The sequence below is a fragment of the Glycine soja genome, chromosome 3 (assembly GCF_004193775.1).
Source record: "Glycine soja cultivar W05 chromosome 3, ASM419377v2, whole genome shotgun sequence".
Classification (NCBI taxonomy): domain Eukaryota; kingdom Viridiplantae; phylum Streptophyta; class Magnoliopsida; order Fabales; family Fabaceae; genus Glycine; species Glycine soja.
The window spans coordinates 35937967-36081854 of NC_041004.1; the positions used below are offsets into that span (position 1 = coordinate 35937967).

The window sequence follows — 143888 nt, forward strand, 5'->3', positions numbered from 1 at the left end:
GCTTAGCTTAGCTCATGCTTAGCGCGAAGAAGGCCATAGGCGCGCTTAGCGCAAAAGTCCATGCTAAGCATGAGGTCGCATGGAAATTAAGCTACCTTAGGTAGGCCTATAAAAATAGTAGGAAAAGGAGAAAGACACACCTACACATCGAGAGACCGAGACTCAGAGCTCTCTAATGAATGCATCCTAAGACTAAGTATTTTTAATAGGGGAAACCCTTTCTCTATGTCCATTATCCTCTTCTCTTTCTTTATCCATCCTTTCCCTTCTTCTATTCACATCATCCCCTAAAGTGTAAAGCCTCTCAATGAGAGACTAAATCCCATTGTTGGGAGCTTGATAGACCAACTCTTGTAATGTAACTCTTTCTTATTATCTATCTAATGCAATTTTGTTTCTATTTCTCTTTTCTGTGCTTAATTGTTTATTATGGTCTGATTATCCATATAGTGTTTAGGGGATAATGCATTGAAAAATGATTATTTTCTAAAGAACTGAGAAAGGGTATCTTAATAAAATCATTATTAGAAATAGATTGATATTCGTTTAGTCTATTTCATGCATCTTTAATCTTAATGCGATTTATTATTTTTACCTTTGTAAAAAAATTTGGTATATTTGCCAATGAGTTAACAGAGAGTGTCTAGACTCAAATAATCAACATTGTTTTTTGAAATTTTGAAATTTGAAGTAACATGTATGAGAACAAGTTTTGTTTTTTTGTTTTTCTTTCTTTCCCTGTTTTTTGTTTTTGAATTTGTTACATTTTTTTTTGTTCCTCCTAAAATTCTACTCATATTTTGTATCTGGTTCTCCAATAACACGAGTTCTAAAGGTAGATATTTTCATTACTGTACATTGTTAGGATTTTAAATATTTGAAAGATTTTAACATTGTGAAAGAAGCTGGTGGAGTTGGTAAGGAAATCACTAAGGACTTTAATGTTAATGTTATGGACAACACCTTGGAAATCCACTTATCCTGAGCAGGGGAAGGAACTAATGTCATTCCTATAAGAGGTGTATGTAGACATTTCACATCTATTATCACTGTGACCTCAAGTAAGTAGTTTTCATAATATTGGTGTCATCTCTTTCAAATACCTTGTCCTTTAATGTTTTGTAAGCATTTTCACTTTGTTGTAGACTTTAAAGTTTATGCACATGGGTTCTTTACTGGAACAATTGTTGGAACAAAGTTCAGATTGGTTTGCAGTCAAGCACGATGCATATACATCTATTAGAATCTTGTAATATACTAATAGACATGACTTTTTTATATAAATATTAATATTAGATTATATAACAACATGAAATTTATTGAAAAGATCTAAATTGTGGTAATTTTAAGGTAACAGAAAATGCACACTTAGTTTCTCAAAAACAATTCTCTAATTTCTCTCTTTCTGTAACTTTTTCTTTTCAATTATAAATTTTATTTCTGAGTAGCTACATTTGCCTTGTTGCAGAACTTCTAGGTCTGAAAACATATTATTTTAGTTTAAGACAAATTAAAGTTGCTACTGATAACTTTGACCCAACAAATAAGATAGGTGAAAGAGGCTTTGGACCAATATACAAGGTAAATTTGATAGATTATAATCATCTTAAGTAGTATGAAGTTTTGAAATATTGGGGTTAAGTCTTTTTATCTCCAATATTTTTAAAAATGAAGTATACAAGGTAAATTTGATAGATTATAATCATAAGTTCATTAGAGTTAAAAAGTATGAACTTGAAAGAATAGAAAGTTTGCTTATATTACTATTATGCCAAGAATTATTTCATCTATGTAATTTTGTTTATTTTTGCCTTTTGCCCTTTTTGTCTACATAAAAAAATTGTGGTGTGTCTTGATGTAGGCAAAGTATTTTGTTTTACAACAATGGAAAAGTATATTTAGAAGTAATAGTAAAGGAATCTAAATCAAAGTATTATATCCAAGAGTTTGGATTAATTGATCATTATCCTAGCACCTTCAAAACCCTTGTTTAATCTTAAATACTAGTACTCCTTTTGATGTAGTTTTTTTTATGCATAGGTGTAACTTGCTTTCAATATCCCTTACTACTTTAACGGCCATGTTTATATGGATAATGTTTCATAGACATTTATTGTGATATGAGACATGAATGATAGAAAAAATAGAGCAAAATATAGGTATGATAAGATTTTTTATGTATTTTATTCTTTGTTTTGGATTTATAAATTTGAGTATTTCGTTAATTATATATATGTGTTAATTCAAATTTTGACGCTAAAAAATATAAATACAAAAAATAATTGTTAAATTATTGATGATAAATGATAAAAATGAAGAACAAATGAAATAAACAATTTTTTATAAAATAGTATTTCCGATGGATGCATCCGTTAGAAATTTTCGATGGAACATTTCCGACGGATATTTCCATTGGAAATTTTTAACAAACACCAAAAATCCATTGGTTAAAATTTCTTATGATCATTTTTCCGACGAATTTTTGTCTTTCGGAAATTCGTCAAAATTTTTGAATTACCGATGAATTTTTGAGGTTTCTGGCGAATTTCTGTCATCGGGAATACGCTTTTTTTTAGTGTCAGTATGAATTAGATCTCTATTATGTGTTGTCCAAATGCACTAGGCCATGCAATGCCAAAAAGCATACCATAGTTTCCGCTTCTTCTTGCCCCTCAACATACCCAATGCTCCTCAAAATGCTTTAATATATTTGTCTGCATCACAATTGACAGTCCTAATCATTTATAGACTTTGCACCAAAGTTGATATGAGACATTGCATGTGACAAATAGATGATTCACGTCCTCGATATAGCAATCACAAAAATGTGCATTCTAAGACGGTTTATTACTAAAAATCATCTTAGAAAGCAACATACGAAGATGGTTGGAAAACTATCATGAAAAGTAAACATTTTTCACGACAACGACTTAAAAAATGATTTGAAAATTGTTATGAAATGTGTTCAGAAACTAACACCAAAAACTTTTTTTATAATAGTGAAAGACTAAAACCTTTGTTGGTGCTTGATATTTCCATAAACATGACGATCCTATATGGATTGTTCTACTACTATTAAAATGAACAAATCCAAATCCAACTCCAGGACCATATATGTTAGGTAGGATGGAAAATCATTTGCAAACCAAGAGAAATTATTAGGTAGTTTGATATCATTGTATTTCTATTTAACACATAGCTAATAGTTATTGATTTATTTTCATAAATTGAAAAAAAAAATTAAATGTGTCACTTAGAGATTGGTTAAAATTATGAACATGTGATAGTCTTGTATTACTTAATGATTTCTTTGAGCTAAAAGGAACTTTTGACGCCTAATAGCTAATCAAGTAGCTATAATTGGATAAATCTGCTTGCGATTCATGTTTGTGTAATGATTCTTAAGGTTGTCTGTTATCCGTTCTAGTATTTCAGTGATGTCTTGCTTAGTAGTATTGAATATTGATAATGACTCCTCATTCTACCATTTTAGGTAAAAATAAGTAGTGTCTAACTTTCACAATCCAATGCATAGTTTTCTTTTGTGCTTTATCTTATTCATTCTTTTGTGCCTCCTCATTCGTTCTAGTTTTTCATCTTTTAAGATTCATTTTAATTCTTTCTTTAAATTTGAGTCAATGAAAGTGTTTTTTCTTTTTGGTGAAGGGTCAATGTTAGTGTTTACATTATGAATCACACTTTGCGGTGATTATGAATCGCCAATAAGTTAATTTATTTAAAATAATTAATTTTTACTTTAATAACGATATTTAATTATCACTATTCATAAATCCTCCCTATTTAATTATTAATCACACTTTGCAGTGATCATGAATTTATGAATCATTGCTTTCAAGTTATTATTAGTACAGAGCGGAGATAACAGGCCCACACACCAAGGTACACAGAAGATTGCGCTATTACCAATCCTCCCTTCCCCACTATATGAGATTTTTCAATACGACTAGATATTTATGGATGAGTATAATTTTCAAACACAATAAATTGAAGGATAAAACTAAGGTGTAATATTTTAACTAGTTTTGATGTTATTTTTGAATTGAAATAAAAAATTATTCTGATAATAAGACTAAATTTGTATTTCCATTATCCATATTAGGAGAATCCGTGTCTAAAAAAAATAGAAGTTAAATACAACTAATAAAATATAAAAACTAATAATATAAAAATAACGGAAGTTAATGTAAGTTTGAAGAAAAATTTAAAATTTAAGAAGTGGTTTAAAAGTAAAATTATTTAATAAAATATGTACATCAAAAGAAATATTTTTTTTATTAATAGTTATAAATAATTTATAATATTTTTTAACAAACAAAAATTAATAGGATTCAACACAGGTACAAGAAGTACATGAGAGAAACCAAAGTGCAGAATGACCAAATTACAATAAGCACAAAATCCTACCACAGACTTCCCTTCACATTACATCTTAAGGTATGCTTAATAATACTAATACATAAATTAGTTGATTTAATTGAAAATATTTAATAAGATTAATTTATAAATTGACTAATAAATGTTAAATGATATAAAAATATATATTTAATATTTTAATATTTAAATTTTATTTAATAACATATTATCTTAAAAAATAAGATATAATTTTGTTTTTATGAATTGAATTAATAAAATAAAAATTATGTAAGGAATTAAATTAGATAATATAATTAAAAAATTATAAAAATAATTTAGGCAAAAATTTATAAAGTTGATATGATTGAAATTTTTTCTAACCTTAAGGAAATGAAAATTGACTAATTAATTATGATGTGTGTGGTGCAAAAATTAGATATAAGAGTTTTTTTCCATAAAAAAAAGAGAATTTTTAAATTAAATAAAAGGTTAAAATAAAATAGAAACAAAATTAAGAAGAAAACTAGTAGTTTATAATTTAAGCTATTTTTCATAAGTTATTTCAATTAACTTATTTTCATAACCTATTTCAAATAATTTATTAAAAATAATTTCATGTACCAAATTTTTTTAATAAATAAAGCTTAAATATAGTCTACTTGAAAATATCTTATGAAAAATAAATTCCTATACCTCTAGTCAAAGAAACTTATAAATTCCTAAAAAAATAATTATTTCAATTAATCTTTTTAAAAAATAACTTTAGCTACTCACATTAAATTTTTTAATAATTTATATTATTTTTTCATAATAACTTAAATATAATTGATTTTAATTAATTTTTCTCATAAAATTGATTACTTTATCACGCGAAAATTGACAAAAAATTATGGATACGGCTACGCAGTAATTGACTAAAATAACCCGTAAATTAATAGGGACACGCACGCGGGTCCCGACACGCCGTCACTATTTATATAGTGAAACCTTTCTCGTCTTTCTTCGGTTCCCTAATTTCTGACTTCTCTTTCGTTTCTCATCAGAGACTTACACAGTCCAATTTCCAAACCGAATCGAGTTTAAATTTGAATTTCATTTTCAACTTCCCTGTGATGCCTTACACGGTCCGAGAGAACCTCTCGATCGGGAACATCGGCGACGCGGCGGAGATTCTCGAAAACGGCGCCGCTCAGAGCGTGACGCACATCCTCTCCGTCCTCAGCTCCGCCTCCATCTCCTTCTTCTCCGAATGGAAAACCACTCTCTCCATCCCCGCCATGGAGATCACCAAAGTCCACGTGGCGGACGCCGCCGCCAAATCGGCTCTCCCGCCGGAGAAGCTCCTCTACTCGCTCGAGTACGCCGGCCGCGACCTCAAGCTCGTGCGCATGGCCGTGCCTCTCAGAGACACCGAGAAAGATGACTTGCTCGATTACTTGGAAGTCTGCATCGATTTCATTGATCGCGGTCGGAAGGAAGGTTCCGTTCTCGTTCACTGTTTCGCCGGAGTTTCCAGAAGGTTCTATTTGAAATTGCGTTTGATATTTTAATATTTTGTTGCTATTGTTGTTTTTTTCTTCCGAGTGTTGAGGGTTTTGCGTGTGTTTGTTGCAGCGCGGCGATTATTACGGCGTATTTGATGAGAACCGAACGTCTATCTGTAGAAGGTGTGAATACTGAAAATGAAACCGTTACTGTTTTTAGAGTGTTCTGAGACTGCATTTGGATAAACACTTGTTCCATAAAAAAACTTGTTTATAAGCTTTACCTTGAACCTGAGTTAAATAAACTTGAAAAAAGGCTTATTGTGATAAGCTTCGAGCTAGGGTTGTGCAAAAATTGATTTTCTTAAAAATCCAAACAGATCCATTTTCAATCCACTCTATAAAAGCGGGTCGGTTAACCGAACGGCTTTTGTAAAGTGGATTTGTTCTTTCTTCTTCTTTTTTTTTTTTAAACAGTTTGATTTTTTTGCACATTTCTTATTTATTTTGTGTACCTTCTGACATATTTTTGAAAAATAAGTTTTTTAAAAATATTTCCATTTTTATAGATGAGGTGATATTTGATTTCGAAATCCAATTATTATATTCCTAACCCGGAGTACTCCTTGGTGTAATCATAAAAAGTAATAATTTTTTCTTGGAATCTTCGCAATTGATATCTTTTCCGAACAATTTTTTTTTGGAGCATGTTTAGTAAGGCAATGTTGGAGCTTATAAGTTTCTTTGACTAGCCTATAAGCTAGTTTGACCATATCAGCAAGCGTATAAGTTTTTAGTTTTTCAGTTAACTTATCAACTTCAGCAAGCATATGTCATTTCATCCCTATACTTGTGTAGTTAATTAAAAGTCATTTGAACCCTTTAGGTGCACAATGTTTATTTTTAGTTCTTATGTCTAGAAACAACTTCTTTTAGCCCTTACACATATACTTTTGAACTCGATTTAGGCCCTACACATGCCCTTTTTAATCGTTTTTAGTACCTACAATTTTGGACGGGACTAAAATGGATTAAAAAGTGTATATTTGTAGGGACTAATACGAGTATAAGTGTAGGTTAAAACTTTAAAATTGTATAGATATAAGAACCAAATGAGTAATTAAACCTTATTAGAATAAGTTGAAAAAATTTCTTGAAAAATTTCTGTATAAGCTATTTTAAGTACTACTACGGTGGTTTTACTTCAGCAAACTGAGATTGTACTACCAGATTGTCTCAATAGTGCTTAGCGTATTTACATCATCATCATCATTAGTTCAGTGCCGTTGCTAAATGTTGATATGTGTATATTTTTTCAAAATGGACTGAGTAGCTTTTGTTTTACTTTTAGAAGTGAAGTAAATTGAATTATCTGCGTGTGGAACTTATATGTTTCCGTTTTTTGTATGTATTTTCCTGTACTGCAGATGCCCTTGAATCGTTGAGGCAGAGCTGTGAATTTGTTTGTCCCAATGATGGTTTTCTTGAGCAGGTGTGTTGTGAAAGGTCTCTTTGTATAGTGGTGCAGATATCTTTTTTAATTACCAATCAGAATTATGACTCTTTTTTTTCTCTCCAATCCTAGTTGAAAATGTTTGAGGGGATGGGTTTCAAGGTTGATCACTCCAGCCCTATATACAAGCGCTTTCGTCTAAAAATACTATGTATGGCTTCATCCCACTGGCTTATATATCGTAGAGGACTTGTGGTACATCTTATCATTCTTCTTAGTTTAATGGTGCTATGGCACATAATAGAGAGATAGTAATGTTTTGTTATAACACTACCAATGTGAAAACAAAAAAAAGGTGGGTCTAAGCTACACCCTCTATTATTTTGGGGTGTATGATACCCCTCTTACTTCTTTGTCGCATGTCATCACTGCCACTGGAATGATACAAGTACAACTCACATTGTTATCTTTATTTTGCTACGTTAACTTTATGTCTCTTTTTGGAGCTTATGTGGAATATTGAAGACAAGGTCAAATATCTTGTTTATTTACATGGCATACTTGTGTTGTGAGTGATTGCTACCAGAGGCAATATTTAACCAATCATTTCGTTTTCTCGGGCCACGGGTGGCTTAGTGGCTTTATGTTATTTTTCCAACTTAGACTTTTGTCTGTAAAGCAATTTCCATTCTTTTTTCTTTTTGATCGGCAAATGCTATTTTGTTAGTTTTGTTAGCCAATATCAGTTGGTTACTATTTGGCAGTATTAAATTATTAATCACTTTGAAGAGGTGAAAAGTTTTGGTTATCATTTCTCACCACCATATGTAATTAATTTAGTACCCATCGATCACTTTACCATGTTCTCTCTTTTTATAAATAAATCAAGAGGCACCATGCATTCTGCGGACCATGCCCATTATAAATTTTTTGAAAATAGGAATCATGGGTTAGATGTTAAGAGTTGCTTCCCCTCTCCCAAATTCTATACAGAAACAACTTTGACCAAGAAAATTAAGTGCTTATTCTCATTCTTTCTTTATCTCTTTGTATTTTTTTTACCTAGGTAGTTGTATCCCATTTTCAACTTAACTTTTTCCTGCTAGCTGCTGTTCTGGTATTATGCTTATTTTGTGCTTGTGTCAATCTTTTTGTTTATTATGAGCATTGAAAATGAGATAATTTATGGCATCTGAGGAAACACGTGTCTCTTTTTTCAGATGAAAATCATTTCTCAGGGTTGAGGATAGACAGTTCCAAACTTGGTGCAGATCCTGGCATGCCTGTTGAAATTTCTTCAGAGGCAGAAGAAACTACTAAAGTTGGAAATAATCATAGTCCTGCATATCGCTGTAAGAAGTGCCGACGACTTGTTGCATTGCAAGAACATGTCATAGACCATGTTCCTGGTGAGGGTGAGAGAGCCTTTGAGTTCCACAAACGGAGAGGTGGCAACCCTTTCAACAAATCTGATGAATTTGAGTGTTCATCTGTATTTATTGAGCCTCTACGGTGGATGAAAGCTGGTAAGAAACATTCAACTACAATGTCTCTAATTTTCCAACGAGCTGTGAATTCATGCTGCACTTTTTGTGCAGAATGTTCCCATAATTTTGTACAAGAGATCAAGAATGGTCTTCTATGATATTTTGAAATGTGTTACCACTTTTTTCTTGCCTCTTTTGGAACATTTACTGAATTGTTTTTTCTTGACTGCTCCCTACATTTCAGATTGTCTGTTGTTTAAAGTAATGCACACATTTTATATACAAAAAATCAATTGCATCAATTATTATGACAAAATGATCCTCTTCGACTAAAATACTTCTATTAAACGAGCTAGAATGTAGGGAGTACATTTGAGTAGAATGGTTACACACACACACATGCATGTAAGGTTGTTTGGTGATATACTGTGGTATACAGTTACTATACAAATAAATATGCATAGAAGTGACAGTTTTTAACTGATATCTCTTGTAACTCAGTTGAGGAAGGTGCAATGGAGGGAAAGCTGTCCTGTGCTCATTGTGATGCCCGTTTGGGATACTTCAATTGGTCAGGCATACAATGCAGCTGCGGAAGCTGGATAACTCCAGCTTTTCAACTCCACAAAAGCTGGATAGATGTGAGTCCGATGTAATCATTGTTGCGCCATTTTATGCCTAAGGGATGCCACTGCCAAATTCTTTGTCATTGTTCTTGGACTTATATTCTGCTCAAATTCTCCAAGCTGGTCCACTGCCAACAATGAAGTTGTGGAAGGAAGGAATGGAGTCTTGCTCTTTTGACATGCTCAAGTTTTCCAGGCTGAACTAATGCAGTTATATGGAAGGGAGGATTATTATAGTTTTACACTTTTTGTGCTTCTTCCAGAATGACTTTTTGGAGCTGTGATTGTAGATTATTACTGCTTTCTAGTAAATGGTGAAGCATGAGTTAGGATTCCAATATTAGGGCTTGTTCCCTCGATGATTCTACCGTAAGCAACCATAATATTTGTTTCGTCAAAAGAAAATGAGTGTTCTCCATTGTACCTTCTTCTATTATTCTCAATATACAAATTTTTTTCTTAGATGTGAAGAAATTGGCTACTAGTTGAAACAGACACAAGAATATAAATCTAATGGATGAATACATCCACATGACCTGAATGCAGATATATTTCTTGCCTCTCATTCCTATGTTCCTTCCCTTTTTTCTTTTTTTGGTCATTTCCCACTAGGCAATTGGATCAGAATTTGATAACTACTCTAAGTGAGGTCACGGTTATCAGACATTATCAGGTCTCTTGCAAAATGTGCTAGCGTGGTCCCACAGAATTTCTTTTATTGCACCAATCTACTAAAAGCTGGAACAATTTTTGTAGTTAATATTAGGAGTTAATTCTAGATTCAATATTGGTTAAGTTGAAACAATTTTTTTCCATAAAAAAATTGAAACAATTTCAGGTAGTTTGTGTTAAATTAAAAACATCAAAACATAAATTACTTCACTTTAAAACTAAATATTAGTCCAGTTTCATTCAAAATCAATTTTATAAAATTCATCCAAACAATAAGTGTGTTGCTTTTAAAAAATGCATTGCTAGAATAAATTATACCGATTATAGTAGTTTTTGCACCTAAGGACACGCAAATTACAATAAATGATTTTTATTACAATATGTTTGATAACATGTTTGTTACCCCTAGATGTGGATCCAGCAGATGCTACAAAAAGCAGTGCCCTTGACATGAAAAAGAGGTTAAAAGAGAGAAATACACGCGTTAATGTGAAAATGCAATCATGATCTATGCTAATGTGAAAAATCACATCACTAACGTGTGATTAAACAATGCTAATATTGTGAGTTTATACTTAACATAAGGGAATTTTAAATTTGTGAATCATGTGATCGTGGCACAATTTATAAGATTATATCGAAAACATATAAAAAAATCTAATATAAAACTATGACAATATAATTAACTAATTCACGTAAGGATACCACTAAAATTCAAGTAAGAAGTTTGATATTTATTTTTGTAGTTATTCTATTATTAATATTTTAATTTGACAGTAATTATATATAATAAAAAAAAGCAGAGAAGCCATTAAAAAGAAGAGATGTATTTCAAATAAGGTTAGATTACTTTCTGCCTATAGTTTCAATTTCAAATAAATGAGATCAAATGATTAATTTAAGAAACACTAATCCAATTCATAATGATGTGCCGGAAAATATAATATTTTTGTTATTCCACCAACCTTCAGGAGAAGCAAATACAACAGGTACACTAATCAATAAAATAAATAAAATAACAATTAATGCAAAAACAGCTAATTGGAAATCTTTTTATTTACTTTTTTAATTTTTAAGAAAAAAGAAAGTTATAATTATTAATAAATTATCTATATATATAGATATTCTATATCTTTTATCTTAATTAATATTTGACCCTACTAGGTGCACCCAGTAATTATTGGGAAAAGTCCTTTAAGCCCTTGAGTATTTTTTTTTAAAAAAAACAACTCTCTTGCCTCTCTCTCTCCCGTGCCACGATTCAGCTTCTTCTTCCGCGGAGTCTGCTGCTTCTTCATTTGTTTGCTTCTTCAGTCTTCTTCTTCTGTGCCGCGATTCCATCTTCTTCATTGTTCTTCGCGTTTCTACTTCTTCATTGTTCTTCGCGTTTCTTCTTCGCATTGTTGTCGTGATTAGGACTATGGGTCTGCTTCTTCTTCGCGTTTTTGCTTCTTCTTCGAGGTACGTTTCTTCTTCGCGTTTTGCTTTTTCCACCATTGTTGCCGACGATGGCGAAAACCGCTATCGGGAAGTTGTTGGGCTGTTTACGGATCACTTGATCCGTAAAAGTCACAGTTTCATTTTAATTGAAAAAATGCCAAATATTTGATACATTGTGAGCTTTTTTTGAAATTAGGGTATTTTAATTTAGACAGTACAATCATTGCCTACAAATCAATGCTCCCCCTTTAATTAGGTTTGCTTGCCTTATTTTGTTTTTGGTTGTTTCAATATTGTTGAACTTGAACATTGTAATTACTGACAATGCTCCCCCTTTAATTAGCTTTTTTTGGTTGTTTCTTGGACACATTAGAAAAAATCTTGTCCCGGTTAGCACCTAATATCCCTTTTTCGTATACATACATATTAGTTAGGCTTGTTATATAAAGTATATGATGAATAGAATAAAACACACATCAGTGGTTACATTTATGGGTCTATTTAGATAAACTTTTCTATATATATAGATATATCCTCTTTTAGGGAATTATCCAAATAGTATATATTGATTAGCATTTTTTTATCAGCAAAATAGGATATATATTAATAAAAGAGTACCAGAGGTACTATAATTACAAGGTGTTATAAAAATCCTAGTGGATCCACATGTGATGCTACTTTCGGACTGATGTGATCCACCCTACAAAAAAGAATACATCAACAATACCCTTTGGCTTGTGAGCCCTCCTAAATTAATGCCCCACAGCTAATGCAAAAACAGTGCATCATCCATCAGCTTATTAGCATTGAATGATTAGCATGAATTACTTCATTTAAAAAATTCCAAGAGATACCTAGTGCTTGTATGAAATTATCCAAATATTCCAAACCAAATATTGCTAGTAAAACTAGTCTCATTATTACAAAGATAAAAATCACAACTAGAGTAAGCACGGGCACAAAGATGCCACCCCCACCAACACCTTCCACAGTCCTAAATGCTGATTCCTAGGAATCCAATCATATATTTTTGGTAAGTGTTAGACTCTTAGGTAGCATTTGGTAAACATATTAGAACAAAAGTTACAAAATGGAACATAACCAATGGGTTCTATTCTAGCTTTGGTGAATTATAAAAATAGAACAAAACACAATATTGTGTTGAGAAATGGTATATTTTGATTCTATTTCGTTTATCCACACACATCAAACACTATCTTAGCATTAAGTATTCGAGATGTTGTTGACCACTAAGCATTTGAGATGTTGTTGACCATTGTTTATGCTTAGTTTGTTTATCCACACACATTTAAGATGTTGTTGACCACAAAACAACACCTTCCTGAATCAAGGTCAATACCACTAAGCATTTGAGATGCTGTTGACCATTGTTTATGCTTAGTTTGTTTATCCACACACATTTGAGATGTTGTTGACCACAAAACAACACCTTCCTGAATCAAGGTCAATACCACTAAGCATTTGAGATGCTGTTGACCATTGTTTCTCAGATTCATAAAGCTCAGCAAATTTCTCTCTAATAAGTAAAACATATGATAAAACAACAAGTGGCCATTAGAGTAATTGAATTGAGTCAACCAAATGCTTGAACAAGCATTGGGTGATGGTGCTTTGCTGTCCCAAATCAGTGTCACTTATAAGCAATGCATATATCTTAATTTCAAAGTTCGAATATCCTTTTTCTACCAAGTAGTGCCTGAAAAAACATAATGTCTATATGCGTTAGACGCATGAAATTTGAGAAAATGAAATGAGTGATGGATTTTGTGGTACTCATTTGCAGATCATGGTAAGGACCAGAGGATTAGGTCGTGCCTTAGGTCAGGTCACTGGCAGAGGTGTGGGCAGAGGAGATCATGATGATTCCGATGATGTTCCACAGCGTCAACAGCCTACTGCATCCGCACGGAGGCAGCGAGTCGCTGTGACTGCGGCGCACGATGAAACAAATGTTCAGGATGACCCGATGGAGGCACCAGCTGTTGTAGAGGACATTGTGGCAGACATTCCTGCGGACACAGGTGCAGAGGCTGCTGAGGATGAGGATGAGGGATTTCCGGGTGGTCCGAGCGACCCATCCGTGTTGATCCAGTATGCGGATCACGTTGCTTACAGCATATGGACGGGAGAGGTATTTATACTATTTATTTTTAGTTACTTGTAAATTATACTTTATGATTGAAATTAATTTTCCTTTAAATGATGATTTTAACGAATTTTGCGTTCCTTTATACTTCAATTCATGAGCGTCCTGAATTGAAGCTATCATCTCATGGGAGGAAGGTCCACAGTTTAGGCAGGCCTGTCCCTGCCATTAAGGGACTTGTTGCTGGTACAGGACTAAGTCCTCTGATCGCGTGTTCGGTAGACACCGGCGATCGGGGACTTTTGTCCGCGTTTGTCGAGCGGTGGCACCAGGAGACGTCTAGTTTCCATCTCCCGGTGGGAGAGCTCACCATCACGCTGAACGACGTTTCCTCGCTTCTTCATCTTCCCGTGATTGGCGACTTACACGCTTTTGAGCCCTTGCACGTGGACGATGCGGTTCAAATGCTGGTGGACTTATTGATGGTCTCTGCAGAGTCTGCTAGGGCTGAGACAGCCCAATGTCGTGGACCGTACGTACGCCTGCAATGGGTACGTGATATATATGAGCGCCGATGCCAGGAAGGTCATTGGACAGCTGCAGCTCGCACATATCTTCTTCATCTTCTGGGTTGCACTTTGTTTGCTAACAAGAGTGCAACCAATGTCCATGTTGTCTACTTGGAGGCCCTTCGTGACCTCAGTATGACGGAGAGGTACGCCTGGGGAGTGGCTGCTTTGGTGCATATGTACGACCAGCTGAACGATGCATCTATGAGCCACAGCTGACAGCTTGGCGGTTACATCACATTGCTGCAGGTAACAAATATGTTTTTCATTCGTTCAGCCTCAACAATATTCAACTTTAAATTTTGTTACACTTTCATTATTAATGTTTATAATTTTGATGCTACATCTGTAGTGCTGGATTTATGAGCACTTTCCGTCAGTCGCGGACTCCACTGCTGATCAAGAGTACGACGAGGATTCTCCGCGTGCGTGTAGGTGGATTGCGACCAAGAAGACCGTGAAGAGCATTCGTATGCCGGCGTACAGGGAGCGCCTGGACTGACTCCGAATTTCGGATGTCTGTTGGATCCCTTATGGGGAGCACCGGGAGGTCCGGGACTTCCATGTCAGATCATGCTATTCCGGTCTCTTGCGCTGGGGGCCTGTTGCTGTTTATTACCGATCGGAGAGGGTCGTGCGGCAGTTTGGCTACATGCAGACCATTCTTGCTCCTCCTGTCGATTCATGGGTCTCGTATGATGATATACACGATAGGTGGATGCACTACGAGGATCATATCGTTCCAGCAGGTGAGGTGTGCGTTGTGCCAGGCCAGTGTTCCAGTGACTACATGGACTGGTTCTTCCGCATCTCCCATCCTTTCATGACACCAGGCCATGCATTAGATCCTCTGCCTCATGGTCATGCCCCGTAGCCCCAAGTCGTCCCTCAGGCCCCGCAGACGGATATCCCTCACGTGTCGGAGCCAGGAGCATCGTCGACATCTGCGGAGGAGCCTAGACATGCAGTGGTATGTAATACTAATAATTTACGTCATTTACCTCAATATTTGCATAATAATTTGTGTAATCAGTTTGTTTTGTATGTAACAGGTTGGAGCGTCATCTGAGTCTAGGGGTGGTCACGCCTGGCTCATTGACACATGAGGTGATCGAAGAATGCCTCAGGTTGGCCAGGAGTGTGACACAGGACCATCTAGTATATGTTAGGTCTAGATGCAGGCGACGCACGGATCAGGCGTAGTTTATGTATATATTTTATATTGATATTCCATGTATATACAGATATTGTACATGAACTCATTTCATGAGTATTGTTGGTTTTATTTATTTTCATTAGTAATGTTAGTTTTATTTATTTCCATTGATTGTGTATTTCATTTGTGTCTATATACACGCGTGTTATTAAAATGGTCTAGTTAACTTAGTTATAGTATATGTAAATTATTATAAATGGTCTAGTTAACTTAGTTTACCAATTAATAAAAAATAATTTGAAATATAACTTTAAATATAATTGAAATAAAGAAGTTGAAAAGGGTGTAAAAACAAAATTAAACAAAAAATGAACATCATTCATTATCTAAGATCCTTATTTTATATAACGTACTAATATTTTTAAATTCTCTTATAATTACTATTTTCTCACTTATACTAATAATCATGTAAAAAAATGTATTATAAAGTAGTTAGTATTTTAATTTTTAATATAATACTAATTATTTTTTTTATATTCTTTATAATATTAATGATATGATTAATTATAAAAATAAAAAATAAATTAATGATGATAATATTAATTTTATAAAATTATTATTATTTTTTATGTATTTATTGATTCTTATTAATATGTATAAAATAACCTTAAACAATATCTTTAAATATGTTGTATATTTAATAAATTAGCAATACTCTTAATTTAACCTTCAAATAAAAAATTCAAACAAAAACAAAGCCCAAACCTTGGGCAAGCAAGTTCTGAAAGGATTAGCAGTTCAGAAGTCAGAAGTTGGGTTTTTTCTTCCGCTTCTCCATATATGACACAATTTGAATGCATTGCTTCTCATATGATTGTGTTTATTTGAGGTAAGCTTGCACTCTGCTGATTCATTAATTTTCTTTCAGTGTTTGTAATGTTGTAGGTACTGGACTTCAATAATATCACCTTCATTTCTAGATCATACAATATGCTTGCAATTTCTTTTCAATTTAGTTTTTTTTTATTCAATTCGTCTTTGAAACAGAAACATGGAGTTGCATGTGTTGGTCTTATTCGGATTCTAACCTATTGTTAATTAATATTCCGACATGACGAAATTATGTGTGGTTAATCACACGAAATTCGCTTGAGATCTTTACTTCACCCTACACTATGCATGGAATTTGGAATTGCTATGTGTGTTTGATCATCACTGTTACTGCTGGAGGTTTTGTGTTTCAATAAAAGCTCGTGTTTGTTGTGTGAACAAAGGGGGAATTAGGTTGTTTTTCTGTTTAGTGGTTGTGATTTGGACAATTGGACATAATGATTAAGTCTCCGTTTTTTTGACTAATTTCCCTTTTGTTGGGTTATTCTTAGATAAGGAACCAGAGTTTGTTTCTTTACTTAGGGGCTGAGTAAACTGTGATGATGCATGTAGTATGTCTTTCTTATCATGGTGTAGACTTTTCAATTTTATTGGTGTACTTGATCTTGTGCAGTCATTTTTGTTTGGCTGTTTTAAGAGTTAATTTGCGACTTGATTAACCTTCCTTGAGAGAAAAATGCATCATCCTATAATTTTAAATTTTAATACATTTTCTATTTCAATTTTCATGTTGGGTTTCACAGTTGAGGTGCCTTTGTCTCTGTTTGTAGAAGATGGGTGTTTTCTGGATGCTGGCTGTTATGAAGGTGCTATTTTGATCGAATCTGAATTATAAATTCATCACCAATGGGTTACAGATGCATTCAGTGTTGGTGTCCTGTCAAAACACTTTACGTGCAGTATTCTCCTGGCAACATTCGCTTGATGAAATGTGTAGGTATTCTTTTTTACATAAAAAAAATGAAATCCATGATCGTTCATTCTATTTTGTTTTGAATTTCCCAGTTAATGAACTGATTTTGAGACCTCTTTGTGTTATAGGAGAATTGCAAGGCTGTTGCAGACGAATACATAGAATGTGAAATCATGGTGCCTAGTACTCCCTTATGCCACTGGTTTATAAGTTGAAACCTCTTAGTTTTGTTTTGAGATTACCCTGTTTCCCCTTCCCTGTTGCAGATACTTGTAATAGATTTGATACTTCACAAGCCCAAGGCCTATAGACATCTCCTCCACAATGTCATCAATCAAGAAACAATGAAGTTTCATGTATGGTTGAGCTCCTCCATTATTCCTCCTGCACTACCATCCTGTATAATTATATCATTGTGAATGTTGTTTTTATGTATCATTAATGAACACTAAATTGTTTTACAATTCTGAGTATTGCAATTATGACTTTCAGTTAGCATTATCGCTGACATTAGTGTTTTATTTGATGATAATGAGCAGTTGTATTTTTATTGTCTGATAATAACAAACATGAAGCATTATCAGTTTTGAACTGGATAATTAGAATCTCCAACTGGATTTACATTGTTACTTTTGGGGATTCTTAAACTTTATATGAAAAATATCTCTTCAATAGATTTTGGATATTTAATAAACAAATTATATACTAAAGTTGCTACTTGCATTTTGGCCCTATCAATGCACGTGAGGTATTTGTTTTGGTTTTATAATCAGGTTAGAATTTACTTGAATAATATGCATGAATCTATGTGAGAGTGCCTTTTCTAACAGAATAATGATTTTAATAACAGATGCTGATAAAATTTGTTTTAACATATGGCATGTGTAATACTCAGAATAATGAGAATGAGATTCAATTTATCTTCAATTTTTTACCTGTACTCTATACTCATTCATTTTTACCTTTTCCAGCACTAACAAGGAGATACTTTTTCATAACTTTGCAGGGACTACTCTGGAAATTGGCTGTCATTTTTCTTCTTTTTGAATCTTGTATGCATTCTTTTGTAGATGTTATCCTTTTTTAATGCTTTAGGTGCATAAAGTCTAAAATTCCAGCTTTTGGTTTACTTTTACTAAACTATATATTGCATATGAGGACTTTATCATTTGTTGAAGACAGATGTTTGATCTTGGAAAGCAGCAAGGGAAAATTGGGTTCCTCTAATAGCGTCTCTTCATTAGTATCAATATGCTGGAAGGTTCAGATATCTATATTAAAATCACCCTTTTTCTCAAAATAATTAGTCTGGATTTTTGCCAATTATGATGAATGTTTTATGGTTTTCATTGGCAGGTGCTGATGGATGTTATAATTGGGAATTTGATGTTTCTTTTAACTTTCTTCTTTATGGTTAAGATGTTTTTCCATGTATCGATCACCATCTCCAGGTATAAATTTTTTATTTAGTTGTCATGCTTATAATGAAGAAAGGACGATTAGTTAACACACTTCCCATTTAACTAACCCGAAAAAAGTAACAATCTGTTTGTTATTTTAGCAATTGGAAGAAAGCTTTAGTACCAAAATGGGCCATTAGGAATTTCATGAATCTATCACAATTTTGAATTAAAGATTCTTTTTTGGGTTTGTGTGTTTCTATACATGGGTTCTGAGAGAGATTTAGAAGTAACTGCAAGTGTAGCTTATATAGCCACTGCAAGTGGCTTCAACTGAACTAACTGCCTAGCTCAGGACTGCTGTAAAACTGACTTGTAACGACTAGCACAGCCACACAGGTTGATAGGCCTAATGATATGCTATAATGTTCTGTCTTTTAAGCTTTGTAATTAATGGGATGAGAAAAGATGATGCGTGATAGAGTATGGGACGATTTTTTCTCATTTTAATTTTATGGAAGCATTTTTTAGGTTTATATATATATATATATATATATATCAGTTTGGTGTTTCTGGACCATCATGATCACTTAAGCTTAAATTATTCATCTATGCAGGTGCATTGACCTTTTGCTTACACTCATGATTTCAAGTTACTTCAAGATTTTTCTTATTGCCATGATGGTAATATTTGCAATGAAGAAATCTAAGTTGGTTCTTTTAGTTTTATTGTTGATGACTTCCCGTGCCTGTCTAATGTCTATGATGTTAAATGCAATACATATCTTTAACTTTAAAGTATGTGTCCTTACTTAGGTCTGGGACTTTCCATCTTCTGTGATCTTCATCATTGAATTATTTTGTTTATCATCTAATGCTGCGGCATTGAAAGGTTAGTAATCATGTTGCCAAATCCTTGGAGAAATATTTTATTATACTCATTTAAATTGTGCAAGCATTGGACAACTGTTTGATTCCTCATCATGATTTGGCGTTAGCAGTTATTGGATTCATAGAAAATTCAGCAACATCTATGGTATCCTTGATCCTTCAATTTTGTATATTCCATCTCAAACTTTTAATAAGCCATTTTTCTGCTTAGGTTCTTTCACACATATGGTAGTGAGTGTATTTATGTCTTAGTTTGAATAGCCAGTGGTAGTAAACTAGTAATGAAATTAATGTGTCTCGTACAAGAATTAAGTCGGTGAATGGAATAACGATAAAATGGAAGTATTATTTGAGTGTTTCACTGATCATGGGTTTTGTTTATATCATTTAGAATGCAAATCCAACTATTATTCAGTCAATTTGCATGTGGTTGTATTAATGTAGTTGTGTGTCCACATGATCAAAACTGCATTTGCTTAGCTGCATGTGTGATCATTTTGGAAAATTGGCTCTAGGGTTGCTGCTTGTATTTTAAATACAGCATGATTGATCATATAATGCTTCTTGCTGAGCACTGATGAACATTTTTTTTGTCAAATAGTGATGACTGAGTCAACTATGCGTCGATGTGTTTGGACCTGCTTCAGTGCATATGCTATAAAATTTATTGTCACTCGAATACTGGAGCTCATATTGTTGGGGCAATTAATGCAAGGCTGGAGTCAAATGCCATTCACATTCTCTAAAGCCACCATGATTTAGTTTAGCATTCTCATGCTAATGTATTAGAATTTAGAAGCAGAATTTCGTGGCAAGTGTTTCTGAACTGTATATATGCTCATTGACATTTTTTAAATTTCTTTAATTTAATTTGATGCTTGAACTCTTCTAGCGTGCTCGTGGAACCTGCTGCGATGCTGCTTAATTCATTTCTTGACACCTTTTTTGCCATTATGTACCCATCGGAAAACATTTAGAAGTATCTGATAAACAAGTTGTTCCTATTAACTTGCAGCATTTTTTCGAATATTATTTGCAATAACTATTTGAGCGTATAGTGAGATTAGTGAGATTTCGAAATTTAACTCATGTAAACTTTTCAATATAAAAAAAATAATAAAAAATTTCATATACTATTTTATTTAATATTACATGATTTATTTTAATGAAGTATCTCCTTCAATGTTATGTTATTCATCTCAATTATTGTTATCACAATTATCATAATTTGTTTTAAAGATATTTATATCAAATAAGTTTTCCAAAATTAAATTTACATTAAATAAGTCTTGTTTTGATGTGAATGTTTCTCTTCGTGTAATATAAATGAGGATTACTTTTTTGTCTATTACTATTTTAAGAATTGTTTTTCCTTAAAAAAACTATTTTGATCTGGCAAATCTTTGAATATAATAACGATTAATTGTAATTTTTTTCATTGTCTTTTCCAGGAAATAAAACTAACCCAATTTTAGTCCCTTCTTAGTTTTGATTGAACCAACCTCTCCTAGCTTTACACAAGAAAAAAAAAGATTAAATTTATTTTTGGTCCTTTAAATTTGGAGATATATTTTTTTTAGTCTCTCAAATTCACAATATTTTCTTAGCCTCTCCCAACTGATTTTTGGCAGATTTGATGCACAATTTATAGTAATTTTTTAATATAAAAGGAACTAAAAAAAGTATTTCACAAATTTTAAAGATTAAAGAATACATATTTTAATTTGAGGGACTAAACATATTTAAGAAAAATAAAATACATATTTGTTTTGGTTCCCGAGATTGTACGTGTCACTTCAAAACATTTTTTTTTAAATTATCACTTTAATCTTAAAATATATATAAAAAAGCATTCATTTAAATATTTATTTGATTTTCCAATATCATTTTGAAAAAAAAATGAAAAAAACTAAATGGCATTACATAAAGCTAAGAATTAAAGTGAAAATTATATAGTTAATAACTAAAATGATCAAACACTTGTAATTTTAAGGATTAAAAGGAAGGTTTATTAAGACTAGTAATTTTAGTAAACTGCAAATAAAGCATCCAAATTTTCCAAGTATAATTGGACTGAGATATCACTTTTTCCTAACTTAAAGAACATTATTTTAATTATATCAGCAAATTATGGATGTAAGAATTAGAGATAGAGCAAAGAGAAGAAGTCCTCTGGTAGCACCAAGGATCAAATGGTGGCACTTGAAGGGTGAGAAACAAGGAATCTTCCAACAAAAGATATGGGAGGGTTGGTGTGGACAATCACAAGGAAGTGCAAATGATATGTGGAACAAGATGTCCCAAGAGATTATTAAAGTGGCTAAAGAGACGTTGGGTGAATCTAGAGGTTTTGGACCTAAGGGTAAAGAATCGTGGTGGTGGAATGAAAATGTTCAGAGCAAAGTTAGAGTAAAAAAGGAGTGTTTCAAGGAATGGTCTAGGTGTAGAAATTCTGAAACTTGGGATAAGTATAAGATAGCTAGAAATGAAACCAAAAAGACGGTGAGTGAGGCAAGAGCCCAAGCTTTTGACGGACTATACCAAGCTCTAGGAACCAGGGACGGAGAAAGATCTATATATAGGCTTGCTAAGGGTAGAGAAAGGAAGACTAGAGATTTGGATCAAGTAAAGTGTGTTAAGGATGAAGAAGGCAAAGTCTTAGTGCATGAAAAAGATATCAAGGAAAGGTGGAAGGCGTATTTCCACAACTTATTTAATGATGGATATGGATATGACTCTAGCAGTCTAGACACAAGAGAAGAGGACCAGAACTATAAGTACTATCGTCGGATTCAGAAACAGGAAGTAAAGGAAGCGTTGAAAAGAATGAGTAATGGTAAGGCGGTGGGGCCAGACAACATACCTATTGAAGTGTGGAAAACTCTTGGAGATAGAGGTCTTGAGTGGCTCACCGAACTCTTTAACGAAATTATGAGGTCAAAACGCATGCCGGAGGAATGGAGGAGAAGCACGTTAGTGCCAATCTATAAGAACAAGGGGGATATACAAAATTGTGCAAATTATAGGGGAATCAAGCTCATGAGTCATACCATGAAATTATGGGAAAGAGTGATCGAACGGAGATTAAGAAAGGAGACTCAAGTTACTGAGAATCAATTTGGTTTCATGCCGGGAAGGTCGACCATGGAAGCGATTTATTTATTACGGCGGGTGATGGAGCAATATCGCATGGCCCAACAAGACTTGCACTTGATTTTTATTGACTTGGAGAAAGCGTATGATAGAGTGCCTAGAGAGATTTTGTGGAAAGCTCTAGAGAAGAAAGGGGTTAGGGTTGCTATATTCGAGCTATCCAAGATATGTATGATAGGGTATCGACTAGTGTTAGGACACAGGGTGGAGAGTCAGACGATTTTCCCATCACAATTGGTTTACATCAAGGGTCAACCCTTAGCCCCTACCTTTTTACCTTAATTCTGGATGTCCTCACGGAACAAATCCAAGAGATAGCGCCGAGATGCATGCTTTTTGCAGATGACATAGTCCTCCTTGGAGAGTCGAGGGAGGAGTTGAATGAGAGGTTGGAAACTTGGAGACGAGCTCTAGAAACACATGGTTTTCGCCTAAGCAGAAGCAAATCGGAGTATATGGAATGTAAGTTCAACAAAAGAAGGAGAGTTTCTAACTCAGAGGTGAAAATAGGAGACCATATTATCCCTCAAGTCACACGGTTTAAATATCTTGGGTCTGTAATACAGGATGATGGGGAAATTGAAAGGGATGTGAATCATCGCATTCAAGCAGGATGGATGAAATGGAGAAAAGCATCGGGGGTGTTATGTGATGCAAAGGTACCGATCAAGCTAAAGGGAAAGTTTTATCGGACTGCGGTAAGACCGGCGATTTTGTACGGAACAGAATGTTGGGCGGTCAAGAGCCAACATGAGAATAAAGTCGGTGTAGCGGAGATGAGGATGTTGCGGTGGATGTGTGGTAAGACTCGACAGGATAAAATTAGAAACGAAGCTATTAGAGAGAGGGTTGGAGTAGCGCCTATTGTAGAGAAGATGGTGGAAAATAGACTTAGGTGGTTTGGGCATGTAGAGAGAAGATCGGTAGACTCTGTAGTGAGGAGAGTAGACCAGATGGAGAGAAGACAAACAATTCGAGGCAGAAGAAGACCCAAAAAGACTATAAGAGAGGTTATAAAAAAGGATCTCGAAATTAATGGTTTGGATAGAAGTATGGTACTTGATAGAACATTATGGCGGAAGTTGATCCATGTAGCCGACCCCACCTAGTGGGATAAGGCGTTGTTGTTGTTGTTGTATATCAGCAAATTACACTCTTTTTTAACTTTTTTCAAATTCCACATAATATTATTCATTTTTCTATTTCTACACTAATTTTTTTATGTTTAAAAACATTACACTAACATCTCATATGTTATACCAATGCCCCTTAATGTCTGAAAACATTACATTGACACTCATATATTACACTATCTTTTCCTACAAGAAAGGTTACTTTAATAGTTAAAAAGATGTTTGTATAATTCACAAAACGTATTGATGTAATTTACCGCACGACAATCACAACAGAGCACATTTTGGGCATTAAATGTTTGCGGTCAATCTCATCTCAGTGTGAAACAGTGAATTACATTTCCAATTCGACATCGGCTTATAAACTCCTAGTTGTTACCAGAAGGATTACATATAATACTTCAAATAATTTTTCACCCAATTTTCTGGGACACAAAATTAACCTCAACAATTTGCAATATGATTTTTAATTTAGTTTGTGGGTGGCACAGAAGAACCTGCAACTACAAATATCTGATTCACACTTCATAAAAATGTGCATAATTTTCCATATGTTGCAAGTATTTTGTACAGGATCCTAACTCATTTGTCTATCAATGCCAGTACTCAAGATATTTTATCTAAAGATTCAAGTTAAGGTGGGAAAAATGATCCTCAGAAAGCAGGAGTCCTTGAGGATGATACTATATAGGAATGCCTGAAGTTCACAAACATCCTCACATCATGATTAGTGAATTTCTAATCCTTCATTGATTAGGATTCCATCTATCAATTCAGAACAATCCGGCTCTCATTTATGCGCTACATTTATGGAATTAGTGCGACTGTGCCTCCAGTAGGATGTTGGTGGCCACATTGACATCATTTCTGGCCTGCACTAGGGCTTGTCTGGCAGAATTCCTGTCAAAGCCCATAGAGACAAGGGTAGTGATCGAGTCCTCCGTTGGCTCTACTGCAGCTTGCATTGGAGCAGGGTAGTTTCTCTGAAGTCAACAGATTGTATTAATTGTCAGAAGGTACAGAATCCTCTACATATTGCTTCAAGGAATGTTGACATATTGAATGTAATAAATCACTACATTAAATTGCATGACAAACTTTTCAGCTAAATCTTTAAAACCAACTTGCTTTGATTCAATTATATTTTCAACAGTGGCAAATGATTTGACAGGAGCTGCAAGCTAATGTGCATATTTTATTTTATTTTTATTGCTACACAAGCTAATATGCATATGAATATTAATGTTTGTGTTTAAAAGGGAATTGGCTTCATTTGTGAGATTAATACATACACACCCAGCTTCAAATATTGCGGCTGCATAGAAAGCTGATAGGGTCATCAAAATCATAAATGCATAGCTGCCTAAGATATGCAAATCAAACCATAAAAGAATTACAAGCACAAAGTAAAACTTGCCTCCATTTGGTGAGTTGGATAGGAAGGTAAATTCCTGACAACATTCCTTGCTGATGATGGTGCACGTGGACTCCCCATAGATGGCAACGAAATTCTTGAAAATAATGATGAGATCATCTCTGGGAACTGCAGTGTAGGATCACATAAGCAAAACAAATAACTTCCCAGTAATCACTTGAGGTATAACAATATAATGCATAGTGTTTGAAATTAATACATTCAAATTACGGGAAAATGAGAAAAAGTGGGAAAAAGTGGAAAAACTAGATAGTCTAAACATTAAAAATAGTTTTTCATGGAAGTTACACTAAATAATATTAGATGAATGATAGCAATATAATGGACTGTAACAAGATAAATATGGATATATATCATATAGCAGACTTGCATGTAGAGAGTAGAGACTAGATAGATATCTATATACCTAAACAATGGCACTGAATGCAGGAAGCACATTGTGGAGTCATATTGATAATTAGACAAAATCTAAATTTTTTATCACCATCAACCTCAAACAAGAACAAGATCACCAGCTAGCATTTTGGTTTCCAGATAAAAGGGCAGGCAGCATCTAATCTCTAAGTCCTATACAATGCCCAACCCATGGAATGCATTGCAAAAATGAAAAGTTCCGCTGTTCTATCCTTAAAACTGTCCCATGGTTCTTAATAAAGACAGTAAACTAATGCCACTCATAAGGAACTTAATCTCTGTTTGGACATACGTGCGCGCGCGTGTATATAGAAGGTGCTTAATTTAAGCACAAATTGTATTTATAATATCAACATTGTATGCCAAATTTTAGAAACATAAACAGCCACTAGTATATTATGTATGAATCAAGGTAATTGAATCAGGATACAAATCATGTATTGGAAAGCTTCCGAATCAAATCGCATATCGTGATTCGTAAGATTCATGATCAATAATATTTATATATATATTATTAACATAACTCAAGGGCCAAGACTATCTGTTGGGCTTTTTAGTTTATAATTGCCAGCCCAATTAACTATTTAGATTTAACAGAGAAGGACTGCAGCAGGAGTTTTAAAAACTCACGTGACCACAACTTAACTATCCTGGCATCTACAAGCCATGTAAATTTTGAAGGCAACCAGCAAGGCCAATACCCAATACCCACACCTGACACGGTTTTCTTTCCCTCCCTTTCTTCCTGAATGCTGAACCCTAAACACCGCCTTCTTCTGCAACACGTCAAAGTTTTTTGTAGCTGTGCTGTGCCTGATCGACGATGCAACACTCATGATGTGACACAAACCCATGGCGTATAAGGTGCGGCTGCAATTACCATTATAGCGGACTCTGCAACGCGACCTAACTTGTTCCAGAATCATGCAATTCAAACAGAAGTCATAATTCTCATGCAATTCACACAATTCAGGTAATGGTTCAGCTACAAGAACGATATGCAGTCCGATTCGCATTGCTGGTCCTCCGAATCACATCAAATCACAGGTATTGTATCGTGATTCGAGAAATACTTACTGCCATGGTATGAATATATAGATATAGCTCCATATAGAAGGCCACTTAAATCAATCTAATTCATTATAAGAAATTGATACGTTGGTCAGGGCATTAGACTCACCACATTTTTTTAATTTAAATTTGTGGGATTAAAAAGTTGGTAAAAACTTTTTCTTAAAAATTATAATGTTTGTTAATTGTAAGACACATCAAATATCAATGGATGAATGGAATACAAAGCAATCTTCAATTAATATGAAGATGTGGGAGAGAACCTTCCAATCCAACGGTATAACTATTGAAAGACTCATCTGATAAAATGTTATTATAAGATTGATTTTGGTTAACAATATCAATTAAACCTGACACAATATATTTATATACATATTTTCCTTAAGAGAAAGCTTGCATCCACAATAAAAGCTAAACATATTACTGGCCACCTGCACTGATACATAATTGCTAAAATCTAAAATTAAAAAAAAAAACTCAAATTTAAGACTTAAATTTACCTTTGCTTTGCGAATGTAAAAGACATTCAAACGGTACAAGGAACCAGCAAGGATGCCACACATCCCCGGTAAGATAGACCTTTTCCATGATGACAAAAGAAGCTACAATAATTTAAATTAGTTTTCAGACACTGAATGATTCTAGAAATGCGTAAATGATATAAGCACCCATAATTCAGTTCAACAATACCTGAAGACCAGCTAGATATATGAATGACTTGTCTGAGAAGAGGAAGCTAAACACACGAAACCGTGTTGAAACTGGAATGTCAAAGAAAAAGGGTACAAATGAAGCAAATATAAGGCCATATGGTCCAGGAGTGACTAGGTTTGCTGTAGGATCTGCAAATAGTGGACATAAATCTATCAAATTCTAAAATAATATGTACATTTCATTTGCCACTATAAAAAAAGAAGGCAGGACATTCAATATCATTCAGCATTCCTACAAGTAAGAGTGTAAATGAGAAAAATTATTTGAGTTATTCAAGCTTAACTTGTTGAATACTCAATCAAACTTGTTTATTTACAAAACTAACAAGTTCAAGCTTGACTATAGACTAAATTATATAAATAAGTCAAGCTCAAACTTTATAAGTTTGCCACTAAAAGCCCATGAATAGATTGTGAGTTTATGTGTTTGCATAATGATCCTGGTCTTTTATATAAGAAACAAGTACTTAATTCATCAAGATCAATAGAAGTAGTTAAATTAGTAAATTTAATTAATAATGTCATAAATTTAATATTTATTCCAGAAATACCCATAGAATTAAATGGTTTAAATGATGGTTACATTTAATGACACTTCTCATAATTCAAGGGATAATTTCTTCAACCAATGAGTATGAATTATATTATTAATAGCTCAATGAATACATCCACTTTTGTGGAAAATGAACGGATGTCTCATTAATAGACATCACAATAAATTAATGGTATAAAAGAAAAATAGCAATTGATGCGTTTGAAAGTGGCTTACATTTCTTATAATTAGGACCAAAAAATGCTCTCATTTGTTTCTTATTTAAAGGACTATAGGTAGTATTAATTTTAGATGAGAAAAACAATGTACTTAGTAAATTGTAATTTTATCTAAAACAATATCATTTCCTAACCTCCATGTTTAAAGATTCTTTAACTCTTCATTTAAATTTTTATTTCATATTCTAGCATGAAATGTCTATTAAATACTAAATTAATAAACTTAGAAAATACTTTAAATTTGATAGAGTGAAAAATGATAATTACGTTATAAATGAGTTAAAAAAAGTCGAGCTCAAGCTTCACATTAATAACACCCAAGCTTTATATTTGACTCCTTTAAATAAAAGAGTCAATCTTAAGCATCTATTGTTTTGAAGCCAAGTTTGGGCTTCATGTGCTCAGATTGGCTTGACTCATTTGCACCGTTACTTAAAAGTATGCTGTTGCCATAAGGCAAATCATCTACAATAAACAAGTAATATGTTTTCCTAGTTTTCAAACTTCTTGACGGAAGATATCATAATCATGGGTTGGGTGTTGATTTCAATACAAAGCCAGTTCACAGTATGAAGATTGAAAGTAGAGTCTGAGGAGTCAAGATTTTATGCTTGGACGGTTGAGGTAACCCTATAGAAGTAACCTTTCAAGCCTTCCAAAGGATGACTTTTCAAATAAAGATAATTTGGTATTTACAGGATTGTCAATTGTCATGATACTTCTGATATTAGAGCCAACCAGTTCCTATGATAAATAACAATGTGGTATGTTAGTTAGGAACATGCCTTAGAATTGTTTCATTTCTAAAACACTCCATCATGTGAACACCCTTTGGGCTTGAAGAGTGTATAAAGCATCAATCAACTGCACAATGAGCTGGGCATCAATTCCAAAAAGAATTGAAGCAAGAAAAAAAAAATCCAGATTGTTGATCAAACGGGCTGCTTTCCCATGTTTAACTGATTGGTGATGTGTTGCATGTTTCTCACTACTGGTTTTTTAGTCTTTTTTCCTACTATTCTTGGTTTAGTTCTCAAGGATTTTTTATCCTCTTGCTTTTCTGCCTCTCTTTTCTATCTTCATAATAAAATTCTCTTTTATTAAAAAATAAGGTTTGAAAATGCCTTCTAACATCCTTTACCGCCACAGAATTTTAACAGGCTTAAAGACTCAGTGAAAATTACACGTGAATTATGCTTAGTCTTTAATTTGACATTGATGATGAAATGATATTGGTTACAGGAAATTAGGACTCAAATTACATACTCTTTTTGGAAAAACACAACCCATCTTTTGAAAGAGTATGGATAAGCCAGTTTGCCTCATTTAGCAAATGAAAAGGTGATAAACAATTCAAAGAGTATCTACTTGGACACAATAGTGAAATCTCTTGAGTCATTAGAGAAATAAAATAATTCAATTCATTTCTATGGTTCGAGAGAATGTCAAAGAGTATCTACTCAGACACTGCAGTGGAAGTAGTATCAAATGAAAAGTGCCTTTATTATGGACGCTTTATTCTGTCTCCACTTATGATAAGCAAAGCCAACTTGTTGAGTTCTAGCAATTGTTTGGCTCATAGAAACCACTAGTCACTAGCTTACCCTTGTCTTCCCAGAAACAAACAATTCATTAAGGAAGAGCCATAATCACTAGCTTCACGACACCAATACACATTAGATGCTTTCAATTCCCACTCAAAGTAGTATACACAAATGAATAACTCATGTGATGCTGTTAAAATCAGATGCTAAAAAACTGATCTGCCTTGTGTTCCAGGAATAAGCAGCCATACTCTCAGAGCAATCTCATATAACTACCCTTTTTCAGTAAAATGCTACTTACCTTATTTTTCCTGATGAGAAGTTAAAGGAAAACAAAATCATAACTTCATGAACATAAACACAAGTACCCCATTACAAAAGCACCAACTGACACTCCTCAAAATTTTGTAATTAAAATCAAACTTTAGCTTTTACAGAGAGTTTTGACATTCTGTCAGAACATCTCGTCATCTGAACTGGCATAAAGTCATAAACCATCTTTTTAGCCAGAATTAGATTTAATGGAATGACTAGAGATTAGAGAAACTACCCTCCTAATGTAACTCATTCTTGTATTGATGTAAATGAATTCATGTCATTGGACTAGTTAAGATATAGGACCATTCACAAACAAAATTAAAAAACATGAACTTACAGAACTAAAGCATAGTTAACATGTTTAAGATATTGTTTACAGAAAGAAAAACAGTAGTGTCAACAGTAAACTCCAAACCTATTAACTCATTAAAACGGAAAATGTTAACAAGTTGATGGTAGGCATTTTGAAGTAAAATAGTAACATGATTAAGGCACAGTTTTGGTAGTCAAATAATTTACCGAATTAATACCAAAATAATTTCATATATTAGTATTAGATTCAAGGAATAACTAATCGAACAAATCCGATAGCATAATGCCAAATGTCCTGAAATTCATTCACCTAATGATACAAGCTATTGACACAAAACAACAATCCTTGATCCTTTAAATCAAAAGAAATTGAATTGTTTTGAATATTATAATAACTTGAAGAATTAAATTTTTAAACAAAACTTCAAATGCAAAACTCTAACTTCTTTATGGTCAAACTCAAAAGAAATCACTTTATGTACTCCAAAATGTGCACTGTCAAGCCGTTTTCTTGGCATTGCCTAAATAGCACTGAGACATTTTGTTATTGGTACTGAGAAAGGAAGGCACCAAAGAGGTTCATACTAAGAAAGCACAAAGTTATATTGGCAATAAAATCTCATATGAAGGGAGGTGCCTCATAAACTGTGAACCATATATCCTGCTATACGTGTTCCTCACTAAATCGGTATTAGAAAAAGGTCACCAAATGCCATAAAAAGGGTCAAAACATGAGACAAAAAACAGTCAAGGAAAATTCACCACATGAACGGGCATGACATGCACAACCAAAAAATTAAGCAAAATGTATTGAAAGAAAAAACATATATGGAGATTAATTAAAGTTAAAAGATTAAAAGAAAGGCATATGAAGACCAATATTGAGAATAATACCTTTTAAAAGTGCTACAGCAAGGACCTCAAGCAGTAGTGAAGTTAATATGGAGAACACGATAAAGACCTGCATAAAGGGCACACACAGATATTTGAAACCGCATACAAGGTACAGAAAAGCATCCTTCCCCCTCTACTGTGTGCACGTGCATTCGTAAGGTATGGAGAACCAATGATGGAGGTAGATATGGTATTTCAAAAATGAACATAATGCATCAAGGCACATGATGATGGATAGGTGGTTATTTTGAACAGGGGAAAATGTTGCAAATCAATCTAACTAATCATATACCTTATTTTTTTTATTAGCCAGAACTTGGTTCCAAAAATATATCTAAAGATGGCACATAAACTCCTGAATATAAACTTACAAAATACAAATTACTTACTGAGTATTTATTGGAACCTATCTGTCGCTCAAAGACCCTGAAGTAATATAGAAGATACAGTCCAAACATCAACTCTGGTGTTGACGAGAAGGAAAATATGGACATGATCAACTTCCAAAGGCGAATCTTTCCAAAAATATCCTGCCACAGAGAAAATAATGGGTTAGAGTGTTAGACTACATAGCTAATGCACAATAAGTTCACGTCTGCACCATAAATAACACAGTTCCAGTGTTTCTAGTGTTTAAATACTCTAGAAAGGCATATAATGAACAAGTAATATTCACTCCAGATTTGTTCATTAATGGCATTATCCTTAACTACAATTCCAAGAGAAATAAGGAAATGAATCTGAAGCTCAATTTTAAAACAATGTAGATTTTACCACATGGATCACTCCTAAGTCCTAAATACCCTTATCATAACAAATTTGACATATCATGCCAGGCAATTTTAAATAAATCCAAATCATTACCTAAAAAAAGGGATTCAAACTAATTTAGGATCAAAATCAAAATCTCCAAAACAAATGACCAACCCAATTCACTCCTTAAGTCCTAAACGCACATGAAAACCCAGTTACACATTCTTAAAACAAACACAATGTGCCTAATCACCATTTCTTACATAAAAATAAAAAAGAACGAAAAATTAAAAAGAAAAGGAAAAAGGGGCGGCACCTGATACGACAACCCCAGAGTGCCGAAACGGCCTTGGATCCCAAAGAAGATTGTGAAAAGCGCCGAAGCGATGATGAAGGCCCTTGTGACGGGAGCATTTGCTGCGAACAAAGACACACATAACGAAGCATTGGAACATCATAAATTGGAATCAAAAAGGAGAAAACTTAGACACGAAAAAGACAAACGGGTGTGAAAAATGAACACCCCAGATGATTATTTGGCTCGGGAAAAAGAATTAACGCACTGAAACCAGATGGACCACCGTTCATCTTCGCAGTGAAGCAGAAAGCAACGAACTTTTCTTCAGAGTTTTTGCTGGGTTTTTTTTTTTTTTTTTTTTGCCTTCTCGTGGCTGTTTGCTTCTTGTTTGAGTTTTCCCACAGTTTGGTATATATTCAATCAAATTAATTTAATCATTTAATTAATTAAATTTGAATAATAATTAATGGAAAAGAAAATAAAAGTGAATGAATGACTTCTTTGGAATCTTCTCTTCTGTCTAATAGCCTCTCTGGTAGGCGGCTTACTTTTTTTTTAAGTGGTATCAATTATCAAGTAAACACAACTCATTTTATATTTTGAAATTTGTAAATCTTTAAAATGAATTTTTATTTATTTTTTAAATATCTATTCTTATAATCCTAGTTAAATTAACAACCCATTGACACAAATGGTAATAATTTATCTTTCTTTATCATGTAATTTCGGAGTCAAATTTTATCTTTGTGATAGAATAAATCATATTAAAAAAAATATTTAATATCATAATAAACAAAAAAAGATAATCCTATTAAATTAAAGTTATATAAGAGATAATATTATTGAAGGTAATATCAGTCTATGCCAGTGAAAAATCAAATTGAATTTTGTTACTTTCTAAAAGATTATTGTTACTTTTGTTAAATCTAAAGCTGTTGATATTTTTTAACAGGTTTTAATAAAGATAAAGTATAATTAGTAATTTAGCTTAGTCATTATACAGGACAAAAGCTTATTTTAAATTTTTATATAATTAAAATTTACAATAAATAAATATCTTTAAATATATAAATTGTATTTTAAGTTTATAATAAATAATTTAAATTATTCTATAAGATTGTTTTAACTACTAATAATATTTAAAGTATTTAAACTTAATTTAAAAATAAGGATACAAGAAAATAATGAATAAAAATAATACATATATAGTATTATTTTATAATATATAAAAATAATAATTAATGTTAAAAGTAAATTATGTAAATGATCACTTTTGTTTGTTCGTGTAAATTAATGACAATTTAGTTCGGAAAAGAATGAACATTCTCATTTAGTTATCAAATGCGTAAAAAGTATGGTAATTACATTTTTGTGATTAAATTTTGTTGCATCATTTTTTTTATTAAATTATAATATTTAAAGACTAATTTGATATTAAGTTGTAAATTTTTTACGATAATTTTGACATTAAATTATAAAGTTCAAGGGACTAATTTTACATTAAGTTACTGGGTAATATTTTGGCATAGTGATGATAAATCTTTTTGGGGAACTACTTGCTGCTATAAATGTTGGGTAAAATGATTTTACAAACTTGTAGGAACAATCAGTTTCATTTTTCTAAAATTTCTAACCTAGGAGGCTATAAAGATGTATAATAGTTCATGGGTTTGCCTAGAGCTTCTTGGTGATCTGCTCAGGCAAAAGGTTGATAAGAGATTGAAATTGAATTGGACTTAAGATTGGTCTTAAGATCTGCCGAAGCAATTGGATTGGATCATTATGGTTTAGTAAATAGCTGAAGGCCAAGCAATGGATAATTGAATATGTGGCAGTTCACAAGGTTGCCATATACTTTGTTACCATGTCTGCAACTATCTAGTGCTTAGTGAAAATTAATATGCTTTTAATTTAAGTGTATATATGCATCATAGCTTAGACCACTTGCAAGGGTTCCTGTGTTTTTCTTAGCCAGACCACTGGGTGTTGGGAAAAGATCATTGGCATTTTCTATTGCTGTTGTTTTGGGCAGAAAACTCAATATCTCTTAGTGAGAAAAACATCTTCTAAAGTACTGAGTTTGTCTTTGTTTTCTTTTGACTTGCCATGACAATGAACTATTGATTGTAGAGATTGTCATTTTGATGATGATTGTGCGTGCCTCTGGACTGTGGTGTGAAGTATGTGGCATTGATATGTCTATATGTGAGTTGGAAGCATGTTATGTGTTGTGTTGCTTGATTGATGATTTCTTGAAATGGATTGTGAACCATGGTTGAACCTTGATGTTGGGATACAAGTGCATTGTGGCCTCATGAGCTGATGTTAACTATGGCCTCAGGTAGTTGATATATTTTAACCAATGTTAAATATCAGTTATTGTTGTGTGATAATGTTATAACAATCAGTCTTTATCCACGAGGGAGTGCAAATGCGTCATTTCTATGCTAATGACATCCAAGTTATGTATCAGAATTGAAAGATAGATGAAAAACAGTTTTATGATTCATTCATCAAAGTATTACAAAGTTGATTTATTTATACAAAGACAGAAAATAACTAACTTGAGTAACCAACTAACTTACTCAAATAACTTCTAGTAACTAACTAATTGGCATAACCAACTAACTACTAAAATAACTTCTAGTAACCAACTAAGTGTCATAACCAACTAACTACAACTGCTTAATCGTGATACCCCCTCAAGTTGGTGAATATATGTTAATCATTCCCAACTTGGCAATGAATTTACCAAAAACCGGGCTTGGAAGTGCGTTTGTAAAAACATATGCAACTTGGTGTTAGCTCTTGACATGGACAAGCTTGAATACTTGGGACTGAACATATTCTCGGATGAAATGATGATCAATGTCAATGTGCTTGGATCGTTCATGATGAGCAGGGTTTGAAGCAAGACTTATAGCAGATTTATTATCACAAAATAGCATCACAGAGGGCACATGAACTTCAAAGTAAAAAAGTAACTTGCTTAACCAAACAATTTCAATAGTAACAGAAGACAAGGCACGATATTCAGCTTCAGTGGATGATTTTGAAACAATGGGTTGTTTCTTATAATGCCAAGAAAGAATGTTGTTTCCTAGAAAGACACAAAAGCCAGAAGTGGATCTTCTGGTATCAACATAGTTGGCCCAATCAGCATCAGCAAAGGTAGTGAGGTTGAGGGAGTTCTGAGCAGGGAAAAACAAACCTTGTCCAGGAGCAGATTTGATATACTGCAGAAGATGATGAACAACATGTAGATGAGGAACTCTAGGGGCTTTCATATACTGACTTAAGCGATTCACAACAAAGGTGATATCAGGTCGTGAGACGGTCAAATAAAGTAATCTACCAATTAATCTTTTGTACATTGATGGATCAGGGAGTAAGTCTCCATCATGAAGATTGAGTTTCAGATTGGGATCCATTGATATATTGGAAGGTTTATAGGCCAAGAAACCTGTATCTTCCAAAAGAGATAGAGCATACTTCCGTTGGGATAGTGAGATACCTCTGCTGGATTTGGTTATTTCTAAGCCAAAAAAATATTTCAAAGGGCCAAGGATCTTCAATTGAAACAAAGACTGTAATTTGGTATGAACAGCTTGTACAGAGGCAAGATTGGGTCCTGACAGGATGATGTCATCTACATATACTAGTAAAATGACTAAGGAATTTCCTGAGCCAATAGTGAAAAGGGAGTAATCATGTTTGGATTGATGGAATCCATGACTAAGAAGAGTAGTGGAGAACTTACAGCACCATTGTCTAGAGGCTTGTTTTAGGCCATTTAATGATTTGTTCAATTTGCATACCAATGAAGGATTGGTTGACTTGTATCCCTTGGGAAGTTCCATATAAACTTCTTCAAACAAATCTCCATTCAAAAAGGCATTGTTAACATCCAATTGGAGGAGGCACCAGTTTCTAGCAACAGGAACACAAAGCAGAACTCTAACAGTGGTAAGTTTGGCTACTGGAGAGAATGTATCAAAGAAATCAATCCCAACTTGTTGAGTATAACCTTTGGCAACCAATCGAGCTTTGCATCTATCTACAGAGCCATCCATTTTTTATTTAACTTTATACACTCATCGACATCCTATACAGTGCTTATCAGGTGGTAATGGAGCAAGTGTCCAAGTGGAATTTGCTTCAAGAGCTTGGATTTCCTCATGCATTGCTCGATGCCATTCAGGATAAGGAACAACTTGATGATAGAACTGAGGTTCATAGACAGATGAGATGTGATTAATGAAAGCTTTGTAAGGGGGGCTAAGAGGCAACAGAGAACAATGTGCTGGATGGGATATGCAGCCTGAGATTGTGATATTACATAATCAAACAAGTATAAGGGATGCTTAGAGTGACGTGTACTCCTTCTTAAGGTGATAGAGGGCAAAGTGTGAGGATGATCTGAGGCAGGGATTGAGGGTGAATCAATTGGGTCATGGTTAAAGCTATTAGGTGGCCGTGGTGATTGGCTACGAGTCTGGTCAGGGTTAGGTAAGATATTAGTGATGGAAATGGGGATAACCAAATCAAGTAAAGGATCAGGAATGACTTGAGGCTGTGAAATGGTTTGAAAAGGAAAAATGGATTCATGAAAGACAACATCTCTGGAGACCAAAAAATTTCTTAGTGTTTAGGCTATACAATTTGTATCCTTTATAACCTTGGGGATAACCAACAAAAATTGTAGGCACTGCTCGAGGAGAAAACTTGTTCCTCAAATGCTAAACAGCCAAAACTTCTTAAGGCATGATAGTCAGGTTCCTTTTTTAATAGAATATTTTAGGGTGAGCAATGTTGTAGTAATGGTGAAGGGGTTTTGTTGATGAGAAAAGCTGCAGTGGTAGCACAATCACCCTAGAATGAGATAGGAACTTTAGACTGAAAAAACAAAGCTCTAACTACATTGAGCAAATGTTGATGCTTCCTTTTCACTACTAAATTCTGTTATGGCCTTTCAACACAGGAAAATTGATGAAGAGTGCCCATGGAAGCCAAAAACTAAGTGAGGGCAAGTTCCTTATCATTATCATACCTGAGGCATTTGATAGATACACCAAACTGAGTCTGAACCATGGTGAAAAAATGTTGCGCATAGATTAAAGCTTCAGATTTGTGCTTAAGCAGAAATAGCCAAGTGAATCTTAAGCAGTCATCAACCAATGTAAGGAAAAATCTCCTTCCCTCATAGGTAGGGTGAGCATAGGGACCCCATATATCACAGTGAATTAAGTCAAATGGTAATTCAGATAAATGGTTAGAGTTAGGAAAAGATAATCTTCTAAATTTAGCTAGAGGACAAATAGAACAATTAGAAGAAGAGAAATTGGGAGAAAGGTGCAAACCAATTTTATTATTCAAATGTTTGAAAACTTTGTCTGAGATATGACCAAATCTAGAATGCCAAATATGAGCATTTTTACAAGGAATGAAATTTGTATGTGAATTGATAACAGAAAAAGTAAATTTTCAATCAAGAGTGCCCTTGAGATCTAAGACATAAAGGCCTTAGATGAGATCCCCTTTACCAATCCTCTTGCAAGCTTGCTTCTCCTGAATATTAAATTCATTTTGAGAAAAAGAAATGGACAAATTAGGATTAGTTAGAAGAACACTAACTGAAATTAAATTGAATTAGAATTTAGGAATGTAAGCAACATTATGCAAGATTAAGGTATTGGTTAAGCAAACCGAACCAATGGCAAGGATAGGTATAACATCATTGTTAGACAGAGTGATAGTTTTATCATAAACAAGTTAGTAAGATCGAAAATGATGAAAGGAACAAGAAATATGAATGTTGGCACTAGAATCTAAAAGCCAACAATCATGAAGAAAATTAGAAGTGGATGTAGAAAGGATCATACCACTGGCAGAAGAAACACCTTGAGGGATGACAACTGTGACACCCTCTACCCCTCACATATATACTAACAAAGGAATAAAAATTCAAATATTAATGAAAAGTATTTTTTTAAAACATTTTTAAATACAAGCCTTTTAAAGGGATAAAAGGCTCACATTCACTTTCTTCTACATCATATTCAAACTTGTCCAAATAAATAATAAAGTCATCTCGGTTCAAACAAGGTCGTCTAAGACTTCATACAATTAATATAAAACCCTATACCCCAATACCACATCCTATCAGAGCATTGCGTCTCGACATCCTTCAGCACAAGGTTCCTTAAAGCAATTCACCTACTCATCTGCTCCCCTGAACACAAAGTTCAAGATCATCACAGGATCCAAACACAAACAACTCACGGGGAGTGAGTTATCACATTCCTAACTAATAGAGAAGCAAGACAACTAGATATACATATCATATAAACCAAATAAAACTTACTTACACGTAACTCACGTAATTCCGTCACTTTGTCATTCAAAGTTCACTTTTCATCCATCAATCACACTTTTCAATCATCAATCACATTACACAAGAATCACACGCTCTGATCAAGACATAATAACACATCAATTTCATAATAAACAATTAGCAAGCGCATGAGACAGTTATGCTAAGACTCAAGCTTATATGCAATGTGGTACCATGTTAGTGAAAAACCACCCTGGGGCGCTTAGGAGTACATAACAAGACACCACACAATGGATTTGTCGGGTTACTCTCACTAAGTAAGATCATAGAAAGACCAGTCAGGGTCACGATGTTTTGTGAGAATGCTCCAACCATATAGGATCAGCATAGGCTTAAAGGAGCACTCAAACCCGGTGACCCCCAAGACCTAGACTCCGAAGAGTCTGTCAAGGCCTCTCCCTCCTGATGGTGGTGTTTTAATTTAAAATTTATAAATATATATTAATAATATTAATTCTATTTTATAAAATAAAATATTTATTTTAGATTTTGTTAAGATTTTGTTTTAATGAGTCAACTAGTTTGTTATGTTTGTTTTGACAATTGTAGGTTAGTTTCCAACGGTCACATTTCTAACGGTCATATTTTGTTTGTTGCACAAGGTGGTTTGTACCTATATATATATATATATATATATATATATATATATATATATATATATATATATATATATATATATCTTTCCTCCTTTCTAAAAGATGACAGAGCAACGTCTGGTTTCTTTCTCCCAAAAAAAAATTGTCTCATCCTTTTTCTATAAAAAACTTATTTTTGTGAGAGCATGAACATTGATGTTCAGAAGGTTCGAGGATCTTTTCCCTACACACGATCAGAACCAACGGGTTGTCGTATCTTGGGAGAGGAGCGCAATCAAATTTTCCTACCAGTGCAGTGGGGCGTTTTCTCTTTAAGGATAGTGTTTACGCGCTTCAACCCAGGCTATATCTTTCTTCCCCTAATTTATTTTTTCCTTGTGCTTAGTGTATGTTATAATGCATTATTCATGTGCTGTCAATTAAATTTATTTTGCTACTGTTATTTTGTTATTTAATTCAAGACTGTGCATCTTCTTCGTATTTATTTCTTTCATTTTTATTTTATTTTCTAACAATTCAGGTCCAACCCCTAACATCATTTTAGCACACAGACACTGCTTGTGAATTATACAATACCCACGACCTAACACTCATGTTTTAAACACGTACAACATATTGCACTACAATTTAACACTGGTTCCTAAATAGAAAATCTACACTTTCTTTTTAACACTGGCTCTTAAATAGGAAACATACACTTTCTCTTTAACACTACGCATTTACACTTTTCTCAAGATAACACTGGTCGAGTTATTGTACAATTCACAGCTTACAACACAAATAATGTCACATCAAGAGTTAATCACACACTTATTCACAACCAAAACTCATTCACAATTTCACATCTCATAATATCACAATCCACCATCACATGTTTTCACGTATCTCACAATTCAACACCTATTCTACTTTACACTTTTACTCAATCTCAATATCAATATTGTGATCTCAAAACAACACGTCATTCCACAATTCATCACATATTTCATTCATAGATATTGCTAATGAATTATACAATACCCACGATCTCACACTCGTGTTTTAAACCATACAACATATTGTGCTATAATTTAACACTGATTCCTAACTAGGAACCTACATTTTCTCTTTAACACTGCGCATAAACATTGATCGGGTTATTGTATAATTCACAACTCACAATACCATTATTGTAACATCAAGTGTTAAACACATCCACTCATTCACAACCAAATATCATACCTACAATTTAACATCTCATAACATTTCTAATGATATTTATAAGGTACAACATACACATGTTTATCAAATCTAACCATAATATTCTCAAACTCCAACACTTAATAATTTTTGGAATCATACTATAACAACTCTACAATATTATTTACATAAAATATTAATATAAATAAATATATAACTAATTATATATATATATATAAACTAGCATACATCATATTGGATCACGAATTTCAAAGTAAGCTTTCAATGCACAAATTCTAAATAATTATATGAACACTTTGGTCAATTTCAATTATTGTATTAATTTTAAACTATAAAAAAAACCTAAAAAGCATGAAAAAGAGAAAATACAAAATCAATATCTCACTCTAAATTTCTCCTTACTTTATTTCATCAATTCATGCTAATTAGAAAAATGCTTGAATTATAGGGTTCACACTCGACACAATAGCATATCAATTTTACAACAATTGGTTTGTCAAACATATATAATTTATAATTATAATTATAAGGATAGAATAAAAAATGACGGAAACACCTCAAAACTCATTCTAATTGATACTCTAAGGATCCTTACACATGTTCTCACTAATCCCCAATAATGAATAACTCATACCTTACCTCTAAGCGGGCTCATGTGTCTTCAGACATCGGTAGCAGTGGTTCCATGAGATTCCTCCAGTTTTTTCCTGCTCTGATAGAGTTCCCAAACATCAGAGAGACTGAGAAGGGATTGAAGCCTCCACTTAAACTGTCTTTGTGCGATTCCTTTTTCTCTCTCTGTGAATATTATCTAGCAAATCCCAACGGTGAAGGTGTGTGGAACTAAATCGTGAACTACATATTAAAATTTCATAAAAATCCAACGGTTAACGAAACTGGGATCGTAGTTTTACTGAGACCGTTTTGGGTTTCTGCGGGAAAGGAAAAGGCTACAATGCGAAAGGTATTTCTCTCAGCTCATACATGATACCAAAATTCCCAACGGTGAGAATTTTTGGAATTGGGTTTCGAACCTGGTGCTTAAACTTCACAACAATCCAACGGTGAATGAGTCCGAGATCATTGTTTTTCTGAGACAGATTTAGTGGTCTGCGGGAAAAAGAGAGAGTTTTGAGAGGAGAAAAGAAAACAATGAAAAGGAGGCGAAGAGGAGGCACCTGACTTAACATAGCTATTTATATCTAGGGTATTCAGTCTATCATTTGCTCTATATTTATTTATTTATTTATTTTTATTAAACATCTTTTTAAATTTATTTACGAAAAAATGGGATGTTACAACAGCATTGGTAGCATGACTTTCTAAAAGATTTGTCAATTGGCTATATTGCTTGGCAGTAAGCTGAAACTGGAACCCGAGTCACCAGAGGAAGGTTATGAGTGAGACATATCAACAGATACTTGTTGAGCAACTTTGTGTGGTGGTTCAGAAGAAGAAGAATGTTTCTTTGCTTCTGAGGAAAAACCAGTCCTCTTATAATTTGGAGGATAACCATGCAACTTGAAGCAACGATCCTGAGTATGACCCAACATACCACAATGAGCACACAATAGGCGATTCTTGGAAGATCCTTTGAAGCAATTGTCAGGATGATTGTGTGCAGCAAAAGAAGTCTTCAAAGCAAAAACATGTGAAACTTCACTAGCAGAGGTGGAAGCACCAACTTCCTTTTGCTTTTCTTCTTGAACAACTAAGGCAAAAACCTTAGTTACTGAGGGAAAGGGATCCATGGATAAAATTTGACCTCTGATAGTAGAGAAGGATTCGTTCAGCCTCATCAAGAACTGCATAGCATAGTCCATTTGTTCAAAATCGCACCAAGGTTTAATTCCTCCACAGGTACAGCTATGTGAGGGCTTCAGTTCTGATAATGACTCCCACAGAGAATGAAACTTGGAGTAGAAAGAGGAAACAAACATGGAACCTTGTTGTAAAGTGATCAAGTCATGCTAAGTTAAAAAATTAAAGGACCATTTCGTTGCTCGAAACGTTCTTGAAGATCATCCCATATTGCTTTGACAAAAGAACAATGTAAGATATTTACTTGCATTTCTTTGGATAAAGAATTAAGGAGCCAGGAAGAAACGATACTATCGTTGTGATGCCACAAAGCATGAGTTGAGTGACCCAAAGCAGGTTCAGGAATTGAACCATCGACAAACCCATATTTATTCTTCCCATGAAGAGTCATGCGCATTGCTTTCTTCCAAGAATTGTAGTTTTCACCGGTAAGAGGATGAGAAATTAAGGCAATGCCAAGATTGTTGAAAGAATGTAGAATGAAAGGATTAGAATCATCAATGGCAGCCATGGCCATGAGAGAAAAAAAAAAGAAATAGCATCAATAGGAAGCAAGAGGCACAAAAGCAAAAACTTCTAATACCATATCAGAAATGAAAGATAGATGAAAAACAGTTTTATGATTCATTCATCAAAGTATTACAAAGTTGGTTTATTTATACAAAGACAAAAAATAACTAACTTGAATAATCAACTAACTTACTCAAATAACTTCTAGTAACTAACTAACTGTCATAACTAACTAACTACTCAAATAACTTCTAGTAACCAACTAACTATCATAATCAACTAACTACTCAAATAACTTCTTATAACTAACTGCAACTGTAATCATGATATTATTTGTAAGTTTTTGGAAAAGGATTGGATGATTCTATTGTTGCATACTCTTAAGAGAATGTAACTTTTATTATGATGTTTTAGAAAAAATGGGGCTAGATCAGAATGCTTAGTCATGTTGCAACAAGCACTGATGACTTTGCATATGGTCCATGTTTTTTATTTTCTTCTTTTCCCCTTGTTACAAAAGAATATCTATATTAATAAAAGAGCATTTAAGCAAATTAGACACAAAAAATCATGATTATCCACAAATATGGATATTTTTGCCATCTCTAATTATCTCGCTTAATTAATTTTGTTCTCCGAGTAAGAGCCAAACCGCTACACAATTTTGCCAACTTGAAAACTAATCACAATCAAGGAGCTAATGAACCTTCTCTCTGCTTCAGCTAAACAGGAGTATGCACTATGCACCAATGTTCTTCTATAAAATTATATATAGACACGTATAAGAAAGCTGCAACATATCCACTATTTGTTATGTCGTGCTACAGATGTTACAGCCTCTGAAAATTCTTCCATAAACTCTTTCCAAGTTTATACCTATTGTTAGGAATGACATCGTTCTGTGACAAAAGTAATCCTTCACATTTTAGGAAGGGTGACTGCTTAATTTACAAAAATTCTAATCAAGTCAATCATGTATCACAATTTTAGTTGGCCAGAGGTTCTTCCACCTTGCAATTTCTTCCTTGCTATGCAGCTTCCTGATTCCTCCATAAAAACCATCTATTTCATTGCCTTTTTCTATATGATGCTTTCTGTTTATCACGGTTTGTCTCCATCTGGACCCAGCAGTGTACTGTGTGAACTCCAAAATCACTATATCTGTTGTCAGCAACACTTTCCTTTTGTCAGTTATACAGCTAAAACTTCGTTTTGCAAGTAGCACAACCAGATGGGGTAACACATTCTTTATGAGTTTATAAGACCAAAAGTTCTTAACATAAGGCTATAATAGCTTATAATTTTGCCTTATTTGCAACTTTGTTCTTGTTTTCCATATGATGAAAGCCCAAATTCTATTATACCCTTGATTTGAACTTCAGAAAAATATAAGAAAAGCTGTTTAATTCTGTTTACTACAAGTTACAATTCAATGTAAAAGTGAATTCTCTTACCATTATAGTGACAATGGCAATGGTTCCCATGTCCTTGACATTGTTCCAAATGACCAATGACACCATACCACCAACCTACAATAAAACACCTCAAAAATTATTCAATCAAAATAATCCAATGCATATATATCATGACCAAATTTAATATTAATATTAGTTCTTGACAAAAGTATGATTGAACCATTTAGTGGAGATAATTAATAAATTAGTCCAACAAGTGAACAAGGCTGAGACATACCATAAGGAAATTCTTTGTTTCTTCTCCACTGAATCTCAATGTGATCTCCAGGTCTCAAGTCATCCAAACAGTCAGAGATGTGAAGAGCATGTGGAGAAGTAGCAATTGGTGGCACTCTTAGCCGGTCCCATTGTATGTTTTCCTCAGTTGTCCATCTCCCATGAGGCGAGTACCTGCCACAAAAGCATGGACTTATTAACCTTTAAAAATTTAGGAAAAGAAGCCATCCAATAAAAGGTTAAGCTGTTAAGATTTTGGTATGTCATCAAATTCTAACCACAGGAATAGTAGGGCATGTACACATAGACAAGTAGTTTGGTATCTAATCTCAACTTTGAAGGAGTCAACTTTTCCACATACCTTGCCAGAAAAGTGTCGGATCGAGAATCATAGCATAGTTGGGCATCATAACATGAGAGCATGAACCCAGCATGACCATTCTGAAAAGGGAAAGTGTGAAACAATTACACAAAATTCCCAAAAAGGAAGACAAATGTTAGCTTGTTAGTGTTAGTTTTTGTTAAGAGTGAATTGAACTCGCGACCTTTTCTCTCTTACCTTCTCCCTTAACCATCAAACTCACCTTATATCTCCACATAATATTGGTATTTAGTCATTGAGATTAAGAGAAGCATAAAAGTCATGAATCAGATTATGTGGCTCCAATTACCTCACGGTTATAGACTTGAGCAGGGAACCAAAATTTGCCACTTTCAAGAGAAAGATATAAAGCTGCTATTGAATCTTCTGGTAATGAGCTACTTGACTCTGTGCCCTTTTCTGATTTTGCTTTGATCCATATGAAGGGGAGAAAACCACCACGAAGGAAAGCAAATATTCCTTTCTGATTGTGCGGGTTGGAGGAGATTTTTTCTCTGTTCTTGGAAGCTACATGCCATTTCCATTGCCTATAAGCAGCATCACCAAACACCTTACCCCATTTCCTCTCCATGTGTTTCTTCCATAAATGATCACTCCTACATCTATCCCTCAGAGATGTGCACACTGTTGCCACCCTGCATAATTCAGCTGGTGAAAGGTGCTCAAGGATGCATTCCAATGGCAAATCAGGCAAATCCAAGAGAGAAACATTCCCCTCCTCCTCCTCACTCTCCACCTTAGACACTAAACTATTCTTTTTCAATGACATGCCAAGAGAAAACTGAAAAAAACTAAAAGGGGTGGTGCCTGTTGTGCTTCCTTTCTTGAGCCTAGAAACTAACCAACTTGAAAGACTCCCCCAAAACCCAATTGACCCTGGTTTGATCCCTCTCTCCCCTGATGAGAAAGGCCTGCTGGTGAAAGACTTGGAAAGGATGAGAAAGGAGACGAAAGATATGAGGAAGTAAAGCATTGTAATTGAAGGCTTCGTATATCAAAAGGGTCTAAATACTAACAGAGATTGGCAGAAACAACAGAAGGATCAGCAAAGCTGAAACACACACCAATGGTTTCCCTATTAAAAGAGAGAAAAAAAAAGATCCACCAATGGAAGAGGAGAGTGGTGACTTGGCCTTAATGCAGTGCTTTCTTTCAGTGAAGGACTTATCACTTATGTATGTAAAGTTGTAAACTACTACTACACAACCGACAAACCTTCACAGCTGGTTAGTTAAAGCACTTATCCACATTGAACACAAAAACAATGATGAATGATGCTCCTTAAAAATGTGTTAGTAGCATCTAGACACAGTGAATTCCCACAAAGGAGAGAAACAAGATGTACGGGCAGTGGGAGGCAGCTGTTAAGTGATTGATCATTTGATGGAGAGAGGCTATGAGAGGAGGAGGAGGAGGAGGAGGGGTAGCAAAACAAAGCAAAGCATTATTATAGTATTGGTTAGATTACAATGATGATGATGGCACCAAAAAGAGGCATGGTGGATCCAAATATAAAAACCAATAGAGGCCTGTTTAATCACATGATGCTGGGAATAGAAAGCTGAAAATCTAGGAAATGTATGAGCCACGTGGGATGTGTTAGGCTGTTGCACAATTGTATAAATTAAATGCACCCACCGATCAAATTCAAGATGAAAAAAGAAAAAAGAAAAACGACAAAACAAAACAAATAGCTTAATTAGCACAATTATTTAGATGAGAATGTAATACTAGCAACCAGCGCGTGAATTAACTGAGGTAAGTTATTTTAACTAAAATAAAAATCTTAGATTTAACCTATGGACAAAAAAAAATACTAGCAAGTGGGGTCCTCTTAAATTCACCCATAGTTTAATCACACAAAGTCCCCCATTATGGGGTGGTTAAGTTAAAGAAGGAGAAGGAAAGGGACATTTATCTGAACATTGAATGAATGATGGGTTCTGAGGGGTTTAATGAATTAGTACAACAACACAGCTGGGGTGGTGCCATAAAAGTCTCTACCTGTTCCTTAGCCTAACTCCCACCAAACTCTAGTACTCACTGTCCACCCAAAAAGACTCAGACAAGGGATTTTGTGGGATTTCTCAAGAACCAAAATTGTGTCCTTGGGTTGATTAAGACCTCATAAAAATCGATCATATTTATTGCTGTGCTCGCGGAAAGGACACGGGGCCTTGTTCTATGTGATATTTCCTATGTCCTTCAACTTTGTTTCTCACTGCATTAATATTCAATCATCCCTGCCTGCCTAAAATGAAAATGCTCTGATAAGTAACCTTCTTGACACTAGTCTTGTATGCAAGTGAAAATACTTCTTCCCTATTCGAATATAAGAAGAAGAAAAAACTTTTGTCGTAGATAAATCTATTGATATACCAAAAGTTGTTAGTATAAATGCTTCCATACTTGGAATTCTTTAATTAAGATAATTTTTTATGGCAAAAGAAACAAAAGCACAAATATTATTATCTATGATACTCTCAAACGCTAAATATCAATAAAAAAATATATTTAAAAAAGAGTTTATGAGAGTATCATAAATATAACCAAATATTATATGATGTTAACTAATTTAAATAATTTTTTCTTATATTCATAATTCATAACAGATCATAAATATTTATTTTTATATCATAAATTAAAATACATAATTTAGAGAATGAGTTCTTACTCTTTTACTTAAATATTTTCAATATTCTCTCTTTTGGATGTACATTTCAAAATTACTCTCACGACTAGTAAAATATATTATCTCTTGCACATCTCAAACTGCTTTTCTTTCCTTTTGTATACTTGATCTTCTTAACACATTTCTCTTTCAATAAAATTATATCTTTATTTTTAAATTAAATTTTAATATATATTTTAAAAAATTATCAATAGTTAAAAGTAACATTATATTATAATTTAATTTTTTTCATTATATATCCAATATATAATTTATATAACGAAAGATAATTATTATAAATTTTAATTATATATTCAAAATATTTATTTATTAGAAATATTAGTTATATAAAAATAAACATTTACCTAGTGTAATGTATAAGATAAAATGCTAGTGTTGAGTAAATTGAGAAAATTTAAATACAAAATTTTAAATATTTTTAGGAAAGTATAAATTAACTCTTTTTATATTTTTATATAATGAATAATTTTTTATAATAAATTCATTGTATTTTTTTCTTTATTAGTATGCTGGTGCATTGGTTATAAAAATAATAATTGATACACTTTTAAAATATTTTTATAATTCTTTTTTTATCAAACGAAACTCATGTGACTCAGATGAAATTTTCGTAATAATTCATACATACATTTTACTTATAAGTATTTTGTGAAAGAGTATTATTAATACTTGCTAAATGATCTTATCATAAATATTTTTAAAATATTTAACTTAATTTGTTTATAGGAAACTTATGTATTTTTTAGGAAAGAAACTATCACTGCAACAATGACAACCATTTAAATTACCTCCTCAAAATCGCTTTCCTTGTTAATTAAGTATACAACGACGTTACTTAATTAGACGTCTGGTTTATACATATTCTTTTATCACTTAAGATGTAGAAATGACATAATTTTTTTGTGTGCGTTTACAATTTTTGAGAAATATTAGTGACTGCAAATTACTTTATATCAATATCATCAGTATTAAAAAAAAATTAAAAAAAAAATCATCTCGCAGTAAGCAGTTAATTCTGAGTGTACCATTTTAGACATATGCAAATGGTTGAATTAGAACGTGGATAGGCAAGACAAAGTCGATAAAAATATGGTATGAGAAATTGTATTCGTATAATTAATTTGTATACTTTTATAAAATAAAGAAGAAGATGAGAGAACAAGGAAAAATGATATAGGACTATAAGTACAAGTATTCTACGAGAACATGTTCTCAATATTAAAAAGATCTTTTTTTTACTCAAATATTAAAAAGATTTTTTCACGTGAAACTCATTAAACATAAAAACATGGGAGACTTATTTTAAGCTTTTGAAAACTTGTACTATTAGAGTGAAAATTAAAATTGCTAAAATTCTTAAAATTGATTTGAAATAAGCACAATAAAATCTATCAAGAAGGAGTTAAACAACTCTAATGGTATGTATAATTGGAGATACTCAAAATAAGCGAGTCACTTCAGTTTTTTTTTTAAAAAAAGATCGTAAGTATATTTTATAGAGATAATTTTGCTTGTTATAAAAAAATTACTATAGATGATAAAAAAAATTCTTCAATTTTTTTTATTTCCTCCAAATATTTAACTTAACTATATATTTTGCATGATTCATGTTTTAGATTATTATTAGTTAAATCAAAACAACCCTACATCCATACTCATTACTAGTTACTTAAGACTTCTACCAATTTTCTATATTATAAATAAATTTGATTTATCATTCATTTATATTGTTAGTTTCTAAAATTTATTGTAATGGTTTTATTAATTTTTTTAATCTTTTCTGACACTTTAAAATAAAATTATGGTCATAATAATAAGTAATAATTTTGTCTTTTGTATTTTTTTAAAAATTTTGTATCTAAGTTATTCTCGTATTTATTTTAATGATTATATCCTTTAAAATTATATTGATTTCTTTTTCAACTATTTTTTAAAGCCATATCTACACATTACTTGGGCCACGCTTGATTCAATTTTTTATTTGAAAATTACTTTAAAGTTCTAAAGACCTCTAAAAATGAAAGTAGAAGCTATTTTGCCATTTTTATTTCTTGTACCTTAAAAGAAAGCATGAGAGAGAGAGAGATAATTGAAAATAGAAAAAGAGAGAGTGTGGTTTAGGAAGAGAAAGAATTACTAGAGAAGCTATTTTTCTTTTCTTTTTAAGTCTCTTCACCTGGTTATTATTTTTTAGACAGTTCTCTCTCTCTCTCTCTCTTGTTTTATAAAAATTAAGCTAATTACTATTTTTAAACCTTTTCTATTAAAAACATGTATTCGGCTCTATTTTCTCCTTTTAAGGAGAAGGTAAAAAAAAAATTCTAAAGTAAACATTTCCTTGTTTTAAACAAACGTTATAGTCGTACCATAAGTGAAGATAGATTAGACTTAAACTTGATGTTAGTTAAAAATATATTATCTATGTTTTGACGTGTTTATTTGTTATAGGTCCTTTTTAAAGACATGACTTAACGTACAAGCTTATTTAAGATTATATTTTGTGATAATTTAACATCAATTGAAATAAAAGTAGGTGTACTAGAGGTTACCTAATCGAGTTTAACTTAATTGTTTGTATATGATATAAACAATTTTGAAAGTCTAATATGACATTTAATTTTGATAACTTATTTAAAACATATTTATGAATAAATTTATAAACTTACTCTTTGTGTAAGTTAATATGCAAATTAATATGCTTAACATTTAAAAAGATAAATAAATATATGATTTTAATATGTTATAACAAATTTAATATGTGATACATAACAAAAATTTAATATAACAATAATACTAAAAATAAATATTTATTAAAATAAGTTGGCTTTTTAAGCCTAATTATTTTTTTAATAGTCTAAAGTTTGACATTTTGAAATAAATAAACTATATAAATCCTTAGTCTAGTTTCTAAGAAAAGCGTTAATCTTGCAGTAAAAAAAAAAAACAACTTAAGTCTATTACTAGACCTAGAACCTTATCAAGTGACTCACCCTTAGTATAAAAAAAAAAAAAAAAACACATAGGAGAACTAGTAAATTAAAAATAATATAAATACAAACCAATAAATATTGACAAAACGTCAATATTGACATTGTAAGTGGTCCTCTTAGAACTATTTTGATATATCGTGTCGTAGTCTCGTTGATAGCCTTAAATATATCATATCATCTAGTAATTTAATAATTTATATAAAGATAAGATATAAAATAAAAATTATAAAGATATCTACATTTGAATTAATCTTGTTTGAAAAGAATTTCACTAAGAAAAGCCAATTGTATTAAATTATAAATATTTCCCACTCCATCATTGCCATAAAAGATGCCCACGAATATAAAAAGAGAGAGAGAGAGACAAAACTTGGTTTACATATTTATTCCACCGGTTCAATGAGAACTATTGCTGCATAAAGTTTCAATTTTTTTTTTTTGTAAACAAGTAAAATTGATGATATAATAATATTAAATATTTTATTTTTAAATGAATCTATTTTCATAATACTTGTTAAATCATCTTAATATTATTGCGTTTCTTAAAAATAAATATTGAATAATTATTTATATTTTAATATGATAAATACTTTTTAAATATTTAACTTTTATTTTCTCAATCTCTGCAATAAGGACAACCATTAAAATCCCCCCTCGAAATCACTTAAACGTCTAATTTGTATTTGTATATATATTTTTTATCACTTAAGATGTACGTAGAAATGACATGACCTCGCAGTTAGTAGGTGATAATGCTATATCATAAAACATATTAATTCTGAGCATACTATCTTGAACATTCAAACGTTGAATTAATTAGAACAATTGGATAGGCATAACAATGTCGATAAAAATATGGTATAAGAATTTGTATTTGTATAATTAATTTATGAATTTTCTTATAAAATAAAGAAGGAGATAATAAAACAAGAAAAAAATGGATATATAAGGTACTATGTTCAAACAAAAAAATAATAATTTAATTAAAACTAATATTAAACCTGAATTAATGCACATGATGATCAAGACTTATTTTTATGTAATTATAATTATATTTATAATAAAGAAATATTTTTTAATTATATAAATTATATTTAGATTTATAATAAAAATTTCCTTGTATTTTGATATGTGCAATGTACAAGTCAGATGTTTATTTTATACAATTAAAACTTATAATAAATAATATTTTAAATTTATAAATTATATTATAATTTAAATTCAAAATAAATAAATATTTTAAAATATAAATTATATTTTAGATTTATGATAATCAATTTATTTTGTGATACAAAGCTATTTTAATTTTAACTATTGATATTGTAAAAAAAGATAATTTAGAAGAATTCCTAAAAATGCTCTGATTGAATAATGACTCATAAAAATGCCCTCATTCAATATAGCTATTTTAATACATTCAAAGAGAGTATTATGATATGAGCTGCTGGTAATTTAAAAAGGATATACGGTTAAGAAATTCAAACAAGCAGACAAAAAATAAAAATGAAATAGTTTGAGATGATTGACAAAGATGTATTTTGGCTAATTGCAGATAAAATGTGTAAAATGTATCTCTTAAGATTATAATGGTTCAGCCATTTAAGTCATTAATAAACTGTAGTTGATGGCAACGTACGTATTAAAATAGACAAGAGAGACATGCATTAATTTGATGCGAGAAAAGTAGGTTTAAGAAGAGACCCAACGAATGTTCATTTTATCCGTTCCTTCAATTTAATAATTTATTTTTCTTGGTTAGTCTGGGTGACCAACTTTCTACTTAAAAGATAACCTCCTCACTTCTCTGATCATCTATTAGGCCAACTACCTTTGTGTAATCAACTAATCATATTGTTACATCTAAAATTCTATGGCCAAAATTATATTGGAACTTTCAAGGCAATGATACAAAGAAAAATAATTATAATTTGGAATTAAATATTTTTTATCCTTATAATATAAAATTGTTTTGCTATAGTTCTATTATTATTTAATTTTAGTCTATTTCGTTTCTCATTAAATTTGTTTTTCTTCCTTTTAATCCTTAATGTTACCACTGTTTTAGTCTCTATAAAATTGTAAAGAAAATTTATACTAGTTGCTTTAATATTTGAAGATTTTAATTTTAATTTATGTTATTTAAGAAACATCAAACTTGTTTAATTTTTCATTATCTATCAGGTATATATGTCATCACTTAGCAAGGATAAAGACTAGAAAAAAATTAAATGGACCAAAATTGACAAAAAATAAAATATATGAAAAACAAAACAAAAATTATATAAGTAATAAAAAATGAATAAGCCTTATAGTAATATGATAATGAGAATTCTACCAATTATATTCTTTAAGGCATCTTTCCACATAAGGTTGTTAACAACTTCTAATATTATGCCGTACCTACTTTGTTCAATAAAATAGAATTGTTACATGAATCGCATATAGGGATTTTGTAAATAATATAGGGCTTGGTGGGGGACCCAAGAGTTTGGGGATCCTGGTCTAGCAAGAAAACCATGTTAAAGAATTGAAGAAACCGAAATTTGATTTTGATGCCCCATATCTTTGAGTTATTCATATTATATATGAAGAGTAAAAGACAAGTAGGCCACCATACACACTAGCAAGTAACCCACCAAAACCTTTCAGAATTTCTATGATGTCATCTATTGAGTTTCGAGATGGAATCCACATGAAACATAATATTGAAAAGAAAACACCCAAGTGGAACTTTTCTTTCTTCTAATCAAAATCCCAAAGTTTGATGTCATGAATCAATTTAGAGATATCACTGTAACACATTCTTTTAAAAGCATTTTCTGATCTTAAACATAATTTTTTTATTGATTAAAATTTATTAAAAATAATAAAATTTTATATATCTCACATTATATTTAATATTATTTTTCCCTCTTAATTTTATAAATTTTAATCAATCAAAATATATGTTAAGAAAGTATGCTAAAAAAATATGCTCCTAATACTCCTCTATCAGGGTTTGCTTTAACAGGTTATTCAATGAAGCCATGAGACATTGGCATAGGGATATAATTTGTCAATATTTTTTCTTCTTCCTTAATGAATAATTTAATTTTAATATATGGTTAGTGTTTATGTTATTAACTAATAAAATCATATCTCAAGTTTTTATTATTTAAGTCAATTATAAAACTAATCTTTAGTCTAAGACCTAGTAATCTTTGATAATGCTTGTATACACATGACATTATTACCAAAACTAATTAAATTGAGAATCAACACAGAAAAAAGTGGCATAGATAACATTAAATAAAAAAAAGGTGAACATGAAAGTGGTATAGATAACATAATTAAGAACATTATTTAAAAACAAAAAATAATTATCAAAACGGAGGAGGGATCAAAATGAATAAATTCTTTGTTTGAGCCTATCTGATTCCACATATCCTGAAGGGTTGATTGATAGGGAACCAAAAGAAAGAACAAAATATACTGCTAACATACAATGTATGAGTATCGATCAGTTTGTGGTGCTGGAAATTTGTAAAGAATAAGAACAAACCAAAAAAAATAAAATTACAATAAAGGGCTGCTACATATTAGGTTAAATATATAATGTTGCATACGCATGCTTCAAAATGTTTTTCAGGTAATCAGCCGAAAGGAAAAAAAATTGAGTGCGATATCTCATCTAGCCCAGAAAAGAAAAACATATCATGTTGGTCCTACTAACATGCATATTCTATATATCAAATTCTGTATATCCAGTTCTTTGTTTTTTTATATTCAAAGTCAGGCAAACAAAAACAACTTCTAGCTAGGTAAGAGAATTTAATTGCCAAGGTAAGCAAAATGGGTCGTCACACTTCATTCACAGAATTAAAGTATCCACTACTACTTTATTATAAGTATTTTGATGACAACAATTAGTATAAAGTAATTAAGGAAACCGTTATAAGTATCGGACAACGCACGTAACTAACCGTAATAAGTATATATTTTAATTTTGATGATTAAAGCTTCCACTGATATTGGGCATATATGTATGCTCATAACGACAAATGAGCATGCATGAGTAATGGATTCATAGTGTTTCATAGAAAATAAATATTTCAATTTTTTTTGTAAATTCTCCATGCTTTTGGATCGAGCACTAGCTTGCTTAGGTAACCAAGCACTTCCAATATATTCCCAAAATTTAAGGCAAACTTCTACTTTACTAAAAAGAGACCCAAGTAGCATTGTTGGATTTGGGACGCATTAATGTTATATATTGAGGTGTCAACGTACGCATAAAGGGATACAAAAAGCAATTGTAAAAGGAAACCAACATAAATAACTACTGGTCCAGAATCCAATTTTGGTATAGGAGTGTCTCGTGGACAAATTGCAACTTGCAAGGTATTTCTTTTCTCTTCTTTAATTTGAGATGGGAAAAAAAGATGCAGAAGAGTGGTGTTGTGGGGGAAGAGGCCTAGGGACTACTTTGTAATCAACACTAAATTAAATTATCACAAACAAAGATTTATTTTTTCTTTAATAAAATTATGAGGTTACAATAAATAAGATCTAACATAATTCGTAGATGAAAGAATTTTTTAAGCATGTCAACGTAAGTTTGTTTATCTCATAGTGTATATAAAAAAATACTTGATTTAAAAAGACAAAATCTACTTTAAATGTGAGTTATATAATTGTCATTATTAGAATTAGGAATCTCAAATCAATCTAACTCAATCGGTCTTTATTTTTTCTTCTTTTGTAGATTTATATGTATGTTTGATTTTCTTAATCATTAATTTCTTTTAATATATTTTTATTTGTATTTCTAAATTAAATTTCAATGTTTTTAATTTTTTTATCAAATAGTTAAAAATAATCTTATAGCACAGTATAATTATTTATTATAAATCTAAAACAATACATATATGTTCAAACTTATTTATTTATTATAAATTTTAAGTATAACATAATTTATATATTAAAATATCTATTGGTTATAAAATTTTTATTATATAATAAGTATTTATTTTGTGTACTATTACACATGCTAAAATACTAGTTTGATAGGAGTAATAAAAATGATTATAATTTTCTTATAAAAAATGATTTGTTATATTAATAATTAACTGAGATTAGTTTGGTCGGGAAAAAAGAGATCAGACCAATTAAATTAAATAGGCTCCAATCAGGTTATTTTTTGAAAAAAAAATAGTTTTATTCAAACAAAACCAGTCTTACAAAACTCAAGTTGTTTGATTTGAGTTGGATTATCACATCACATAAAAAATAACTTTGTAAACATTGACCTCTTAGTGATAAAACAGTGATTTAAAATTAACATCGAAAAAATCTGAGTGAATTTAAAATTTAATGATTCAATTATTGACTTGATCGAACTAGTAATTACTATCTTTTATTACTTTTACTCGACACAAGCCAATTTTTAATTCTGGGTTGGGTTAGAATGTGAGTTTACTTGAATTAGTGCCTTAATCTTTAACTTTTAGATGTAGAATTGATCATTTGTTTTAAAATATTGATTAAGATTCAAAAAACTCAAATTAATTATTTATAAAGCTCTAAAATTATCAAAAAAAATTGTAATTATAATTTTTTAAAAAAATGCAAAAACTTTAGAATTTAAAATTAATAAGATAAATTCGAATTTAAAGTTTCAATTTGGGACGTTCCAATGCGATCCATTCATATTGTCACCTGCATTCTGCTACCCTTTGTCAATCTTTTATGGCTATGGAATAAATGCCATCAACACAAGAAAAGAAGACTAATAAATGGCCGTCAAATAATAATTAGGGAGTGAGGAACACGAGATTAAGACACCTATGTTGTTACGTGGACTTTTTCTTCAACAGAAGAGAGGGACAAAACAAACAAGAGATTAGGACCCTTCTTTGCGTTTGAGTTCGAAATGGATGCCCATTAGCACAAGGAAACAAGGCTATAGGATACCCAATTGCTTTGTGACTGGTGAGGAACACCAGACCAAGATTTGAAGGTTGCGTGGACATTTTCAACCACACAAGATATGGCACAAGGGAAACCCCTAATGGTGTTTGTTTCCAACTCCAACTATTTCAAACCAGTTGCTTGGATTGACTCAACGCTTTTATATCTGAAAGCTTGAACAAGTATGGCAAAAGAACTTGCATTGGGCCATTGTTCCTTATTAGGAGTATTTTTCTTAGTGAGCCTAAGAAATATCTATTATTTATTTTTTTACTTTGAGGTTCAAATTATTGAACGTTAAGGTTTTGACACAACTATTAAAAAATATAATTAAGAAAAAAAATGTTATGTATTAATAGTGTAAATTTTTTTTATATAATTGTTTAATTACAACTCATTATGTATGATAAATTTATTGACTTTTAAAATAATTACCTTAAAATAATTTAAACTGTGATTTATGATTGAATGATAGTATAAAACTACTACATAAACATTAAATTCTATAATTAATTTATCGAATTTTAAAGAAAACATTAGACAACTTTCTGATATACCCTTTATTTATCTAGTTAATGATTTATTTAGTCTTCCTATACATTATTCTTACTAAATATTGATTAAGGACAGTCTTAAAAATAATATTAATGTGTGTTGATTTTGAAAAATGACATATTTTAAAATAATCTTTTTCTTCTCAAATGTCATATAATCTAGAATGGAGGCTGTATTTGTTTTTATAAATATTATAAATATTTCATTTTATTTGTTTCATTTTGTAATGATTTGACAAAAATTATAAAATATTATTTCCATTGTAAATTTGTATATAAATTATGAATGAAACGAAAATATTAGTATTATATAAAGGAAGAATTTACATTTTATAGCATTTCATGATTTCTTCAATAGTTATGAATGAAGAAAATAGAGGATATAACGAGTAGTTTTTGAAAGAAAAAAAGTCATTTGGTGGGAAGAAAGGAAATAAAGAGTAAGAAAACAATAAAGAAGGAGGTTGAAAAAAAATAATTTTCTATTTTGCCATACTACATGAAGAACATTCATACTAAATTTTTGGTTGGTTAACACCGAGCATTAAATGTAAGGCATGTGGTGAAGGTTTGCAAAAATAAAGTGAACCAACATGGACCGTAAGTCTAAGTTGTTGAGTATAAAGAATAAAATAAGAAACATTTATTTGCCGCTACTTGTTATTCTAGAAGCAATAATAAAGAGGTTATAGTTTATAAACAATGAGTGCACAAATCATGACTCAAAATAGTTTTTTCAAGGAATTGAGTAAGTCTTATTTACCCCCAAAGTCACCACTAGGAACGAAGAAAGTGTACGATGTAAAAAAATAAATAAGTTGTTGGTATTGAAACTTCCTAAAGTACTACATATATTTCAGATGTTTTATTTGTGCATGAGATAAATCATTTTTTTAGTGTGAGACAAATGTTAGAAATGAAATACTCCTCGTGTTTTAAATATATGAGCTGCCCCATATTTAATCCTTCTGGATATGAGCTAATGTCCGTTAAATGAGACATAAATATTTTCCCTTAGAATGGAAGAAAAAAAATCACGTATGTTTTTTTAATGTTGTTTAAAAGAAAGTTGCATTGTGAATTTTAAAAATGTGTCACTTGTGGGGGGTATGATCAGAATCAGAGGTGAGATTCAAATGGATCCACAACAAAAGTTTCTAAGGAAAGGTTGGCCATCTTTTGGCGACAACAAACTCGAGGAGAAGAAGGAGAGCAAGGTTTTGAAGTTTTATGTGGAATTTGTTTTCATGGGTCATGGAAGTTGCAACAATCATGTTAATTGCTTTGAGAAATACAGAAGGTAAATCTCTTAATTGACAAGACATGGTTGGGATTAACATTCTCCATCTTATCAAGTCAACAATAAATTTCGTTAGAGGAGAACAATGTTGGTAATGATATAGTAGTTGTCATGGCTCATCTAGCGTCTAAAGCTAAAGTCCTTCGAGATAAAAATAAAAAATAAAAATTGGATTAAGACAATTGTAATCATTCTTGTTCCGGGTGATGTAATTTCTATTAAGCTAGGGGATCTTATCACCACAGATGCTCTCATCTACTAGAAGGTGATCCACCAAATATGTGAGAGTAATAATAGTTCAAATCAAAGCTTGGGGTATTAAAGAAAAATCTCAAGGAGTGTGGGAAATTGAGATTTTTGCAACTGTCAAATTAAAATATTAAAGTTTTTGCATTTTTTTCCTTTTCCTTGTAAGTTTGATTAAAGGTTGCTTTTGTTCAGAAAAAAAGCTAGATATAATTAAGGGTGTATATATAAATTTATTGTTTTAAAACTTTGATATTTTTAATTTTTGACACTTTTTTTTTTACTTCCATGTATTTTTTTTTACACTCTCTTTTCCTATCATATCACTTATTACATTGACTATTTTTCTCCCTCTCCTAACCATGTCTTACTCAATAAGGTGTATACACATTAAATTGGTGTCAATTTTTACTTTCCTTTTCAAAGCAATAAGACCAATTACCACATACAAGCTACTATTGTCAACTACGTAATGTATCATGTCTTGTGCAAATTCCCTTCAAATTCATCTTACATGGCTTCTTTCCCCCTCCTCCTTTCAAATTAATAAGGAATAGAAGATCAACCAGAGTGTAAGATGTGAGAAACACAAATTCCATCTTAAAGTAAATAGCATATTCTAATTCTCTGCATTACACATACAGGACAAAGGTGCTATGCAAATGTATTAATTGGTCCATGCATATGAATGGTGCACAAAATCTAGTTATCTAGAGGCTAAGAGGTTGTTCCACTTTTCAATCTCCTCTTCCTTATATAGTTTTCTGATTCCACCGAACCAGCGAAGCCGAAATGTAGAACCCTGTTCCACATTTACGTTTCTATTCAACATTGCTCTTCTCATTCTATTCTCGGGCTGATATTGTTTGAACTCCACTACCAACGAATCTTCAACAATGCAGCAATAAAATTTCATATTAGACCCGTCTAAAGCAATAAAATAAACTTGTCAAGTATATAAGCAAGATATCTATCCTTGAATTAAAATGAAATCTCATTTGTACACATAAAGGGACTGGATTCGATACCCTTAAGTAAGGTCTCGAATTTAAGTTTCGTGGATGAAAAAAACATAATCAGAAAGATAGAATTTCATTAAAAATTATCAGTCAGATTTTTCGATAGGAATTAGTCACAACAAAATCGATGAATATTCATACCAATAACATGATAAAAAAAAAAGTAAAATCTTACCACTATATTGGCAATGGCAATGATTTACATTCTGGTTGCATGTTTCCAAATGACCAATTACAGCATACCACCAATCTATAGCTCATTCAAAAGAGAAGTAAATAAATTAATTACACAAATGATTAAGTACTATTTGATTATTTGCTAATCAATGTCAAATTCTAGATATAATGTTATAATAAATAAGAAATGATGTAAAATGGAACATATTCTCTTACTATAAGGGGATTCTTTGCGTCTTCTAATCTGAATCTCAATATGATCTCCTGGTTTCAAATCATTCATAGAGTTAGACATATAAAAAGTCATTGGAGATGTTTCAGCTGGTGCTAATCTCAACCTATCCCGCTGAATATTTCCCTCAATCATTCGCCATCCACCAGTTGGAGACCTGTAAAATATAAAGCATATATGATATGATATATGCCATAATCAGAACAACATATTAAGCTATCATTGTATTGCGTTTAGACTTTTCTTTACGAGGAGTGCTAGGAACACACTCAGAAAAGAAAACGTGAGTCAGAAAGTGTGTTCTTAGCATTTCTCTTCTTTTATATATGTCCAATTAAGTTGTGTGTTGAAGAACAACATAATTATTGACTTGTGCTCCAAATTAAACCAACATCAGACAAAACTTGGAATAATGGGGGATCATTAATTATTGTTCTCAAGGAGTGAAACTATACCTTGACTTGAAGGTGTCCGTTCTAGAGTCATAGCTGACAATAGCATCATAACAGAATAGATTTGTAATCTACAACCAAATTAAGTTATACATGATTTAACTATAGGTTAAAGCAAGGGATAAAATTATAAAAATTAGAATAGTAGCAATTAATCATTAACTAGTGTTACCTTGAACACTTGAACAGGAAACCAAAAAAGGCCACTCTCAAGAGAGATATACAAAGCCATTTTTGAACAATTTTTAAACAAACTAATCAAGTCAATGAAATTTTCCAAATAAGAATGAAAGATAAGGAAAGGCCAAACACCACTGAAAGATCCATAGGATCCACTCTGATTCTGCTTTAACAACAAGAAGCTTTGTGTGTTTATCTTTGTTGTGTGCAACTGCCACTCTTGGTGAGCAACATCACCAAGTAGCCTACCCCATTTGTGCTTGATTTTTTTCTCCCACAAAGCATCACTTCTGATTCTATCCCTCAAACTGGTACACACTTGTGCCACTCTGCACAAATCCTGTGGTGGAAGGCACTCAAGAATGCAATCCAAGGTCCACTCAGGCAAATCTAAGAGAGAAGATACTTTGCAATCTTTTTGCTTATCCAGTTTTGATGTATAATTCTTCTCAGATGACATTATAATTTGTTGAAACCTTAAAGGCTACAGATACCAAGATAATTGCATAAAAAAAAAAAAAAAGATACCAAGATAGTTTGAAAGGATTTTGCAGCTTCAACCATACAAACCCAAAACTGGAAGAAAGGAAGCAATAAAGTTTCGCTGATTAACATAGCTTTGGCAAGTCAAATTATGTCATTGTCTACATTAAGAATTAACGCCTTAATTTAGTTCATAAATTGTCACTTTTGTCTTAATGCAAAAATAATTTAGTTTCTAAAAGAATATTTTTTATTAATATAGTCCAAAATACAAAAAATGCGTAAAAAAGATCCTATTATTAGATGTGGAACATTAACTTTATCATCCTGTATTTCTGCGTCTAATAGTTCCCCATATTAAATGTCAATTTGATTCTCGAAATAGATGAATAAATTAAAGTTAATGAAGTTCCCCACACTTAATGACACATTTTTATGTACTTTTTACATTTTTAATGATTATTCCAGAATTTTTGTTTTTTCATGAATTAAATTATCACTATTTTACACTTTGACAAAAGTATCATTTGCCCTTAATTTAGTCCTTATCTATGAAGCTTTATTAAAAAATTTAAAAATATTTAGTAAAGATGTATTGAAATTGCTATAAATATCAAATCAGTTAAAAATATTTAACAAAAAATCTTTAAAATAACAAGAGAAAATATCTAAAATAAAATATATTAAAAATAGCATATAACTTTAAATATACATGTTATGGGAATTTATCAAAACTTGGAAAGGATTAAGAGTGTTTTTTTTGGTTATTTTGTGATATAAGTATTTAGGTAAGTGTTGAAAATAGTTTATGAAAATAACTTATGATATGTTCATAAACTATTTACAGTTTTTTAAATAAATTCTATATAATAGTTTATGAAAATGATTTATTTCTATTTTTTCTTCGATTATAATTAAACATAAGAGTCAAGAAGTTAATTTTTTTATAAAATAAAAAGCTAATTTTTGAAGTGTACAAGACTTGGTCAGGAATATAGACACCTTGGAATGCACCGTTACATGTTTTCGATGACTTCTGCGTCATTTTTCATTGTTTTATTCATCCAACATTCCAGTTATGGACTCTTGGTTGTTGATCTTTAGCATAAGGGCGGTTACGTAATACTAACATGGGAAGTTTTTTTCTTTTTTCTTTTTGGTGAAAAGGGAAGTTTAATAATTAATCTTTTGGGGGTTAGAGTAAACAAGTCTATCTTAATAATTAGATAGATAGCTAGATAGTTCAAACTAAAATTGGCTTTTTTATTTTTCTTTTTTTAGCTGTCCGGGTGTTATTTATTTAGTTTGTATTAATATTTAATTTTGTGATTCAATTAAAATGTATGATTTTTAAAGGAGGGAACAACTAGAGAAGGGACAAAGGAGGGAACAACTAGAGAAAGGACAGCAGAAAAATCAAGTTCGTCAATATTTTGAGAGTGTTACTAAATTTTAGATTTTCTGGAAGAGTTTTTATAATTAAAGAATGTATTCCATAACTTTCTCCTAAGATCAAATCGGGCATTAACTCACGCCAACATATATGAAGTTGAATGAAAATGAGTTTTAGTTTTTTAGGTAGAAAGAAAGATCTAATTATTTCACCGAAACAAAGGTAGAAAAAAGATCAAGGCCTTTTATGTTTGAGGTAACAGATTGCCAACTTTAATATGACATCATGAAAACAACATAGTTTCGCACAAGAAAATAAGGATAGGTTTTTACTCTTATCTTTTTCTCCTTGTCATTGTCTGATACATGATGTTGACCTTGAATACTCTTTAGAAAATAAAATGATGCTCAATTTAATTATCCTTTGGCCACCTTACTGAGGCAACTAATCTCAATTTGGCATAAGGCCTATTTTCAAATATTTTCTCAGACTTAATTTTCGGAATCACAGTCGTTACCTGTGTCGTCTTCTATACCCTCCATTAAAGACTCTGGCCATTGTTGTTGGTTACTTCCACTATAGCCAGTGCAACAACGATTTTGCTAATTACAACTTACCAACTGATCAATATGTAACAAATTCTATTTTGGCACACTTAGGTTTGTGATATGATTAGTTACTTTAGCTGTCATTGGTGATTTTAGTGCATGTTAAAATAGAATTGCAGTAATAAATTATCTCTCTTATTAGGATTACTTAAAATAAAAATTGCGAGAGTGCGCAATGGTAGTAGAATCAGGTGTCGGAGTTTAAATATGAAAGTAAAATCTCAAAAAGTTGAACAACATAAAAGAGAAACATCTATAAACTTGATGTCTTAAGATTTTGGATTGAAGGTGATAACGTGCTTTTAGGGGAGAAGTACAAACTTAATGCTGAAAAATTTTCCAAGTTTTATGATTAAATGAATTCAAATTACATTTGCCTTGATAAATACTACTGGTACATATACATTTGTCCGAGTGAAGATATATTCTTGTGAATCCAAAAGTTGGATACAACAGATTTTTGTTTGAACAGCAGCGAAGGTATATCAGAAAAGTTGAAGGAGCATCTGAAAGTACATATAGTTTGTCACAATCACAATTATATACAAAGTGGCAAGTAAAAAGAATTAGTATTAACGTGGACATCATTTAATTTATTAATTAGATCAGAAATATATGTGTATCTTATAATTTAATACTTTTCTTGCTAAGACATCCGACGTGAATCAAATGAGAAAATCCCAAGGAATCCATTTTATGAATCCTTATATGAATTTTAGATTTCAATTATTTTACTCTCTATATATAAACTAAGTCAATATGCCATATAAGGAGGATAGTATGGTTATTCCAGGGTTTTCAACTTATCATTAATTTCTTTAAATTGTGAGATATTTTAATTCTGCAGATTAGCACTTGGTTTTACTTGATAGATCATTATGCACTTTTATTAATAAGAGAATGAAAGTTTTCAAGATATAAAGCTCAATGTGCATGACAAGTATAAGTGCTCTCTTTTGTAAGACTTAACAACAATCATTTTCACTAACAAATTAACAATTAATATTAAATTTTTTAAAAAAAACAAAAACTTAAGAACAATTCTGTAAAAGTGAATAAATAATAATATCATCAAGCAAGAAAAAAAAAGAGACTTTTAATTTTTTTTTCCCGATGAATTGGAGACCTGGAATGTGTTCCAAGTAAAATAAGTTAAGAAAATAATAGGAAAAAAAAATTTAAATATAATTTTAGTGCATATAAATAAGTTTTCACTTTTAGAGCCATCCTACAACTCAAATTGGATTCTTATTTTACTTTTTGTGGCCTTTAATTCCCATCTTATATTTAAGAACACTTATTACAATGAGTTTAATGATATAAAATAGTTTTATATCATTATTGAATCACTATCACTATTAATATGATTTTTAAAATAATTATCATAAAAATAAATAATTTTATCATATATAATAAATTGTGACAGAAAAACGATGAGTTTTTACATTGTCAATCAATATATAATCATTTTTCTCTATTACATCTTAGTTGCTCAAAGTGAATGTGGGTTCTTAACTTATTTTTTTGTGGGTTCGATCTATTTTCTTTTTTCTTTTTTTCATCCCAGTTCTTCGGGTTGTTCTATAAGAATTGTTTCTCCAACATGCAAGATAACTCACTCTTATCAGACAAGAGAACTCGGCAAGAACTATTTTTAGTTATAAAATTAAAGAACTACCATAATAAGCACAAAATACACAAATTACAGAAACTAAAATAAGTTAACAAATATGGTTGGAAATTAGTTAGATTTAGAATAGAGTAGACTTTATAAGATTTGAACACAGAATTTTTTTTGGTTACAAAGCTGAATTGAAATTTGAAAATGAGAACATATAATGACAACGATTCTGATTTCCAATTAGTATTATTTTCTCCAATAGCTACATCTACCATATGTACGTATGATCTCATTTATTCACCTGGTTTTAGTAACCAACAAAACAAGACAATTTAGAATTTTATATTTACCTTAGTAACAACTTCAATTGTAGTTAGCGGAATCAGACTCCCCCCCTTGGTGGTCGTGGCATGGCTCCACTCCGACATATATAAGACGTGTTCTGAATAAAGTGAGTTATGCAAATATTTGTTATGCTAAACTAAACTACCAATCATTAAAAAAACAAATGTGTTAATTAAAAATATAATAAATCAATATTTTTAACATGTATATTATGTTTTAAATGTACAAAGAATAATTTATATTATAGTATAATATTATTTTTAATTATTGATAATTAATTTTAAAAAATTATTAGAATTTAATATAAAAATAAAATGAAGGAGATAAATAATTAAGAAAAATAAGTATACATATAAAGATGAAAGGAGAGTGATTTGAGATGACTAAGAAAAAATAAAAATAAATACTACTCAAAATATAAGATTAAGATAAATAATTTAGTTTAATGAGTGAAAATAATTTTTAAAAATGATCTATTTCATGAATAACTCATAAAAAGGTTCTTCAATGTGCATTTAAATTTGTAGCATATGAATAGGTAGATACTTTTTTGGTAAAGAAGAGTAGGTATATACGAAATCCTGAAAATAATTATATTATTTTCGCCATATGTTTCGTCTTTCTTCGTGTACTCTTACAATATCTTCCCCAACAAAATATATATGAATAATATATAGTGTTGCACAAGTAAGCCCACTTGAACAAGGATGAAGTTCCTCTCTGTTGAGGGATATATTATGAATCTTTTAAGATAATAAAATTGCTTGATAATAATTTATTAAAGGTTAAATTATAATTTTAATCTCTTATAATTTTAAATTTATTATTTTTAAATCAAGACATTTAATTTTCTAGTAAAAAAATAAAATATATCTTAAACAAAATTGAACTTACTTCTATTTATTCATAAACAAGATAATAAACCGTGAACATACTTATTTTATTTAGTTAAGTATATTAAAATTATTTTTTATGTATCTTTAGTTAAGAGTTATTAGTTTTTCTTTCAAATTATCAAAATTTATAAATTAAAAAATATTTAATATATAAATATTTTTTAATTTTATTTTATATAATTTTAAATGCTTTAATTTTAAAAATTATATTTTTTATTTTTATTTTACCAATTTATACGTAAATTTCATAAATTAATACGTAAATTATTTATATATTTTTTTTTTGTAAATTGATTTTCATATACAAATTATTTTTACTCTAATTATTTACATAAAATTAAAAATATTAATATTATACATTTTAAATTTATAAATTTTGATAATTTTAAAAAATTAATAAGTCAATTAATTATTCCTATAAGTCAATTAATTGTAATTATTCATATTAATATTATACATTTTAAATCTAAAAAATTACAATTTAGCCTTGACTAAAAAGATATATGATAAAAAATTAAGTATTTGTATAAGTCAATTAATTGTAGTTATTTATTAATAATCTATTAGGAGGATCAAAATTATTAATTTATAAAATTAGAAGATGAAATGTTATAATTAAAATCTAGGGAATCATAGATTTGAAAAACTAAAGGACTAAAATCACAAATTAGCCTAATTTTTTTTTTTAGCCACTCAAATTGGCAAAATAGTTTTTCTTTGTTCATATGCAGTAAAATACTACCACAAATTATGCCTCTAAACATTAAAAAATCAGTGAGGAGAATTAAAAAAATATTTCGTGAATTTGATGAACTTAAAGAAGTAAATTCTATTTTTGGAGAAGTTAAAAAGACTAATCACAAAATTTAAAAGAATAAAAATATATTTAAATCATTATAATTTTAGCGGTCAGAATTTACCAATCAATATTTAATGATGCAATTTATCATGCATTCTTGGTAACCAAAAGATGATTGATATTAGGTCCAACACAAAATTAGACCTAAAACAGAAATTGATAAAAACTTTGTTTACTTCAAAGAAAAGTATAATATATGAGACATTTTATTTAATATGTGTAACTTTTTTACTTTAAAAAACTAATAACAAATATTAATAAATCTAAAGTTTAAGTTTTAGTTATTTTACTCTTGTTCCGGCCATGCCCCGTGACAAGATATTCTCCCATCTTTGAATCTCCTCCTCACTATAAAGCTTTCTAATTCCTCCATAGCATCCAGTTGATTCTTCACATTGATCCCCATTTTTTAGCAGCTTTACTCGTCTCATTCTAGATCCAAGAGGGTATTGCTCGAACTCCACGATCAGTGTCTCTGTCAGGAAAGCAAATTAAATTATATGCAACAGGTATTCATCAAAAGAATTTAACTAATTAGAATAGAAACTGTTCTGATTTAATTTGGAAAGGGAATGCACAAATCAGCTATAGGTTTATATTGCGGTGAACCAATTTTAAAAAGGACATGGTTGATTTTATATCTAACACACTCCAATTAACATGCCATGTTACTAGGGTTAAATTTCCAGGTTTCCAAACTAACATGCTAAAGTCATACAAGATTGACCAACATATTTTTTATCTAAATGAAATTAGACTCAAGATTCCACAAATAAAAATTTAGGTTTGAGTCTTGTAATAAAATAAAAAGTGATTTATAGAAGAGATTCTATTAACACTGATCAGCTAGTTTTTTTTAATAAAAATTAATCATCACAAAAAATCAGACCTCCTTACGTTACATTAGTAATATGATTAAAATAAAAGATAGACACAATTTTAGAAGCAATAAGTCTTGTCATTATGGAGTTATAATTCAGCTTCCAGATCCACATATGGCAGAGAAAGTTAATTGTGGTCTAGAACATGGGTTATTTTCATGGTTAAATGGAAAGAATAATTATCCGAATTTGAATCATCAAATTAAGCATTCAGTTGAACACGATAACAGTGACACATGCTAGTAAAATGGTGCAAAAGAGATTTCTCACCAGAGTAACGACAGCGGCAGAAGTTTTCGTTTTCATTACATGATTCCATGTGACCAATAACAGCATACCACCAATCTGCAACCCATTCATATAGGCATTACGTAATAGTAATTGATAAAACTTGGTGGCTGGAGAGAATAAAATTCAATTGACATTAAATAATAAGAGAAGAATATAAATAATGATATGTATACCGAAGAGAAAAGTACGTAATTGCAATGGAGTCATGTTTAATTTGGGATAATGTTTGGTCAATTTCTTTTATAACATGAAAGTTATTGTAAAGAGTAACAAAATTAAGTATTTGGTTCAAATAGAACTCAGCTTGATTTTCTTAAATAAAGTATTTACTTTAAGTTAATCTTAATTGTAATGAAAAAATTGATTAAAAAAATATATTATTAAAAGTGATTAATCAAAGTTTTTCAGCATAAAATCAATAAATATTTTACATTTATAACATATAATTATCCAAACAAGCTATTCTAAAGATAAGAATTTTAAAATTTAAAGTTATTCAATCATTTTAATTATTGATAGACACATCTTCATTCTAAATATTTTATTATTTTTTATTACATCATATTGCCCCACTGTATCTAAACTTTTTCCACTTTTTATAACTAGGTGCTATCAAGGATATTCATTGGATTTAAGCAAAATAATTATAATTGGTTTGCCTCAAATTTAACTTTTTCTTAACTCAAACCAACTCAGTGACATGATTAAACAGAAAATTTCAAATTTCATATTAATTAGAGATATAATATCAAAATAAAATATATAAATAAGAAAAATTATTATATTATCAGTCAATTTTATAAAGTTAAGAAAATTAATCTCATTAAATTTTAAAAAACCATATAATTAAAGTATAAATATGAAGTGAAATTTCACATCTACAGAAATAAAAAATTTAAACAGATAAAGATAAAATCTGTAAATATGGGTTTTAAAATTTTAAATTAAAATATGATATCTAGTTAATTTATCTTTTTTTATAAATATTGTACCTCATACAATCCAAATTATGATATATAGTATATATTGTACATAAACCAACCATAAGGAATATCTCTACTTGACTTCCATTGGAGCTCAATATGATCTCCTGGTTTTAAGTCTTGTAAGCAATCAGAGACGTATCTAACAGATGGAAGGGTATCAACTGGGGGAGCTCTCAGCTTATCCCATTGGATGTTGTTCCCCATTATTTTCCAGCCTGCATTTTGTTGTCTACAATAAAATAGTTCATTATGTCATAAGGTATCATACGCAAATTAACTTATATATAAAGTCACTCATGTTAAAAAAAATTTATTTTATTAAATCATCTCATTTACTCGAGAAACAATTATTCAGTATTTTGAATTAAGATATTTCTCTCTCCTTCTGCCTTTACCTTGCTTGAAAGTTATCAGTTTTGGAATCATATCTAACTAAGGCGTCACGAAAATACAATCCCTGAAATAAAAAACGTTTCATAATAAGAATTTATTAATGGAAAAACATAACCCATGAACTAATTAGAAAGGGTGTACCCTGTAGATTTGAGCTGGAAACCAGAAATTGCCATTCTCTAGAGAGAAATACAAAGCCATCATGAAGCTATTTGCCAATGATGAGGAATTAAGATAACTACAATCTTCAAGATATGACCTGAGGTATAACATAGGCCAAGTACCACTGAAAGGTCCCATTGATCCATTTTGATTGTTGTGTTGATTCAATTGGTTAATTCCTTTCTCCTTTGGTGTTGTGATGTGCCATAGCCACTCCTTGTAAGCAACATCACCAATGACTCCACCCCATTTTTGCTTCATGTGGAGTTCCCACAAAGGATCACTTCGACATCTATCCCTTAAAAAAGTACACACTTCAGACATCCTAGTGAGATCCATTGGTGAAAGAAGCTTTAGAATGCAATCCAATATGGGATATGGCAAATTCAAGAGAGACATGTGGTATGGTCAAAGAAGGGTGAATATTAGATAGTAGCTAGGGTACTACTCTTTTTGTGCTTCTATTAGATATATGAATGAAAGGAGAAGATAAGGTCAAAGTTCTGGAAAAGGAATTGTGGAAACCTTTAATTATTTGCTTGTTATCGAAGCATTTAAAGTTATGGTCTTACTTTTGTTTTCCTCAAGTATTATTATTATTTGTTGTCAATTCTCACTAAAGAGACATTTTTTCTCGTTGCTTACGTGATGATCTATGTCAAATATATTGTTTCTATCTGACCATACCGTGCCGGCTATATATTTCCTATGTGTGGCATGTCGTATTTTAAGCTAAGAGTTATATATTATATATTCAGATTCAATTTTAGTTACTTGAGAAGAACAAATTAAATAAACTTCACTGTACAACTCAAAAAAATAACCTTACAATTAGAAATTAAATAAAATTTTAAAAAGTAACAACATAAAAAATTCACCAATATCTATACACATGAAAATAATAGTTATAAACAATGATAACCTCCAACATAGGTTAAAGTTTTAACGATGAAAATACTTTTTATATCAGTTAAAATTAGACTAAAATATATTTATGATTCTTAATAAATATTTAAATTTTGTGTTATCTCACATTCAATGTAATTATAACTGAAAAAAATTGTTTCATTTATGAAAATGTTATCTCACATTTTTTTTAACATTGATTCTCATATAATTAATTTAAAATGAGTGGCAGAATATATTGTTTTCCACTGGTGTATGTTATTTATATATATATATATATATATATATATATATATATATATATATATATATATATATATATATATATTAAAAAATAAGTAAAAGTTTTTTTTTCACTTAACATATCAAAACGTATAAAATATCTATTTTTCTGTGTCTATCTAGGAAAAGTTGCATAGGAAACCAGGAAATCAGATTCCCCAGGTTACGTCAAAAACAACATAAAGTTGACTTTTTTCATTTTTACAGTAGATTTCAACATTCTCCACTGGTGGATTAAAATAAAAGTTTTAATATATTAAAATTTTAAGATAATAATTTTTTTATTAAAAATCAGGACCTAAACTCTATTAAAAGGAAAATTGAGTTTTTTTTTCAATTTTTTTTATTAGGACATGTGTCATTTATAAGAATAAATTTATTTGGGATATACAATATTTCTCATTGGTGTAAACTAAATGTGAAACTATCATAAGTCTTATTTTTATTATTATGATGAACGAAATAAAAATAAAAAATATTTAATAATTATAACTCTTCGGGAATAAAATAATATTTAAAAGATAAAATATCTCATGAAAAAGTACTTATATAAAAGGATCATGGTCCTCAAAGTTATATGCATCAATTTTTTTTTTAACATATCATCATTAGGGAATATCAAGAGAGATTTGTGCATAAAGACTTGAAAGATTATAAAGTTCAATTTTTTCTTCTTCAAATAATATGTCATCCAAGAACACGGAAACGCTTTAGTCTTTCTTTTTATATTCCTGACGTACAAGTTCATGTATGGTATTTATCATAATAATCTAAGTTCGCATATCCCATTTTCCAACATCAAGAGTTTCTCCCACCTTTGTATCTCCTCATTGTGAAGCTTTCTAATTCCTCCATAGCACCCTGTTGGTTCTTCACATTGTTCCCCATTTTTTAGTAGCCTTTCTCATCTCATTCTAGATCTAAGAGGGTATTGCTTGAACTCAACGATCAGTGACTGTCAGGAAAGCAAATTAAATTACAGGCAAGTTATTCATGGTCCAAAGAATTTAATTAATAAGATTAGCAACTGCTCAGATTTAATTTGGAAAAGGGAGGTCACAAATCAGCTATAAGCCTATATTTTCATGAACCAATTATTTATAAGGACATGAGTATGGTTTTATATCTACAACACTTCAATTAACATGCCATATTAGGGCTAAATTTCCAGGTTCCCAAACTAACATGCTAAAGTCAGAAAAAATTGACTAACGTATTGATATTAAACTTAAAAGAAGGATTCAAGTCCAGGTTGGAATCTTATGATAAAAACGACTTAATTTCAGAAAGAATATTTCATTAAAAGTGGTAACTAAATCTAGTAGATGTTAATTGTGGACAAAATTTAACAGATACTTTATATTAATTAAAGATATTAGTGATTCACTGATTTAAATTGGATTGAATTTAATTTAATTTTCAATTCAACCCAATTATAAATGTAATCATTGGGGTTTATTTTTTTATTTTTCAGCAACCCAACCCAATCCGGCCCAATTTCAATTGGGTTGGTTGAGTCATGAAAATAATGGTGTAATACAAGTCAAATCAATAGTAAAAAATTTCTCACGAGAGTAACATCGGCAAAAGTTCCCATTTTCATTACAGATTCCATGTGACCAATAACAGCATACCACCACTCTGCAACCCATTCATTTGAGCATTACTTGGTGGTAATTGAAAAGGCTTGGTTAACAAAATGGTAAATAGTCATTTTTATCTCTAGATATGTAGAGTATTCATAAATTTATTTCTGAAAGATAAAAATTTAAATTTTATTTTTTGAAGGTGAAAAAAGTACAACAATCATATACATCCTTTAATTTTCATCCGTTATCATTAGTTATCATTAATGAAAGAGTTTACATGACACATTTAGGAACAAATTTGTCGGTGCACTACACATTCAATGATGAAAATGATTATTTATCCAAAATATAATTTAATCTTCATCTCCTCCCTCTCCATTTTTTAATTGTTGCAAGCATAACATTATAATAAACACTTAAAAAAATAAAAAAATAAATATAAATTAGAACAAACATAATAATAAATATAATATTGATTAATAAACACAATCTAGTTATTGCTTTGAAATCTCTAATGTGACACTACCTTACCTAAAATATGATACTCAAACAAAAATACACAATCATTACGTTAATCCTTTAAAAAAATGAAATTCAACTTGATTTTGTCATTACCTAATATTGTCACAATATAAATTTTAAAACAACAGATATATTGTGCTTATTATTATGTTTGTTCTAACTTTTATTTGTTTTTTTTAAGTGTTTATTGTAATGTTATGCTTGTAATGATTAAAAAAGGAGAAAAACGAAGATTACATTATATTTTGGATAAATAGTCATTTTTGTCTCTGAATGTATAGAGCGCTAATTCGTCATTGAATGTGTTACGTAAACTCTTTCCGGATGAAAGTTAACGGACAAATGAATTTGTCGTATTTTTTTTTTCACTTTCGATGACTAAAATTTGAATTTTCATCTTTCAAAAATAAATTTGTCAATGCTCTATACATTCAGAAATAAAAATGACTATTTACTCATAAGAAAATTTTGATAAAGAAAATAGAATTCAATTGAAATTAAATAATAAGATATATATATATATATATATATATATATATATATATATATATATATATATATATATATTACTTTTTTTCCTCTTTCTATCACTAGGTGCTATCAAAGGTGTTCTTCAGATCGAATTGACATGGTGATGGGTGAATCCAACAATTTAAGTAAAATCAATTTAAAATTGGTAAGGTTATTGGATCTATCTTTTTCATACTAAACTAACCCAATGACTGAGTAACAATTATTTAGCTTTTACATTAATATATTTTATACTCCAATAAAAAAACTGTTTGAGCCAAATTCACCATTCAAAGAAAAGAATATAATTCATATATAGATAGATAGAGGGATAAGATCAAAGTTCTTGAAAAGGAAATGCAAAAGCATTTAATTTGCATGTTTCGAAGCATTTAAATGTTTCTCACTTACCATGCCGGGTCGGCTATTCCTATGTGGTGAGTTCAGATTAAATTTGAGTTTCTTGAGAGGGACAAAATATTTCTCTGTTTTTATATACGAATATGGACTGCACAAGATTGAACCCAACCTATTTTTTTTTTTAATCAATGTTGTCCTCAACCGTGGCGGAGCTTGACCAACAATTTTGGAGGGGATAAAATAATTAAATTTATAATATATAAGTTAAATGTAACAATTTTTTTAGCAAATTTACATGAGTAAGGTAATTTTTTTAAGAAATTACATTAATAGATTTTGAAAATATTACACCTTATGGCTAAGTCGTGTATTAAAACACAACTTTAAAACTGTAATTAAAAAAAAAATATATAAAGTCGTGTTTTGAATCATAACTTCAAACATTTTATATTTTTTTTAAAAAAATACTGAAGCCGTGTTTTAGATCAAGACTTCAAATACTTTTTTTTTCTTTTTTTAAATTACGATGTTCTAAAGTCGTATTTTAAAAAACAACATCTTTATATGATGTCGTGTTTTAAAACACAATTACCAGTAATATTTTCAAAAAATCTATCCATTCCTGTAATTTTCTTAAAAAATTATCCCACTTCTACAAATTTGAAAATTTTTATAATATTATCTGTTATGGATAATTTTAACTTATTAATGATTTTATATAATATTAATTATTTTTTAATTAGTTTTTTTTATGATATTTGTATATCTTATTTTACTCTATTAATATCGCTCTTCAGTCTTTTATTACTTTTATAACCTTGTATGCTACTAAATTAAAAAATAGAGAATTTTATGTTTAAATTATTTTTGAAAAACTCCTGCAAGAAAAATTAAGATATTTTATACAAAAAAAAATTGGTGGAAGAATACAGAGAAAGTATTTCAAAATTTCAATGGATTTTTTTAAAAAAATTAATCATATTTTTGTCATAATTATAGCAAAATTTGAAGAAAAAATTCGTAAGAAATCATAAAATTTATATAAACAAAATTGCATTAAAATATTGCAACAAAAATCTGCAAAAAAGAAAAAATTGCAAGTTATATTGTATAAACTTTCCTATACAAAATGAGAATATAAAAGTCTTAAAAATAAGTTTGGAAAATGAAAAAAAAAATGTTATAAAAATACAATTATCTAATGGAAAAGTTCATGTATTAAAAGTATTATTAATTTGTAAAATTAGCCACAAGTACTAATGTTATTAAAAGCAAAAAATTAAAATGTAATATTAACGTAAATTATCTATAATGATAATAATAATAATAATAATAGCTAAAGATCATTTTCAATTATAGTGTTACTATATCTTCATTCAATGACTAAAATTATTAATAATTAATAAATAACTTTAAATAGTTTAAAATTAATATAGAAAGTTTTGTTGAAAACTATTTATTAAAATATAGATAATTTTTCATATATATAATTTAAAAATATTATAATTTTTATTAAAAGAAATTAACATATAAATTGTGAAAAGTATGGGGGCTCGTTAGGATAAAGAGACTGATTAACAGCTCACTACATCAACTGCATATATCATTCATGTAATTTTTATAAACATTTTTTCAAAATAGGTATGTTACAAATTAAAATAATTATTGGCATGTGTCTATTACGACAATAGACTCGGTTAAATCAAGAATTTGAGCACATGAACATTAGTTCATTTCAATGATGTTCGCTTTAACATCGATTTAAAACGGATGTTAAAGATTTTTTTAACCGGGTGTTAAAAGTGTTTTTTTAGGACTGCAACATATAAATATTGTGTACTCTACCTCTAACCTTTAAACACACATTGTTGCAGACTCTATTGTACACCCCCAAACCATTCCAAAATTGACCCACCACATAAGTAGAGACATTTACTTAGAACCAAATTAATTTTTGCAACATTGCCTCTATCACCCATGATGTAAATTAAAAGACTATGATGAATTGGATCAAACAAAGACAATAATTTATAAAACTATCCCCAGTTGATATACGAACATCGACACTTTGTTGAAACTTAACATATATCTTCACATTGTATTTTCTATTTTCTCCATGTTGCTAGAACTGTTCATTTACAGGTGTTGTATCCGACAAATTAAAACGTGGTTCTTCAATTTCAATACTTCGATATTATATCTCAACTCATAAGTCATATCTTAAAAATTAATTAACAGAATTTTTATTTCATTAAATTATTAAAATATGTTTATACAATTTCAATGTAAAACTTAATTTATTTAATTAAAATAATTAATTTTAATATGTTTATAAATTATATATAGATATAAATTTTAATCAATATAATTTTTATATATGAAATTATTAAAACTAATTTTACGGTGAAAATAAGTTAATTAAGTTATTACTAATTTTAATATAATATAAATAATAACTTATTGTTACGCAATACTATACATGTGAATATATTAAATATTTTGAACAAGATTTAAACATCAAATAATCTTTTATTAATTACATAATATTCTTAAGGACTGATAAAAAAATATATATAATATTTTTAAGAACCCATTTCATCAAACAAATTGAGTCAACTTTCTTTTATATTATCTATGAGCTTGCATGTTAATTTTATATATATACTCTATATTAAGATCGAAAATTTTGATTTACCTGAACAACAAACAACAAATGTAGTTATGCCAGGAAACGGACTCCTCGTGCTATTCCTCTGATCCGACGAATACGCGCCGCCTGTATAAGGTGAGTAATGGAAATATTTTTTTAGTCCTTAGTTTTTTTTGTTTTTGCATTGATATTAAAATTTAAAATCTTTCTGTATTCAATATATTTTTAATGTGAAATCATGAAAATTATATTATTTAATTTTATCACAATACCGTGTAATTCTCCTTTCTTCATGTACTGTTATATTCTCTTCGCCTATCTATACGTGTATATAGTAGTATACTATAGTATTGCATATGGTAAAGCTCACCTAAACAAGGATGGAGTAGTTCCTCTTTGTTTAGGGATATGTCTCCTCTAAAGTATGTAGTTATAGTTTAAATAACGTAGTTCACTCATAATCATTGATTAAAAATTAACAATTGGAATCATGATAAAAATTAAGTATATTATAACAATCTTTAAAATTAGTCACAATTTTGATATTGATTTTCTAATCAATAGTTATTTTTTTGTATTTTTTGTGGGTCAAGCTATATATACAGGAGTTTGATGTGGTGGCAAGAGCTTCTCCCATCTTTGTATCTCCTCGTCACTGTGAAGCTTTCTAATTCCTCCATAGCATCGTGTTGGTTCTTCAAATTGTTCTCCATTTCTGGGTAGCTTTACTCGTCTCATGCTTGATCCATGAGAATATTGCTTAAACTCCACGATTAATGTCTCTGACATGTCAAGATCAAACAAATTAATATTTAAATACTTACAAATTAAGTATTTATCCAAAGAATTTAATTAATTCGAATAACAACTGTTCTAATTTAATTTGAAGATGGAGTTCAGAAATCAGTTATAGCTTATAATATAAGACTATATTATCATGACCCAATTACTTAAAGGGACATGACTGATTTTATATCTAACACTCCAATTAACATGTCATTATGGAGTTATTCAGCTTCCAAAACCACAAATAGCAGAGTACATTATCTATTGCCTACAACATGGGTAGTTTTCATAGTTAATTGGAATAAAAAAAAATCAAGCATTCTGTTGAACAAGATAATGTGACACAACCCAAATAATACAAAAAGATTTCTCACCAGAGTATCGACAGCGGCAGAAGTTCTGATTTTCATTACATGATTCCATGTGACCAATAACAGCATACCACCAATCTGCAACTCATTCATTTAGGCACTACTATTTTTAAAAAAATTATATTTGTTTAACCTAACTTTATTTTTGAAAGAAAAGAAAATTCTAAAATAAGTTAGACAAATTAATATTACCTTAGTATATTACAGATATAACTACACATTACAGTCTAACTATATATTCATCAATTAACCAAACCAAAACCATGGCCATATCTTAAAGCAATATATTTATAATTTTTAGTTCTATTAAAATTCAGTATGAAATTGTAATATATATAGTAGAAAGTAAACATGCAATTAACAAAAGATTATATATACTGTACAAAAACTTGATATGCTTTCCAAAATATCCTATATATACATAATTAAAATTTGACAACAAGAAGGCAATATGGCAAGAAACCTACCATATGGTGTACTTTCTCTTCTTCGCTTACGTTGGATCTCAATATGATCCTCTGGTTTTAAGTCTTGTAAGCAATCAGACACGTGTAGATTCCATGGAGGGGTATCTACTGGTGGAGCTCTCAGGATATCCCATTGGATGTTATTTCCCATTACTTGCCAACCTCCATTTTGTTGTCTACAAAAACTTGTGCTTTATATCATGAGGTATATATATGTCATACTTAAATTAACATCATGAATAAATTAATTTCTCAATATACACTTATAGAATAGAAAATAAAAAATAAGATATATAGTATTAAATTTCTATCATAAATTAAAATTAAAATGGACTTATGCACTTTAAATTTTATAAAATTTTCATGTTTAATTTAAAAAAATACAAAAGTTGATTTTAATTTATAAAAGAAATTTGATACATTTTACTTTTTTTTATTTCATAATTTATAGTAATATTTTCATTTCTTAACCTCAGGTTAAAAAAATTAACCTTAATAAATATTTCCCTCTCCTTACCTTGCTTGAAACTTATCTGTTTTGGAATCATATCTTACTAAGGCATCTCGAACCAGTAGTCCCTGAGAGAAGAAGCATATATAAGAGATCTCACTTCATATAAATAAAAAATTTCTTGGTGAAAAACTGAAAATTGAAAAATATAACTCATGAGCTAATTAATTAATTAGAAAGGATACTTCACCCTGTAGATTTGAGCTGGAAACCAGAACTTGCCATTCTCTAGAGAGAAATACAAAGCCATCATAAAACTATTTGCCAATGAGGTATTAAGATGGCTACAATCTTCTAAATAAGACCTGAGATATAACATAGGCCAAGTACCACTGAAAGGCCCTAATGATCCATTCTGAATATTGTGCTGTTGATGCAGTTGGTTAATTCCTTTCTCCTTAGTTGTTGTGATATGCCAATGCCACTCCTTGTAAGCAACATCACCAATGACTCCACCCCATTTCTTCTTTATGTGGACTTCCCACAAAGGATCACTTCGACATCTATCCCTCAAACAAGTACACACTTCAGACATGCTAACGAGTTCCATTGGTGAAAGGAGCTTTAGAATGCAATCCAATATGGGTTCTGGCAAATTCAAGAGAGACATATGGTATGTTCAAAAAGAAGGGTGAATATTAGATACAGAAGTAGGTAAGCTAGGGTACTTCCCTGAGTACCCTAATTAGAGGTATATATGAATGAAAGGAGAAGATAAGATATAAAAGTTCTTGAAAAGGAATTGGAAACCTTTAATTTGCTTGTGTTATCCTATGATGTACTATTATAATGATTAATTTGTTGTCAGTTGTTAGATATTAAAGGGACATTTTCCTAGTTGCTTACGTGATGATCTATGTATGTTTCTCATTCACCATGCCGGCTGGGCCGGCTATTCCTTTGTGTGGTATATCATATTTTAAGCCAAACGTTATATTCGGATTGAAATTTAGTTAGTTGCGAGGGACAAAAATATTTCTTTATGTGGTTTATTTATAGATTTATAACATTGTGTGGTCGTGCATAGTGTAGAGCTCAATTAATAATGTGAAATTATTTCAACTGAATTTGAAATTGAGTTTGAATATTAAGTATTATTTTGTTAAATACTTAAAAAAAGAGTTATACAATTCATATTAATAATCTTATTTGATTCGAGTAAAATTATTTCTTCCAATATTTTATAATATTATACATGCTATAAAAAAAAATGGAATGCAAGATTAAACACAACCTATTTTTCAATTTGTCGTTTGGATTAAAGAGACTGATGGTGTCTTGATTTACAGCTCACCCTCACCAAATGCCAAATATCATTCGTGTCTACAAGGTATCCAAGCCAATGCTCGAACCTGGCAAATTTTGAATGCAATTTTAACAAGGGACTTTAAACATACATCAACATAATGTAATTAATTCAAAGAATTAACTCTTTAACCTCCAAATTAACTAAGTTTTTTGTCCTTGTCCAATTGTAGACTCAAGTATACAAGTAAAATAATTATATTTTTTATAATGAAATTGTTAAAAATACTAATAATTTAAACATAAAGAAATAATCTTATTTTTTATTTGAGTGGTAAAATAAATATTTTTAAAAGTTGTCTAAATTTTGAACGTTTAACTAGAGTCCTTATAGGATATATGTCGTAGGATGTTAACACTTTTTCTATCTGTAATCAACTCTCCAACCAAATTTGATTTTTGTAGAGCATTGATTTTTAGAAGGGTTTTTTTTCTTCTAATTTTTTCCTAAATAAACCTTACTGAAGACTTGATATATATATATAGTATATTTTTTTCATTGTCTTGTTGTAACTTGTTAGTTGTGACATTACTCAACAAGAATTTGATATTTTAGAGTTGTCGATCAAAAGCGAGGTTAAGTCGACATTAACGTCATTGTTTAGTAAAAAAAAAAGGTGACACTTCACATAGCATCAGACAAAGTTGAGGATAAGTAGATACTTATAGTGACCATCTAGAGATGACTCAACGTAACATTGGCTTGAGGCTGAGTAATGTAGCACCATCTTGAGGCCAATGCTATTCATCATACCACTCAAACCACCACCCCAATACAAATTGTCCCCATAACTTCAATCTCTTGTTTATACGTTCACCATTAATTTTGATATTGCCACTTTAATTAGAAAGTAGAAAGGATGGGGATGAATGACGTAGCTTAGGTCAAATGAAAAGAAGAAAAAAGAACAAAGTAATTGACCTATGTGGTAGCTTCTGCTTTTGTTGTCGAAAAACTCAACTCAAACCCGTATAAATGTTTGCTAAAACATGAAGGGGAAGAACTATTTTAATCTTTCTTTGTTTGTATATTTTAATCTTTCTATGTATATGTTTAACTATTTAAGATCTTAATAATGTATTCAAATATTTAAGATCTTTCAAAGTATTGCTACTAATGCAATGATAACATTAGTTTCAAATTAGCGTGGGTTTTGGTCGATGCTAAATTGTTAGTTTTAAAATAATTTTATGTAAAATAAATGCTTGTGTTATTGGAAGGTATTGCTGAGTTTTATTGTAGTTTAAAATAATAGTTCGTTCATAATCATTGATTAAAAATTGAATCATGAGAAAAGTATATTATAACAAACTTTATAATTAGTTACAATTGTAATCGTTAATTTTTTAATCGATGATTATCAGTGTAATTTATTATCTTGCATTCTTCTCATAAGAGGAGTCATAAGATGTTATAAAACTCAGATTCTACACTATATATATACAGAAAACTGTGGCAAAAAGTTCTCCCATCTTTGGATCTCCTCGTCACGGTGAAGCTTTCTAATTCCTCCAAAGCATCCTTTTGGTTCTTGACATTGTTCACCTTTTCTGGGTAAATTTATTTGTCTCGTACGTTATATATAGATCTAACAGAGTATTAATTGCTTGAACTCCACGATCAATGTCTCTGTGGAAAAGCCAATTAAATTACATGTACGCAAGGTATTCATCTAAAGCCAATTATATTATTGTTAATATATTTATATGTATTTTTAAATATATTTAATTTTTTAAAGTAAAACAGAAGGAGTCCGACCTATCCATTTCTCTTTTGAACTTTTTTTAAAACTAAATCTCTTGATTTTTTTAGGTGGCAATTTGACCCATCCATTTCTCTTATGCAACTTTTTTGGTTCTTTATTTCTCAAATATATTTTAAATATATTATCTAAACTATATTATATATATAATATATCAAATAGATTATTATGTATATATTTTAAAATATATTTATATAAAAATTTTAAAATACATATAAATATTTTAGAAAAACATATAAAATGATTATTCTATACTTTATTTACTGCGTTCTAGGCTAATTTTTAACAAGTTAGATTGTGAAACTTTTTAAAAGTTTGTTTGAATAAAAAATAAAATTTAAAATCAGCATTTTTTTTAATTTAACAACCTATAATAATAATAATAATAATAATAATAATAATAATAATAAATTTATATAAAATATATTTATGAGATTTCTCATTTTGTTGGTTAGTTACGTATTTTATTTCACATAAATAAAAGATAACAAGAGAAATTCAAATTTTTATTATCTAAATATTTAATATATCTTCATAAGATCAAATTTTTATTTAAGGAAACAAATTATATCATTTTTTATTAAAATGAATTAGCTAAATTAATTCTAATAAATAATAAATATTTTTTATATTTTATTACTTGTTAATTTTTCATTGGTTATGTGTAAGGATAAGATGTTAGATTTATGCCCATCCAAGAATATCTCTACAGAGAGACGATAAGATCAAAGTTGTTGAAAAGGAATTGCAAATTAAACCGTTGCTTGTGTTTTGCTCTTGTATTATTTTTTTGTCAAGAGACGTATTTTTCTTGTTACTTACATGATGATCATGCCGAGCCGTCTATTCGCCTATTCCTATGTGTGACATGTCATATTTTAAGCTAAGCGTATTTGGATTAAATTTTAGTTACTTGCAAGGACAATATATTTCTTAATGTTTATATATATATATATATATATATATATATATATATATATATATATATATATATATAACTAAATAAATAAATAAATGTTAATGTTCTTGAAAAGATTTTTTATTGGGATGACGGTAAGATTGAACCCAATCGATCTACTAATCAATGGATAAAGGGACCGATTAATTGTGTGTTGGTTTACAGCTCACCACATGCCAAATATCATTCATGTCTACTAAGTATCGATGCCAATGCTCAACCATACAACTCACACTTTGAATGCAATTTTAACAGTGGACTTTAAGCATACATCAACATAATGTAATTAATAATTTAAAGTATTAACTCTTTAATCGCCAAAAAAACTGAGAATTGCTTGTCCTTGTAGACTCAAAGCATTTGTAAGTAAATAATAATATATGTATATCTATACATGCGACCTAATTGACAATCTTCATTTTTTTTTTTAAATGTTGATTGAGTGAGTGAGTTTGGGTGTTTCCTAATTTTTTTTGTAAAATAAATTAAAGATAGTTCAACTAGTAATTCTAGCCATGGACGAATCCAATTCAAGAATATTTTTTTAGATTTATTCTTCATTCTCATCATTTCTTTTTTTATTTTAAAATCTAATGAATAAGATTAGTTACTCATTATTATCATTAGATCTTAAAAAAATAAATGGAAGAATTACTTTTAGAATAAATAGATCTCTCCTCTCACTATATATTTAAAATCCAATATATAATCTCTGATATAAGTATGTTATATTTATTTTTTAAGGTAAAACGTTTTTTTTATCTCTGAACATCAAAACTTATATATAATTTCTAAGCTTCTTGTTCGTTTTTGAGTCTAAATTGTCATTGCAGATCTCTTGGTTTATTTTGGAAAAGGTTACACGGGGAACTAGGAAGCAAAATTCTACTGGTTATGTATATATATATAAAAAAAAAAAAACTCAAATTAAACTGACTTTCTTGCAATATATAGCAGATTCAGACATTTTCTCCCTCTATTTAGTAGTATTTATGAACCATATAGATAGAAGATGTATAGTGCTGAGTGCTCTAATGTTAAATTTGGTGTTCTCTCAACACTCAAAGCAATTTATTTCTAGGAAGGGACTTACGACGATATATAGTTATACACTAATTAAATGAAATATATTTTCAAAAAAAAAAGAATTTAAGAATATATTTACCTATTAAAAAATGCACAAAATAAAAATTATTAAAATAAATATATATTTGTTTTTATTTTTACGTGGCTATAAGCCAATCCCAGGACCTAAACCGTTTAGGGAACATCCTTTGAAATAACAAACCAAAAATAACCAATGATTTAACGCAATTAAGGATTTGTCATCAACGTCCAACAGCATCTTTGGCTCAAAGTTTGTTGATATTGATTAGCCTTTGCCCCCTCGTGGCTAAAGTTCCTTTTTTTTTCCCCCCACATTTCTATCACCGGCATAACACATTAGCCTTTTACAGCGTCTTCAATTCTCTTGATCCTAATTTCCATTTTTTTTGTCACAATTGTTGCTTTCCGTATATTCTCCTCCTCCTTATCTCTATTTAAATCTGTCTATTACAATTTGAAAGCGATGGATCAAGGAGAGCTTGCACGAGTTTTTCAAATGTTTGATCGAAATGGGGATGGCCGTATCACGCGAAAAGAGCTTAGTGACTCCTTAAAAAACCTTGGAATCACCATCTTGGAGCAAGATTTGAGCCTAATGATCGAGAAGATCGACGTAAATGGAGATGGGTTCGTTGACATGGACGAGTTTGGCGAATTATACCAAACAATAATGGACGAGAAAGACGAGGAGGAGGATATGAAGGAGGCATTCAATGTGTTTGATCAAAATGGAGATGGGTTCATCACGGGAGAAGAATTGAGCGCGGTGTTGTGTTCTTTAGGCCTAAAGCATGGCAAAACCATAGAGGATTGCAAAAGCATGATCAAGAAAGTGGACGTGGATGGTGATGGAATGGTTAACTACAGAGAGTTTAAGCAAATGATGAAGGCTGGGGGGTTTGCTGCGGCTTCGTTAAGTTGATGCATGCATGGCTAGAGGATGTGCACGTAAGTCATTTTTTCTTAATTTTATGGATAGGTGGAGTTTTGCACATAAAAGAAGAAATAATCAAGATACCCTTTGTAGAATATATTATGTATTGGGGGAATGGTTTCTTGGTTGGTGAATATGTTTGATGAGAATTTCTCAACTCGATCTTGTACGGTTGAATATTGGTTATTCCTCAATATTTTCCAATCTAATGAACCTATATATCCTGTTGTTGTGTAAATGAAAGTTGCTTTGTCCGCATGCACCAAAGACTTTTTTTTTTTGTCACACCAATCTTTTCCATTGCCACGAGTTTGTGGCTTTTCACATGCATATTTTAAGTTTTATTTTGAGAATGATAAGGTTGATTTGATGATTGAAAAAGAAAAGTTGAAAGATTATCCTCTTAATAACATTCAAACAAAAACTAACAAGTATCGTTAACTAGTAAAAATAAAAACGTGCAAACTATAAGAAATCCAGTTATATATGTTGGATTGTTTTTCATTATATACACATACGTGAATTATTAATTGAATCAGCATTTTAAGTTTTACAATTTGGTAAGACGATAAAAAAATTCAAAGAAAAAATAACCAATACTTTAAAATTCGCCTCCATCAATGAAACCTTTTTTTTTTATCAAAGTACAATTTGTAATTAACTTGACTTAATAGCAAGTTTTACCATCAAATTTTTATTATTTTGTAAATTTTACTACTTAACTTTTATAATTTTGTAGATTTCAAAATAAAAATGAAAGTTATAGTTGGATTAAAAAAGTGAATATAACTTTTCCATCCTTCAGCATGAGAATAAAATTAGTGTAAACAAGGGAATGCAACTTTCTTGGTGTTTTCATATAGGTTGTCCTTAGAAATGAGAAACCTATAGCCTAAAACATTTATTTCAAGTGTATCTGTCTAATATGTCTTCCTCAAGATCCAATTTCAGATTATAAGCCCTTGTCGTGCCTAGCCCGTTGCAATCTTCTTGGGTATTGTTCCATAAGAGATTGACTTGTGTGAAAAGTCATGGTATACTGATCAAGCTTTACTCTTAGTTAAAAAAGTAACATATTATAAATTGTGAGGAAAAAAATATATAAAAAGGATAAAAAATGAATTTTTAGTATTTTATTTAAATGAAAAATAGATTTTAATAGTTTCTAAAAGATAAAAGAATAAATCTGAAAAAAAGAAGCTAAAGAACCAAAATGATTATTGAGAAGAAAAATTATATATTAACAATCTAAAAATGATTGAATTATAATGAAAAATTATTTTAAAATCACAGTATATAATCCAAAGTTTGCAGTATTATGATACTTTCGGCATGAAAATGCAATTAAGTCAAAATTTTAAAACCAAATAAATCAACTTCGACTATTTTTTTTTTATTTTTTTTCTGGTAAATAAACTCACAAGGTTTGTTGTGCAAGGGAAAGGAAAAAAAAAAAGACGGGTGCATTAGCGTTATTTTATTCCATTGAAAGGGTTTTAAGTTTTAACTAGGGTTGAAGCGCTTCTATCACTGCTTCACTGTTTCTTCTCCTTCGTAGCGTAATCTCCCATGTGGGCTCTTCGTCGAGCTTCGGTTCCTCTCACGTAACCCCTTCTCCTTCTCGAACGTTCCCTCTCTATTCACCACTCATTCACTAACTGCTCCATTTCAAACCAAACTTGATTTCCCCATTTTCTTTTATTTCAATCGAAATTTTACATTCTTCATTCTTTAACCTATTTTGTCCGTGCCATAGATTATCTTATTAGTTCATACTTCATACTTTATTTGATATCAGTAAGACTTGGAAGTGATTGTTCATTGTGAATTGTTTGCATAGGACCCGAGGGTCAAATTAGCGGGAACTAATTCTGTTGATGAAGAGAGTGTTGTTATCTATGAATCTAATGGAATAACGTATGGTGGATTTTTGTCGCCAAATATGCGATACCATTCGGGACATAACGCTTCCCTTAATTTTACTGTCGGGAAACGCACGCTTTCTTCGAGTAGGACGAAAGAGGAGGATGATTTGGAGGATGGGTTTTCCGAGCTCGAGACACCTGCCAGCGATGGAAATGAATGTGACGATCTGTTAACTTCTGATTATGCCGACCTATTATCGGATGATGTTGAGGAGCCACACAAGGAGAAAGAAAGACCACGTCGTGGAAGGGTTGAATCGAAGCTATTCCATGAGATCATGAATGCGCAGTGTACCTCTCTTCATTTGGTTTTGGAAAAGTGGCTAGAAGAAGGGAATGAGCTGACCAGAGAGGAAGCGTAAGCTGTTTGGGAGAGCTTTGCTGGTAATTGGGTTAAGTTTGAATTTGCTTGTACATTATGCATTTTGATGTTTGAAATTTGAAATTGATTTACTAACTTAAATTGTCATTGGTCATTGCTTATATTTGTGGATAATGGATATTCGATGGCCTGTTTACTTTGAGAAAACATTCTGTTTCTGTTTCTTGTTTTAACCTTTAATCATATAGTGTCATCTTATTTTTGTTTTGTTTTCTCTTTTCGAAGATTTGTATTGAGAAACAAGTTTTTATTGTTTCCTATACAAACCTTTGAAAACAAGCAACAAAATAAAAACAGGGTGGCCTTTTTGTAATTAAAAGTGGAAACAGAAAATGAAAATTGAAAACATGTTTTCAAACCATCATTTCCTTGACTCTCAATCTGAGCAAAATAATGCTGTTGTTCAATGTTATGCAATGCTTGTTTTGATTGACTGTTCCAAGTGTAGTGACTTTCATATGCCCTGTATGTGATAGAAAAGAGGAAGAGTTAATATATTTAACTGCTGAAGCTATGAATAGTTGTAATGTTGTTTTGATATAAAAGACTTATACTCCTATTTATACTAATAATCAAGATTAAGTACATTTTCATCTAGTATGAGGCACGAGCCTGGCCCAATTATTTATTATTACCTCCAGTCCTTATTATAAGCAACAAGTTACACTACACTCGTTGCCTATAATAAGGACCAGAGGTAGTATATGATATGTATCCAAGTTCCTAATAGAATCATCTAGCATGCTTAATTATTGTATCATACTCTTAAGTCCTAACAGAATCCAGCACTCATCCTCAAGCTAAACCTGACTAAGCTCTTAGTTTGTTGCAATTAAATATTGTCACTCACTCTCTGTCCATTTCAGCCACCATCCACCTTTGTGACATCTTTGGTGAGCGATAACACCTATGTTTCTCTTTGATTTATGATTTCTTATGTGCTTTTATTTTTGGCGTGTTTTAAACAGTTTTCTGGCTGTTGTGCCAACCTTCTAGCAGTTACAAGAGTATTCTTTATTCTGATCATCTCCTCTGCTGGCTTCATCTTCGCTTCTGACCCTCCTCTTTTGTGATGTCATTTCGGCCACATCTTTGCCTCAGACAACTGCCACTGTCCACCACCAGCTGGTAACACTTGTATCTAAGTCACCCCATCAAGACTGGTTAAGCCCTGATGATCTTGAGTGGAATAGACACTACACACACCCTTACATACACAATGCACATGCTTTCTTGTTTAGCTATTCTAATGCATCTCCCCGTCCTGCGTGACATGTGGAGCCTCATTTTTAGCGGCCGTTACCTGCTCCAAATTTGCCTCGACATCCTCACTCTTAGTCTGCCACTACATTTTTCATTTCTTGCCTCCTCTGTCTACAGTTCAAGATCTGTTTGGGGTTATTCTCTCTCTTGTTGACCCAAGACCTCCGGTACTCAAATTTGTCTCCTTATGGATGAATCTTGCACTGTGAGATCACAGAAACATGCTGGCTTGGCCTCACAGCTTTCTCTGAGGTATCAGCTGGCCACACGACTTTACCAGAGGGATCAACTGACCCTGTGGCAATACTAGAGAATCATCTTAATTCCATCATTATACTGTCTCAAATTATACTGTATTACTGTTTGACTTATCATATTTCCTTATCTCATGATTTGGTTACCATACTTCCTTATCTCATGATTTGGTTACCATACTTCCTTATCTCATGATTTGTTTCCAATTTAGTTAGGATTATGATTAGAGTATAAAAAAGGGTTAGTGCTAAGTTTTATGATATGAACATATCATCACAATGTATAATTCAACCCCATAATGTCAAGTATCAACAGTTTTCATGGTTTTGTTATAACTTATAGTATAGAGGTCATATTTTTGTTCCAATGTACAACCTTTGCTACAATTTGATGCATTTGGCTGGAGCATAACTCTTATGTTTATGGATGCTTCTTTGGTACATAACTTGATCTGTAGATAAGATTAGGCATTTGGCATGTATGGTGTGAAGCTCGTGGTCTTTTTAGTGGGGTTTCGTCAACTGCTAATTATTTTGGTTTATTTATACTTGGTAGGTGAAGTTTTTCAGTGCTAATGATAAAAATGTTCCTTGACGCAAATTTGATATTCCAGTTCCTTCAATCAAGAATTATTTTACATGGTTTAAGTTTTAGCAAATAACTGCTTGAAAACATTTTTTTCTATTCTTGCCAGATTATCAGTTCTGACTTATTATGGATGATGTTAGATAGAATTAGCATTGTAGTTTAACTTTTGGATTTGTAGTTGTTAATCCATTGGCAAGTGCACCAATTCGTCCAAGTAATATTTAAAATAGTAAGACTGAGTATCGAGTCCACAGAGACTTTGACTGTGCTCAATGTTTGTATATGTCCAATTTTAAGCAATCAATGAACTAAATTCGATATTGGTCAAATAATGATATGGAATATAAAATTCGACATAAATGAAGATAATTAAGCATAGCACATTAAAGAGATAGAATACAAACACTCAGGGGTGAGTTGTCGGTTAAAGTAGAATTACGGAATGTGTTGAGACTCAGTCTACCGAAACTACTCTTGATGCAACATTAAGGATTTTTCACTATTTAACGTTATTTCGATTATTGCCTTCATCCACTAACCTATCCTAATCATGATCTCTCATGTGAAAGAGCCTAAATTACCTAATTTCACTCCTAATCCCTTAAGAGCTACATCAAATAATTTGCTTTAAGAATAAAGATGCATAAATAAGGCTAAATAATATCATTCTATCCCTAGACATGGATTATCTAGATGCTTTTTTCAAGTTCTTAGGAGATAAATATTTTTCAATGCATAAATCCTATAACACTACATGAGCATGGGTGATCAAGCCATAAACATGATATTAAGCACATAAAAGAGACAATAATATCAAAATAACATTAAATAGATAGTTAGAATTATTACATCAAGAGCGTATGGTTGCTGAGCTCTTAATAATGAGTGGTTTAGCCTCTCATGACAATGAGAGACTTATTAATACAAAAAGAAAACAAGAGGTGTGGAAGGAAATGGAGGAAAGGATCCCCAAGTGAGTGAATTTTCTCTCTTCTCTTGTGCCCTAGCTTCTTGTTTTGGTCCCCCAAAAGAACTCTCTCATTTCGCCCTTTTTCCCCCTTCAAAACGCAGCACAATCATGTTTTTCAACATTGACTGTGCGCTAAACGTGCATGTGCTCGCTAAGCGTGCATGCAAAGTCCAGCTGGCATAAGTGATCGTGCGCTAAGCCGCCAAATGCAGGCTAACCCACGAAATGCGGACTAATCTGCTAGATGCGCGCTAAGCTTGGCCTCCAAGTTGGCTCCTCGCGCTGAGCGGTTGTTGACGTGCTGAGCGCGCTGCTCCAGTTCTTCAACCCTCTTCCAAGTCTCCTGGTGTGCAATTCTACAAAAAATACACCCCAAAACACTGTAAATTAACTAACTTTAACATCTACTGGACAAAAACTCAAAAGAAGCTAAATTCCTAATGTTTTAACACAAAAGAAGCAATAAAAGAGAGGAAATTAGATAATTACTATGTGATTTAAATATTCCAATTACATAAGCATAGAAATTATCTGTAGCCTGTTTCAGTTGTTTGGCCACTGGCTTTCCTGGTGCTCTTTCAACTTTATTTTGTGTATCCATCTCCCTTCTGAACTGATACTGATTATTGTGAAGAATCTTGTTGGTGCTCTTCTTTTTCTTTCACCTAGTGCTGTACTTATTTATTTTTTTCCCCACATAATTAGCCATGGAATTGGAATAACCTTCCTTTTGATGTGGATGAAGCATGAATTGTTCCTAGTTTTAATTTATTATTTATACTCTATTTAGTATTCAGGGCTGCAGAGGAGGGAGGAAGATCCATGTCTTGCATATTGAGCAGTTACAAATGGTTATGATAATGGGGGATTGTTCTTCTGTTGAGAATGCAGACATATTTTTTGGGTCATATTTTCAGTTTTTCACCAGTCATTAGATATAATTATTGTCTCATTGATTATTTTTCTAGACTTGCATTCTATATTTTTTTTAATGATTGGTAGTTATCAACTTAGTGTGGTTTTAAATTGTGGTCCACAAGTGCAATTGTAGCTTCAATATCATGCTTTTGGAGGTCTCTGGGACAGTGTGACTGCAATTTAAAACCTCCATATATTTACTATATTTTTTTATTTTCTAGTTCACACGAGAATGTTTGGTAATGCAAATTTACTCTTTTTTTCTGGTTGGTTATGTAGCTCTCAGAATGGCTCGAGTCAAAAAAGGAGTTTGAATTTATTGAAAGAGATTATGCAAGTCGGCTTGATTTAATTGCCAAATTGCGTGGCTTACATAAGGCAGAGGTTTACATCGAGACTATTCCAGAATCTTGTAGTAGAGAGATAATGTACCGGACTTTATTGGCTAAGTGTGTCAGTCAGAACAATGTGAAGAAAGCAGAGGAAGTTTTTAGTAAAATGAAGGACTTGGATTTGCCTATTACAGTATTTACTTGCAATGAGTTGCTATTTCTGTATAAGAGGAATGACAAGAAGAAAATAGCTGATTTGTTATTGTTGATGGAAAATGAGAAGATCAAACCTTCTCGTCATTCTTATTCAATCTTAATAGACACAAAAGGCCAGTCCAAAGATATTGGTGGAATGGATCAAATTGTTGATAGAATGAAGGCTCAAGGCATTGAACCAGACATCAACACACAGGCTGTTTTGGCTAGGCATTACATCTCAGCTGGGCTTCAAGATAACATCTCAGCTGGGCTTCAAGATAAAGCTGAAACTTTGTTGAAGGAGATGGAAGGTGAAAACTTAAAACAGAATCGGTGGCTATGCCGAATTTTGCTTCCCCTCTATGCAAACCTAGGAAAGGTGGATGAAGTGGGAAGAATTTGGAAGGTCTGTGAGACAAACCCTCGGTATGATGAGTGTCTGGGGGCAATTGAAGCTTGGGGAAAGTTGAATAAAATTGATGAAGCAGAGAAAGTTTTTGAGATGATGGTAAAGAAATGGAAGCTTTCTTCCAAGACTTGTTCCATACTGCTGAAGGTTTATGCAAATAATGAGATGCTAATGAAGGGTAAGGATCTTATTAAGCGAATCGGAGATGGTGGGTGCCGAATAGGCCCATTGACCTGGGATGCAATAGTGAAACTTTATGTCCAAACTGGGGAAGTAGAGAAGGCAGATTCGGTTCTTCAGAAGGCAGCCCAGCAGAGCCAGATGAAGCCAATATTTTCTACCTACCTAACTATTTTGGAGCAGTATGCTAAGAGGGGTGACATCCATAACTCGGAGAAGATTTTCCTTAGAATGAAACAAGCTGATTATACATCTAAAGCAAAGATGTACCAGGTTCTAATGAATGCCTATATAAATGCAAAGGTTCCAGCCTATGGGATTAGGGACAGGTTGAAAGCTGATAGCATATATCCCAATAGAAATTTGGTAAACCAATTGGTTCAAGTTGATGGATTTAGGAAGAATCCAGTCTGCGATTTGCTTGATTGAGGAGGCCAACAGATTCTTGCGCCAGTGTTGTTTCTACTCATACACATGCAACTGTTGTTAGTCAAAGAGTACTCATAGGGATGGCAAACAATCCCCTACCTGTCGGTAACCATATACCCCCGCTCCGAGTTTGACGGATAATAACCAAGTTGACTGGACATGGGGACAGGGACAGGTAATACCCAAGTTTTAATTTCAGGGATGGGGACAGGGACAGGTAACCATTTTTTGCTGTACTTGTACCCGTTACCTGCCCCCTTAAGTCACAAATACATAAAATTACTTATGTAATCTTACTTAATCTTACTTAGAGTTACACAAGTAAAGAGAATAAAGATTGTCTAAATTATTGAATGTTATCATTTTGTTCAACTAAACTTTTGTTACAGACTTTTGATTTTATTTTTTTATGAATCCTGTTATAAACTTATAATGTCATTCACTTGGCAAAGTATGTTATCTACATTGGTATTTTGAATCTTGTTTGTAATGTCAATGGTTGGCCAAGTATTTACTTAGAACATTGCTATCATTGTGTAGCTTGTGTGTATAATTATAAACCACTTATTGTGTTTGTATTATGCATATTCAGGTATGATAATCTGATCAAATTTGTTGTATTTTTTTTAAAAAAAAAATAGAATTTTGGATCGGGGATGGGGATACCTGACATCGAACAGGGATGGGGACGGATGCAAAAAATTAGTCCTCTTTGACATGGATGGTATTCAGAATAGGGGATGGAGACGTGTGAACATCAAATTTGTTTTTGTCCCACTCCATTGCCTAAAAAGTATATTTAAGTATCTTTGATTTGAATTTTTTTATAGAAAAACTCATCTTTAAGAAGTATGTATGCGATTGCTTGATTTGTTATTTTTCTTATATCTTTCGTCTTTCGATTGAAATGCAAACTTGTAAAGAAGATGCTTGTTGATGGGAAAAGTGATAGGGAGAAATCATGGGTTTAAATTCTTTCACTAACAAAATCTAATAATAAATTAATGACTAACACACCTGTCTAGAAATTGCGTTGAAGCCAGCTCAACTATTTTTACTTGAAGGTGAAAATATCCTCTCCTTGGACTAACCAATTGCATTATGTAAGTCGTGCACATTGCACACTAGGAAAGAAGGGTATTAATGACATCCTAACGAAGCCTTGTGATCACGGCGTTTGGTGCAATTTAATGAATTTACTTCTATTTTCCACCCAAAATTTCTGCAGCTTTCTTGGTAGCAAAATAATTAACTACATCAAGAAATGAAAGAATGCTTAGGAGTAAATGGGTTCGTTTGCTTTGGATCTAAAATAAAATATAAGAATTTAATAAAAAAAATTACTTTTAAAATAGACTTAAATATATTTTTAATCATTTAAATTTGTATAATTATTTTTTAGTCCTTAAAAAAATGTTTTTATTAGTCTCTCAAATTTTTAAAAAATTATTTTTAGTCCTTCTTCCTTTATTGTATTCATAGTTTCACACTTTGTAATCATTTTTAACCACCAAAATTTATTTATTATATTTTTTTTAAAAATAATTTATAATGATTTTAAACCGTCAAAATATTTTACTGGTATGTTTTGGTGAATTTTTTATATTTTGACATTTTAAAGAAAAAAAATAAAAACATGAATGTGAAAATGTATTTACATATTTTGGTGGTTTTAAACTATCACAAATTATTTAAAAGAAATTAAATTAGAAAAATAAATATGTCTGACGGTGTAAAATCATTATAAATTGTTATAATATTAACACAAAGAATGAGAGACTAAAAACAGTTTTTAAAAAATTTGAAGGACTAATAAAAATATTTTTTTATGAAGAACTAAAAAAAATAATTATCCAAATTTAAAGAATAAAAAATATATTTAAGTCTTTAAAATATAAAAAAAATACAGCTAAAATATTTTTTTTAAATATAAAAAAATACAGCTAAAATATTTTTTTTTAAAATAAGTTAAAATATTTTGTTTTTTAAAATAATATATAAAAAAAGGAATGTGAAGATTTCTTATAAATCAATTATAATTAGTGCATTTTCAACAAGAGTTGCTCTTCTATTAGCAACTCCAAAAGCAACTTTAATACATATTTTACACGATTGGAGAGCATCTCGGTTGCTTAGCAACTTATTTATCATTATGAATCAGTCTCACTGATTATTTAATAATTTGGGCGCAGTTGATATATGTCTATGGTAGTTTTTTTTTAGAAAACTGTAGGGTAGGTTATGAAATCTATTTAAGAAATTATTTAGAATTATTTGACTGGGGTAAAGAATTTATCAAGTTTAAAATAATAAAAATGATGTGGTACGTAAAGTTTGTGAAATTAGATATAAACCTGTGCATTTTGTGAGTGTTATAGTACATATTTGGAATGAATTTTGCTATGTGAACCACACTATTCTTTCTCTATATTCATCTGAAGCAAAAACAAGTAGCTTCTGCATCATTGACGTGAACTTAAAATGGACGTGATGTTATAATATTGTTTCAAGCATGCTAATGAGCTTATGGATTTAATAATTAAAGAAGTATAACAAAAATATTGAAAAATATGTGTTAAAAAATAATTTTCACTTTCAAGATAAATACAATAAGAATGTGATTTTATTTGGAAGAAAATTGTAAGTTTTATTGCAATTCGGCTAGAAATTTTATTTAGTTATTATTTTTGTACCACTAATATCACAAATAAATCATTAAGGACATTCAAATAATGAATGATTTGAGAGTTTTGGAGTTATTCGATATACAATCAAGGACAACGTTTATTTTAATTTGTACCATAATTTTGTTTTTTCAAAGTTTCATGTTTAATACATTTGAAAGGAGTGTGTCACAATAGTTCTTGAAATTGTACATGTAAATCAGTAGTCCCTAAAATGAACAAAATGGTAAAATGGACATTGAATTTGTAAATTGTCAATCAAGTTAGTCCCTTCATTAATTGATGTCATCTAATGTTGTTAGAAAGACGAATTTGACCAAATTTCTCTAGTTTGGTGGTGGATATGATTCAACTGCTGGAGAAGCCATCACATGATAGTTTACCGTTTTAATGATTATTTTACCATTTTATTAATTCCAAAATATAATTAGACCGACTCATACAATTCCAACAAAAAAAAATGACTCTCTCTTTAGCAAATTATAACTTTATTTTTCTAAATATGTTGGAGATATGAGATTTTTTCTTATTTGGAATTTGATTTTTTAATAGGTTTTAGATAGTTTTTTTTTATTGTTGCCGATTTTATCTTTTATTTACGTTTTATTAGTAAATTTAAATTTTAAATAAATCTGATAACAAATTAGAATTTTCTAGGAATTTTAAATCGGTCGCAAGTATATAAATAGACATTCTTATTTATGAATTTCAATGGCTATTTTCTTCAAATTCTTATCTCTATATTTTTTTCTGCAAATTTCAGTATTTCTATATTTTCATTTTACAAAATATTTGCAACAAAATAAACTAAACTAAACTGGGATTTTTTGCCAAATTAGTGTAAATTGCTTTTAAAAATGCAGTTTTCAAATAATCCACACATATGAGAATGGGATAAGTCAGCACATCAGGAGTACGACTTTGTTCAGGCAGTTAACAAATAACAAATGACCAGATATGAAAGGAAGTCGTACTCAGTGTTGCTAATTATTTAAAAAAAAATCTATTTTAATAATTTTGAAAGCAAAGTGGATTAATTTGGTAAAAAAAAAAACCAGAAGTATAACTTTTAAAAATAACTTTTTTTCTTAAAAGATAAGTGAATTTACTTTCACAAAATCTATTAACTTTGCTAACATTCACCCGACATATTTTTTTTTTTAAGAATGAGTGTTGTAATAAATCATAACTTTAATTTTATTAAAATACACTTTAGGCTAGGGGTAACTTTTCAAAATATTCCATTTAAAAAATATGTAAATATACGTGTATAAATCTTTATTAATAGGCTAAAGTACTCCTTTTAAAAACTAAGTGAATTAAATGAATTATTGTCTGTAATAATTTGTCCTAAGACTTGTTTGGGTGCACGCAATGTTCAAGTCGAATCATTAAACGTTGAATCTTCTTCGTCACAAGACCAGATTCACTATGAATGACCAGAGGGAAATACCGAACAAAACGTCCCTACTCAAACCTCAAACAAAAAAACAGAAAAAAGATAATCACGTGCCTTTGAGAACTAGATGCTGTATTAGGAACATTCTCCAACATTGAGGGAAGATTCATAGTTAAGAATAGTCCATAACGTGGGAAGAAGATTCATAGTAAGAATAGTTCCACAATGAAGGGTAGATTCAATTTCATGTCTCAAGCGTTATTCCCGCTATTTTAACTTGTCCTTTTTTTCCCCTTCAATTATTGAGTTGCATAAATACACTTATAATTGGTAGAGCTTAATATAACTGGTATTTATCCACACAAAAAAAGAAAGTAAATAAATAAATAAACTCGATTATTATATAGCTGACTTGTGCTGAATGATACAGATTTTTACTTTCTACGATTCTTGGGCTGCAAAATTTTGAGGTCTAATATTTCTATAAAAATATAAATAGAATGTTACATAGATGCCACAATCTCGAATCCTATTATCCAACCTTTTTGTGATTTTGACGGTTAAGAACAGAAATGAAAATTATCAAATATGCTTTGAGAATAGTTTTGGATAAGAACTAACTTGAATAATTATCGGTGCATGAGAAAAAGAAAAACAATATAGTTTTATGAGAAAAGTATAAACTATTCTTATATATCACAGTATGATGTTCCGAGAAAAGTAAATGCCAACTACTTTGATGATGAACTTGAGCAATCATTTATAGGTAATAAATTAACAACAGATCAATATAAAAAAAATTAAAAAGAAGTGAATATCATTTATAAATAGATTTACTTTTTTCATTTAATACTATTTATAAAATATTAGAAAAAATTAGAAGAGAATTTGTAGAGGATATAGCTTCTCAATTATCGTTTCTCTGGAGAGAATACAATTTTGGTAAAACAAAATGTGAAAGAAGGAAATGGATCTTAATTTCTCCGCTGTGAAACCAAACAATTTTGGTTGCTGAAGCTTTGTGTCCTGTTGTGTAATACAAGGAAAGTCAAACACAGTGGTTCATACCATACCAAAGACCGTTTTATACAAAACACGCCAAAAGACTTTCCCATTTAAAATGCTTCAAAGGAACAAACTCTATGCAAAGCTTCAAAGGTATCTCCAGAACCCAAGGACTCATATTTTAAGGTTTCACTTTCAACCAAACATTTAGTTTTTTAATATTCTGTGTCATGGCAATCCTTAAGATAACCAAAAAACACCACAAGCGTTTCAACAACCCTTTCCCTTCTTCAGTTTCAACCACCATCCCCTATGTCCAAGGCTCTCTCTTCTTCAATTCCAAAAGAGTTCCTTCGGATCAAACCTTCTCAATTGGCACTGATTTTCATCTTTCTTGGACCTCCAACAATGGAGGACACCTCTCAATTTCTCATCTTTCTCATCAAACCAGACCCATTTGGTCAACGATTCCAGGACAGGCTTTTGTCTCAGCTGCACTTGTTGACACAGAAGTTGAAGAAAGTAGAGGATCCTTTCTTGTCAAAGACAAAGATGTCCATTTGGTTTGCAATCACCAAACCATTGAGGATATTAGGGTGATTGAGGATATTAGTCAATTTGATCATCATTTGGAATGTGAAGTTGCAGATTCTCCTTGTGTGTCACAAGGGTTGGAAAAGAAAAGTGATGCACAAGAGATTCATCTTCCTACTTTGATGATCACTGGAAGGCTTTTCAATATGTCTAAGAAGAGTAAAAGGTTTCAAAAGCATGGCATTCAAGCAACTATGCAGTTTGAAGCAAAAGGGCCCTCTGTGTATGCAAGGTATTGGGTTTTGTTCAATCAGAAAGGCAACCATGAGGTTGGGTTTCAAGTGAAGATTGAGAAACCGAACTTCGTCTCACGCAACCAAGTTTCCAAAAAGGCTTCAGGAGTGTACCAGGGCTTTAAGAGGAGGCTAAGTAATAGGAAAAAGAGACTAGATTGGTGTTGGTACCTTTCAAGGCCAAGAGGGTTTGTGCTAGTTTCTTCAGTGGAGGAAGAGATAGGAAACTTGGATATTCCAAAACCAGAAGAGTTCAATAGAGTGTGGTTGACATATGCAAGTGATGAGAATGAGAGGTTTTACGGTTTTGGTGAGCAGTTTTCTCACATGAATTTCAAGGGCAAAAGGGTGCCAATCTTTGTTCAAGAACAAGGTATTGGCAGAGGAGATCAACCTATTACCTTGGCTGCTAACTTAATCAGTTACAGGTAGGGTAATGCTATAGCTTCTTAAGCCTAATTCAACATTGTATATATATATATATATATATATATATATATATATATATATATTGTTGACAACATAGTGAATGATAAGTGATGAGTGATGACATTCTGTTGTTATTGGCAGGGCAGGAGGTGATTGGAGTACAACTTATGCTCCTTCTCCATTCTACATAACATCAAAAATGAGGTCTGTCTGCCTTGAAGGGTATGATTATACTGTCTTCGATCTTACTAGACTTGACAGAGTACAGATACAGGTAACGTTACTGAAATTATGAGATATGATTCAAGTTTTTTGTGTTAACTGGACTGATCTATATGAATGAACTGCTCAAAATTAGAGTAAGTAGTGCAAAGAGATTCTGAAATTGTGTAGTGAATATTGGAAAATGTTGAGCACTGCGTATAGGATGAACGGATCTTTATGAAAATAAAGTAACAGTGTTTTGGTTAGTATTTGTCTCACACGAAAAGTGTGGTAAATTTTATTATAGCTGAAAGCTAAAGGAATTGATATATGATGACTGATGAATTTAATTAATAAAGCGAGTAAATTAAGCTATGAATGATAATTGTGCATAAATAAATAATAAATGCTTTATGCACTCCTCACGTCAAAGATGGGACATCTTGAGTGAGATGTTTGTAGGACTTGACAGCAACTATTTCAATAATGGGTGGCCCAATAGACCCAATAATAGTCAGCAGAATAGGTTCTAATTCTATTTTAGAATTTGGGTTTAGGTCTAACTCAATCGGTTTGTAAAGTGAGGATTGCTCCCTACTTATGTGGACTATTTTGGTCATATCATTAGTTGATGTGAGATCTCCAACAAGAATATTCTGAATTATTATAATGTAATGAATTCATGACTTGAATGTTAAATCTTTTTTTTTACAGATATATATATAATTAAAGCGTATAGATTCAAATTTTTTGTACACTGGAGCTTGCAGATACATGGAAATTCAGTTGAAGGGCGGATATTGCATGGGAACTCACCTTGTGAACTGATTGAACGTTCCACAGAAAGCATTGGAAGGCTACCTGAGCTTCCAGAGTGGATAATATCAGGTGCTATAGTTGGAATGCAGGGTGGCACAGATGCTGTACGTCACATTTGGGATGAACTAAGGACTTATGACGTTCCTGTCTCAGCATTTTGGTTGCAGGTAATCCCTCAACCCTATTCTTAAAAAAAGGAAAAGCAAAAACAAGTATTTCAAGGCTGTATATACTTTCTGGATCTCAGCAGTTTCAACAAACTTGTAATTCACAATTCAGTTTGTTTCTATAGACATTATATGTTCTTGATTTAAACCAAGAATATGCAAGAATTGAAGTGGTGTATTTTTGTTTTTGACTGATGTTTGCTGTTTCAAACTTGGCTTCAAAGTTCAAACTTGCAACTATTACAATTTGCAATTTTTTGCTGTTTCAAATTTACATTGTTTACTTGTGGCAACTGCACAGGATTGGGTAGGGCAGAGAGAAACATTGATTGGTTCACAGCTCTGGTGGAATTGGGAAGTGGATGCACAAAGGTATTGGGGATGGAAGGAACTTATCAAAGATCTTAGCTCTCAGAATATAAAGGTTATGACGTATTGCAATCCTTGTCTAGCTCTGGTAATTCATCCCTGAATCACTTAAATGTTGTAGATTTGTACTCGCTTACTTGTTCTCTTCAATAAACTGTATTTTATCATTAGGCAAAGTAATATAATTGGCCTCTTGCAATGTTCTCATAATTTCATATTTTTTGCTAAGTGCCATTGGTAAGATAAGACATGTGGCAATTTTAGGAAAACCTAGATAATGTCACTAATATAACCCTTTTTTTTTCTTTCTATGATCCTATAGGTTGATAAGAAACAAAACAAAAGGAGAAACCTCTTTGAGGAGGCAAAAAAGTTGGACATATTGGTGAAAGACAGCAATGGAAATCCATACATGGTTCCAAACACAGCTTTTGATGTTGGAATGCTAGATCTAACGCACCCAAAAACTGCAACTTGGTTCAAGCAGATTCTACGAGAAATGGTGGACGATGGAGTTAGAGGATGGATGGCTGATTTTGGTGAAGGCCTTCCTGTTGATGCTGTTCTATATTCAGGTATTCAATCACATCTCTTTTTTTCTCCCAAAACTTATACTCGGTGTAACCTTCTGACCTGCTTCATGAGGTCTTTCTAGTGCCAGTAGATTGTAAAACACTAAGAAAAGTAGGCTAAAGTAAGATATTAGTTCATGCAAATGGTTGCAAAGCATTGCTTTTATCTTCTGCCAAAATTTCTCCCAGGAGAACTTTCTGAATATTTTGTCATCATCCAACATACTAAACCAAAGGCTAAAAAGAAAGAGAACAAAGAAAGACTACACTTCACATATGAGCTCGTGATTATTACTAACATGATGTACACTTGGAGATATAAGGTCTAGTGGTTAAGGGAGAAGGGAAAGGGGGAAAGGTCGCTAGTTCGATCCCTTCTATTAACAAAACTAACATTCTAAAAACTAACATTTTCCGATAAAAAAAAAAAAAAACATGATATACACTCCATTTCAGGTGAAGATCCTATTTCAGCTCATAACAGATACCCAGAACTATGGGCCAAAATTAACAGAGAGCTTGTGGAAGAATGGAAAAGTAGCTCCCTGGACAAGGTGAAGGAAGATGAAGACGAGGGCTTGGTTTTCTTCATGAGGGCTGGTTTTAGAGATAGCCCTAAGTGGGGGATGCTATTTTGGGAAGGAGACCAAATGGTCAGTTGGCAAACAAATGATGGAATAAAGAGTTCTGTTGTTGGCCTACTCAGCAGTGGAATTTCTGGCTATGCCTTTAATCACAGTGACATTGGAGGATACTGTACAGTAAACTTACCTATAGTTAAATATAGAAGAAGTGAAGAATTGCTTTTGCGGTGGATGGAGCTAAATTCTTTTACCACAGTCTTCCGCACCCATGAAGTAAGTAAAATTACCTGCAATATGGCATACCACTTTATCATGCTTATATTTTCTTCTTCTATCTTTATTATCATTGTACAAGTACATAGCATGGATACATTCATCTTAACAAGAATTTTGCACTGCAGCAAATGTTATCGATTTTTTCTTCGCTTTCACTCTGATCTTAAAAACTACAACAAAAAATTGTTGTGGTATTGTACATATGTAGTGGAGCAACTTAGCTGATCATACTAATGTAACATGCAAAATTTCTGTTACATGCTTATTCTTCAAAATAAAACTAAATGTTAATTCAAGAAATATTACAATCTGAATTAATAGGGATATAATCATATGGCCAAATATGTAACCTTTTATGCGATAAATTTGATCATTTAAAGTTTGTGATAGCAATGAGTTACTGATATGCTTGACCTTTTGTTACTGATATGCTTGACCTTTTGTTTGCAGGGAAACAAGCCATCATGCAACAGCCAGTTTTACTCAAACCACCAAACAATGTCACACTTTGCGCGTTCTGCAAAAGTATACAAAGCATGGAAATTTTACCGAATTCAACTGGTGAAGGTGATCACAACATCTATCTTTACACACCAATTTATCTATATGTTGAACAAACTCATTGAGCATTTAAAGTGGTCCTTTCCTTGTTCTTTTGTAAACAGGAAGCTGCACAGAAAGGATTGCCCATATGTCGCCACCTATTTCTCCATTATCCTGATGATGAATGTGTGCATCGTTTGAGTTATCAGCAGTTCTTGGTTGGTTCTGAGTTCCTAGTGGTGCCTGTCCTTGACAAAGGAAAGAAAAAAGTTAAAGCTTATTTTCCATTGGGAGAGAGTAGCAGTTGGATCCATATCTGGACAGGAAAAGTGTTTTCCAAACAAGGACGTGAAGAATGGGTAGAAGCTCCAATAGGATACCCTGCTGTATTTGTTAAGGTTGGCTCCCAGGTTGGAGAAACCTTTTTGAATAACCTGAGAAGTTTAGGCATTCTTTAATAAAGCATTCATCAAAGGATGAACTTTAGATATGTATAACATAGCATCCAAGTGATTTTTCAATTCTTGCCCCTGAATTAATTCGCTTGTATCGTTGCAATCAAAGCTAGTGTAAAGAAATTAGTTGGAAGGATCTGAATCACATAAATCACATTCATTAACCTTCATAACCGAGAATGTTAGCTCCTTAGTTTGTTAGGACAGCTTCCGCATTCATTTCCAGCAAATAGCACTACGAATGAAATAAAACATTAGGAAAATGACACATAGTTGCCACATGGGAAACAGTTGTCTACTTCATTCTGTATAACTTCTTTTTTTATCTAAATAATAACATAATTTAACAAAAATGCAAATATGATAAACCACTCTAACAATTTCTTTAGTGGCATATTGAGTGGTTATGGTTTATGTAATAGTTTGGTTAAAAAGTTTTACAGACAACGTGAAAAACTTCCCAAGTCTCGTTCAATAATCATTTTTCCTAAAACATTTTTGACTAGGTGATGTTGAGGACAGTACTCTTTCAAAAGCCAGACATAAGAAGTGACAGATTCTACTTTAAATAGAAGTTTCATGTCTTACACCTAGCCAATTTTAGACTCATGCTCATATTTCTAAATATTTGGTTTTAACTGAGCCAAATGACATCGTGTAATTCATATAGTCGGACCTGACCTAGTTAGAAAAGGCGTTTGTTGTTATAGTTGTTGTTGCTCATGCTTCTGCATCTATTTCACCTTTTTATCACATCAGAAAAGATGGCAACTACTCAACAGAATAGGGAAGCACTTGTCTGAAGTAAACGTTAAGCTATTTAGAGGGATCTAACTAATAGACCTATCATGAAAACTATGTTCTATGTAACACAAACAAGAAGAATAATTTGAAACATAGTTGGAAGGAATAGTCTGTCCTCTCAACTTACTTCCACCTCACCACGTATCTGCACAGCTTTCACCATGTGATTATATTGTGTCTTGCATAGTTTCTGCACACCTACATTTCTAATTTAGCCACATATCTAAATATGTTTCTTGCACGTGACTAGATTAGCAAGAAACATTTTTGGTTGTAAATACTTGTAATGTCCCTTCTACAAGAATTCCAAAGAAATGAGAATTCTAGATTTTATTATGACCCTCACATGTAAGAATTCTTTTGGGACAATGAGAAAGCATTGGTTTCCTCTTACACAAAACCAAAACCTGAGTGTTTTATCATTCGCTTCCAGATATAACTATAAGAGCCAATAAACAAGAACACAAAGCTGGTAAGCAAGTTAATAAGACCTTAATTAGTAAAGTTTGAGATCTTAGTGTGTGTTTGGTTTGTTGGAAGCACACACTCCAAGACTGTTAAACGGAGAAGTATGTGAGAGGGAGCTTCCAACTGAACGGACGATTGGGATCACTCAACGATAAATCAAACACGCTCTCACTCTCTGGTCAACTTTAATACATTAACCTGTGGACATTTCAAAGTACAATACTAAAATCCTCTTTTATAGCAAGCAATAAATATTTTGTTCTTAATCTTGATGGCATTACCACCACATCCTTCTTTGAGCATTAGATTACCATTCTGATCACATTGAATTTCATGGAAATATAAAAAAATTGATCACTGACAACTTTTCCAAGGATTATGGAAATATGATGAGAAAACAATAGTAAACAGAAGAGTGATTTCCCATATCAATGATGATTTACACAGTCATAGTTACAGTCATCAAAGCATGCACATGCACTTACACTAGTTTGAATAAGACGTGCACCGTGTGTATTCCACTATCAAGAAAGAAAAAAGAAAAAAAAAACAAGTGACCATTAACAATCAAAACAGCTTGGTTTTTATGTTGGATGGATTTGTTATGTCATCAAATAAACATGTTTCAAAACATCAACCACTGCAACGAAGAGTACATGAATACATGACCCAGGAACATAAAAGAGTTTGAGACAATATCATCATTGCACAAAACTTCTACGAAGTTAACTACAACAAACTAATCACGTACCTTACCCAAAATGGGATACATCATTCATTACAAACGAAAAAATGCAACCCCATTTCTTTGATTAGTCTTTTCTCATTGGAACGCTCAGAAACCAACGCACTGGCAGAGAGAGTTCAATGTGACTGAACAATGAACATAGCAAATGAGTTCTCTCACCATTCATGAGTTAATGTTCGTGCAATTATCTGCGGAATGAAAAGAAAAGGTGTTTTGTGAATTGTGCGTGCGTGTGTGTTGAATAAGGTTGTTGTTATCGAATACTTGAGTAGCATATTCTCTCAATCTCTCTTGGGTGCCATGCCAGCAATATTTTGCTTAGTTTGATGCCATTTTATGGTATATTCTTTTTAGATACTTATATGTAAGTTGGAGAAAACAATAAAATCTGTTGAGAAAATTATGCAGTGTGTATCATATTAAAATATTGTGCCTATGTATTTCTTTATAGAAAATAAACAGGTGTAGGAAATATATTAAAAATTGTATAAGACAGACAGATAAAGTTTACATATGACATGGTGATGTGAAAATTTAATATGAAAAGATCTATTTACCAACACTCCTAATTAACTCACATGTATGGTGATCTGAAAAATCAATATTCAAAACTTTTTTTTAATATAAATCATTTCTCGCAAATAAGTGAGAAATATAAATACAATATCATATCGATGACATTTTTTTTTTATTTTGCGAAGATTGAACTACAAATAATCTACTATTATATTGATGTGCTGGAGTTATATACTAAAAAAATTTGCACTCCATAAACGTCTATAAACCAAACCACATGCCTAAATCAGTGTCACTAAAACTGAACCAGTACATAAGTTAATAAATTTTTGTAATAAAGGTTATATAAAATTATGTATAGTTTAGTTTAGTGGCAAATTTAATTCTGAAAAGGCTTGAAACCTGTGATTTAGTCTTAGTTTGTACTAACATTTATCCCAAAAACATTTTTCCTACACCAAAAAAACTTATTGAAAAGTTCATATCCTACACCAAATTAAAATATAAATATTTTAATCAACAGCAGTGAATTAATTTTAATTCACATAAATTTAATTATAATTAATAACTAATTATAATAAATTGCTTGAAATAATTGACTGTTGATGTAATTCTACACTAGTTTTTCAATGAAGTCCAAGTTTTAGTTGAATTTCTCAATAAGACCTAAGCAAAACACATAAGGGATGGATATCCGTATAATGCTATTAGCACTACAAGTGTTTTGTTGCTTTGTAGACCATCAAAGAAATTCACCACTGCTATTAAAATGCCATATTTATAAATAGCAGTATATCAGTGAATATAGCCTTTGTCATGTTCCTTAAAGTTGATGCCTTTCCATACACGTGTTTCATTCAGTCATTCACCATTGAAATATAATTTAGGCAACAAAAAAAAAAGTTCCAATTCTAGTATTTCTGCAAATACTCGACCCAGTTTGATCACAGTACACTTTAACCTTGCATTTTAATGGTAACCTGTGAAGGGTAACATCTGAAGTACTTAAATATGATTACACGTGCAGTTACCAAATTTGGGACCATAAATAGGTGGGGGCAAAAAACATATGCACTTGACATTTTAAAAATAAAATTAGAACCTCCAACAAGCCTCCCAGATATATTTCCCAGCAACTAAAAGTGCAACTCCATTTTGTGCCAGTAAAACACTTCCTTTAAATCACCAAATGGCACCAATGGAAAAACAGGAACCTTGCTTTCATTTAAGATCTCTCCACATTCCCCATCATAAGGAAATTTTTTTGTGCTTGACTGTATTGTAGTGTATATGGTTAACATGGAAGGCATTCCATTTCTCCACATCCAGCTGCACCATCAAATATCTAGCTGATGAAGATCAATCAGGCTTGCAGAATTTCGTATGAGTTCCTTCCGAACATCCACCTGATACAAATTAATAATAAAAATTCAGATTATAGCACAACAATAACTACTAAGCTGATTGGTGGTAATACCTGTTAATGTTATGACATTGCAGTGATTGTGCCTTGTTTCAATTATTTATTTTAATACAAAAAATGTGCATAACAGCTTGGGGGATCACAGTTCACAAATGCATTGATGATTTCCCCCTTTTTTTTAATTAAAAAATGTATTGAAAATTTGAAATCACAAGTTACTTGTCAAATATGGTTCCCATAACTTTCTTAAAGTTCAATGTATCAGTAATAAAATATATAGAAACAAAGGGATTCAAGTTAAAAAAAAAATCAGAAAATATGTAGCCATAGTCACATTACCCTAGTACCCATAAGAGACGAAAAAACAATATTTGCTTCTGCTGCATCCTCAACTTTTAATTGCTTCAATAACCTGCGTTCTGGATCCATGGTTGTTTCCCATAGTTGTAAAGGCATCATCTCTCCCAACCCTGCATTTATAAAATATACAAGAGCACACCATTGTCAATAGAATCAAGAAAACATTGTAAAACAATTAGCTCCCAGAGAAAAACAAAAGTTCAGCATTGGGGACTTTGGAGGCATAAGAATCTTATAGAATAAATGGCTAGAAGTCATAAACTAAAAAGAAACAGATAATTTTCAATACAATAAGACTCTTAAAACTTACTTTCTTCAACTAACATATTGTTCACTACAAGGGTCTACAAGACACCCCACTGATGGCAGAGATAATCATTATAAAGATCGACTAAACCCCCAAGTACTGACATGAGGTCATATTGTTCCTCTTGTTTGGTATGATCATGAATGAAACAGATTTTTCACAAACATTCCCTATTATTGAATGGTGCAACTAAAGCCCGAATGGACAGAAGGGTGAAAAAAACATCAATGACAACAAGACAATCTTGATTTCTACAAATAATTTTTAAGATTCATAAATTTGAAGTGGCAGACTGGTAGTTTAAGACGAGTGCATCCAATTATTTTCAAATTCATTCCTTTGACCACCCATATTTCCGTATACTTTTCTGCTTTTGTAGTCAACATTTGATCTACTTCATGATAAATAGCAGTTCTTGAGACATTAATAAGATCTATTAAATAAGATATTGCTTTATTTAAAATTTATTTTGTCAAGATTGTTATACAAGCCAACAAATATTTCTAAGGCAAGATGCATGAAACTAAAATAACTTTTCATCATACCTTTGAACCTTTGCATGTTGTATGATGCATTAGCAGGGAATGATCTTTGAAGCTTTTTAAGGTCAGCATCATCATAGCAATAGTGCACTTGTTTTCCCCTTACAACCTGATTATTTCAGTAAAGATAGCTCAAAGTTAGCATGATTCCATCTGATAGACATTCCATGTAGCAAAAACTTTAGGCAAACCTTGTACAATGGTGGAACACCAACATATATGCAACCTTCATCAAACAAAGCTCTCTGCAAGAAAGAACCACTGCATCAAATTTGATCATTTATTTTGATTTATATCTTACAGGAGCTGACTTGGATTTCATCTTCCATGTAAGTGTAGATTTTGGCCTTTTGTCATCATTTGCTGTGTATACTTTACCTGATATCTGAAGAAAAATGTCAGTAGCAAAGTTCGGATATGGGCACCATCCACATCAGCATCAGTCAAAATAATAATCTTATGATATCGGAGTGCATCCTTTTTAAAATCCTCTCCCTGAAACAACAAAAGACATTTCTTAATTAAAATATCAAATAGTTTATGTTAGTTAAGAGCAAAGGATTCCAGCACAGGTTATCAAGGATTTTTACTCTGATATAATTGTTTTGATTAGCATTAATGCAGGTACCGAGAATATCACTAATAGCTTAGTTATCATACTATTCAAAGATGGATTTTCCAATTCAATTTTGGAATTCATTGACAATTTTTATGTTCCTATCATATTCAGGAATCAGGGTTACTATTGACATTAACACCAAATGTATCTGTTGTCTTTTCCTAATTACCATGTCCATCCTCACATTTCTATTTTTTGTCTCTAAATTCATTTTGAAATTCACATCAATTGGTATTAACGTGTTTTTTGTGGGCCTTCATTTGGGAATCTCAACAATTTAAAAATTGCCTTTACCATTTAAAATTGGAATTTTAGCAGGTTGCATGCAAGTTACTCTTCCACTTAGACTCAGGAGTCAGGATCATATATCATATCACTAGAAATAAGTTCTTTTTTTCAACAAAAGAAAATCACTAAGACAGACAAAACTTACTAGTTATTGAAGAGATTTCAATTTAGTAATATAATTTAGTTATACTTGACAACAACCTGTTTTTCAGAATTTTCAATCATCTAGTTATTCATTTATGAACTTTCACTCCATTATTATCAAATTAATGAAACATGAACAATTATAACCTTCACTCCAAGACCAAGACCAAGAATTAAATTTTGGATTTCTTCATTTTTGTACATTGCTGCTTCATCCCTTCTTTCAATATTCAGAATCTTACCCCTCAGAGGGAGAATGGCCTGCATCAAATATGGTATGATAAATACATGACTTACACAACTCCAAATATTTCTTTTATATACATAATAGTAAACACCAATCTAAGTGCTCCACATATCAGTAAACAAAGAATTTAACGGATTAGATTAGATACAACAATTAGAAAAATAAGCATTGGAGTATACAATCAAGAAATTATCTAATTAGAACGATACCTTTGTTATAATGTTTTCTTACATTAAAAATGTAACATAAAGCTTTAATGACAACAAAAACCTTATTCCACTAGGTGAGCTTGGCTACATAAATCAGATAATGTCATTGGACTCGGTAATAAAGACCAAACTCTTAGGAATATTATTCACCATGAGATCTCTTTTAACAATTTTCTCCAATATCCTTTTCGGTCTTCCTCTATCCCTTTTCACAAGGCTAAAAACCATACAATCTTCTCCCTCCACCGATGCTTCTAGTGACCATCTTTGCATGTTCAAACCATTTTAACCGATTTTTTATAATCTTTTCCTCAATCAGAGTCACACCTACAATCATTTTGTATCCTATCCTTTTTTGCATACACATCCATCTTAGCATTCTCATTTCGGCTACTCCCACCTTTTTCTATTGCTATACCTTTAAAGCCCGGCATTCACACCTTTTGAACTTAGTAGATACTTTACCATCACAAATAACCCCGAATGTTTTTCTCCATTTTAACCGCTCAACTTGTATCTTGAGTGATCTTCATTAATTTCCTTATCATTTTGTAATTGTAATATTGATCCCAGATACTTCCACTTAGAAACCTGTGATATGACATCTACCATTTTGTAACATGAAGATTTAATAAAAATTAACATTATATTAGTTTCATTTTAATATTTTTTCATAGAAAAAAATGCTCCTTGGATAATTCACAATGTTAACACCTCTAAGATTTCATCAACTTAGTTATTAATATCCATAGATGGTAGAAATGGCAATATTCTACAAGGATATGGGAAACAAATTATTTCCTCTTAAAAAAAGTAAAAGATGAGTTCCCTTTAGTTATTTGCTTTTCAAGATGAAAGTGCCAATCTTTCAAAGCACAAGTGCACAACTACAATTTTAAATATCTTTGTGCCCAAATGAAACTCTAACTCTCAAAGGCATAAACTAGTCAAAAAATTAAATCAAGTAATCAAATAAATAGATTCTATTAGAGATAAAAGTCATAAAACAAAACCAGTTCTACGCCTTCTTCACCTAAGAATGTAAAATTTTAGGTCCTCAATATTACATCAAAGCCTCCTTGACAAGTGGTCAGGAGTTTGGCCCATACTGCCTCCATTCTTCTAATAAAAAAGTTTAACTTCACAAAAGGTATTGGGTGGCAAGGCTGTGCATTGTCCAACACCCCACTCCAAACTCAAAGGGCTATTGCAAGGAGCATGTTAAAGGTATAACAAACATGTCCTGTGTCAACACCTAAGAGCTTAAGCTTTTAGGAGACTCATTCCTCAATGGTTCCAAATTTTCCATAGCATGTAACAAAGATTAAAAATTATTTGGAATTTTGCATATCTTGGTCACACTTATGCAGACTTTCATCCAAACGCGTATACTTTACCTGGAAGCGCCTGTCACGCCCTTGTTTAGCACTTCCTCCAGCTGAATCACCTTCAACTATAAAGATTTCTGCAATATAGGGACAAAAAACAAAGAATTTTCAATTCAAAACACACTACCACCTCATCAAAAGATTTACCAAAAAGATCTCAGCTAATTTGATCAACTATGATAGGACACATAGCTCTACATAAACAATGCAAATGTAAATATATTGAACAAATAATCCAGTCTATTAAGAAACAACTTGTTTTAAAGAGTTGAATATTATAAGTTAGACATGATCCCAAATATCACCAAAGGACTCTTAAATATTATCTCTGAAATTGTGGCATAACCACCACATAACATCATAACCTAGACATCAAATTATTGTTTTCATCCCAATCCTTACAAATCAAGTTGCACACTTATTATTTCCAAAAGCTACCTCATGAGATGAGGATTGTCCAAGCCTTTATAAGCTTTAAGCCATATTCATAGTCAATGTGAGATCTCAACAAATGTCATATTCTGAGAGTTATATGATATGCAGAATTAACAGTAATAATTCTAGGCCTGTCACAAAATTGTGATTTAAATGGTAAGTAAAATAAGTTCCACATCAAATCAAATAGAAATAAGTATACCACATTCTTCAGGATCTGTAGATGAACAATCAGCTAGTTTTCCTGGAAGAGAAGAAGATCTCAATACACTCTTTTGTCTCACCAATTCCCTTGCTCTTTTTGCTGCCAGAGCTGCCTAATTAGACAATAAATTCACAAGGAAGCTTTTGATTAACATTCCTATCAAGAGCAATAGGGTTTAAAATACAGAATTGTAAACTTGAGAAAGAGATTATTACCTTGAAAGCATTAAGAGCTTTAGAAAGTACTGAATCAAGAACATCTGGATGCAATTCTAAATACTCAGTAAGATATTCTTGAATAGATTGATCAACCACTTTTCGCACCTCTGGATTTCCTAACCTTGTCTTTTCACAGCAAAGAGAATGGTAAGAAAAAACATAAGGGAGTACCATGAAATACGGGAAAAGAAATTAAGATTGTGAAAACTCCAATGTTCCAGGAGACCTAATGGCAAGAATATAAGCATTCCATCAAACTAATATAAAGAAGGCATTACCTTTGTTTGTCCTTCAAACTCAGGATTTGGGACCTTGACTGAGACAACACATGTTAGACCCTCTCTCACATGCTCGCCACTTAGAGTAATATCCTTCTCCTGCAAAGAGCAGAATGCTATTTAACAATGAAAAGAATCCACTTTGTGAACTCATAAAACAATCCATTTTAAACAAAGGGAGGCATTTGCTATTTTACAATTAACCATGTTTAGTAGAACATGTCAATATTTACAGAAGTTCCAGTTATGTTAGGGAGAGAATATATAATAAGGAAAGTGATTTGGTATTTTGAGTGATTAGTTACTGTAGAGCACCCAAAGTTAAGTGTAAGATAATGTGATTAGTTACTGTCAGAATAACAAATTCTAGACCAGGAGTTTTGTATTGCAGGAAAGTTGCCAGGCACAAATCAACAACAGGTAAAATAAATGGAAAAAAGAAGTTAACGAATACCTTAATAACTTTTGACTTCTTTCCAAGACTATTAAGTGTTCTTGTTATAGAAGCCTTCATAGCATCAATATGAGTACCACCATCAATAGTGCGTATACTATTAGCATATCCCAGTATTGTATCTGAATATGCATCTTCACACCTGGTAAAGAAGAAATGAAATGAATCACATATACTAATAAGGAATTATGAATAGTTGTCAGCCATATTATACTGAAAAATATACAATTCCATTGTTCATTTTGAGCTTCTATATTTACAAGATATAAAAGACTAACCCTTAATTTCACAACTTATTCTTATTCATAAGGAGTCAAGTGCCAAACAAAGACAAGCAAATCCTGACAAAATAGATGAAATGTAACTAGCTAACTCTGCTTATATCAATCCGATTTGGAGGGCATACCATTGAAAAGCTATATCAACTGTGATGCCATCTGTTTCTTTTCTAAAACTCAGAACATCATGAAGAGCTTTCTGGAACAGAAGGTCACTAGTCAGTAACCAATTTACAGCTACTGGAAACATCAAATCCAAATATATTAGATAATAAGTAGTTTTTCCATTAAAATTTAAAAGGAACAAATTAAAGAAATGAACCTTTTTTAAAAATAGAAAATCAGCACTTACAAGCATTGTTATGAACCCAAAAAAGAAAATAGAGAAAAGAAAATAATTTTATTGCTTGGCTGAAAATGCACAGTAGAGATATCTCCTCCAAGGGTTTCCCCTGCACAAAGGATTGCCCCTTTCCCAGCTGAACTAATGATCTGTTCTCCAAAAATGGCAAATCTCCTCCAATCTTTTCTACACTCCTACTATTTAAGTTAACTAGCCAACTAATTCTGTAACTAAATACTACTGCAACTGCTTTTCCTAATTTCCAGATCTAACTACTTGGCTTTATTTTGTTATTCTTCAGTTGTGGGCTACTGTCAGACACCAAGCCAGAGTTATTAATGCCTATGCAGCATGTAAAGAAAACAATGCTACCCACCCAGTAGCCATACAACTGAAAGTGAAATACTAACAAACCCCTGTGCAAGTCATGGCATCATCCTCCATAGGTCATTAATCTGCCAGACAAACTACAGAGATATAATGAACCCAGTGCAGGGGTGAGTTCAATTGTGATTCAACTGATTGTGTCAATAGCATTACCCAATTTATGTAGCAAATCTAAATCCAAATGGTACGTACCATTTAACTTTTTTAAATAATTGGCATGTGAAAGTGTTCACAGTTGTGACCTTGAAGAATTGTGCAGTAAAAACTATATGAAGTATAACAAATATTTTATAGAAAAACACAGATAATAAAATGTGATGCACACAAGTATAACAGAAATGAAAGTAAAAATTTAGAAGGATAAGATATCCTACCTGAGCAAACCAACACCAAACAATAAATAAACAAAAAATAATGACATCAACCATACATTACAAGCATAAAGGTAAAAAGTACAAGACCTTATCGGTGTTAAGCCATTTCACATATTCAACCAATCCCCCAGCATAGAAATATTCATTATATTGAACTTTCTCTGGATCATTGTCCTCTTTCCGAAGCGTGATTGTAAGCTGCAAAGATTGAGAAAACCCATGGTAAGATGCAAAGTAGATAGAAAAATGCTCTTCTAAAAGTCTTTGATTTATAGGTGGCACAATGAGGATTGAGGGGCAATGCTAGAGGCAGCTCGGTCTGGTTTTTTAGGTGAGCCAAAAGATCTAGAAAAGCTATTAGGTGAAGGCTCATGAATTATTTTTACATCTAATATAGAAGAAGTGTTCCATCTAGTCATGAAAGGAAATTCAGCAACTAATGAACACATTCATGAAGTAATGAAAACCCATGAATAAAATGTCGTGATGAAATAACCAAATTTAAGACCATATCTAATGAGAAAAATTAATGTTGTATGCGACATCACAAATGGACATTATAAAATCAACAACTTCACCTTTGGGTTGAGGAAAGCTAATTCCCTAATGCGTCCAGCTATTGTGTTGTGATCAAACTGAATAGCAGTGGTGAATACTGCATGTTATGATAAAAGTATAGCATGTGTAAAACTGAAATTTGCCATAAAAAACAAAAAAACATAACCTAGAAAAGCATGATCATATAATATAAACCTTCTTTGTCAGGCCAAAATCTGACACGTGTCCCTCGAAGATCTTTCCTTTCATCTGGAAGCACAAGGCATTTCAGAATTGACACTGGTTTTCCACGAGAATATGTTTGCATGTATTCCATCCCATCACGCCAAACTGTTATCTCTAGCGACTGTGAAGTTAGATAGTAAATAGGATCTTTAGATAACATTGATAACTAAGCATAACTAGCAACCTCTGACTAAAAACAGAATTTAAAAGAGATTGCATTATTTGCTAGAATCTAACTCTATGACAAATATGAATGTGTGGGAGTGTGTAAAATAAAATTAGAGCCAAAACATCCATACCCATTTCAAATTTTTTATCTAACGCTTTCATATAAACCTTGAAAAAGTTCAACCGTAAAGAAAAAGGAAAAATTGATAAAGACATACCTCAGACAAGGCATTAACAACAGACAAACCAACACCGTGTAAACCTCCTGAAACAGAGTAGCCGCTGTTGGCACCACCAAATTTTCCGCCAGCATGCAAGACCTGAAAAGTTTATAAGAGAAAACAACTATTATCCAACTAAAAATTAATAACAATAAAGATCAAGTATAAATAAAATGTAATCCAAGTTTGGACAAAATTGTTACAGCATAAGGCCCAACTTTTCAAATCATTTTTTAGGGGGAGTTAAGTTTAAAAAACAATTTCAGTTTCCAGTTTGTTTTCTGTTTATAAAAGTTTGTATAGGAAATACTGAAAACAACATTTTATCATTTTCTGTTTTCACTTTTTCATGTATAAACTTCAGACAACAGGAAGCAAAACGAAAATACAAAATATTTTCTCAGATCAAACAATTCCTTATCTTTATGGAACTACAAGAATGATAAGGTCCATCAACAACACAGATCTAGATATGGATGACTCTAATCACTAATCAGTTCTTTGAATATCCTTGAATATTGTCAAAAACATTTACAGAAAAATAAAAGAGAAAAATCTCAATCATATATGCAAAAGGTTAAATGATCCTCTTGTCAGATTTAGCATTGACAAGCTAATAGATTAGAGTCATAGAATAACAAAAAGCAACTATAGCAATAATAACAAGTTAACAACTAATAGTTAGTTAACAGGGAAATCTACTCTGGAACTCAATAGCTCAAATAAATTTCAAATAGTCATGCATTTCCTTACACAATAAATATGATTTTCTTTGATATACAACAACTCAATTTGATTTGAATTGCATGGTATCTAGAGCCATGCAACATAGACCTTCTGAAAATGTTTAAAGTGTATACATAGCAACTATCTAGACTTATTCAAGTAAGTGCAACCATACCGTCAACACTGTCTCCAAGGCAGATTTATTTGTAACTGGATGCAAGTCAGTAGGAATCTGCATTCCATGAGATAAATTAGTATATATAGTCAAAATAAAGCAAAAGATAATAAAAGAACACTGATCAAAAGAGCACAAGAGTTAACAGCTTAAAATCATAATAGATGGCAAATATTTATTTCCACAAAATAACAATTTCCTAGCATTGTCAACACAACTGTGAAGCAGTTTGTCATATATAATATTTAACTCCATAAAACTAAGTTAGAAAATAGTTACATTAAAGAAAAATAGCATTATATTGTACCCAACTGAGTTTTTTTTATTTTTTTCAGGGGTTTTTAAATTTTAAATGTAAATAAAAGGATAAGGTACATACTTCAAATTAACATTAAATTAGGTCACAGTTATACAAAAAGGAACCAACTAAAAGGACAAAGTAAGATGCATGCAAACAAAGAACATTCAACCAGTGAGAAAATTCAGACAGCAAAGCATACCCCACGACCATTGTCTGTGATGCTCACAGAATCATCCGCATGCAAAACAACATAAATCTTGGAAGCAAACCCAGCTTGAGCTTCGTCAACAGAATTATCCAAAATTTCGTACACCTAAGACACCACATGAACTCTTCTTCGATCAGAAAAACCTCAGAACAAGAACAAAACATCAACCAAAACAGCTGCAAAAAAACAAAAGCTAGAACACAATACCAAATGGTGCAACCCTCGTGGACCGGTGCTTCCAATATACATCCCGGGCCTTTTCCTCACAGGGTCCAAGCCTTCAAGCACCTAAATTTATCAAACAACCCTTCAACAAAAACATGCCACTTCCAAACCATACTTAACAAAGCAATTCACTAAACCAAATACTAAAGTACTAACTAACACTAAAGGTGGCCAGCCAGGTTGTCTGACGGAAATTAGTCATCGGCAAAACCGGTGATACTCCATACTAATAACATGATAACCAAAAAAACAAGTACTAACTAACAAGAAAAACACATGACATCATATAAAACTGCAGGCATAAATTTTTTTGACATGGCACTCATAAAATTTTTAGCACAATCAAATTGACCCATCAAAACAAATTAACAGAAAACCTGAATTTGATCAGAACTATAAGCTGTGGAACTTTCACTTTTGAGAAAAGCTTCGGTCGCCGAGATAGAAGACATAAACGCCCTTGGAGTGAACGCATTTGGAACCGAACAACAGGGAGCCAAAAACTTTCTCAGAGGAAAACTCGTCCTGAGAAAACCCAGAAACAAAAAATAAGGACAAACAAACAACCCCTTCTAGCATTACTATCGAAATTTCGAAACTTTTTCAAAAGGGTAAATGCAGAAAGCGAAGTTGTGCAAACCTGGTTTTGGAGAGAGTAGAGGAAGGGAATGAAGAAAGGCGCATGTGAAAGGAAGAGGAGGTGATGAAGCGAGAGGCCATGATGACACGAAGCAGAGGAGGGCGACGTAGAAGAACATGTGCCATCACATTCGCATTTGCGTGCAAAATCAAATACTTTATCGTTCCGTTTCCCTCCTAAGTTACCTTCTTCAGTTCACTAACGCTATCTCCTTTCTGTAAACCCTACTCTTTTTAGCGTACCTCACTTCTTAATGTTTTCCCTCCACACGAAAGGAAACAATAAAAAAAACATAACTAAATAAATAATCGCAGTTTCGATGGGTTTGTATATGGTGTGGTCCGGGAGAAAATGGATCACTGGTGGTGCATTCTTTGTGACCGTTCGATGTAATAGTTTTTCACTATTTACATGAAATGATTGATCTAAAGAATTATTCATTTCAATTCCCGAAAACTTACAATTTTTAATTTTAATTGTTGTAAAATATTTTTTCATTTTAAAATTTTATAAATTTATATTTTTTTAATTTGGATTCATAAAATGTGACATAAACTTATAAGAATTAAAAAAAATTAAAAAACTAAAATTAAAAAAGATATTAATTTATAATAAAAATCAAAAATATATTTAACACTATCATTTGTCAACTTTACAATCTCACCCCCTCTCATTTATTAATAACGATGTGTCATAATTCACAACTTAAGTTCAAAAAATGGTAGATTGCGACTTTCTCTTATTAGGATAGTTTTTTATTGGACCCAAAAAATTAGATGGGAGATGAGGTTATGTTGACAAATTTTAAATTTGTATTTCTAATGTTACATGAAATATTCTTTCATGATCGGGAAATGAATCGAGTCGTTTGTCAAGGTCTTTGTCTCGTTCTATTTAAAGTTAGACTCGGCTTGACTTGTTTACAATAAAGATCAAGCTCAAACTTTTTAAAAAGTTTTTTTAAATAAAAAGGTTAAAGTCCAATTATAAAAAAAAATTTATTAAACTTGACAAACCAGCTTGTTTAAGTAATAATAATAATTATTATTATTATTATCTATATCATTTGTATGGCATTATGAATGACAGGATGAAATGTCATAAAGTGTTTAGAAAGTTCATATGTGAACAATTTTCAAAAAAAAAAAAAAATCAAATTAAAATGATAATGCAACCAGATTAATACTTTCAAATAAAAGAATATTTTGTAAAGACATTTTTCAAACAATTTACATATTTTTATTTGACTATATTAGTATAAATCATCTCTAATCCATATATTTTGTAATATTATATTATTTTTTATTTTCTTTTAATATACTTTATATTTTAACAACTTGAATTCAATATACATCTTTTAAGTAAGCTTTTAGGGCTTGTGGGTCAACTCATGTTCATGCTGTATCATTTATCATTGACCTAATTACAATTATCTCTCCACGATGTTTACTTAAATTACACATACATTCTTCTTCTTTTTCAGACATTTCCGCGGCACCCCTCTCTTACTAACACAGCTAGGGTTAGTGAGGAGTGTTTTCTGGTTCACCGCCATGCGCGTCCTCCGCTTCTATAGCCGCCGTGCGCAGGGGCGGTGGAGAACTGTGCGATGTCAACAGTGAAGGTTTGGGAGGGTTTCGTATTTGAGATAAGAGAGGGAGTGGGTTTGGGAGGTTTCATGGAAGCTGTTGAATATGACTTAGTTTCCTTAATGTTGGGTTTTGCTATGCCTCTTCAATTCCTCGTGTTTCGATATTAAAATCAAAATATGCTGTTGAAATTACGCTGGTTGGTTCTATATGTTTTTGTTGCTTGCTAATTTATTCCTCCTTTGAATCATTGTGTAATTGAGATGCTGAAATGAATCGGTTTAATGTGAGTAAGGAATTGGTGAATTTGAAAAGAAAAAAAAAATGGGAATGGGATCTATTATTTCGATGTTGGTGAGGAACTTGTGAATTTAAAAAATTTATTTAGAGTCACTAGGAAGATGAATTGTATTGGTTCTGAATTTGATTTTGGATTTAATGCTATTAGAGTATTAGTGTTTATTTGGATTGTTTGGAATTTGAAATTGGAAAAATTGATTTGAACTTGTTCTTGTTCTTGCGGTATTTTTTTTTTCAGATGCTTATAATGGGTGCCCACAAAGAAGACAGGGTATTTTACACAAAAAAAAAAAAAAAAAAATCATTAAAAAGACATGTGCCCGACATATGATACCTTAGCTAGAAGTTAGGAGATTTTTGTAGGATAAAAAAAAGGAGGGGGCGTGTAAGTAATAAGAGTATAACCGAAGGAGTATCTTTGTTATTTGCTCTGTATTATATTTTCTTATCTTTTTTTTCTCATTAGATGTTAAATAGGTGACAGGGCGAGCCCTCGTGCAGCGGTAAAGTTGTGCCTTGGTGACTTGTTGGTCATGGGTTCGAATCCGGAAACAGTCTCTTTGCATATGCAGGCTGCGTACAACTTGGATTTATATGTCCTATACAGATTACGGATTGATCTTATGGAAGAAATAAAAAATGGTAAAATTAAATATTTTTAAAATATATTGGGTATAGAATAAAGTTTTTGGGTGTAGGAAGAATAATCCTGAATTATGGGTCATGTTTTATGGGCATTCAACTAGCCATGGAGCCAGGTCTCTTCAAAGTGGAGATTCAATCGGATTCCAGAGAAGTGATAGATTTGGTGAACGATGATCATAATGATGGTTTTGCAATGGTGAATTTGAATGAGTCTCTCTCTCTACATAGCTAGAAAAACAGGATAAAAATTGAAAACCACCTCTTGAGAGAAAGAAGAAAAACTCTCCAAAACGAAGGATAATTGAGAAGAAAAATCATTATATAGTATATACCCTTTCTTTCCTTGTAGTTAATTCGAATAAAGGCTAGGATTGAGTACACCTTTCCTTCTTTTTGTCACTCTTACAGTTTTACATATTAATGAAATTAACTGGCTAAATTTTATTATCATATATTGTGTTTCTGTGACATTTGAAATTGAAAATAAAATTAGATATTCGAATTTAAATTAAGTCAATTATTTAATCTCTAAATATTAACTTCTATAAATAAGGTTTATTTGAAATTAAAAAAAAAACAAACAAAAAAAGTCTGTGTATTGCATCCACTACTAATAGATTAATTTTAATTTGTCTGCGAGTATTTATAAGATTAAGATTTTCTAATATTAACTTTTTACTTTGTATAAGACAAACGCAATATTATAGTATCACCCATCATTATTTGTGTAAAGTCTTAATTTTTGCTTTTGTGTATTTCTTTTTTACAATATGATATTGTTATATTACTAGCAAGAGAGGGGACACTCTAGCGTGAACACAATGCTTGATCACTAAAGACTTCTGACTCAGGCCAAGAGCAGACCCTTGTCACTTATATAAGTACAAAATGGCATATTTGTTTTTGTTAGATTTCGTTACCAAAAATAAGAATTTGTATTGTCAAGGGGGTCTAGGTCTCCGGTCTTGTTCACTTTATTGAACATGATACATAAACTATTATAAATCTCTTTACATTGTTTTTTATTCCCACGAATAATAAAAAAAAAAAAGAATTTACATTTAAAACCCAAACGTGAAGGGCGGCATCAATATATTTTTCCCAAGAATTTGGTGAAAATAAAGGAAAAACCAATCCAGTTTCCAGATTAGGTGCAGCCCAAAGGTTGACACAGCATTTTGAAATAACTTTTGGGGCATTGCTAGGTGCACCCAGCATTTTATCATCTTTTCAATTTTGTCCCTTACACAATCTTAGAAGAACTTCTTCCATAAGAATTTTTCCCTCTTAAGCAAGACTCTAACCTGTGACTTTTATTAGTTCAACGCTCTAACCAACTGAATCAATTACGTTATAAAATAAATAATGTTTCTATACATAACATTAAATTTTTTTATGTATATTTAATGCACATATAAATTTATATTAAATTTTCTAATATTAAATATATATTAAATTTTTTTATTTTCTACAAATTGCAGAAGATGTATTGCTTAGACTCAAACCTATGACTATCAGATCATTAGCTCAACGCTCTAACCAACTGAGCTAATGAGCCAATTACGTTGTAAAATAAATAGTGTTACTATACATAACATTAAAATTTCTTATGTATATTTAATGCGCATGTAAATTTAAATAATAAATTTTGTAACAATTAATTTTGATATAAATCATACGGATTATTTAATCCGTATGTTTTTTTAAAAATAAAAAATATTTACTATTACAAAAAAAGAATATACAAGACATGGATGCCCTACAAGAACACAAGGTCCCTTCTTTACACCTTACCCCTGGTCGAGACAGCTTGAATACAGGAGATAGGGAAGAGAATAAAAAAAATGATAAATCAACAACTCTGTTCAGCACAAGGGGAGAGAATTCCTTAGAAAAGTTACACAGGATCACAGGCACAGCCAGTGAGTTTTGGCTAAAAGTTACGTGCACTCCTGAAAATCCAATGAAAAATGCGGTGAATATCAGCAAAAATGATGGCATCTCATTACACCGCAACATAAAAGAGCATCCCTTGATCAAATGCATACAGTAAAACCGAATGCTTAAAGCAAAACAATGTTTTTAAGATACCAGACTTTATAAATAGTTTTGCTGGCAGTGCACTCCATTTTTAAATTTTAAATTACAATTAGCAAAACTATTTCAGTTCGATTCCCTGGCCATGCACTCCATTTTTAAATTACAGTAATCCCCTTCATCTTCAGGATCAAACTGTTTCAGTTATCCTAAATCCTAATGCATTGTAAAGTATCTGGAATCAGATCAGGCAGGGTAGTTACTCAAGTATGAGAAGAATTGCACAATAGGTAGCAGTTCTAAGGCAAATAGAAAAGGCAATGGGACCAGCTTAGCTTCAGTTATGAATTACGATAAACACTGCATTTCAATTTTAAACGTTGAAGTTCATATTGACATCATATATTTATATAATATCCTTTAAAGTGCAGGGTGCACCTATATTTGGGCAATCATTGATGAGAAATTCAACAAGTTTACACAAATTCATAGATAACTATCAAGTTGCTCGTACTTGTCTAAATATTTAAACAGTTGAGTTTTTCATCAATGATGAATGCTGATCCACTCTGTACCTAACACATCAATCTGGAGGAGCCAAATCCTAGATTTTGACAGTGATAACCATGCTCGAGTAAAAAAAAAAATATATTTTTATAGTTAACTATCAAGAATAAAAAACACAATATCACAACAAAGAAAACAAAAAGATAGAAAATTGACCTGGAAGAAATTGACTGGGAATTTACAGCCCCCCTAGGAGCACTTGCTTGCCATGCCCTATGATCATGTTCCTTGCTAATCCGCATTGCGGCAACCTCCTTTTCCATAGAAGCAACTTCCCTACGCATTTTTCTGGCCTCAACTTCCATAGCCTTGCTCAATGTATCAACCTTCTTTGCCAACATCTTCCAACATTAAAACAACAAAATGAATTAGAAGAGGGAAAATGTGGAATCAGTAATCTTATTTAAGAAATGAGATGATACCTCTATTGCATCATCCTTGTCTTTAAGAGTCTGGTCTTTTTCATGACAAGCCTTCCTCAGAGATATAACCTCTTTTTGCAACATGTCATACAGCATTCCTGAAACATAGTCTTCATTTTCTGATTTAGATTTTTCGACTGGAGTACCATTTGCACTCTCCTCATGTGTAGTAATTGTTTCCCTGGTGATGGTCTGATTATTGTAGTTTGTTGGCATGTTATCTAGCCCATTTGCATCTGAAGTTGGCCTCTCTCTCTCCAGGTTTCTACTACCACCATCGAATGATCTCGATGAAAGTTTGGCATGTTTTAGTAGCACATTAGCACTGTTTGATCTTAGAGACCCTGATCTTGAAATTGAGTTTTTCCTCGATTGATATCCATTGGAAGAAGAGGCAGAGAGACTCTCAGCTTCACCAAAAGATTGTCGCCGTGAAGGCCCAGTGCCAATGTTTCTTCCATCTGATACAGTGAATTTGGAATTACCATTAGATGTCTTAACCCTTTCTTCCAAAACTTTGAAGCGCAATTGATATTTTTCCTGTCATATCAATTAAACATTTTAGTAGAAGCTTTTCAACAGGAATTGAGTGTTTGGAGTCAAATAAACATATTATATACCTTCATTTGTGCCTCTGCCTTTGCAGTGCGCTCAGCTATAGCCAATTTATCACGTAATTGTTGCATTTCACCCTACAAAATAATGGAATTAATGTTTGGAAGACCCACATCGCCTGCCTCAATTCTCAAGGTGCAACTTATATATCTGTTCGGTAACTTCACTTAATGTCAATTGGTTTTAAGCTGAAATCTAACAATTAACTCAAGTTTTCAGTAAAATCTCAACAGCTCCATCTAATTTATGTGCTATCAAATCACATCATTCTAGCATTCAAATTCTTGCAAATAATATTAAAAACATTTCTTAGATTCTCTTACAGTTTTTCCACTTATGACTGACTACTGGTTTCAAATCAGGGAAGCACTTTATCATTTTTTTTATCAGTAAATGTTAGTTATTATTTTTTGTTACATCAATCAATGACAAGAATATATTGGGAAGTCAAAGGGTAAAAAGCTATATAATATCTGTGTTGGCTCCAAAACCTGAGCTAGAAACACCTGCCTCGTCAGCATGTCAAGAGGAGGCAACAAGAGAAATACAAATTGCCATAGCTACTTTGTTGATCATCAATTTTATTTCTTTCTTACCCTCTCTCTACCAGTCAGTGGTCCTCTAACCTTGGCATTAGATATATAAACATTTGATCATAATGTAACCAAGAAGACTAGTGTCAAAGACTAGAACAGGAAAAATGAGTAAATGGCATATCGTATGTATGACACTCTGAAAACATCAATCAACAGGAGTATTTTGTGAACATCTGCTGCAAGAAACATCCAAGTAACTTGCAAAAGACAAAGCAAAAGCAATTTCTGAGCTGTTCACATGCCTGAAAAAATTTTCTTTCTTCTAGCCACTGCTTCACTGGCATCACTTTATCATTAGCATCTTTCCACTCATTTGCAACTACAGTCGCAACCCTGTTTGCAGTAACTTTGGCACGAGCTACTTCCCGCTCCAAAATTTTCCTTTCCTCCTATGTCAACTTTGATCGTTAGAACTTATAAGCAGCCAAGAGCATCTGCAACAGACTCAAAACAACAACCAGTATATATGATGATTATCCAAAGAATGTTAATATTTACATTCATCTCTTGCACTTTACGCTGGTAATCACGGACAGCATTAGCAGCAGCCCCACCAGCCAAGACAGCCTCTTCAAGCTCACGAACAGTTTGAGTTAGTTTTTCAACTTCAGCAACCTTTTGCCGAAGGATTTTGTCCAAGATTTTGTTCTCCTCCTAACATAAGAGTGTAACATGCTTCATTAAATTTTGCATTCCACAAATTGAGTATGTAAAATATGTGCCTTACTAGCAAGTATAAGCACAAATAATTTTATTCTAAAAAAAGAATCACAAACCTGGCATATTTCAATCTGTTTCATTAACTCTTGATTTTTGTTTTGCAGATCATCAACCAAGGATGCTTTTGCCAAAGCAATCTGAACAGTTCTCTCAGCCTCAAGAAGAGCAGCCTCCTTCGATTTGGTTAGCCGATCCAGTGCTCTGTTGTCATCCTGCAGCTTTGCCACCTAAACAAATATAGCAGCAAGGATAAATAATATAGACCCCTTTGGTCTTAATTCTGATCATGGAATGAGGCATCCATGGGACATTGAATAACTGAATAAACTACCATCCGGTCCCAGCTAAAAGCCAATTCAATGCATGACATAGCCATCAAAATGTACCTCCATCCTAGCAAGCTTGAGTTCTGCCTCCAGGGGTGCAATAATAGCTTCAATAGGAGGCATTTCATCGTCTTTCTGTGCAGCATGAACCCTTCGAAGTGTGGCTTCTGCAGCAAATTGTGCAGCCAGTGCTGCCCTTTTCTCCTCATTGATTTTTTTTATTTCAAGGTTCTGTCAAACATATAAGTAATAAGTGGCACTGGAATAACGGTTATTGTGAGAAGCGAAGAAAAAATTCAATGAGGAAATATCTAGTGTAACTGCTAGTACTACCTTGCTTTCCAGAAGAGCTTCAGCTGCTTTTAGCTTTTCATCCACCTTGATCAGCTCATCTGTTAGCTGAGATGATTAAACAAATGAAAACACAGGTGTCACAATATTGAAATTTGAAATTTTTAACTACCAAAATCTTCATTACACACAGAATTCACATAGCAAAAACCTCTCAACATTTATACTTCAATTCAAAGAATTACTAAAAGCATGAAGTTCTAGAGAGATGACAATATTCTGAAGTGAATGTTTACGGTAGAGCATTGTTTTGCTTTGTCAAAGATAACAAGGAAAACAGAATGTGGCAGCTCATTGCTTCAATGGAATACTAGTTCATTCCACATAATACCAAGGTTCCTTGTGAAGAAAAATACAACTAGAAAAATATTAAAGCAAATATCAATGTCAGGACCTTGTAACAAAACAGTCAAGGACAAACAAATAATACAAAATTGTCACACAACTAATAATACAGTTTCCTCATATATCATCTCAGTTTTTGGAGATTTTTTTTTATCAGCAAAAATATGTATATATTATATATAATAATAAAATCAATACAAGTGGTACAGTTGTATATACATTCTAGAGTCATGATGTGCGGAGCTATGGTGTCCTAATACAAGCTTTAGTGCAGGTATTAGGCAGCCATAGATCTGTATCTAAACTAGGATCCCAACCACAAAAATATATAATCTAATCCCCCCCTGAACACAGAACTCAGCCCTGATGTTGCTGGACCAAGAGTGGAAAGGAATGTCAAATCCTTCCTCCATATTTTTAAGCCATGTCCAGCAGAAAAATAATGCATCATCCATCAATTTTTTACCGTTGAAGCTTTCATTTGAGAAGACTATCCTGTTCCTATGGTACCATATACACCAGGTCAGAGAAACATGTAAGCATTCCCCACTGTGTAGCTCCCACTTGGATCCCCCTCCCAAATCCAAATGTCTTGTTGCTGAACTTGTACTGTCAGACCCTCTATGTCCTCCATAAATTTTGCAGCTATGTCTATATCACCCTCCAAAAATAATCTCCTCCACTGGAACTGCCATTCCCAATCTCCATTTGTTGTCACCCCTAGCTGCTGGATATATTGTTGTTGCTGTTGAGAAATTCGGTACATTCTTGGGTACTTCGCCAGCAATGAAATTTATTGCTGCTTCTATAACCCCAAAAAAATGTTCAAAGCAAATTCACTAGCCAAATAGAAATTAAATTCACTGTAGGAAAACAAACAAATAACTCAAAGGACATATCATCTTCTAATGTACAATTCAGTCTGCACTTAATCAAGAAAACCAGAAATGCCTAATTTGATGGTTCAACGAGATAGGCACTATTCTATCTCACAAAAAATACAATTTTCTTTTCTTAAAAAAATACAAAGCATATTAACAAATTAACGCATTTAGAGAATTTGACGAAGAAAGATTTAGATACCTCTTCAACCCCCCTTTCCTTAAGACGCTCTGAATTCCTCAATGACTTAATTTCCGCAAGTGCATCCCCAAGCTCTCTGTCTTTCTCTGCAAACCAGCCAATCAAGTGTTAAAAACAAAAGGAAATAATTAGTAAATAAAAAAATTGGTTTCTCACAAGTCTCCTCCTTCGGGGGCAATCCTGTTCGAGTCACCATTGAACACTAAATGTGGACACCTCTTCCAGTGGGGATTCGAACTTCCTCTAGACACTCCGTTGGTAATTAATAATTAATAAATAACAATCAAAATAAACCACCATAAATTAAAGATTATTTACTAAACACAAAGTAAACAAATAAACATATTGCCATATATATATATAAAGCAAGTTCATTTCTCAATTAACATTTTAAAAAGCTTAACTTTAGCAAGCTCCCGATAGAGAAACTGAGAAGAAGCGATTAATTTATTCTCGGTTTTTATGAATTACAATATAACACAATCTTTTACAATATAACAAAATTGAGAAGTTAGTGATGTAGTGAAAATGAATTTGAAATGGGTGCATGCCTCGGAGTTCGTTCTGGAGGCGCGTGAGCTCGACGCGGACCGGATCGGAGCCGTGGAAGAGGGAGATGAAGTCGTCGGAGGGCTTCTTGGGGCGACCCTTCAAGGCCTTCGCGTCGGCGTCTCCGGCATTCCCAATGTGGCTGCTCGCCATCACAGATATGCTAATGCTTGCTTCAATCTCATATAACAAACAAGAACAAGATGAACCCTGACCACAATTTCAAAATCAAAAGCCAACGAGAGAGAGAGAGAGAAAGGAGAAAGGTGCGTTTGTATTGTTGTAATGTAAGTGTGTGTTGTGTTACTGTGTTAGTTTGTTGTGGTGTTGTGTGTGTAGTGACAGTGATATTAAAGAGTGGGCAATGTTTGGAAGAGAAATAAGTCAAGGATTTTAATTAGGGAAGGGACGGTCCTAATCAATTCATCATCCAAAAAGGTCCAAAACTATTGGTATCTTTTGGTCTGCACTTTTTTGTTATATAACAAAAAAATCAGTTAAATTGCTTTTGTTTTAAGTCCAATTAAATTTTTTAAACCATTACAATTAGTTTATCTGAGTTTTGGATGGAATTTTGAGTTATTTTTATAAGTTTTTATCTTTTAACTTCACTATACCCCTTCTAATAATAGTGTATTATGTGAATATCAAATTCAGATCATTTCTCATATTGTTATTATAGTTATATCTATTAGGTAATCAAATTGTTAAAACTTTAAAATTATTAGTTGTTAATTTTTATTTGGTTAAAGTAATAATAGAGATTGTATTTAAAATTTTAAGATTGTATTAATAAATAAAATTATTGATTACATTTTTCTCTAAAATGTACATATGAAATAGCAGATGTAATAATTTTGTTATTTCTTTATTCTTTTTCCTATTTCCTTTTTCTTGTTTTTTTTAAAAGAGTTGAAGATTAATCTGCTTCAATTCTATCATTTAAAAGACATCTAACAAAAAAAAAAAGGAGTTATACCTTTTAGAATTTGACGAATTTTTTCAATAAAAAAAAAAGAATTGGATGAATTTTAAGATGAAGTATTTTAACCCTTAAATTCATCAAAGTATATAATATTATCATAAAGTTTTTCCCATGAAATTCTTCCTTCCTTCACAACCATCACTACCCACCCTTTGGTTGTTGTTAGGCTTTCGCTGTCAACACCTCTCCCTTTTTTCTACCACCCTCATTCCCAAATTAAACCCTCGGACGACAAGGATCCTTCTTGACCTTAGTGTTATATTTTTAGGGTTTTGAACCGCTAAAAAATGAGTTGCTGTTAAATTTGATAAAATATTAATAAAATTAAAACCACAAAATCACTTAACGGACAATACTTGATAACAAGAATTAAAAATATAAACATACAAAAATATCATAACTAAGATCGGTAAAAAATTTATTCAGAGACTAAAACTAAAAACTCAAAAAGGTTCATGAATTAAAAGCTTAATTAACCTTGCTTATAAGTTTCTTGTTGATCTTGAGACTAATCTTACGTCGTTATCTTTTCTTTTTTTTATGAAGCTTGGTGAAGGAGAACTAAAGCCTACAATAATGGCTTTTACAACTAATTGATCCTCCTATTAAATAATTATGTTACTTTATAGTTCAATAATACTTTTTCTTGTAAATTAATATATTTTTAATAAAATTATTTGTAAAAAAAATCTTAATACAAATCATAATATTTGGTATACAATTTAGTTAAATATTTGTAATTAAAAAATTAAAAAGGAGATTAATTTAGTTTTTAAAATTTATTTTCTCTTCAAATATTTTTCTTATTATAAAAATATTTATGTCTTTAATAAAAAAAAAACATAATGATGCAGCACACAAGACACACATGTTTTATAATTTTCAATAAATTTTAATTAATTACAAAGAAAATATTATAAAAAGAGTATCCCTAGCATTATTTTTTATATCTTCATATATTGTAATGCTTTTATTTTAGATTTATGAGTCGTGTGATAGTTTTAGAATCTATTTCATTCGTGATTTATGACATTATTCTTCTTTTACTTTAACTATGTTACTCTTTTAAATAATTCTTTTTGAACTCAATAACTTTCTTAGGTAGTATTAAAATAGAAGGTTGTGTCAATAAAATCTAACTTAATAGATTAAGCATGAATTATTATAAACTCTTGATATTATCTTTGATTTCTATAGATAAAAAAAAAATAAAAGTTTCATTTTATGATTTATTATCATAAATATTTTTTTATGCAGTTATCATAAATCTATCATCTCAGTTAAGAGCATACTGCATAATGATTCATAAAGTCTTCTTTATGCTTTACCTTCTTTATATTTATCTTCATAAGTAAAAGTGGTATTGTTATTGAAAGGATAGATTGCAAATTAAATATTTGTGTGATTAGTTTATGAGCATTGTTTGAAATTAATAAACATGCTCAAATTAAATATCGTTGAAATGTTTTTCTTAATGAAAAATGTAAGGATATTTTAATAATTAGTTATTTTGCATATTTTTTTGCCAAGAGTGTAGTTAATTGTTTTTATATTATAATTTAGGGCGATAAGATCCATGCTACAATCAAATTAAGGCAATCACATGAAAACAATTTTAGGAAATCATTCAAGAAGGATTAATTTATATTTAAAAAATATATTAGTGGTTTAACCTAAACCAAAATTCAAGACTATTAAACATAAGTATAAGCTTGATTAATTTTATTTGTCACAAAAGTCACTGGAAAATTGTGGACAATATATTGTAATTTGTTGATATATTAGATGGACAATATGACTTTCTCTTAATTAATTGGTTAGAACTCTTTACGTATTTTGCATTTACTATTTTTTTCTGAATGAGTTTACATTTACTGTTATTTAATGATTTTGACAAGTTTAATATATTAAATAATATTATGATAATGCAAAGCATCTTAAATGATCTGCACATACAAATTAAGCAATTTGAAAATATGGATTTAATTGGTAAAAACGAAATTTTTTACGGGATTAATCAGTCACAAAATGTCACATCTTAACATAAAATTCCTAACTACCTTAAGTCACATATACTATACTATGTATTATAATTGGTCGACAGTTAAAAAAAATACACTAACATGTATAAATTCCTGTAACGTGGACAACATTCAATCATAGAGACATTACTGGTATAAATTATTAATTAATAAGCATGTTTTTATGTGTAATTTTTTTATTTATGCCTATTATCTATTAATTTTGCTAATAATTAATCTTAGCTATAAAAAAATATGTTTGATCATTAACAACATTCAAAGCCTGTATTAATCACAGCACCTCCAAGACTACATAAACAAACCATCACAACTATTGCACAGAACCACTTGAGCACGCCAATGGATCATTCCAATAGAAGATACATATAATCTTTACTGGTGCAAAGAGGGGTGTAGTTAAGAAAATTTTCCAATCACGCTGTGCTCTTGCACAATGTGATTGATTTATTTTATTTTATTTTTATTTTACATTTAGAACCATTTTATTATTATTTTTTAATTTTAATTAATTAAAAACGCATTTTAATAAATAAAAAAAGCTATTGGTTTAAAATAAAACTTCCTGAACTAAACTAATAGTATGTAAACATCATAAAACTTTTTTTTTTCATAAAGATTTTAGTTAAAGTTGAGTCCTGAGAAGGTTTCACGTTTAAGATTTCTTATAGTAAAACTTTTAAAACTTCTTTTAAATTAAAACTTATAAAACGTATTTGGATATTTTTTATAAATATTTATTAAAACTAAACTTATTTCATAAGTTAAAATTAATTAATACATAAGTTGAAGTTAGTTTTTGAGAAAACTAATATGAGAATTTTTTTACAAATTAACTTATAAACTAATTTTAACTTATAAGAAAGTTATTTTATTTTGTTTTGTTTATTTTATTTTTTATAAATAATTATAAGATTATCTAACAGAACTATAAAACTACCTACTAATTACTGATAAAATCCTCATATTAATTCCTGAATTAATAATCATTTTGTTATTTTATCTTACTTTTTAAAATTTGTTCTTTTATCTTTTAAAAATTTATTTTAATCTCTTATCTTATCTATTTTATTCAAAATAATTCTTTATTTTTTTTAAATTCACTTCATTATTTTATTTAAAAGATTCAAATGATCCCTTAATTATTTAAATATATTCAAAATGATTCTTTATTTTTTTTAAATTCACTTTATTATTTTATTTAAAAGATTCAAATGATCCCTTAATTATTTAAATATATTCAAAATGATCCTTTATTTAAATATTATTTAAAGGATAAAATTAAATATATTTAAATAGTTAAATGATCATTTTAAATTTCTTAAATAAGATAATACAACAAAATTATTTTTTTAAAATAAATTTTATTGATAATACACCAAAAAGTAATTTTTTAAAAAAATAACTGTTATTTTAAACCTTTTAAAAAATAAAGAATCAAAATAATTTTTAAAAAAAATAAACGAATCACTTTAAAAAAACGAAGGTAAAAGACTAAAATAGTCATTTAATCCATATTAATGATAAAATTGGAACCCATGTGCTTGTATAAAATATGAAATTACCTTTATTAACTAAATTAACATTTTTGTTAGCAGTCATAAAATATCTTATTTTGTTGGTGAAAATGTCATAAAATATCTTAAGATTAAGAATGAAGACGTGGGGCACGTGCCATTGAGGTTATGGCCATGAAAAACATACACGTGTTTCATGGACAAAGAATGATCCTACACGTGTAGGTTTAATCATGACAACGGGTTTGGTTACTGGAAAATAATTTTAAATTATAAATAAGAAAGAAGGCATATATATATATATATATATATATATATTAGGGCCATAAGTAGAGGTTAGGGTAGGGTACATAGGGATGAGGAAGCAGTAGAAGGGACGGGAGCACATGCGATGCGAGTCGAAAAAGGCATAAAGTGCATACACACGTGCCAATGTCATGACAAAACTTGAATCCAATTCCAACCAATTCATTCAGTGTTCGGGACAACGATGACTCATTTTGTCTTTAAAAAAATTAAAATGGACTTCAGTATATTTTTGTCACCCATAAGTTTATATTTAATCAATTTTACTTCTTGTAAAAAAAATTATATTTAATTATTGTAAATTTGCATGATTGAGATGTCTGATCCTTAAAATATCAACAGCAATTCTCATCTTATAAATTAATTTTATAAAATTGAATTATGCTCACACTATATTCTAAGATCATGATTATAATTGTGAAAAATAACCCTCTTCTTCCACGTTATTGTCAATAAATTCCAAGGAATTAATACTCCCAATGCATCCAGAAAAAAAATACCTTTAACGAAATTTACTTTAAAAATTATTGATATCACTCTTTAAGTGTTTATGAAACTTAAATTCCATTTGAAAGGATAGTCAAATTATAACAATTTAGTCAAAATTATAGCAATTTCTCTTCTTCACAGCAGCTACAATTAAATGTGTTTTTTCTTCTTTCATTGTATATATTTTTTTCCAATATTTTCTTGCATACCGATCGGAAGTCTAAATATATCTAATTCTCCATTCTCCCAAAAAAATTGTTGTGACATTTGGAATAAATTTTAATTAATATAAAAGGGGAAAGAAAAAAAAAAAAGAGGTGAAAGCCTTCACCAGCAGCAAATTGCTCCCTTGCATTGGCTTTGATTGCAAGATATCAAATGAAATCCAAAATTTGTCTCAGCCACTGACACTGTCACACGGTTAGTTTCCGCGCATGTTTTGGACACCTTCATGCACCTGTCTCTACTTGTACGGCTTGATAATACACGCCCATGTTTCTCTTCTTTAGGATAAATACTACTTAATCACTTTATTGTATCTTTCAATCATTCGTACACTTTGTCAATCATTTCCGATCATAATTTGGAACCATTTATTATTTTTTTATTCCAAGAAATATTTTCATTTTCTTCTTTTTCTTATTTATTCCATTTTCTTCTTCCCTTTCTTTACTAACCAAACAAAATGTTAAAACTTTTACCATGTCAACTTTTATTCATATTTTCACTTAATATATATGACACATAAGTGTTGGACCGTGTAAATCACTAGGTCATTGAAGCAATAACCTCTTGTCTTCCTTTTTTTAAGACCTTAATTTTTTTTATATGTTTTTGATAAATTGTTTTTATTAATTTAAACTATTAAATGATAAGTTTTGTTATAGTATGATATATTATTTATTATTATTTTTATTAATAAGACCACAAATATTAAATATAGATGTAAGTATTATTAAAAATAATTTAATTGTAATTTTATTATTTATTTAAAAAAATTATAAATATTTTACATCTATTTTGGATCCTATCTCTTTCCTCACCAAAAATATATTATTAAAATTAGTATAGAGTTTAAATTTAATGAATGAATCTATAATTGATGTCAAGATCATACTTTTAACTAAAATTCTATTTGTATCAACTATTTTATATTTAAATATTTTGGTGTAAATGTTGATGTCAAGATCATACTTTTAACTAAAATTTTATTTGCATCAACTATTTTGTATTTAAATGTACATCTTTAATTGGAAGTCAATTTGAATACATTTTCAAATATGAAATTATGTTCAATTTTTTATTTGAATTCTAAAAATTGAAAAAAAAAATAGTATAATACTCTTGATTCATTTTTAAAATAAAGATATTGCAAAAGTGCAAACTAAAAAAATTGTACTCTAATTAAAGTATTACATTATATCCAAAGATTCTTTTTTTAAAACATGCATAGTTTCTAAAATATTATTAGCACTTATAACTTTAATTTTTGTTAGAAAAATTAAAACTAAAATTATTTAAATCTGAATTTGTCTTTTTATATACTAAAATAAAATATTATAAATATTTACATATTAAATTTTAATGAATATAAAATAAATAAATTAACTAACGATAACAAATTACAATTTAAATGTAAATTTCACCTTAGCCCTAATAACGGCTAGATAGGGTCTTGCATAAGTGCATTTGTTTCCCAAAATATCCTTTAAACTGTAAAGTATAAGACTAATATAGGTTGAGGAAAGTTCACCTCTAGTCATATTAGGCATTGGACAATTCTAATCTCTTCCAACTCACCTTCATTGACTTCATTTGAATATAAACATCACAGATCATAACTAGTTATGATTACATAACATGAGTTGAAGCATACTATGAAATGTGTATTTTTCGGGAAAGGAAAAGTTTGATGATTCATAATAAACAAACAAATAATTAAGTAAATCTAGACGACAAATCTCTTAACATATAACCGTTATGTGGCCCATAAACAGAATTGAAGTAGCTATTACATATTTTTATTTTGTATTATAGGCTTTTGATGAAAGAGCCAAATAATGAAGCAACAATTACATTTTGGGTTTTAAGAAGAAGTGTCTTATCTTGTCTATAAAAAGTATGTGATGCTTCATTGATTCACACGCCTTCAAAAAGACTAAGGCTAAAAGATTCATCTATTTTCTTTATCTGTTTTGTGAGTATATTAAGAATCTTAAGTTCTTGTTTCCTTTGCTTGTAATAAAAATGGTTGAAAATGAGAGTATGATTTCGTTTTATACTCTTTAATTAATTTTGTCTAAGAGTATTTTATTCTTACTTTGTATCAAGGACTAATGATAAAATAATGAATATATTTTGATATTCATGGTAAGAGTTCTAACAAAATCTACTTTTACTCTACTGGGGTCTAAACAAGTTAGGATCAATTTAGGAAAAGTCCATAATTCCTTTGCACATTTGCACCTCATGTGTCGTTTATGTGATTTCATTGATGATTTCTCTTTTCTTTCAATCAATAAAAAATTAATGAAACACTAATTAAAATCTTCTTGTGGACTTTAGAGTAATTAATACAAGACGAGTCTGATTCAATTTGTTTTTTTTTTAATATTACAAGGGAATTAGACAAACCCAACCACCAGAATCAACCTAGTGATAAAAGATTCATGTAATTTGCAAAAGGTTTTAAATTTAAATCTTCTTGTAGCAATTGTATTCGTAAAAGAGAAATAGGAATCAAGACAATGGATAAAAGGGAAATGAAGTAAAACTTTTCTCAACAATCAGTTAATCATAGAATAAAGTTTATATATAGAAGAAAAAATTTTAATTGTACTTTTGATCTTTTTAATTGTGTGCGATTTTGGTTTTCAAAATTTTTCGTATAGATTGAATTAAGTTTCTCTATTTTTTAAATAAACAAAATTGGTCATGTGAGTTTTTTTCTACTTAAAACTCTTAAGTTATTATTTTAATTAAAATTATTTTAGGATTTATGATGGGATTTGGGTATGAAATAGTTTTAATCCAAAATAAAAAAAAATTATGAGTTTTGAAGAAATTTAGTAGAAGTATGAAGAATTTCATAAGACATGAGATTAAGGTTTGAGGGGGGATTTTTTTAGGTGAAATTTGATGTTTTAGTTGATGAATTTTGAGTAGAAGTCAATTTAATCGATTCAATTTGTATTAAAAAATCAAAATGAGATTATGAAAATTTTAGGTAAAAGAAAATCAACGAGGGACCAAATTTGATAACTTTTTTAAAAAAAAAAATTAAGAACTTAACCACACAATTTAAATTAGAGGTGTAAATGATACAATTATATGAGACTCATTTAATGATGAGAGAGAGGGGGGTGGAATAACAGGTGAATCATAGAACCTCATTTGAGTTCTTAAGCTCACTTTTGTAGGTCCTATGTATCACATCACATTTTAAGAACCCTTAAGTATTTTTCCCCCAACGATAAATTGTTAAGAACCCAGTTATTTATTTATTTTGGATGAAATCTATAAGCTTACTCCATTTTTATTGTTTATTGTTGATCATGATTGAGAGCATGGTTCTTACAAGTTCTTGTAAAAGAACAGATTCTACAGCTAGAATTCATGTCACTAATCTTGAATATAAGAAATAAAGAAAAATAAGAACAACTTCTTAGAATAAGAATCCATTTAAGAACAAGCACCGGAGATGGCCTAAACCATTATTAAATTTGTGCATCACATTCTTACAGTATACTCCTTTTTTTTTTTTGTCAGCAAACAAAGCATGAATATATTAATTTAGATGTCTAAGGTACAAGTTATACTCAAGAGATACCAAAAAAGAATAGCCCTGGAATAGTGTCGGTTATTATGCATTTATGAACCATATATCCATAAATGTTGCATAACCGAAAACATGAACTATTTACATGTGGCTATCTAGCCAAGTTCCACCAACCAAGATAAATGCTAACATTTCTATGTGTACCCAACCTGTATACCAGTAGTAAATGTATATCCCCCTAAAGCTATTGACCATTACCTCTATTTCAGGGTCTCAAGCATTAATTATGTGTCATGCCATTTTGTGCATTCAATCGATGGTTACCAAAGCAAGTTATCATTGCTTGTCTTTTAGTCACGTTTCCAAGACAAAAATTCACAAGCCACTTAAATTTTTCAAGCATGTATGTGGGACAATCGACCATTGCATGTATGACAAATGTTTAGCTTTGCCCAGAAATTTAAACCATGACCACGCAATCATTAGATATTCTTGTTGTAGCTGTTGAGTTTCTAAAGCTCCCCCTTAAAAAATAAACTTGTTTTTAGCCTTCCATAGGGTCCATGTGATTTCGCTCCATAACACATGTCTTGCTCTTCATTTTGTTATTGTTGTTGAGGGTAGTATGTGCTACCATAAGTGTTGAGATGGGTCTTGCGGAAGCACTGTGTTAACTCGTTGGTAAGTGTATCAATTTGTCACAAGTAATAAAGTTAAAATAGAAGTCTAAGTGTCGAATAAGTGTATCAATTTGTCACAAGTAATAAAGTTAAAATAGAAGTCTATGTGTCGAATCCACAGGGACTTTAGTTGTAAGTGATGCAAACCCAATTATTGAACAATTAGAAGAGATTGAAGAGAAAAGGAATTGTAAGTGTGAAAATTTGAGTAATAGGAAAAGAAAACGATAACAAGAAAAATAAACAATAATTTAAATGCAAAAAGATGAAGTCAGAATATGATAATGTTGGGACCTAGCATGCCAAAACTACATGTAATGCAATGTTAATGATTTTCTCTATCTAATGCAATCCATGTTTCCACCTACATCTACTAAGATACTATATCTTTGATTTTTTGCATGAAGAACCTAGTTTATTTATCCTTTTCGCCCATATTTCTTTGCAGAGATAAAAATAACAAACCGCATTAAGATAAGAGATGCAAAAATTAGGCAAAACAAATATCAATCTATTTCTAGCAATGAATTTATTTAGATACCCTTCCCCAGTTCTTTAGAAAATAACAATTTTTCAATGCATTACACTCCAAACATTATATGGATGATCATGCTATAATAAACATAAATCACAAAGAAGAATAATAGAAACAAGATTGCATTAAATAGACAATGGAACAAAATTACATTACAAGAATTTGGCCTGCTAGGCTCCCAACAAGGGGGTTTAACCCCTCATAGCCATGAGAGACTTTATACTTCATGGGCTAATATAGATGGAAGAAGGGGTTGGATGACTAGAATAAAGGAAGAGAGGAATGGCTAAAAAAGGAAGGTTTTCCCTAAGGGATAGGCTCAGGCTTTAGATAGCTCTAAGACTCAGTGTGTCATTTTCTTTTGCTTCCTACTCTTTTTATAGGTCTAAGGTAACTTACTTTTCACGCTGACTTCGTGCTTAGCACGGGTTTTCGTGCTAAGCGTGCCTTTGAGCTTCTTCATGGGTCTTCTTCACGCTAAGCCTAGGTTGCACGCTGAGCAAAACCACACGCTAAGCCTGAACTTGCCCACTAAGCGAGAGTGCGCACTAAGCCTGAATTGCGCACTGAGCGAGCTGTCTAATTCTTCCAATTCTTCTTCAAGGCTTTTTCTTCAGTTTTTGCATCAATTTTTCTCTAAAGCACTTGAAATCTTCTTCTTTTGACTTCTGCTAATAAAAAATTACAAAGATGTTAATTTCTTTATTATTTCATTAAAAACAATAGTAAAGTGAAGAAATTATAATCATTATTAACCAAAATTGACTATCAAATTAACTTAAATTTCGCAGTTATCACACTGTTAAATAGCCTTCACCCTTGTACTATTCCTTCCATATCTGCATGAAAACAACACATGTCCAGTTGTCTCTTGTGAGTCTCTATATCATGGGCATAATACATCTACACCTTCTTGTATGATGTTTCGGTTGAGAAGATTAATTATAGATGGCAATTTCTTGAAAAACAATCTCCACATGAAAACACTAACTTTTGGTGTTATAGACATATTCCTAATTGTGTTGAAGATTTGACTATTTTCACTGTGGTAGAAGATGCTCTTGTATGATTGTGTAGGCTGATTTTGTAGTGTATATCTTTGTTGTTTCTGGTTTCCATTTCCAAATATCTAGTCCATGTTGTTTTGGTCCCTATAAACCAATCCTAGAGAACAAAAATTGCCACATGTGCAAATCATATTGGAACATTTCCCTCCTCTATGTAAATCTCCACACACACTCTTTCGCCATCCATTGTCCCATCTCGAAAATGATATAATCTTTTTGTTCCGAGATAGAAAATAGCCTAGGGAACAAAAAGCAAAAAGGTACTTCTTCTTGTGACACCCTCTACCGTCACAAATATAAATAAATAATAAAAGGAAATAAAATCATATAGAATTTATTTAAAAGTTTTTAAACACATAATAATAAAAGGAAAGAAAACCATGCATAATTAATTAATTTTTTTAAAACACATTTAATTTAAATTAATTCAAAAGGATAAAAGGTTCACGTCCACTTAGTGAAATCATAGTAGAAATTGTTCGAATAAAAGATAAAGTTATCCAGGCTCAAAACAAGGTCGTCCATTCTGAATTAATATATAAAAAAATAGAAAATATAACACAATTATATCATTCACGGAATTATAATATATGAAATAAAATCCTATGCCCCGATGTCACACTTATCAGAGCTATCACAAGCTAAGTCTCTCCATCTCCAGCATAGAACTCATCATATGCTGGCTCACTTGAAATGAAATGGCAATCAACCCAAATACAAACACACACCGGAAGTGAGTTATCACATTCATATATAATAAAACACTAGAGCATGTGAAACATATAATACTTAGAGCTGAATTTATATAAACAACCTCACTTCACAAAATCACACTCACTCAAGTTCACACACTCCAAAAAATAAAATCAAATTACAATTGTTAACTCAATGAAAGTCAAACACAAGCGTTATGCAACAAATACACTAGATTCAAGCCTACATGCAATGTGGTATCATTTTTTAGTGAAAAATCTCGTCGGGCGCCTAGGAGTACATGACGGGACATGCCTCACAATGGGTAAGTCAGGTCACTCTCACTAATTAGTGAAATCATAGGGAGACCAATCAGAGTCACTCTATTTTACGAGAATGCTCCAATCATATGGGATCAGCACAGACTTAAAGGAACACTCAAATCGGGTGTATTTACCCCCAAGGCCTAGACTCTAAGGAATCTGTCAGGGCCTCTCTCTCCTGATTCAGGTCTAACCTAGAAAATATTTTTTTAACACACAGACTCTACCTATAAACTATGTAATGCACACAACTACTCAATTGTTTTCAAAATCTCAATCATTTTCTAAAATTATTTTAACTCATCGCGCCTCAAGTGATTAAACTCGTCGGGTTCCCACCTGAAACCCATCACAACTCATCGCGCATTAATTCATCGCCCTTAAAGGGTCTTACAGTTGTGTAATTGCATAATTCATAACTCACAATTCATTGCATACTTCAATTATACTCATATATTATGTTATACATTCATAGCAATATTTATAAGACACAACCCAGTACATACACATCGACTTAAATAATTTTCAATATCATATCAAAACAACACTATAACATCTTCAATGTCAATTAATTAATAATATGAATTCTAGGTAGCATATACGCACTAACCAAATCAAAACATTAACTATAAAATACTGATATGTACCTGTAAGTCTTGATTAATTAACTACTAAAAGATTTAACTAATAGTTAAGCATGTATTATGATTAATGAAAAATATCTAACTTCAAAGTGTATAAATATATTTACATGTAGTGAATATATATAAACATCACAATACAATTACATGAAATACCAAAAATATATATATATATATATATATATGTAAAATAAAAGCAAAAACCGTATCGATAATATCACTGCTACACAACCGTTTACAAATTAATATTTCCAATTATTAACATGTATTATTGCACCTCGAAAGAAATGTTCACCTGCTACAATCCGTTTATCAATTTAATATGAAAAAAATCATTAACGTATTAAACATATATACTGCACCTTAACGTATCAATCTTTTTTTTAACCATTGCAATTCTGTTTAGACTATTAAAACATTTGAAAAGCAACTCTTATATCCATCTTCACACACAGTTGATTATTATAACCAAAGGACACAAGGGTGTGATGTTGCTTTAATGCCAAACTCAGAAAGTCCAGGCCATAAGAATCATTCATACAAAAAAAAATCCATTTGAGGTTTGGCCATTCACGTTAGGGGGATCATATATAAAAAGGAATTAACGCGTGTATATATATATATATATATATATATATATATATATATATATATATATATATATATATATATATATATATATATATAATTTAAAAATTGAAATCAAATATTGAAACATGTAAATGATTCACGTAAAATCAAAGCTGGAAACATATCTAAAAAAACAAATTTTGCACGAGTGAAATTCGATCACAATGACAAGCGAAAAAATTAAAAAAAAAAAAATTTAATTTCAGAAAAAAAAAGAAACAACCCAGAATTGATTCTCTAAGGATCCCTATACATGTTTCTTCTAATCCCTAAGTGTGAGTAATTCATCCCTTACATCGAGGTAGTCGCTCAAACGTTCTCCGTTAACAATGATGACGTTTCTGATACTCTTTAGAACTCCTCTTCCGGTTGCTTTATTAGAATTTTTGTGCATCAGAAGAAGAAAAAAAGAACAGTGTTTTTTTTTAAGTTGTTATGAGTTAAAAGTTAATTTATATAATGAGGAAATTTATGATCTAATTTTATTTATTTATTTATTTAAAGGAAGTAAAGGGACGACGCTTACACTTCTAACCAACCATGCTTCCAAAATTTAGTCTGTTCACCATCACCAACAGACCACTCCACATTGTCATCAAACCAAGTAACCTCACTTCTACTTCCATAAACAAGCCTTGGGGCTTCCGTTTAAGAAAACAAAAATTGTGCTTGATGACAAACAACCTCTAATCCAAGCCACCCATTTGTATCCAAAGCCTAGCCTTTTTAACATGTAAAAGAGAAAATCCCACCTCACCGAGTCATGGGCTTTTGCATAGTCAACCTTGAAGATTACACACTTTTTCTTTTTCCTTCTAGCTTTATTGACCACCTTGAATGCTGGCAAGGTACTATGGAGGAGGTGCCTCCCTTCAAGGAAGGCACTTTGCCTTTGATCAATCACACCAGGCAAGACCACTTTGATTCTTCTTGCTAGGAGTTTTGTGATGATTTTGTAGAGAGAACCCACTAAAGAAATGGGTCTATATTCCCCTAGGCCATGTGGTTCATTCACTTTTGGGATAAGTGCAATGAATGACGCATTTGCCCCTCTAGAAAAGCACCCATGCATGTGTAATTCTTTCACAAAGAGCAAAATATCATTCTTCAATAGAGGCCAAAACTCTTTGAAGAACTTAAAGTTGAAAGTGTCCGATCCGGGTGCCTTTAAGCCCTCACAATCCCAAATTGCTTCCTTGATCTCTATCTGCTTGCATTAAGGAAGATCTTTGCTTATTGGATAAACACTTAAAAGGAATGTTCTCCAATCCAATATTGTCAAGTATCTCTCCACCAAAACTAAATTTTGAAGAAAAGAAGTTCTGAGTAATATCCTTTACCTCCCTTGGTTCTTCAACCCATCGTCCTTCGTGCTTTAGATCTTTTATCAAATTGAACCTCCTTCTAGCATTGACATAGGCATGATAGAACTTGGAATTGTAATCCCCATTTTGAATCCAATTGATCCTTACCCTTTGTCTTAGCACTATTCGTTTTGTCTAGTCACCTCCCACCATTGGCCTTGCAATAAGAATCTTGATCGCAACTCTTCTTCATTAAGATCTCTTTCTTCTTTCTTCACAAATCAACTCTAAGTATCTCATCTTCTCCTGCAAAATCTTCATTTTTGCATTCAAGTCACCAAATTGGTTTTTGTTCCATGCCCGTATCTCCTTTTGAAGCAACTTCAACTTTTCTTTTAGCACAAAGGCTCCCCTCCCTATGACATTGAAATCCCTCCACTTCTCTTCCACAAATGTTTTAAAATCCCTATCTTCAAGCCAACAATTTAGAAACCTAAAAGGCCTAGGTCCCCAATCAAACAATTTAGAAACCTAAAATCCCTATCCGAGAACTTTTGTTTAAATGCTTGCAAGTTGCTCCTTTCCCACAAATCTAACCACTCCTTAGATACTAGCATATGGTCTATCCTTCTCATGGATTTTCCAATTGGTCTAGTCCAAGTAAATCTTCTACCAATCAAAGGTAGGTCTTCCAAACCCATATCTTCAATAAAACAATTGAAAACTTTCCTATCCAAATCACCATAGTTTTGTGAGGACTCACTTTTTCTTTCCGACAAGACTCTAATGTCGTTGAAATCACATAATAAGACCCATGCCTCCATCGTGTTTCTTCTTCTTTCGAACAAAATAGACTCCCACAACCTCTTCTTAGATGCTAGATCACATAGGGCATATATGTTAACCACAATAGGTATGTCTCCATTAGCCCAAATTCTTTCAAGACCTATAAAGCCATCACTAGAAAAAGATCTTTGGAGTGTGAAACATTCTTTTTGCCAAAGACAAAGTAAACCTCCCTCTGTATTACTTGCAGGATAGTTGATCCAACTCACATCATCCCTACCCCATAAAGCTTTACACAGGTTACTTGATACTTCTTGCTGCTTTGTCTCTTGCATGCATAGCAAATCTAGTTTCTCTTCCTTTACCATGTTTCTAATAGATCTCCACTTGCCGCACCACCCTACATCTCTTACGTTGTGAGTTGCAATCTTCATTAACAACTAGATTAATCTCCTTCATGATGGGCCAGCTTCCTGCTTGGTCTTCATTGCCTCAGCTTCTCTTTTATCCAATTCCATGAAACGTTTAACAATGTTTTCATAGCTTCGATCAAAGGTGATACCCAACTTTTGAGCCATATCCCAAATCTGTTCTGCCTTTATCATTTTTTTTTCTTCCACCAAAGTAAGCTTTTCTTATTGTCTTAAAGTTCCTCCCTAATAGAGTCACAGAAAGATAATGACTCCATTCTTTTGTTTTTTCTTCTTAGC

General features: G+C 31.2%; 12 protein-coding genes, 2 long non-coding RNA genes and 1 pseudogene across 19 annotated transcripts; 6 read left to right on the plus strand and 9 right to left on the minus strand.

Moving 5' to 3' along the window:
- The first annotated feature begins 5366 nt into the window (after positions 1–5366).
- LOC114406624 (dual specificity protein phosphatase 12-like) lies at positions 5367–9888 on the plus strand. Its single transcript, XM_028369382.1, has 6 exons — positions 5367–5893; positions 5989–6041; positions 7286–7350; positions 7444–7522; positions 8532–8837; positions 9300–9888. The coding sequence occupies exons 1-6, from the start codon at positions 5487–5489 to the stop codon at positions 9452–9454; spliced, it is 1065 nt and encodes a 354-aa protein (XP_028225183.1). The 5' UTR covers positions 5367–5486; the 3' UTR covers positions 9455–9888.
- Positions 9889–11516: 1628 nt separating this feature from the next.
- LOC114405221 (protein MAIN-LIKE 1-like) lies at positions 11517–14714 on the plus strand. The gene is made up of 4 exons (XM_028367847.1): positions 11517–11627; positions 13341–13688; positions 13820–14383; positions 14565–14714. Exons 1-4 carry the CDS (start codon positions 11517–11519, stop codon positions 14712–14714), a joined length of 1173 nt encoding a protein of 390 aa, XP_028223648.1.
- A 1400-nt stretch (positions 14715–16114) lies between these two features.
- LOC114406625 (protein arv1 homolog) lies at positions 16115–20471 on the plus strand. Of its 3 annotated transcripts, none has more exons than XM_028369383.1 (10): positions 16115–16257; positions 17003–17192; positions 17301–17348; positions 17439–17528; positions 18179–18224; positions 18351–18433; positions 18529–18623; positions 19190–19256; positions 19389–19464; positions 20065–20471. In XM_028369383.1, exons 2-10 carry the CDS (start codon positions 17106–17108, stop codon positions 20223–20225), a joined length of 753 nt encoding a protein of 250 aa, XP_028225184.1. In that variant the 5' UTR covers positions 16115–16257; positions 17003–17105; the 3' UTR covers positions 20226–20471. The 3 variants fall into 3 exon arrangements, with proteins under 3 accessions (XP_028225184.1, XP_028225185.1, XP_028225186.1); XM_028369384.1 differs by having other exon boundaries at positions 16118–16257; positions 17030–17192; XM_028369385.1 differs by lacking the exon at positions 16115–16257 and having other exon boundaries at positions 17007–17196.
- A 3716-nt stretch (positions 20472–24187) lies between these two features.
- LOC114406626 (rhomboid-like protein 20) lies at positions 24188–32688 on the minus strand. The gene is made up of 8 exons (XM_028369386.1): positions 32538–32688; positions 32291–32391; positions 31611–31751; positions 31222–31288; positions 27360–27511; positions 27170–27271; positions 25167–25292; positions 24188–24732 (listed from the first exon to the last, which is right to left on the minus strand). The coding sequence occupies exons 1-8, from the start codon at positions 32560–32562 to the stop codon at positions 24565–24567; spliced, it is 882 nt and encodes a 293-aa protein (XP_028225187.1). The 5' UTR covers positions 32563–32688; the 3' UTR covers positions 24188–24564.
- Positions 32689–43361: 10673 nt separating this feature from the next.
- Positions 43362–46372, minus strand: LOC114406627 (F-box protein At2g32560-like). The gene is made up of 5 exons (XM_028369387.1): positions 45156–46372; positions 44846–44925; positions 44486–44658; positions 44248–44322; positions 43362–43954 (listed from the first exon to the last, which is right to left on the minus strand). Exons 1-5 carry the CDS (start codon positions 45837–45839, stop codon positions 43761–43763), a joined length of 1206 nt encoding a protein of 401 aa, XP_028225188.1. The 5' UTR covers positions 45840–46372; the 3' UTR covers positions 43362–43760.
- Positions 46373–58992: 12620 nt separating this feature from the next.
- Positions 58993–61256, minus strand: LOC114406628 (F-box protein At2g26850-like). Its single transcript, XM_028369388.1, has 5 exons — positions 60650–61256; positions 60481–60548; positions 60010–60182; positions 59792–59866; positions 58993–59485 (listed from the first exon to the last, which is right to left on the minus strand). Exons 1-5 carry the CDS (start codon positions 61115–61117, stop codon positions 59304–59306), a joined length of 966 nt encoding a protein of 321 aa, XP_028225189.1. The 5' UTR covers positions 61118–61256; the 3' UTR covers positions 58993–59303.
- A 2162-nt stretch (positions 61257–63418) lies between these two features.
- On the minus strand, positions 63419–70081 carry LOC114405509 (F-box protein At2g32560-like). Its single transcript, XM_028368003.1, has 7 exons — positions 69555–70081; positions 69416–69477; positions 69077–69249; positions 68014–68088; positions 67153–67337; positions 65113–65204; positions 63419–63647 (listed from the first exon to the last, which is right to left on the minus strand). Exons 1-6 carry the CDS (start codon positions 69972–69974, stop codon positions 65145–65147), a joined length of 975 nt encoding a protein of 324 aa, XP_028223804.1. The 5' UTR covers positions 69975–70081; the 3' UTR covers positions 63419–63647; positions 65113–65144.
- A 1294-nt stretch (positions 70082–71375) lies between these two features.
- Positions 71376–79284, minus strand: LOC114406629 (F-box protein At2g26850-like). 2 transcript variants are annotated; one of them, XM_028369389.1, is made up of 7 exons: positions 78720–79280; positions 78536–78597; positions 78019–78194; positions 77555–77629; positions 76998–77176; positions 76440–76520; positions 71383–71718 (listed from the first exon to the last, which is right to left on the minus strand). In XM_028369389.1, the coding sequence occupies exons 1-6, from the start codon at positions 79137–79139 to the stop codon at positions 76464–76466; spliced, it is 969 nt and encodes a 322-aa protein (XP_028225190.1). In that variant the 5' UTR covers positions 79140–79280; the 3' UTR covers positions 71383–71718; positions 76440–76463. The 2 variants fall into 2 exon arrangements, with proteins under 2 accessions (XP_028225191.1, XP_028225190.1); XM_028369390.1 differs by lacking the exon at positions 77555–77629 and having other exon boundaries at positions 71376–71718; positions 78720–79284.
- Positions 79285–83882: 4598 nt separating this feature from the next.
- Positions 83883–84834, plus strand: LOC114405510 (calmodulin-like protein 3). The gene has a single exon (XM_028368005.1). The coding sequence runs from the start codon at positions 84126–84128 to the stop codon at positions 84582–84584; it is 459 nt and encodes a 152-aa protein (XP_028223806.1). The 5' UTR covers positions 83883–84125; the 3' UTR covers positions 84585–84834.
- Positions 84603–92935, plus strand: LOC114405222 (annotated as a pseudogene).
- A 4511-nt stretch (positions 92936–97446) lies between these two features.
- LOC114406630 (sulfoquinovosidase-like) lies at positions 97447–102858 on the plus strand. Of its 2 annotated transcripts, none has more exons than XM_028369392.1 (8): positions 97447–98788; positions 98931–99063; positions 99764–99979; positions 100281–100403; positions 100671–100923; positions 101377–101777; positions 102231–102347; positions 102446–102858. In XM_028369392.1, exons 1-8 carry the CDS (start codon positions 97764–97766, stop codon positions 102779–102781), a joined length of 2604 nt encoding a protein of 867 aa, XP_028225193.1. In that variant the 5' UTR covers positions 97447–97763; the 3' UTR covers positions 102782–102858. The 2 variants fall into 2 exon arrangements, with proteins under 2 accessions (XP_028225193.1, XP_028225192.1); XM_028369391.1 differs by having other exon boundaries at positions 97448–98788; positions 100281–100436.
- LOC114406633 lies at positions 99635–102319 on the minus strand. The gene is made up of 3 exons (XR_003665461.1): positions 102195–102319; positions 101692–101791; positions 99635–99998 (listed from the first exon to the last, which is right to left on the minus strand). It is a non-coding gene; the product is annotated as an uncharacterized LOC114406633 (long non-coding RNA).
- LOC114406631 lies at positions 102618–105077 on the minus strand. The gene is made up of 3 exons (XR_003665460.1): positions 104802–105077; positions 102944–103013; positions 102618–102757 (listed from the first exon to the last, which is right to left on the minus strand). It is a non-coding gene; the product is annotated as an uncharacterized LOC114406631 (long non-coding RNA).
- Positions 105078–106159: 1082 nt separating this feature from the next.
- Positions 106160–117534, minus strand: LOC114406634 (DNA gyrase subunit B, chloroplastic/mitochondrial-like). Its single transcript, XM_028369393.1, has 21 exons — positions 117261–117534; positions 116998–117145; positions 116603–116683; positions 116387–116500; positions 115887–115943; positions 114983–115084; positions 114567–114717; positions 114392–114468; positions 113901–114011; positions 112838–112908; positions 112432–112573; positions 111978–112076; positions 111697–111825; positions 111479–111593; positions 110851–110918; positions 109145–109258; positions 108325–108441; positions 108138–108191; positions 107950–108055; positions 107077–107207; positions 106160–106720 (listed from the first exon to the last, which is right to left on the minus strand). Exons 1-21 carry the CDS (start codon positions 117383–117385, stop codon positions 106652–106654), a joined length of 2181 nt encoding a protein of 726 aa, XP_028225194.1. The 5' UTR covers positions 117386–117534; the 3' UTR covers positions 106160–106651.
- A 3921-nt stretch (positions 117535–121455) lies between these two features.
- On the minus strand, positions 121456–127730 carry LOC114406635 (microtubule-associated protein 70-2-like). 2 transcript variants are annotated; one of them, XM_028369394.1, is made up of 11 exons: positions 127408–127730; positions 126857–126942; positions 125411–125476; positions 125138–125308; positions 124808–124978; positions 124530–124685; positions 124274–124420; positions 123441–123512; positions 122821–123360; positions 122555–122739; positions 121456–121746 (listed from the first exon to the last, which is right to left on the minus strand). In XM_028369394.1, the coding sequence occupies exons 1-11, from the start codon at positions 127556–127558 to the stop codon at positions 121728–121730; spliced, it is 1764 nt and encodes a 587-aa protein (XP_028225195.1). In that variant the 5' UTR covers positions 127559–127730; the 3' UTR covers positions 121456–121727. The 2 variants fall into 2 exon arrangements, with proteins under 2 accessions (XP_028225195.1, XP_028225196.1); XM_028369395.1 differs by lacking the exon at positions 127408–127730 and adding an exon at positions 126240–126578 and having other exon boundaries at positions 126857–126944.
- Between the last annotated feature and the right edge of the window lie 16158 nt (positions 127731–143888).

What these genes read in the sequence shown, in the direction of transcription:
- LOC114405221 (XM_028367847.1), top strand. Translation starts at nt 11,517, where the DNA reads ATGGGTCTGCTTCTTCTTCGCGTTTTTGCTTCTTCTTCGAGGTACGTT. An exon ending in ACAGCATATGGACGGGAGAG is followed by an intron (nt 13,689 to 13,819) that starts GTATTTATACTA and finishes CCTGAATTGAAG; the next exon opens with CTATCATCTCATGGGAGGAA. An exon ending in CCTGGGGAGTGGCTGCTTTG is followed by an intron (nt 14,384 to 14,564) that starts GTGCATATGTAC and finishes CTACATCTGTAG; the next exon opens with TGCTGGATTTATGAGCACTT.
- LOC114406626 (XM_028369386.1), bottom strand. Translation starts at nt 32,562, where the DNA reads ATGAACGGTGGTCCATCTGGTTTCA. An exon ending in TAGGTTCCAATAAATACTCA is followed by an intron (nt 31,289 to 31,610) that starts GTAAGTAATTTG and finishes CCCTTTATGCAG; the next exon opens with GTCTTTATCGTGTTCTCCAT. An exon ending in TATATCTAGCTGGTCTTCAG is followed by an intron (nt 27,272 to 27,359) that starts GTATTGTTGAAC and finishes AAATTATTGTAG; the next exon opens with CTTCTTTTGTCATCATGGAA.
- LOC114406628 (XM_028369388.1), bottom strand. Translation starts at nt 61,117, where the DNA reads ATGTCATCTGAGAAGAATTATACATCAAAACTGGATAAGCAAAAAGAT. An exon ending in TTCCTGTTCAAGTGTTCAAG is followed by an intron (nt 60,549 to 60,649) that starts GTAACACTAGTT and finishes ATTTGGTTGTAG; the next exon opens with ATTACAAATCTATTCTGTTA. An exon ending in ACGCAAAGAATCCCCTTATA is followed by an intron (nt 59,867 to 60,009) that starts GTAAGAGAATAT and finishes AATGAGCTATAG; the next exon opens with ATTGGTGGTATGCTGTAATT.
- LOC114406625 (XM_028369383.1), top strand. Translation starts at nt 17,106, where the DNA reads ATGGGTTACAGATGCATTCAGTGTTGGTGTCCTGTCAAAACACTTTAC. An exon ending in TTTTCTTCTTTTTGAATCTT is followed by an intron (nt 18,225 to 18,350) that starts GTATGCATTCTT and finishes CATTTGTTGAAG; the next exon opens with ACAGATGTTTGATCTTGGAA. An exon ending in TAATGCTGCGGCATTGAAAG is followed by an intron (nt 19,465 to 20,064) that starts GTTAGTAATCAT and finishes TTTGTCAAATAG; the next exon opens with TGATGACTGAGTCAACTATG.
- LOC114406624 (XM_028369382.1), top strand. Translation starts at nt 5,487, where the DNA reads ATGCCTTACACGGTCCGAGAGAACCTCTCGATCGGGAACATCGGCGAC. An exon ending in ATGATGGTTTTCTTGAGCAG is followed by an intron (nt 7,351 to 7,443) that starts GTGTGTTGTGAA and finishes CTCCAATCCTAG; the next exon opens with TTGAAAATGTTTGAGGGGAT. An exon ending in CTTTCGTCTAAAAATACTAT is followed by an intron (nt 7,523 to 8,531) that starts GTATGGCTTCAT and finishes CTCTTTTTTCAG; the next exon opens with ATGAAAATCATTTCTCAGGG.
- LOC114406627 (XM_028369387.1), bottom strand. Translation starts at nt 45,839, where the DNA reads ATGCTTTACTTCCTCATATCTTTCGTCTCCTTTCTCATCCTTTCCAAG. An exon ending in TCCGACACTTTTCTGGCAAG is followed by an intron (nt 44,659 to 44,845) that starts GTATGTGGAAAA and finishes CTTTTGTGGCAG; the next exon opens with GTACTCGCCTCATGGGAGAT. An exon ending in TTGCCATTGTCACTATAATG is followed by an intron (nt 43,955 to 44,247) that starts GTAAGAGAATTC and finishes TGCTGACAACAG; the next exon opens with ATATAGTGATTTTGGAGTTC.
- LOC114405510 (XM_028368005.1), top strand. Translation starts at nt 84,126, where the DNA reads ATGGATCAAGGAGAGCTTGCACGAGTTTTTCAAATGTTTGATCGAAAT.
- LOC114405509 (XM_028368003.1), bottom strand. Translation starts at nt 69,974, where the DNA reads ATGTCTCTCTTGAATTTGCCATATCCCATATTGGATTGCATTCTAAAG. An exon ending in AAGTAGAGATATTCCTTATG is followed by an intron (nt 68,089 to 69,076) that starts GTTGGTTTATGT and finishes AATGGGTTGCAG; the next exon opens with ATTGGTGGTATGCTGTTATT. An exon ending in CTGCCGCTGTCGTTACTCTG is followed by an intron (nt 67,338 to 68,013) that starts GTGAGAAATCTC and finishes CTTTCCTGACAG; the next exon opens with AGACACTGATCGTGGAGTTC.
- LOC114406630 (XM_028369391.1), top strand. Translation starts at nt 97,764, where the DNA reads ATGGCAATCCTTAAGATAACCAAAAAACACCACAAGCGTTTCAACAAC. An exon ending in TCTCAGCATTTTGGTTGCAG is followed by an intron (nt 99,980 to 100,280) that starts GTAATCCCTCAA and finishes GCAACTGCACAG; the next exon opens with GATTGGGTAGGGCAGAGAGA. An exon ending in TGATGCTGTTCTATATTCAG is followed by an intron (nt 100,924 to 101,376) that starts GTATTCAATCAC and finishes ACTCCATTTCAG; the next exon opens with GTGAAGATCCTATTTCAGCT.
- LOC114406629 (XM_028369389.1), bottom strand. Translation starts at nt 79,139, where the DNA reads ATGTCTCTCTTGAATTTGCCAGAACCCATATTGGATTGCATTCTAAAG. An exon ending in AAGAGAAAGTACACCATATG is followed by an intron (nt 77,630 to 78,018) that starts GTAGGTTTCTTG and finishes AATGAGTTGCAG; the next exon opens with ATTGGTGGTATGCTGTTATT. An exon ending in CTGCCGCTGTCGATACTCTG is followed by an intron (nt 77,177 to 77,554) that starts GTGAGAAATCTT and finishes TTGACATGTCAG; the next exon opens with AGACATTAATCGTGGAGTTT.
- LOC114406634 (XM_028369393.1), bottom strand. Translation starts at nt 117,385, where the DNA reads ATGGCACATGTTCTTCTACGTCGCCCTCCTCTGCTTCGTGTCATCATG. An exon ending in ATTTTGGCCTGACAAAGAAG is followed by an intron (nt 114,469 to 114,566) that starts GTTTATATTATA and finishes CATAACATGCAG; the next exon opens with TATTCACCACTGCTATTCAG. An exon ending in AAGCTCTTAATGCTTTCAAG is followed by an intron (nt 111,594 to 111,696) that starts GTAATAATCTCT and finishes TTGTCTAATTAG; the next exon opens with GCAGCTCTGGCAGCAAAAAG.
- LOC114406635 (XM_028369394.1), bottom strand. Translation starts at nt 127,558, where the DNA reads ATGGCGAGCAGCCACATTGGGAATGCCGGAGACGCCGACGCGAAGGCC. An exon ending in TCAAGCTTGCTAGGATGGAG is followed by an intron (nt 124,979 to 125,137) that starts GTACATTTTGAT and finishes ATATTTGTTTAG; the next exon opens with GTGGCAAAGCTGCAGGATGA. An exon ending in AGGCAGAGGCACAAATGAAG is followed by an intron (nt 123,361 to 123,440) that starts GTATATAATATG and finishes TTGATATGACAG; the next exon opens with GAAAAATATCAATTGCGCTT.